Below are 144,179 nucleotides of genomic sequence, written 5' to 3'. Positions count from 1 at the left end.
GGGATTTTACACCAAGTAAAATGGAAGCCACTGCAAGGTTTTGAGCAGAGAAGAGATATATTTTGTTTTACATTTTAAAAGGCTCATTCTGGCTACTCTTTAGTTAATAGGCTAAGGGGGAACAAGGAAGAGCACAGACTGGATATCTATTAACTCCACAAGTATTTATCAGCTACAATGCTGGACAAGCACCATTCTAGGCACTGACAATACCCAGTGAATAAGACGGGATCTCTGACTTCGAGGTTACAATCTAGTGGAAAGACAGAATCATAAGCATACCCATAGAACACGTGCATGCATACAGAACAGTATACAGGGTATTATGGCAGGGCCAGGGAAGGAACTAGGTAGAGTAGCATTTCAGAAAGGGAAAATGGCACGTAAAAATGCTCAGATGCTTCAGGAAACCTGATGTGGTGAACTACAAGCAGTCTGGAGAATATGGAGGACCAAGTTTGGGGCAGGGATTAGAAAGAGGTAAGAATGGAGAGGAAGACAGGCAGGGGCTGATTACAGATAGCCTTGCAAACCAACATTAAGGTGCTTATATTTTATCCTATAGGTGATAGGAATTTACCAATGGGTTTTAATGGGGGAATAACAGTGGGATTTCCAGTTTTAATATGTCACTTTTTTTATAGTGTATAGAGGTGAATTTGAAGAGGGTAATACTGGAGGTAGAGGGGCCAGTTAAGAGGCCGTATAGTCATTTGGGCAAGAGAGAATAAAGTCTTGAAGTGATACTAGAGATGGAGAAGAGGCAGGGGATTCTAAATGTAATTGGGAAGTCAAGCCATCAGAACCTGTTTGGCTGAGAGTGGGAGACGTGGGGTGCAGGCTGATCCCCTGGGTTCCTGGATGGAGGCCTAGGTTGCCAGTATTGCCAACTGAGAGAAGACATGTTACCTCTTAGATGTCCATGGGACATCTAGTAGATATCATCTGAAACTCAGGGGCCATGTCTGGGCTGAAGATACAAACTGGAATGTCATCAGCATTCAAGCAATGATGCTTGAAAAATAGTAAGAGTGGACAAAATCAACCAATGAGACTGTATACAGTCAAAAAGACCTGGGTTTTGAATCTTAGATCTTTCATTCACTATCTGTTTGACCTTTAGTAAGTTCCTACACCTTTCTCAGCCTCACTTTACTCATCTTTAATTAGGTATTTTCTTTTTGTAAAATGTTTACCACAGTGCTGGGCACATGGTAAGTGCTCAATTATTCTAGTTCCAGTAGTCACTACAGCGGTGGGAAACTGGACAATATACCTCTGCTTTGTGAGCCTCAGGGTCTTATCTGTAGCTACTGCTTAGCATCCACCGTGCCCCATGGAATGGGTGCTCAGTAAATGGTTGCTGGATAAATGAATGAATATAAAAACTGAAACAAAACCCACTTAATATAATAGGTGGGAAAATTAAACAGGATTAAAAAAAAAACTATATAAAAACCCATGTAAATGATAATGTGTTGTCTTAGGAAAAGTGCCCAACACTTAGAAGGTAGACAATAATGTTAGTCCCTTCCTTTTTATCATTGCTTTTCACCCCATTCCGCCTCCCCCTTTTTAAAAAATTTTAAATCTCTCCTTTTCTATTGGCTACTTTACTTCAGATTACAAACATGCACCAGCCTCCCCTAGTCTAAAAAAACCTTTCTTGGGTCTTGTTACTTTCTTCAAATTCTTATCCCATCATTCTTTAATTTCACCAACTGCGCACTTTCTCAGTTGGAAACACTTTTCAATGAACAAACCACACTTTTTGTTTTAGGAAAAAAGTCCCAGTTTATTATTACTTTAAAAAGCAAGTATCATTTACATAATTGTTCAAGCAGGCCTATATAGAGGCATTTCATTTTAAAATATATATGCATGTATTTCTTTCTACTGCAGTAATTCACTTCAAGAGAAATTTCATTATGTATCTTCGACAGAGCCTTAAACCAAGAGCACCAACTTATTCAAATAAACCCTGAGGTGTGAGGAGGCTTCAGGCCAGTTCCTCATTAGAAGCCTCAGCATGGGGGCTCCAGAGACCAATGCAGAAGGTCTTCCAGGGAGAGCTGAAACGTTCAGATAAGTGAGCTCTGGAAAGAAGGGGTAGTCAGCAGGCTCTGGCAGGCTCACCCCTGGGGTAGAGCAAAGAGAACAGAGGGGAGTTCTGAGAGGCACGGGAGCTATCTAAACTCAGGGGGATGGAACCAAGTGAGCGGCAGCAGTAATTGAGTTTCAGTTACCTGCAGGGTGGCGAAATAAAGTAGTAACTTCATCTGTCTGACATGGGGGAAGTTTAGAGGTGTCCTTGGCATACTCACAGTGAAATCCGTCACCCTTTCACGGTGTTGGGTGATGGCAACTGTATGGTACTTCCTAGTGACAGCCCAAGTGCATCCTGTTAGGCAGCACCAGACATTACAGCTAATGAAGCACGTTCCTGCAGGCCTGTCTCCCAAGGCTCTCTGCATCCTCTGTCTGCAATGCAATGGCACCATGGGAAAATTTAGCACAGCCACCAGCAGCTATCAGCCAAACTCAAAAGAGTCTTTGAATGGCAGAGAGAGGCCCATTTTCCTGTCTGCCCAGCCCAGGACTGGAACCGTCCTCAGGTCACTTTTTGTGGGTCTGTACAAACGTGCCGACTGGCAGCGAGCCGTTCTTCACCTGAGCCCGGATTTCAGCTCGGTGCTTTAATGTGAAGACCAGGGCTCTCACTGTCCGCCGGTATGGCCCATTAATGAGGCGGGAGCAGAGATGAAACGTTTCCCGCTCAATATTTTCAACCAGTAGGTGATCCATCTAAAAAACAGCAAAATTATCAAATTAGGGCCTTGCATTGCATAAGTATTAAAAGTAAGAAAGGCTGGAGCACTCTGCTCAGAGGCCTCCATTAATCAACTGAAATTCAAGGACATCTACTTCCTGTCACAAGAGAAACAGGAAGAGCAAATTAATTCCACCCTGGCAATTAAGGAACGAGGCCATGTGCTTTGTGACAGGGACCTCATTCACAACCCCTGCCGGGTGGTAATATTTGCCATTATAACAGGAACCTGGTCTGAACTAAGTAACGGGCCCTGTACTTTCCCAACCAGGAAACAAAGACCAAGGATAATAAATCAGTATAACGGTTTATACTTTTTGTTTGTTTGTTTTTAAGTGCCTTTTAACCCCTTACAGCATTTTAGAAACACTGGGTCTGGATCCTAATATGTGTATAGAGCAGTTTACAAGTCACTTTTCACATTTCATGCTTATAACTCTTTTTTTTGTGGCTGGCCAGTATGGAGATCTGAACCTTTAACCTTGATATACAACACTGGGCTCTGACCAGCTGAGCCATCCAGCCAGCATTCATAACTCTCATCATCACATTTGACTGGTAAGGAAACATGCTCAAAGGTAAAAGTTCAAAGTCTTAGAATTATTAGGAGACAGAGCTGAGGGACTCTGACCTGGACCTACCCTTTCCCCTCCAAAGTTCATTTTTCTTCTCTTTCACCACACTAACTGCAGGAGAGTTTCAAGAGACCCCTGCAGGTTCAGTTAAGCAGAGCAGGCCTAGGGGATGGGACCTGTAGGAACTCTGGGGTGGTCTGGCTCAGGCCCAAGCTATCCTGAGGTCACAGACCTAATCAAAGCAGGACAGGTCTTGGACTTTATCCACACAGTCTGAATAGGGACCCCCAGCCCTACCTTCCTTTCCAGGCCCAACTCCACTATTCCTCTCCCCAGTCCTGACCATAGCCCAGCCTGAGCACTCTCAGCCACTTTCACACACCCCTACGCTTCTGCACGAGCACTTGTTCCCTTAGCAAGCCACACCTTCCCCTAGGAAACACACACCTACCCGCATGTCTAAGCTTGGGCAAACAAAACAAAACAAAAACAAAAACCAACCAATCAAACCGAAAACCTCTAGTGCAAAGGACTGAAAGTTATTCTGCAGGTTGCCACAATGTCCTGAGCTTCCCTTAGTCGTTATTATAATATACTATAATATATTATAATGACCTATATTTTGAGTTTGTCTTTCCTGGCATTAAATTCCTTGAAAACAGAAAACAAATTTCTCTCAATTATTTTTTTCCCTCATGCCTTCTCTCTCTACCTCAGCCACTCATTCAAATATTTACTCATCACTGACTATGTGCCAGGCTCTGTGCTTGGCTGAGGGACAAGCAGTGGCCCAGGGAGGCACAGCCCCTGAGTCCATGGGGAGTGCAGTCCAGTAGGAGAAACAGTGAATGGGAATTGTAAGGGTACTAGGTGCCAGGCAGTGAATGGGGATTGTAAGGGTACTGGGTGCCGGGCAGTGAATGGGGATTATAAAAGTACTACGTACCAGGAAAGGGGAGAGGAACGAGTGCTGTTGAGTGCAGCCACAACAAAGTGACCCAACCCAACAGAGCAGTACCTGGCTTCAGGGGAAGTGACCTGGGACCTGGAGAATGAACAGGATCTGACTAGGTGAAGTGGGGGCTTGCTTTGTGATAAATTCATTGATCTGTACATATGTTTTGTGTACTGTGCTGTATATGTACTATACTTCCACGTAAAAAGCAAAGTTCAAAAAAAGAAAAAACACACCAAAAATAAAAAAGGGTCACCTGATATTTGATAAAATGTCCTAATATGAGAAATAGACCAAAATAAACAGAAAAAAGAAACTTGGAAGTTATAAGGACCAAGCAGGGAGCAGAATTGGGGGAGGGGGGAAACAGAGCGAATATCCAGGCCCAAAAATCTGCTTAGGACTAGCAAACAAAAGATGTTCACGAAAGGTCCTAATGACTGACAGATAATCTCCTGGGCTTGTGCTGGAGTGAGTAAACTTGGCATGATGGTTCTCCAGAATCCAGACTCTTTGAGTTTTTCAAGGCTTCTTGGGTGGGCATTGAACTAGGCCCTGGCTTGAGGCAGCCCTGGTACCAGACTACTTTAGAAGGCAGGAAAGGTGGTTGGCTGGCTGTCCAGCATCTGTCCTGGAGCATTTGCCAGAGAGGTTCCTCATCCCAGTGTGAGGCTGGGTTAGTCACTGACTGTTTAGAGATTCACTTAGTGTAACAGGCAAGGAAAAGTCTTTTTTTTTTTTTTTTTAAGGGAGTAACTATCAAGGTAAAAAGAAGAGTATGTGTATGTTTATAAAACAAGTCATGGCCATTCCATCACACTGTAGTATTAACAACAACAAAAAAGAACTTGAGACTGCCTTGGAATTCACATAACTGGATATCATACTTCATTTACCAAATAGTTATTGAGTCACTACTCTGAGTCTGGCCTGATCTTGGAGAGACAGAGCAGAGAAGACCTGGCCCCTGCTCTCCACGAACTCAAAGCCTAGTAAGAAGACAGTGTGTGCACAGGTAACTGGGGCAGCGTGACAGGCTATGCCAGTGGTGTGATGGGAATAGGAAGCATGCATCTAACAGTTCTCATGCGTGCCTCTTGTTAAATGAAGACCAATCAAAATGAAGAAAAATATCTGTAACATTAATACATAAATCAAAGGGGAAAATGATACATCATGCACTGTTACGTATAACCAGTTCATTGCACAAAAGGAAAAACGCCTATCTTGTAACTGCTTTTGGGTAATCCAAACCCCCTTAAGTGTTGATGAGTCCTTTCCAATGGGTCCTAACCTGGTGCTTTACATAAGTCCTTTTGTCACTGAAACCTTGAGAAAAAGGGGTTTTGCTGCAAGATACATCTGTATTAATGGGAATGAAAACAGGAAGGCTGGAAGAAACCTAGGGATTTATTTAGGGACCAAGTCCTTTCTCTGTATCTCTCATGATCTGCCTGACCTCTTTCTCACACATTTTGCTCCTCTTTATGGGCCTTACTCACCTCCAATTCTGTCTTATTCTCTCCCCCTATTCTATGCATCTTTTTTCTACCCACAACTTCTGCTTCCTCTTAATTCCCCCAACACTCACACTGATGTTTTCTTGGTATTTCCTAGTTCACATTTCTCAGAGACAGAGATTCTGATTTGTTTTCCTTATCTATTTGTGCCTGTTAATTAAGTGTATGTCATTCAGTTGTGTAATCCTAGACGAATTGGCTATATAGCTGGGAGAAGATGTAAAATATGACCACCTAGAGCTGTCCTTCATTAAGGACTCTGGACTCATTGGGAAATGGTGCCAAAATCAATTTGTGATGTCTACCACATCTACAAGCTCTTTAAAAGCAAGAGAACAAGGTCTTCTTCATGTATTTACCTTAAGTGCAGAACTTCCCACATTGTACTGTAACTATATTTGTCTGTCTTCCTCAGAAGACTGCGAGCACCTCTAGGACTGGTACCATACTGGATCCATTTCTAAATTCCCCATGCCTTGCATAGGTGCTCAATAAATATTTGTTAAATGAATGTCTTTTCTCCCCATCTGTACTTCCTTTCCTGTTCTTTCAATAACAAATAACAAATGGCAGATAAAATACGAAATGTTTCTATTTTATGTGTATCTTCTAGTTAGCAAAATCCTACTCCTCTTACAAAGATGAGTTCAACTGCCATCTCTTCCATGAAACCTTCCCAGACGCCCCCATCAGATTTAACTGCTCTGTACTTTGTGTGTCTACACCACTTGATAGTACCACAATTTCAGACTGCTTCATATTTTAGTTAGTCATTTACAGGCTTTCAGCCAAGAGATAGAAAGCTGTCTTGGGATAGGGAATGCAACACATTTATATTTGTATTCTCCCCCAGCACCTAATAGATCCTTACTAAATATTTGTTGAACTGAATAGCCACTGGAAGCAAACTTGGTGTGGGTTTTCCAATAGCATGATTGGATTTGTACATATCTACCTCCACTTCTTTTTGACCACTTGAATACATCTAGGAGAGAGAGCTGGTCAAAGCCAGGGGTGCTGTCTGAGGCCATCGAACAAAGAATAAACTAACAGTCCCATATGGGGATGTACCCCTGACCTGGATCTCATTAGCACCATCTGCAGCCAACTGAGCCAACTAGCCAGTGTTTCATAACTCTTAATGATACAGGCTCACTTTGAGAATCAGGTTCATTTTTTAAAATGACATAATAGGAAAATGATCACAGGCCGTGAGGTAGGAAGGAGAGTGGATAATGAGGAAGGGGAAGTAAGAGAATGACACCACAGGGGACGTTCATGTGAGGAAAGATCTAAAAGACAGGAAAGAACAAAGAAGACCCAGAAGAGAGAAAGTAAAGGGGAATGGAGCCTGGGTTTCAGCAATGGAGTTTTTATTCATCTATTCCATTATTCCAAGAACAAGGAAATAATCCATGAATCTAGAAAGCAGATCTACAGGGTAATAAAAATATGCACCTTTTGGCCATGTGTATATTCTTCATCTGTGGCTTTTACTATTAAAGGATATGACTGAAACAAATAACATGAAAACATTTTTTTCTACCTAAATGTAATGAGTAGATCTGATATTTGCAAAAAAACACATGCTATGATCAAACTGTAAAGGTTTTTTAGTCATTGGACAAATAACTTACCCAATGGTTTACTACTGCCTGATAAACTATATTTATGGAAATCTGATGACTGATTTAAATGCACTCGACATTGGTTACTGTCAAAGACCAGATACTGGATTAGATAGTTCACTGATACCCCAATATGGAAATGTCTCAGATGATGATAGGTGCTAAGTGTTATTCTTATGTGAAAGTGTTTGTATTTCTATTCTCTGATATACCAAACTGATAAAAATACTATTGAATACTGTTTATGCAAGGAAAATTGATTTTTTTTTTTTTCTTTTGCCAAGGAAGACAGTCAGCTGCATACTTTAAATTTTTAAAATTTACTTTTTGGGAACAAAATCATTCAGCTATGCTTAATCGTATTTCTTTTCCAATTATGTTGGAAAGCACTAACGAATGTATCACTATTTTAACTTTGCTTTGTAACACTTGAGTGCTTACCACTTGATGTGCCATTTAAAGGATAATTAATGGATAAACTAAAAGGATAATTATTATGGAGTTTAATATAGTAGGCAAACTGCTCATTAATCCTTACAAGCATAGCTTCGTTATTATCATTTACTTAAAAAGATACCACAGGGAACTGGTATTTACCACCACATTAACCACATATTATATACCCATATTGTATGTTTTTGCAATAATTTTGGTTTATTAAAAAAAAAACTTTATTGGGCCAACCCTGTGGCGCACTCGGGAGAGTGCAGCGCTGGGAGCGCAGCAGCGCTCCCGCCGCGGGTTCGGATCCTATATACGGATGGCCTGGCCGGTGTGCTCACTGGCTGAGCGCGGTGTGGCCGGTCACAGAAAAAAGACAAAAAGCAAACAAACAAAAAACCTTTATTTAAAATAGCAAGTCTTGTTGACTAATCAATACTCTGGAAAATTAGACTTACAACCTTCATATTTTTTCTCTTTTCCAATGGTTTAATATTCACATTAAAGCTTCCTTTAGGAAAAGTTAAGCAAACTACAGCACATCAATTCACTGAACTATCAAATAAAAGACATTAAAAAGTATAAACATAAAATATAAAGATATATAGAAAAGTATATACAAAATGACAGTAACTGAAATTGATCAGGATTAAAGAGACAAAACAAATGTAAATAATTATGTCAGTTTTCTGCAATATTATTTAAATAATCAATAAAATTGATTATGGAACATTTGGCATATAAATCACTCTTAATAAATCTCAGATAATCATAAGTTGCCCAGCATTCATTTAAACAGCTATAATAATTTGCCAAAAAAGGAAATGCATCAAAATGTTAACAAGATTATGTTTGGGTTGGTGGTTCAATGGTGATTTTTTTTCCCTTTCTATACTTTTCATTTTCTATTATAAGTTTGTATTGAAAAAACCCAAAACTTTCTTTTAAAAAAGTAAATAATATACCACAAATCCCTTTGCCTTTTTTTGTGAATAAACAATTGAGATAGAAAGGTTAAAATATTTTTTTAGAGAATGCAGTAACAGATCTAACATTTAAACCAGACTTTTGAATTGCTTCTTTTGTTAATATTAAATTGTTCTTTAAGGATACTTTTATAGGGATACCCTGGGATATCCTGGGGAGAGGAAAAAATATGGATGCTATGTGCCTGATTTTCCAGAGTATTAATTAGCTTATAAGATTTTATGTTTAATGATTATGGTGATTAATACAGTTAATAAGCAAAAATCCTTCTTCTAGCACCTCCAAACACTAACATCATCCGGACTGCTGGCTATGAAGATGACAGGGAATATGTTTACCCAACTGATTTTATGCCTGAACTAAAGGTATGGGTGTGGACAAAAAATGGGGGAATAGAACCTTTTCAATAGAGAGCTATTTATTTTGCCACTAATATTCCATAACATAGTCCATCCCAGAATTTTTACTTCAGTAGGAAGGCAAAGAATTTTAAATGGAAAGGAACCGACATCCATTAAATGACTTCTAATCAGCAGGAACTATATATTATTCCTTTGTATAAACAGTTTGTTTAACTTTGCCAATTACCTTAGGTGGTAGGTACAAATAAAGAAGCCAAGTCTCAGAAATGTTAAGGGATTTGCCTAAGGTGTCACAACTAGAATGTACTAGAACCAGGTTTTCAACCCAGATCTTGCTAATTCCAAAGCCTGTAATCTTACAACACTGTCTCTCAGAATGCTTACTTACTAATTCAGAACCCTTACAGAATAACCGATTAGAATAAAGCCAGAGCATTAAGACTATGAAAGCTCATTATGAAAACATGAGGCTCACTTAACCAACAGCACCAAGTAATCACATTCCAATCAAGACATTACCTTTAATTCCAAGGCTTCTGAGAGTAACTTCTGGGCTTTTTTCCTAAATGACTCAGTTTTGGGATCACTTCGGACTTCAATAGAAGGTCTATCCAAATGAGTTTCAATGAAAGTTTTCCACTCAGTGTAAACTTCTCTGGCAAGACAAGCCACTTCTGAATCTGAGTGTTTACATATCTTGTTCACAGTGTGATCTGAAACAGAAGAGAAACCAAAGGAAAGGGTGTTCTGTCTTCTGAAAGGCACAGGACTAGATGGGCAGATGTGTGGCCATGAGAAAGTCATTCACATACATACTCAAGGATGTAAAGGCTCTTGTGCAAATGAGACCCGTTTCATGAGGGCTGAGATAACAGGATAATCACTGGGTGAGAACCACCAGTCTAGCCAATGCAGTAAGTCATAAACCAGAAGCATGATTAATAGAGTGTCAAAAAGAATAATAACTAAGGTACCAACTCCTTAATCCAAAAATTGCAATAAAAGGAAATGAACTAAGCATTTATCTTGTTTTTTTTTTATTTCTACATACTATATTTCAGACAACGAAATAGCCCTAGTTGAGGGAACATAATTTATTTAGCTAATAAATGTGAAAAGATTGACAGAATTAGAAAAATCCCTGATGAAATAATTCATTCAGAAGACAAACATCATCAGTGGATGGTGGGGAAATTTACAACGGAGGAATGAGCTGTCATCACCTGAATGCACTGATCAATGTGAGCATCCCTAAGAGCAGGACTATCAGACAGAGGAAGCACTTCATAGCCATACCTATGAAGTAGTCTTATATCCTCCCTCAAAAGAAAACATAAACCATAATCCAATTAGTTATTCAAAGCTAGCCTCCAGTTTATAGAAAATATGAGAAACAGAGGAATAAATTAAATTGTAGTATGAAGATACAGCCAAAATCAGAATATGGGACATTCTACTGGACACCAGACATTGTTTCTTCAACAGTCAATGGCATTTTTTTAAAAAGAGGTGTAGGGTTAGGGACTACTATAGTTTAAGAGTCTTTTGAGTCCAAACTGTCAAATGTAATGTGTGATTCAAATTCTTATCGGAACAAATTGGCATTATGGTTACATAAGAAAATATGCATATTTTTTAGAGATATATACTGAAGTACGTAGAACTGAAATGACTAAAGGTCTGAGATTTTGCTTTAAAATACTTCAGTAACAACACAAAAGCAAAAAAAGTGGGGTGAAATCTTAATAGTTATTGAATCTGGGTGAAGGGCTTTCTGGAGTTTGTTGTATTATTTATTTTTGCATATGTTTGAGATTTTCATAATAAAAATGGAAAAAAAGAGAAGGGTTAAAAATATCAATATGCAGGGCCGGCCCACGGCTCACCTGGGAGAGTGTGGTGCTGATAACACCAAGGCCAAGGGTTCGGATCCCTATATAGGGATGGCTGGTTAGCTCACTTGGGAGAGTGTGGTGCTGACAACACCAAGTCAAGGGTTAAGATGCCCTCACCAGTCATCTTTAAAAAAAAAAAAAAAAAAGAAAGAAAAATATATCAATATGCAACAGTACTTTGATAAAAAGTATATACGGAGAGAAAAGCCAAATAAATCAACTAAACACTAAGAATTAAAAGTTCAACTCTCAGGCCAGCCCGTGGCTCACTCGGGAGAGTACGGTGCTGATAACACCAAGGCTCCGGGTTCGGATCCCATATACGGATGGCCGGTTCGCTCACTGGCTAAGCGTGGTGCTCACAACACCAAGTCAAGGGTTAAGATCCCTTTACCGGTCATCTTTAAAAAATAATAATAATAATAATAATAAATAAAAGTTCAACTCTCTTTTGCTCAGCCATTTTGCCACTTGATACCCTGTGTCCTGTAGACCCACCAGGAAGAACAAAGCCTTTACCAGATGTGTTCCCTAGACTATGGACTTCCCAGCCTCAGAAAATGACATACCATCAATGAATCTGAAGATCCAGACAATTCATGCTGAAATGGAACATGCTATAATTTACTTCAGTTCTTCGATTCACCTTTGAAAGTACAAAATACTACTACTTTTGCTTTACTATATTACAAAACATAATGAAACAAAAAATAAAGCAATCTTCCAGACAGAATGCAAGCAAAAAAAAAAAAAAAAAAAAAATAACCAGTAAGAATACAATAGGGAAAAAAATCCTGCTTAAACTAGTAAAAACCATAAACCACTTAGTAATATATTAACAAGAGTGGGTGTGTTTGTATGCATGTGTGCTGTTTGTGTGTGTACTTACCCCTTAATAGCTCTGGAACCACTCCTTTTATTCTGTCCCTAGTACAACTGTTCTTGCCTTAGGGCACATCACTTAAGGCGCGGCTCTTGCCTTAGGGCATGTCTACAAGGGCCCCCTGTCTGACCTTTCTGGCTAAGTTTGGTACACCTTAATGCCATCTTTCACACTGCAGCTAGGTTGGTCTTTATTTTACTATTTTCTCTGTTGGGGCCATTTTTTTCTAAAACATAAATTTGAACACTTCACTCCTCACGTAAATCCTTCAATCTTATATCCAAACTCTTACCTTTTCACACAAGTCCCTTTACCATTTGTCCCTCTCCTATCTACTTTCTAGCTTCATTTCCAGCTATTATCCCACTGTCATCCAATACGCGAGCTACTGACAGCTCCACAAATGCTTGAACATTTTTTCTTATCTCTCTACTTTTGAACATACACCCAATAAACATTCTATCTGCCTGTAGTACCTTTTCTTCCCTCTTCACCTGGCTAAGTTCCACTTAGCCTTTAAGACTCATTCAGGGGTCTCCTCCTCCAGGAAGTCTTCCTTCATATGTTCAGTATTGGCTGGTACCGCTTCTCTATGCTTCCTTAGCACCTTGGGCTTCTGTTTATCACAATAATTACTACAATTAGTTGTAATTATCTGACCAGTTATCACTTTTGCTCACCAAAGTGAGCTTCTTGAGGGAAAGAGCTGTGATATGTTCATCTTTGTATCTCCAGCAGTGTGCCTAGTGGCAGAAGATGGAAATTAGGAGAGTAGATTGGTTCAATGAGAGACCCATATGAAGAATAACATATATTTTTACTAAAGTACATAACAGAAGATTTGAATAAGAGGGGAAATTTTACCACATTATGAGATAGAAAGATTAGCATGAAGATGCCAATAAAGCAAGTAATTTGTAGATTTAATGTAATCTCAATAAAAACATCTTCATAGGCTGTTTTTATTAGAATACAACCAAATATTTCTAGATATATTTTAGAAATTTATCTGGGCAAGAATACAAAATACTATTTTGAAAAAGAGGAGTTATGAGGTACAACTAGCCTTGTAAGATATCAGAACATATTATAAAGCAACAATAATTAAAATTATATGGACTGACACCAAAAAAACCAAAATAGATAGATTGATCTATGGAATAAAAAATGAAGCTCAGAAATAGACTACATAAGAACTTAATATATAATAAAAGAGGCATCATTGAACAAAGGAAAGCAGAAAAATAATCTAAATTTGGAAAAATGGTCAAAACATTTAGAACATTTCTCCAATTATGCTAATGCATACCCAATACTGCTTGATTCATTTATTTTCCATCCATTGACTGAAGACCTATTTGTACTAGATACTATGTTAGGCACTAGTCATTCAGGGCTTGAACAAGAAACTGTCCATGTTTTAAAGGTTCTGTGAAGAGAACCCTGGAGGTGAAAAAAAAATGTAACTTTGAAGGGAAGATAAGGGTAACATGATATTAAGAGTCTGTAACTTGTCACTCTAACCCGTTACTTATCAAGAACTTTTATCAAGCTTCCCACTGACCAGGGAAAAGAGTACATCAATACTCATCACAGGAAAGAGGGGGAGGAGGAGAAGGAGGAATGAAGAGCAGTCACTAGAAATATCCAAAGGTGTTTCCTAGCTGGCAATGCTTAGGAGAGCCCTTGTGAAACATACATCACTTAAAAGCAGAAACCACTACCGAATAATTTCTTTTTCTGGGTGGAGTTTGCCATATCCCTGAGATTATTCATTCAGCAAACAATATTTTGTGCTGTTTGGTCACTATGATAGATGCTGAAAATACAAAGATAAACCAGATACTGAAGGACTTCAGAGACCTAAATTCAGGGCATTTTAACACTTTCACTGAGCACCTACTTTATGTCTGGTACTGAAGATACAGAGATGAGTAGGACAGTCTCTGGAACTGAGCCTACACTTGCCCTGCCAAAATGTGCAAAGAAGACATATGTACAAAAATATTCATTCCAGTACTGCTTGCAGTAGTGAAAAGCTAGAAAAACAGTACGAGCTCTTCATTAAGGGTCCAATTTGTTAAGTAAATTATAGTCCATTTAAGCAGTAAATACTTTGCAGCTATTAGAAACTGGAATAGCTCTACATGTAGTACATAGAAAGATGATCACTTTAGTTAAAGCGAAAAAAGCAGGTCTTAGAAGAGTGCACACAGTGTGAGCCAAAATTTATTTTTAAGATTACATATGTGTATACATATAAACAACATATTTGTTTATATGCAAAGAAAAAAGTCCTTAAGAATTTATAATAAAATTATTAACAGAGGTCTCCTGTGAATAGTGGGACTGCATCTATCTATATAGTTCAGCTCACAATCTAGTAAATTGGCTCACCATGTAAACAATCCTAGTAGCCCAGGCTGTGCTATAATAGAAGTACATTCAGGCTTCTTTGGAATAGAAATCCTTCCCTTCATGTGATCCTCACCTTATCCTTTTCTCTCTCCAAGAAAGGCACCATTGACCCAGATTGATATTTGAGAATGAAGATGCAGAAATCCTTCAGAGTCCTTGTACTTGTCCAATCCAGTGGACCTTCTCTGTCTGACATTACCTGGCCTCTGTATTAGTCCATTTTGTGTTGCTATAACAGAAATACCCGAGACTGGGTAATTTATAAAGAACAGAGGTATATTTGGCTTACAATTCTGGGACAGTTGCATCTGGCATGGGCCTCAGGCTGCTTCTACTCATGGCAGAAAGTAGCAGGTACAAGCTGATCACACGGTGAGAGAGGAAGAAGGAAGAGAGAGAGAGAGAGAGGAGGTGCCAGGGTCTTTAAACAATCAGCTCTCACAGGAACTAATAGAGTGAGAACTCACTCAGACCCCCCCGCCCCCAGGGAGAACATTAACCCATTCATGAGGGATCTGCCCCCATAACTCAAACTGCCACACTGGGGATCAAATTTCCACATGAGTTCTGGGAGGACAATACATCCAAACTCCATCAGCCTCTCTGTGGCATCTGACACTGTTGCCTTCTTCCTTTTGAAATATTCTCTTCCACTGCGTTTTGAGACACCACCTGCCCTCTGGTTCTCCTCTGCCCTCTCTATCTCTTTTGCTGGCTGCTGATCCTTTGCTCAACCTTTAATTATCTGTGAACTCCAGCTCGGTCATTGTCCTTGGCTTCTTCTCTTCTTTCTCCACCTTTCCTGAGTAATCTTACTCACTCCTGTGGTCCAACTACCACCTGCAAGCAGATGATTCTCAACTATGGACCCCTAGCCAAAGGTTCCAACTGAACACAAGACCCAAATATCCAGTTCCCTACTGGACATCTCCACTGCTTATTCTTCAAGCACCTCTAACTCAGCACTTCTTGTCACACAATGGAACCACCACTCACACACCAATCATTTTAGGCTCCACTGCCTCTCTTACCCTTATGTTTATTCAATCATTCCAAGTCATACAGATCCTCTTCCTTAATATTCCCTGTATCTTTTCCTCTTTCTCCTCACCTTCCTCTCCATTCTCACTGCCCTGATTCAGGTCCTCATCACCTCTCCAAGGTCTACTGCAATAGTTTACTAACCAATCTCTTTGCCCATTCTGGCCCAATTGATCTTCTATACTGAAGACAAAATGACCTTTTAAAAACCAATTTGATCATACCACACCCTTACCAAAATTCCTTAAATATCTCCCCACTGCTCTCAAATTTCTAAGTATAGCATTAAAGCTCTGGATGGCCTGGATCCTCTTTGTCTTTACCTCTCACCATGTTGCCATCTTCCCCTCCTCCTCTCGCCCCCAGCCCTCCTGCCCCTTTGCCTCCATGAGCTAAGTTCTAGCCATAGAGACCAGCTTGCATGTCCATCTCTTGGGTCATGCTGTCTGGCCTTCTCACATTTCTGTGCTTTAGCTCATACTGTTCCCTCTGCCTAGAGTATTTAAATGCCCCCTTTCTCCTCTAAACTATTAACACCCTGAGGGCAGAACCTTATTCCAAGTTCTATTCCCTGCTTCCAACATAGTTCCTAGCATAAAAGCGACAGTCAATAAATATTTGGTGAATTGAATAAAACGGTTAAATAAAAAACCATTTATATTTGGCTTTCAAATTGGCTTTGTACTAACATTTGAATATGGATGCAATTGCTTGGGAAAATCACACAATTACAAACAAAATAATGGAACTATACTGTAAAGCATTGCATCTGAAAATTCTGGGAAAAATGAAAAGTTTTTAATTCTTAGACATTGAGAATCCTTCTTGCTTATCACTCCAGGCTTTATGTGAATTATCTCATTTAACTTTTATAACTAAACAATGAATTAAATACTATTGTTACATCTCTTTTTACAAATGAGGAACTGAAGCTCAGTAAAGTAACTTGCCCAAGGTTTCGCTGCTAGCAGGTAAGGAAGCCAGGATTTGAACACAGGCAGCCTGACTCCAGAGCCTCCAAACTTAACCCCTAATACCCTATCCTTCTCTGTTATTAGGGAGTGGCACGCTGGGAATGTTCAATAAGGCTCTGTTGAGATAATGTTGTTCACCTTCTTGGTATTCCCAAATCAGAAGGGCACCCTGAGAGGTAACCAAAGGGCTTCAGAAAGTTTCAACTCTCAGGTTAGGACAATGGAGTCACTGCTTTTGGCCTGCAGGGGGCAGTATATCCCACCGATACCTTGACAAGATCCACACCCACACTGGTCAGGAGGCTCTGCCAATACCAAGGAAACCAGCCCAGGAAGGACAGGGCTGTAAGGAAGCCCAGGGGGATGCAAGACTGTCAGCGAAAGTGTGGAATTTCCAGAGTGACAGCAAGAAAGGCAATCCAGTCTGGTACAGAAAAGAGAAGAAGAAAGGGTGTCTGGAGAGCTACATTCTAGAGAAAACAGGGCAGAATCATAAATTTTAGATCACAAAGGGAATTTTGTGATAATATTAATAATGACAGTTAGCCACTGTGCTAACACTACGTATCTTAACTCATTTAATCCTCAGAAAAACCCTGTGAAATAGGTGCTATTATAATCTCCCATTTTACAGGTAAAGAACTTGAGGTACTGAGAGGTTAAGTAACTAGTGAAGCATGGCAAGAAGCAGGGCCAGGTTTCAAATACAGGCAGCTGGCTTCAGAGCCTATGCTTAACTCTCTACCATTGCCTCTGGTGATCAGACAGTCCTACCTCCTCCTGATTCAGATGAAAAAAATGAGGCTCCATGACCTTTCCCCAAGGTCACGTTGGTTAGTAGCTACATCAAGGAAGTTAATGATCTGCAAAAAGTCATTATTTGCTCCATGAAGTTTATGTTTTAAAATAAGCAGTGCTGGTCTTATGACCTGGGTCAAGTCCCCTGGGTTTAAGGTTAGGGGTTTTCTGCATCCCAGCACATTGTTAAGACAAATTCCCTGCAGGAAGCAGTCTTTTGCTCATTTAACAAACATTACCAAATACTAAATATGTACCAGGCCCTGTGCTAGGCGTTGAGAAGGAATGTTGAGCAAGACACAGCCTTGCACTCAAGGAGTTCCAGGTAAGTCTAAGCATCAGAAACCTAAACAAACACATGCAAGTATTACTAAGGTAGTAACACTTAAGATAGTCCTAAGGTAGTATTGAAGGCCCTAAGATAGTATTGAAGGGGGGAACTAAGATAGTACTGAAGGTCCTATGATTGTATTGAAGTGGGAACCCCCAGGAGGGCCAAAAGGACAGATGAGTCAATTCAACTGGCAAAGAGGCCAGGGAACAACATGAAAGAGGTAATGTTTATCCTGAGTCTTGACAATGACTAAAGGGGACAGGACCAGCAAAAGAAATGAGTGAACAAGAGCACAGAAGCCTGAAATAGCATGGCATAATTTGAGGACGGTGGCAGGCAAAATAATGGTCTCCAAAGATGTCCGTGCCCTAGTCCTCAGAACATGTGCCTATGTTACCTTACATGGCAAAAGGGACTTTGCAGATATCACTAAGGTTATGGACCCTGAAATAGGGAAATCAACCTGGATTTTCTAGGTGGGCCCAATCTAATCACATGAGTCCTGAAAAGTGGAAGAAGAGGCAGAAGGGCGGGTCAGAGAGATGAGATGTGAGAAGAATTTAACCTACCATCACTAGTTTTGAAAATGGAGAAAGGGGACCATAAGCCAAGGAATGCAGCCCTGTCAACACCTTGATTTTAGCCTTTTATGCACCTTTAGGTTTCAGGAGGTAGCATGACATGGTCTAAGAACATCTTAGCTTTGTCACTTGTTATTTGGTTGTTTAACCTACGGCATGTTAGTTTAAACTCTCCAAGCCTCAGTTTTCTCATTTGTAAAACGGAGATAATAATTACATTTGTTAGATGGATCAAATAAGGTCAAAGATGTGAAAGCACTTTATAAGTATTTTTAATCAATGTTATTTTTTATTGTTATTTTTAATCAATCATAAATGAAAATAAGGCATCTCTGAAATCAGATCAATATGACTGACATAAAACTTTACCCAGAATATTCATACACACAGTATTGCAAAAGTGGGGCATGCCTGCTTACCAGGAAAGGGTAAGGCCTAACTCCACTGCTTCATCAGTTGTTTACTCAATACACCCCTTGCCCACTGGTTTCCTTTAAAATAAAAGTATCCACTCACAGGGGCCTTACAACTGCCGGGTCTGAAGGCTTTTTCCCAGCTGGCCTTCAACTTCCCAGACCACTTGAGAACACTGAGGCCACTCATTTCCCCTGCCTCTGAAAACACTCTCCTCCTTGGCCTGCAGTCACTGTACTGCCCTGGCTCTCTTCCTCTCTCTAACTGCACTCCCTCAGCCTCTTTCACTGGCTCTTCTTCCTCCTACTTCCCCACCATGGATTTTCTCCCAGGTTTAGTCCTTCAGCCCTTTAATCTTTCTTTTTACCTAGAGAATTTATCCACTTAGGTGATTTTAAGGAAACACTTCCTGGCAAATGACTTCCAAATATGTGTAATTTTATTCCTTTCCAGTACAGAATAAAAATTTATCCAGTTAAAAATAGGAAGGTTCATGCTGTAAATGAGCTAATCAGGGCCAGCCTGTGGCTCACTCGGGAGAGTGTGGTGCTGATAACACCAAGGCCATGGGTTCGGATCCCTATACAGGGATGGCCGTTTGGCTCACTTCGGAGAGCATGGTGGCGACAACACCAAGTCAAGGGCTAAGATCCCCTTACCAGTCATCTTTTTTTAAAAAAAATGTGTTTCTAGTCTAAATTTCTCTCTGGGCATCAATCCACAACTTCCTGCTAGACATTTCCACCTAAAGAGTTTATGTCAGAGCAAAATGCTAGGGACATTAACTAAAATGGAAATACTAAGAGAAAACTCTCATTTGAGGTACAAAAGAAAAAGCACTAAATTCTGACCTAAAAGAAGCAAGTTTGATTGGACCATAGAGATAGTCCAATAAAATAAAGGCAGATACGGCTGGGGTCTGGGGCACAAGGGCAATCTGCTAACAAGGAAGGAACACTGCCCCAAGAGACCTGGGTTCTCATTACATCTCTGGTGCTAACTCACTATGTGGCCCTGGATAAATCACTTCATCTCTCGCAGTCTCAGTTTCCTTGTTTGTAAATTGAGGTAACTAAATTGATTTAAGAGGGCCATGACACTGATATTTATAGAGCTCACAGAAATAGATAAAAAAATGATAATATCTCAACAGTATGTGGATAAAGAACACAGACAATTTACAAAAAAAAAGAGAGAAAGGACAAAGTGCCAATAAACCCATGAAAAATAATTCATCCTATGTAGCAAATGAGAACAAGATGGCATTTTATTAAATTAGCAAGATTTTAAGAAAACGGTAAGAATGTAAATTGGAACAACCTTTCTAAAAATCTAAGATTCAAAAAATAGTTCAGGACAGAAGGTGCATATCTAAAAGGCATCTGAATTAAGGCCTTGGTTAAGCTGGAGAAGTGGACAAGCTCCCCGGCTACGTGCTTTAAAGAATCAGCAAAAGACTGAGGGCCGAGCTTTATGGAAAAGCAGCCCTGTTATGGGAGAGAAGACATGGAATAACAAAATAGAGAAAGGCAAGAAACAGAGATCTAGAAGGCTAGAAGAGCCATGGAGAAAATCTTGTCCAACCTTGTCATTTTCACTCATTTAACAAATACATCCTGAGCTCCTGCTATATGTCACGCTGATGCTTGAAATACACTGGTGAATAAAATAGTGTCGTCCTGCTGGTGTGGAGTTACTGACTAACAAATACAAAATAAAAAAGTAAATAATTAAAGAATTACAAACTGAGATAAGGGCTATGAAGGAACCAAACAGTTTAGATATAGAATTGGCAACCAGTTCAGTGTCATTTATGTCAACAGAAAAGAAAGCAACCAATGGTTTCAAATTCACAGGTCTGGGAAGATGAGAACTGAGACAAGACCACTGGATCCAGAGAGAATGAAATCACTCATGTCCTGAGAGAGAGCAGTGGTTGTAGGAGAAGCCAGCTTGGAAAGGTTTTAATGAATGAGTGGGTGAGCAAGAAATGGGAGTTGTGAGTGTCCATCATTTAAAGGCATTTGGCTATAAAAGGAAGAAGAGAAACAAGGTGTCTGGAAAAGGTGACAGAGACAATGAAAGAGGAAGCTCTGTGCGTGTCTGAAGGCAGAAAGAGCAAGCCAGTGGAGAGGATAAGTGTGGCTACAAAGTGAGCAGCATTGGGTGTCCTCGTTTCCCCTCACCTCTGCAGTCAGTCCTGGCTAAGTCCAGTCCCTTCTCCCTGATAAGGTCTCTCTAAGGAGCTGTTTCTCTTTCCCCTCCGCTCAGCCCTCCATGACTTCCAGTCTCCCCTCAATGACTACAGCCATCCCTTGTCCTCATGGCTCCCTCGCCTCCTCCAATTTTTTGCTCAGTCACTCTCTCAATGAGGGCTACTCCTAACCCCATCTAGCCTCATTTATCATCCCCCTTAACCTGCTCTCTCTTTTTTTTCTCTTTCCATAGCACTTATCATCTTCTAACATAGCTAGACAATTTACTTATCATGTTTCTTCTTTTTTTTTTTTTGGCAGCTGGCCTGTCCAGGGATCAGAACCTTTGATCTTGGTGTTACCAACACCATGCTCTAACCAAGTGAGCCAACCAGCAGCCATATATTTCTTCTTTATTGCCTGTCACCTCACTAGAATGTGAACTTCACAAGAGTAGGGATTCTTGTCTGTTTTGGTCACAAGCATCCAGCACAGTGCAAAGCATGTGGCAGGCATTCAATAAATATTAGCTGAATGAATGTCTGAATGACCTCCTATCTGATCTTTGTTTCTCCAGTATCACCCCTTTCCTATATATTCTTTTCTTGGCCTCGGAAAGACCTACTGGGATGTTCCACAGAACGTCAAATGCATTAAATCTAAAACTGAACTTATTATCCCCCCTACCTCCAAACCTGCTCTTCCCTATTGCTGTCCATCTACTCATCCATATCCAGAAACCTAGGCTTCAGCTTTTGTTCCTTCATTTTTATTCCCAACATCCAATCAATCTCTATATCCTTTGGGTTTATTACATCAATGTATCTTTTTCCCCCTAGGTAATACACTTTACTTTCATAGGTCTACCAAGAAATTGAGCATAAAGTACAGACAGTTCCCATACCCCCCACCCCCCACAGTTTCTCCTATTATTAACATGTTACATTAGTGTGGCATATTTGTTACAATTATGAACCCATAAGTACTTCCTCATCCTGGTTGTCCCCATTTCTTATCCAAATGTTTTAGTAGCTTCCTACCTAAGCTTGTGCCTCTAGGTTTACTTCTCTCCAACACTTTTCCCACATGGCAACCAGACAGACTTTTCTAAAATGAAAATCTGGATATGTCACTCCGTTCAAAATTCTTCAATAATGATCCTATTATCTTTAGGACAAAGTGCAAACTCTCAAGCTTTACAGTGAACTAAAGCTACCCTTTCACTGTAGTATAACTAGATGCTGGATAAAAGCCACTTCATTCCCACCAACAAAAAAGTTAGCAGAAGCTAGAAGTGTAGGTTCAGAGAGTGGTGGGGTTATCTTAAGGGCTGCTATCAATGCCAGTGCTGCTGAAATAGTTAACTTTAGGCCAGTGGTGAGGTGAGAGAGCTAATCCTGGGACTCCCATACTGAGGAGGGATCCTTGAGACATGTGCCAAAGTATTCTAGGTCAGAAGCAGTTCCTGACTATTGGCAGAAACAAAAGAAGTTAATTTAATGAACTCACAATTAAAAATCAGCAGAAATAATAAACAACAGATTTAAATCCCCAGGGACTATAAATATTAGAATAGATGAAGACTACAGAAGAACTATGTATTAAATGTTTAAAGAAATAAAAAGCACAGTCACAGAATGTACAAATGACATTTACAAAAAACAGATTTGGGGGAAAAGGAAACTTGTAAAAATGAAAAACAGAGGTTTTGAAACAAAGAACTCAATAAATGGGTTAAATTAGAGTCAGCTGAAGAGAGAATTAGTGACTTGGAAAATATATACCTGAAGAAATTTCCCAGAATGCTGAGAGAGACAAGGAGATAAAAAATATGACAGACAAGCTAAGGGGTATGGAAAATAGAAGACCTAACATAATTCTAATTGTAGAGTCTCAGAAGGAGAGAATATAGAAAAAGAGAAGCGCTCTTGGAGAGAAAACAGCTGTAAAATTTTCAACAAATTAACATGAATCTGCAGGTGTAGGAAGTACAATATATCTAGGATTAATAAAAAGAAATATATCCTGTGGTAGCCAGTCTATAAGATAGCCCCTAATGATTCTCACCTCCTAGTATTCACACCACACCCTTGTGTAGTTGATTTCCAAATTGTACCAAGATTGGTCTGTGTGACCAACAGAATTTGATGGAAATGGTGGTGCCACTTCCAAGATAAGGTTATATAAGACACTGTGGCTTCCATCTTGGTTGTTCTCTAACTTCCTTGTTCTCTCCTGGATCACTTGCTCTGGAGAAAGCCAGCTGCCATGTCATGGGCATCCCTAAGGAGTGGCCCACATGATGAGGAACTGGGGCCTTGTGCCAGCAATCCTGTGAATGAGTCATTTTTGGGAGCAGATCGTCAAGCCCTAATCAAGTCTTCAGATGACTGCAGCCCCAGTCGATAGCTTGACTACAACCTCTCAACAGACCCTGAGCCAGAATCACCTAGATAAGCTGCTCCTAGATTCCTGACCCTCAGAAAAATGATGTGAAATAATGAATACTGTCTTAAGCAGCTAAATTTTAGGTTAATTTTTACATAGCTATAGATAACTAATACACATGCCAAGACCAAACAGTTTTGAATGGCTTACAAAGAGCCTTCTCCATCTGGTCCTCTAGCCTCATTTCTTGCCATACTCTCTATAGCATATTACATTTCAAACACACCAAACTTTTTTTAGTTTCTGGAATTCACCATTTTCTCTCCTATCTCTATCCTCTGCAGAGCTCACATGATGTATCCTCTGCCTGACACATTCTTCAATACCTTCTTCCCTACTCCCAACACATATACTCCTTTGGCTAACTTTTCCCCATCAACAGAGCACCGTCACAGTGTATGATAAAGTCTTGTTAAATTGTCTGTCTTCCCATTAGACTTCAGGCTCCAAAAAGGCAGGGACAATACCTGTCTACATTATTACACCTGCACAGTTCCCAGCACAAAGAAGGAACTCAGTAAATATTTAACCCTTACAACCCACAGCATAAGGACAAGCAGGAAGGCTATAGGCTGAAGAACATAAACACTCTGAGGCAATCATCCAAATAAAATCTTCAGCATAGCAACTGATGTAACTATTAAAAAAAAAAACAAGAAACCCCTATATCCTATACAACCTTAGGTTTAGGGAAGGCTTGGGGCATGGTCAAGACTCAAAAGTTGGACGGGCCTCAGGTGACAGAAGGAGCAGCAGCAGCCAGGCAGCCCAGCTTCGTTAAGGCTCTCGGCATGCTGCGGCCCACAGGCACCTGGCATGCACCCTCCACCACCAAGATGTCCAAGAGGAAGGTCAGCTCAGCTCAACTGAAGGGGTGATGAAGGGAGAGCCCAAGAGGTAATCAGCAAGGTTGTCAGCTAAACCTGCTCCTGCAAAAGTGGAAATGAAGCCAAAAAAGGCAGCAGCAAAGGATAAATCTTCAGACAAAAAAGTGCAAACAAAAGGGAAAAGGGAGGGCAAAGGAAAACAGGCCGAAGTCACTAACCAAGAAACTAAAAGATTTACCTGAAGAAAACAGAGAAACTAAAAACAAGGAGACTCCAGCCTCTGATGAAGCAGGAGAGAAAGAAGCCAAGTCTGATTAATATCATATATCATGTCTTATCAGTGGTCCCTGTCACCCTTCCTGTAACCTAATCAATTATTGGAAAGTGAAAAACACCTCCCCGTCACACAATAGGCTATGTAAATACATGTGTGCTTACCAGTAAAAAAAAAAAAAAAAAAAAATGTTGGATGGTTTCCAGTTCCTCCCAGATCAAGCCTCGCTGCTGTAGTTTCATTATAATCCTTGAATTGAAATCTCTGAACATCAGACACACCTATTCTTGAAAGCATACTCACAATTGATCTCAAAGGCTAAATAGAAATGATTTTTTAAAAATGATCATTTGTTCTACATTTGTAGGACAATTCCATCCTATTATATTGATATTGACTATCTGATCATATATGGTATTTGTGGTGTGTGCCTAAATATGAACATACACATATGTACATATATACATGTCATAAAATATTAATCACTAGTACCCTCTACTGGTAGAAATACCTTATCTACTCACATGAATGGTCTTATTGCCCTCTAGCGACCACAACCTATAAAAACAAAATCCAGCAGCAGATGGGAGAGACTCCTTGGCTACAATGATAGGGTTTTATGTTCTTTAAGCATCTAATTTTCTCAGATTTGGTTTATATTACAGGGGTGCCACTCTAAGACTCTTGGGGGGCCCTCTGGGGATTTTGCACAGCTCTTCCCAGCTGTTAGTGCCAGTCTGAGGCTGCTCTCTCTCCTGCTCCTTATGAACAAGAGGTCAAGGGGAAGCAGACAAGGCAATGGCTGCACTAGTGAGGGCAGGAACAGCAGCTGTGAATGACTGCCCTGAACTCCCTGGGGAGTTGGGAGCAGCTTGAGGAACACATGTTGGCCCTCTCTTGCATATCATTCACAGTGGGTACTGTACTAAAATGGCAATTCAACGTAGTCCCTCACTTACCTTTTAAATATCTCCAATGCTATATACTAAGTGACACAGGGGCAAATGTTGCTACCATTTTGTTTTATAAATCACTCTTTGCAAGTTATTTCTACTCAAGACAGAAAAGCCAAGACTCTTTCATGATTTACCTGAAATGTCACCTCTATGAAGCCTTTTCTGAAGTCCCTAAATGTAAGTGACTGTTCGGTCCTTTGTGCCAGCATATACCTTGTATAGATCGGACATTATTTATGTTTTTATTTATAACCTACACTTCACTGTTCCCATTTGTCTACATTTTTGTCAGTCCTACCAAACCATAAGTTCCTTGAGCTTGTGAACCATGTCATATTCACTTCTGCACACCAGCATTAAGCACACTCAAAATGGCAACAGATAGTTGTCAGCTACCAGTCCATGAGCTAAGTACAGAAACTGAATGCAAACATTTAAACTTTTATGGCAATTTGACAGAGTGATTCTGTATCTCTTGAATCTAATTTTTAAAATGGGTCCTGTATTTTGTGTATTTTAATTTCATTTGTCTAGTAATTTTAATTACATATTACCAAAGCATTGGCCTGCAACCAATGGAGAATTTTTTAAACAATGATCCTTTACCAGAGATGTTTGAAAAGGACTGTTATGGCAGATAACTTAATGTTTGAGGGAGGGAGAAAAGGAAGAAGGAATGAGACAAAATATAAGCACTTTTCATAAAATTTGAAGGAACATACCTATCTTTGTTGATTTTAACACTTCCCTGGAGGGTATTTTCTTCTTTAATTCTCGTAAGACTTCAACCAGATTCTCTTTGGTTTGATCAGGCAGCTCTAAAATAGTTTTCCATCTTTTTATGTCTTCTACAACCACAACTCTCTGGGAAAAAGAAAAGTCATTTGGAAAATGGAACATTTTCATTAGAAAGACATCTGCCTTCACCTGAGCTAATGGGGCTCCTATTGACATATGAATTATTGATTATGACCTGAACCAAAGCACCGTGTGCCTGATGGCCCCAAATGATGAGTAATTGCTTAAAAGCAGGTCCTGCTTACTGCAAATCAGGAAGAGTTGCATCTATTAGGAAAAGTGCAAGTTTTAATCTTACCATGTCAGACACCACTGGGCACTTAGCAATAAGGATGAGACAAAAAGAAAAATGATGCAGAGGTGAATAAACCCTATAGCTCTCTTAAGAGTGTCTTAATTCATAGGCAAGGACACAGAGCAGAAAAGTCACAAAGACATGTTTATTTCAACAATAAAAAGCACACTTTAACAGTTTACCACTTCCTAGAGAATAAAACTCAAACTCTCTCCTGTTCAAAGAATTTTTTAAAATTTCAAACACATAGAAAGGTTCATAGTAACCTACTATTACAATGAAAAAAAAAAAGTAACTTTGCCATTTCACATAAACTTTATAATGTTTATTATTTTAAGTCCCTTCACCAAACTCATTCCCCTCCTTCCTTCCTAGAAGAAACTACCATCTTAAGTATAAAATATTAACAGTTAAGGAATCTGGGTGAAAGAGATGGGAAAGTTCTTTGTACTGTGTTGTAGCTTTTCTGTAGTTTTGCTATTATTACAACTAAGAATCTTTTTTAAAAGTAATCTGGGAGATAAAAAATAAAATTGCTTTTATAATGACAAAACAAACAAACAAATAAACAAAAACCCTCATCTTGGATTATTACCCTGGGGAAGTAGGCACAGTTAGGGATTGGAAGAGGGCATAGGAAGCTTCTGGGATTCTAGTAACGTTTCTTGATCTGGATGCTGGTGTGTTCACATTGTGAAAATTCCTCGAGATGTACACTTGGGATTTGTGTACTTTTTTTTTTACATGTTTTCCACATGATAGTTTGATAAAAAGCAAGTAAAAAAAATTCTCATCTCCTTCACTTGGCTGGGGTCTGCTTCCAGCCTAGAACCTTGTGGTGGGAGGAGGGTATGTATGACTCCTCTATTTCCCCATCTTTTCCCCCATAATTTCCCTGTTATAAACATTGCTTCAATGGACTCCTGCCTGTGACAGGTTTTTTGTACATTGTTTTCCATCCCTTTACTTTCCTCCTCCCCAATTTGCTTGTTTGGTTTCTTTCAGGTTCAAAGCTGGGAAAAGGAGGAGAGGAAAGGGACAGGAAAAGCCTTATTTTCTGTTGTGATACTATGCTGATCAGGTTTTAGTGCTCTCTGGATTTGGCTGACTTTCTTTTTCTCTTACAAGGTGCTTTTGTAGTTCCTTGGAGAACTTGAATTGTTGAGATCTCATCTGCAGTTCCTACAATGTGGGCAATGCCTTTTCCAGCAAGCTGCTTACAAGTTCTCCTCTAAGTCCCCAGGTTTTGGCAACCCACTCACACACACTCTCTCTGTAGGGATCCCATTTTCCTTCCAAGGATCCTTGTGAACCCAGCCACTTTAATTCAACTCCAGGCGAGCCAGCATTTTCTCCCACGAATGCCCATATCTTGTTCTAAACACGTCTGAGAATAACAGCCTTCCCAATGCAGCCACTTCTCCCTCTGGCATCAGTCAGCCACTCTCTCTTTTTTTAGATTTCCAAGGCACAGGTCTGATATCTCTCTCCACCAACTCCAGGAGCTGAAGTCAAGTTCGCCAAGTGAAAATACCACAGCACTCTCACTTCAACCAAAGGAATTTTTTCTCCACTCTTCCTTTAACTTCAACCTTCTTCACAGCCTATCATGGGCGATGAGTTCAGAATTTCAAGACTGGTCTTCATGTACTGCCTTCACAAATTCTGTATAGATGGTCTAGAATCTCTTTTGGGAATATCATTTGATGCCTATTGTTTTGTTTTTAGCATTTAGGGTCTTAGTCAAAATTGAAACAAAGTCCTTTCTATGATCTGTTATAATATAAAATAGTATTATTAGTGTTCAGTTGTATGAAAAGCAAATAAATAAAGTAAACAAATAAATAAAATATGTCCAAGTAAGGAGATCTGTTCAATTGGAAGAAGGTATAAATATCACGCTTTTTCAGGCTGGCCAGTTAGCTCACTTAGAGTGCAGTCTGTAACACCAAGGTCAAGGGGTCAGATCCCTGTACTGGCCAGACGCCAAAAAAAAAAAAAAAAAAACCAAATATCATGCGTTTTCCACTCATTGTATTTCTTGATTTATCCATACTGATACATATGACCCCAGTTGATTTATTTTGATAGTATTGGATAGTATTCCATTATTTTTATACAGAAATGTCTTAGAACTTTTAAATCTATTCCCCTAATGCATATTTAGGGTTTTTCTCCCCCAAATTTTTCCTGTTATAAACACTGCTTCAATGAAATCCTATCTATGTCAGTTTTTTTTGTATACTGTCTTCCATCCCTTACTTTCAAATTCTCTGGGTCATTATGCTTTAAATATCCTATGGCTGCTTTATTTTGCTCTCCCCTCCCCCAAATCCAGTCTGAGAATCTCCATCTTTTAATAGGAATATTTAATCCATTTGTATTAATTGTGATTATTGATATAATTGGACATATTTTCTCTTTTCTCCTTTCTTCTATTTAACATGAGTTTTCTTTAATCTTATTTTTCTTTATAGTTTGGAAGTTATACATTGTGTTTCTATCATTTTAGTGTTTATCCTTACAATTTTTAAGATGTATGCTCAATAAAATCTATACCAGTATTTGCCTCACAAGCCTTTACTTCAGAAACCCCTATTACATGGCTTTTTTGTCTGTCCTTTATGTCTTCTTTTCTTTCATATTTTTCTCTATTTCTCTGTGATGCATCCTATGTGATCTCCTCAGATATACTTTCCAATTCATTATTTCTCTCTTTAGCTATGGCTTGCCTACTTTTAACCTGTTCAATGTGTTTTTGCTTTAACACATATTTTTTCATTGGACAAGTTCTGTTTTTGTTTTTCCTCCCAAACATGCCTGTTCTCTTTTCATACTGTTCTGATCGTACCTTATGGCTTCTATTAGTTGTTTTTTTTTTTTTTTAATCTCTGTGAACACTGTAAACATATTTAAGGTCTCATTCAGATTGTTCTCTTACCTTTACTCCTTTGTGTAGAAATTATATTACTTAGATCTATCTGCTCATTCTCCCTCCAGGTAATTTCTTTTCTTAGAGTTTGTAATTTTTGACTATGAGTTTATTTTTAAAGGGGAATGTTTACCATGTGAGTCATGTGTGCCCCAGGATGTTAAGTATCTTAACAGGGAAATTTCACATTTGCCTTTGCCAAAGTCTTTAGATTTTCCTGGTTCTAGACCAGTTTTTACGTTAATTTTTTTCAGCTTTGCAGATAGTGTGAATTTATATATATTCATGCATAGTAATAAGTATGTAGTTCTAATTTATTACAGACAACTCTTTTTCCATCCAAGACACTGAGAAGATTACAATTTTTCATGCTGCTTCCTTGGAACAATGGATGAAATTTTTTTAGCTCATTTTTCACAAACATGGTCGCCCTGTTTGGGCTCCCAGCTTCATGTGGGGGTCAGTTACAGCTCCCTACATCATATTAGCCTGAGATCTTATTTCCTGTCCCCATAGTGGCTTTAAAACCCCAGCCACTAAGCATTATATCGGCTTTCAGCAGTCCCCGAAATTATTCAGCTTCAGCTCTCACTTACAGCTCTGGGTTTGGATTTCCTCTCTCTTCCTAGCACGTGAGAATTTCTTTTTCTTGCTTTCAAGCTCAGCTCCGTACTGGACACTTTTTATCCAGCATCTCTATATGGCTGGAATCAGGTTAGGGGTTCAATATCATATCATTTCAACCTATGGAACTATAGAAGTCCAAACTGTTTAGCACAGCATAAAAGGCCTCCCATGACTTGGTTCCTGACATCCTTTTCAGTCTCATCATTTGTTCCAGATACACTATTTGCAGCTTCCTAAATGAATCATATAGTACTTCACACCCTTTGCCTAGGATGCTCTTTCTTTGCCTCATTCACCTGATAAACACCTATTTATTTAAGATTCTCAAGTGTCACCTCCTCTATGAAACCTTTCTTGTCTCTCTCCTACCACATTTGACCATCGTCCTCTTTGGGTCCCTTTGCAACCTGTGTAGACTCCCATTATTACATCTACGCTTTCTGCATATACTTGTCAACAAGGCTATCTTCCCCACTACATTATAACTAACTTGAGGGTCAGAATAATTTCTTATTTATCTCTCTATCACCAGTGTACAGTAGGTATAATTGAACAAGACTATTTCTTCCTTCAAGGTCTAAGTACAGCAAAGTCTTCAGATCTGAAGTTTTAGGGCAGAAACAGGGAATATAAGCAGTCCATTCCACAGCAAAAGAATTCCATATATTAAATGTTTCCTTAGATGTGTCTAAATATGGGCCCGGAAGATATTGCAAATTCTTATGTGAATTATTGAGGAACAAAAGAAATGGACACAAAATATCAATGAGGAAGCTACAATGAGTAGTGAGTGGAACAGTTATCGCCAGAAAGATGTGCTCTCCAATATACCATCTGGTCTTACAGTTGTGGATGGCTGAAATATCAGGTTTGACAAAACCAATTAGGGAAAATGATTCACTCATAAGCACTAATGTGGGCACTATTCCACTGTTGGGGGCAGGAGACAACATTGGCCAGTCAATCCTACAAAGGAAGGAAAAGTTTATAGAGCATTCTGAAGTGCTGAACCTAAAAGAATCAGCATATTCTAAGATCTTTTAATTTAAAAAATCTCCTACTGCTGGGCCGACCCCATGGCGCACTCGGGAGAGTGTGGCGCTGGGAGCGCAGCAGTGCTCCCGCCGCAGGTTCAGATCCTATATAAGGATGGCCGGTGCGCTCACTGGCTGAGCATGGTACGGCCGGTCACGAAAAGACAAAAAAAAAAAAAAAAAAAAAAAAAAATCTCCTACTGTAATCAACAGAAGAAATCCTTTCTTCTCAAGGGAATATGAAGAGATTAACCAAATTAACCTTTACCATTTAAATGTATACTATGTGAGCTCTACTGAGTACCACATTTATTGAATGTGATAAGGCTATGGCAAAATTACTTGTAATAAACTGATAACAGAAGTACAATGGTCCTAATAGTCTAAGATTTTTATACCTCCTCAGTTCAGCATTCAGAAACCTCTACTTTTTTTTTCTTTAAGTTCACCCTATAGGGGACAGACTATGGATCCAGATTGTCAAATTCAGATCCCAGCTCTGTCACTTATAAGTTGCATGACCTTAGGCAAGTTACTTAATCTCTCTGTGCCTTAGATTCTTCATCTGTAAAATGTAAGTAACAAAAGCATACATTTCACAGAGCTGTTATTAGGTTTTAAAGAGTTAATATATGTAAAGTATTAGTACAAAGCCTCGCCCATAGAAATAGGGTCAATAAATGTAGTAATAATCATTATTATTACTATCACCACCATCATTATCAGCTCTAGTTTTGCTACACAAACCTCTGCTTTTCCTTACATGAGAAGCAGAAACTATTTATCTTTTTACTACACACCAGGCACAAAGCTCAGCCCTTTCAACAGGCAGTTATTTATTTAACCCTCATAATAATCCTTCAGGTTATTGTTAGGTGTTGTTATTCTCAATGTTACTGATGAGGAAACTGAGGCATGAACATTCAGCCAGTTCTTGGCATTTGCTATGGGTCAGCTGTGTCCCCCAAAAGTTCATGTGTTGAAAACTTGATCCCTATTGCAACAGTGTTAAGAAGGTGGAAAACCTGATTATGATATTTGAAAGGTAGAGCCTTTTAGAGGTAACTGGATCATGAGGACTGCACCCAGTGAATGGATTAATCCATTCATGGAATAAGGGGTTGATGGTTTAATGGGCTGTCATGGTGTGGACCAGAGGCTTTATAAAGAGAGCGCATAAAAGAGCTCTTGCCATTCTCACCATGTGACTACCTGCATCACCACTGTAGAGAGTTTCCACCCAGATAAAGGCTTTCACCAGATGCACCCCCCTTGGACCGTGGACCTCCCAGCCTCCAAAACGGTAAGAAATAAATTTTGTTTCTTCATAAATAACCCAGTTTCAGGTATTCTGTTACAAGTGACAGAAAATGAACTCACACAGCATTAGAACACAATGCTTGTGTGTGGGAACAGGTCACTTGGCAGAGAGTGGACCTCTCTAGAATTCACATTTCAGTCAACTTGTTTTTAATTTGCCATTGTGTACACATGAAAGCAAACACTGTGCATGCATATAGGAAACAGAACATCAAGTACCACTTACTGGTGGTATATGCTATTTCCCTCTACCTAGCCAAATCTTTCCATTCTTTTAAGGTGTCCTAGTATACAGTCTTCTCTGACCACTAAAATAGACACTAAGCTTTCTCTTCTCGTAACTCTTTTTTTTTTTTTTTTTTTTTTGTCGTTTTTTCGTGACCGGCACTCAGCCAGTGAGTGCACCGGTCAGTCCTATATAGGATCCGAACCCGCGGCGGGAGCGTCGCCGCACTGCCAGCGCAGCACTCTACCAAGTGCGCCACGGGCTCGGCCCTTCTCGTAACTCTTAACACTTACTGTCTAGATGACAATTTTGTAATGGATCACATGTGATTTTGTATAATTATTTATTAATTTTTTATGATTCAATACCCTTACAAGAAGTCCCATGAAGGCTCATATTTTGACCTTAAATTTCTCACGTTCCCTATAGTACCTAGCATAGTGCTGGGCATAACATTGTTTTACAATATTTGTAGAACTGTTTACTTATCAAAACCCTACCATGGCATGGCAAAATAAATAAATATACCTACAGTGTAGCAGGCACTGTGGTAGGTCTTGGAGCAGTATTAGAAAACAAGATACTGCAGTCCCAGGACTCAAGAGCTCACAGTTGATTGGAGAAAACTACAGGTAATCAGATCATTACAATTCAGTAAGGTAAGTGCTATGACAGATATTTGAACGAAGTGCTAAGAGAATACTGAAGAGGGAAGGATTAACTACTCTAAAGGACCCAGAAATCATTTATACATTCATGTATTTAACAAATATTTATTGACAACTTAATATGTGCTTGGCACTGTGCTAGGTCCAAGGACACAGAGGTAAATAAAATAATCAAGGTCTCTGTCTTCATGGAATCTATAATCCAGGATTCACAGGTAGTGGTTCTTGAGTGGGTTGACAAATGAGTAGGAATTCACTCTGTAAAAAGAAAGAGAATGGCTTTCCAGGAAAAGGAACCAGCATCAAGTCAAAGAAAGCCCTGGAAATTGAAAGAGAATAGCTTATATAAAGAACAAGAAAAGTGGCTAGAATGCATTCATGTAAATGGGGAACCACAAGGGATGAGACAATAAGGCACATTGGAGCAGAATAGGAAAAGTCTCATATGCTATGGCAAGGCTTTTAGAGTTTTAGTTCATTTAGTCCTTTAGCAAAAAGTATTGTGGCCTACCACATGCCGAGTCCTGTGCCAGGTACTGAGGACACAAAATCAATAAGACATAGTCTTTCAAGAAGCTCAGGGAGTAGCAGGTCACAGGCATGTAAAGAATCAATTATACTATAAACAAGTGCAATAATACGGGCATGTTTAAATTAGGGATGGGATGGCTCAAAGAAGGGAGTGATTAGATTAACTCTATCTGGGGGAGAGAAGGGTATTCAGGAAAGGACTCATATTAGAGTAGACTTTTGAACTAGGTCATAGGGGATGAATAGGATTTCATAAAGTAATGATAACAACAATAATAGCAAACAGTTGATAGTATGTGTCAGGCTCCATTCTAAACATATTACATATATTGACTCAAACGTCATAATATCTTATAAAACAGGTATTATTATTAATCCCCATTTTATAGACAAGTTCAGACACAGAGAGGTTAAATAACTTGCCCAAGGTCAAAAAGGTAGTAAGTGGCAGAGCTGGGATTTTAACACAGGCAGTTTGGCTCCAGAGCATGTGTTCTTAATTACTACACTATATTGCCTTCAAGATAAGAGGGTGAGGGCATTACAATCAAAAAAGAAAGAATATGCAAAGGTATAGAGGTATGAAAGAGCACAACATTTTGGGGGAATTCTGACTGATTGACATTGGATGGAGTGTAGCAAGGGATGAGGCGGGTGGGTGTCAGGTCATGGTAGGCTTTGGGTACCGTGTTAAAAAAATGTGGTCTTTATCAGTAGGTAATGAGAAATTACTGAAGGATTAGGCAAGGAGGTGACCTGAGTAGATTTTCTTTTGCTTTAGACATATTTCTCTGGCATAAGTGTGGAGAGAATAATGGGGGACGTCAAGGGCAGGGAGACAAATCAACAGACCACAGCACTGCTCTAAGTGAGAAATACAGGAATATTTCAGAGATATTGTGGGTTTGGTTTCAGACCACCACAATAAAGCAAATATCACAATAAAGTGAGCCACATGAATTGTTTGGTTTCCCAGTACATATAATATGCTATATTATATCTTTATACTATACTGTAGTCTATTAAGTGTGCAATAGCATTATGTCTAAAAAAAAGTGTGCATACCTTAATTAAAAAATACTTTATTGCTAAAAAAAAATGCTAACAACCATTCAGCAAGTCATAATCTTTTTGCCGGTGGAGGGTCTTGCCTCGACATTGATGGCTGCTGACTGATCAGGGTGGTGGTTGCTGAAGGTGGGGGTGACTCTGGCAATTTCTTCAAATAAGACGGAAATAAAGTTTGCTGCTTCAACGGACTCGTCTTTTCACAAAAGATCTCTCTGTAGCATGTGATGCTATTTGATAGCATTTGACCCACAGTAGAACTTGTTTCAAAATTGGAGTCAATCCTCTCAAACCCTGCCACTGATTTGTCAACTAGTTTATGTAATATTCTAAATTCTTTATTGTCATTTCAACAATGTTCATAGCATCTTCACCAGGAGTAAATTCCATCTCAAGAAACCATTTTCTTTGCTCATTCATAAGAAGAAACTTCTCATATGTTAAAGTTTTATCATAATGTTACAGCAATTCAGTTACAACTTCTAACCCTAGTTCTCTTGTTACACATCTGCAGTTACTTCGTACACTGAAGTCTTAAACCCCTCAAAGGTTGGAATCAACTTCTTCCCAACTCCTGTTAATGTAGTTATTTTGACTACATGAGGGTTGGAATCAACTTCTTCCCAACTCCTGTTAATGTAGTTATTTTGACCTCCTCTCATGAATCACGGATGTTCTCAATGGCATCCAGAATGATGAATCCTTTCCAAAAGGTTTTCAATTTTCATTGCCCAGATCCATCAGAGGAATCACTATAAATGGCAGCTATAGCCTTACAAAATGTGTTTCTTAAATAATAAGACTCGAAAGTCAAAAGTACTTTCTACTCAGCCTGTGCTCTATAAATGGAACATCCTTTCCTTGATTTATGGGCTGTAGAGTGGACATTGTGTTAGCAGGCATGAAAACAACATTCATCTCCATGAACATCTCCCTCAGAGCTCTTGGGTGTATCATCAATGAGCTTTAACACTCTTTTTTCCTGAACAGTAGGCCTCAACAATGGGCTTAAAATATTCAGTAAACTATGCTATAAACGGATGTGCTGTCATTCAGGCTTTGTTGTTCCATTTAGAGAGCACAAGCTGAGGAGATTTAGCATAATTCTTAAGGGCCCTAGGATTTTCAGAATGATAAATGAGTACTGGCTTCAACTTCAAGTCATCAGCTGCATTCATCCCTAACAAGAGAGTCAGCCTGTCTTTTGAAGCCAGGCATCAACTTCTCTCTAGCTAGGAAAATCCTAGACAGCATCTTCTCCCAATACAAAGCCATTTCATCTACACAGAAAATCTGTTGTTTAGTGTAGCCGCAATCATTAATTATCTTAGCTACATCTTCTGATAACTTGCCACAGCTTCTATGACAGCACTTGCTGCTTCACCTTGCACTTTTACATTACAGAGATGGCTTCTTTCCCTAAACCTCATGAACCAACCTCTGCTAGCTTCAAGCTTTTCTTCTGCAGCTTCCTCACCTCTCTCAGCCTTTGTAGAATTGAAGAGAGTTAGGGCCTTTCTCTGGATAAGGCCTTGGCTTAAGGGAATGCTGTGGCTGGTTTGATCTTCTATCCAGACAACTAAAACTTTCTCCAAATCAGCAATAAGGCCGTTTCACTTTATATCATTCATGTGTTCACTGGAGGAGCACTTTTAATTTCCTTTAAGAACTTTTCCTTTGCATTCATAACTTGGCTAACTGTTTGGCATAAGAGGCCTCGCTTTTGGCCTCTCTCAGCTTTCAACATGCCTTCCTCACTAAGCTTAATTTCTTCTAGCTTTTGACTTAAAGTGAGAGATGTGCAACTCTTCCTTTCATTTGAAAACTTAGAGGCCACTGTAGGCTTATTAGCCGGCCTAACTTCAATACTGTTGTGTCTCAAGGAATAGGGAGGCCTGAGGAGAAAGAGAGAGATGTGGGAACGGCCAGTTGATGGAGCCGTCAGAACACACACATTTACCAATTAAGTTCACCGCCTTATATGGGTGCAGTTCCTGGCACCTCAAAACAATGCAATAGTAACATCAAAGATCATAGATCACCATAACAGATATAATAATGATGAAAAAGTTTGAAATATTGCAAGAATTACCACAATGTGACACAGAGATACGAAGTGAGCACATGCTGTCGGAAAAATGGCACTGATAGACTTGCTCAATGCAGGGTTGCCCCAAACCTTCAATTTGTAAAAAATGCAATTATCTGTGAAGTGCAATAAAGCAAACCTCAATAAAATGAGTTAGGACTGTAACAAGATTTTGAATTTAAAGTGGGAGACATGAGTATGGACAAGAAGGATATTTAGGAAACAGAATTAAAAATTGGATATATATGAGAAGAGTTAAAAGATGGTTCCTAAGGGCCGGCCCGTGGCTCACTTGGGAGAGTGTGGTGCTGATTACACCAAGGCCACGGGTTCGGATCCCTATATAGGGATGGCCAGTTAGCTCACTGGGGAGAGCGTGGCGCTGATAACACCAAGTTAAGGGTTAAGATCCTCTTGCCGGTCATCTTTATTTAAAAAAAAAAAAAAAAAAAGATGGTTCCTAGATTTGTAGTCACAGTTACTCAGTATATGGATATAAAAGTAAACACTGGAGAATAAGGGACAGGTTTGGAAAAAAGCTAATATATTTAAGGGGAATGTTATTCCATATGCCTGTTCATCTTCACATCACTTATTTTCATCATCACACATAATGATTCTCAACTGGGGTACAAGTGCAGACATAGAGGAGAAAAGAGGCAGGTGGAGGTATAGCAGAATCTCGCTGTTTGTTGGTGACTGTATGTGTAGTTCACTTACTATCCCCACTTTTCCTCCAGAGAGTCTGACATCACGATCCCTCATTGAGAATCACTGCTATATACAATTATCCATGAACATTCTGATAAAGTAGAGACAGCTGAAAAACTTGAACATGTTCTATGAAGTCACATACCTGCAAACTAGGAGAGACTTTAAAGAGCATCTAGAGTTCACTAGCTCTCAAGTAAGAGGTGCTTGGAAATATATGAAGGCATTTTGGGTTATCACAATGGGAGGAACTATTGGCATTTGGTGCCTAAGAGCCAGGGATACTAAACATCCTTTAATTCACAGGACAGCTCCAAATAATGAATTATCTTGCCCCAAACGACAACAACATCCCTTGAAGAAACACTGATATAGTTCAACCTCCACATTTTACAGATGAGGAAACAAAAGTCCCAGAGAAGGGAATGATCTGCTAAAGATCACACCTTTGCACAATAGGACCTAGAACCTAGGGCTTCTGTCTATATTCCCTTCACTGCTTTCTAATATGGGTCTGGTAAGCCTGTGGGACATCCAGAAAAGGAGTCCTAGCTAAGTATGTAAGTCAAGTACTCAGAACACCGTCCTGCTATCATAGTCCTTTGCACATTTTGTCTAGCCTCAGATTCCCCTTTCACCTTCAGAAATCTAGACTGGAGGTTCAGGTTTGGCAGTCCTCGGCATAGAAAGCTTTGAGATTCTAGCCAAATACATAAAAAGTAACAGAGCTCTGGTGAACAAAAACATTAGGAATCTACTGGAGGAAAAGGAACTAATAAAGGAAACAGAAAAGAAAAAGAAATGTAGGAGGAGAGGTTCAAGGTGACAAAAGGCAATAATTACAAGTTGTTTTATTTTTGGTGAAATAATAATTACTTTGCCATTTATTGGGTACCTATGTTCATTGTTTCATTTTATATATCCTTTGCCTCTTCCTTGTTAACAGAATGCAGACTGAGTTCCAGGTAGCAAAGAGTCCATTAAAAGTCTCTTTCCCAGTCTCAGCTGTAGCTGTGGAGGCTGTGTGATACAATTCTAGCCAGAAAAATACGGGTACAGCATCATCAGCCACTCCTTACTGAGTTTGTACAGGGTATATAGAATCATATTTGGTACTTTAGCATTCCTAACAGACAAGAAAATTTTGCAAAAAAATAATAACAAAGGTCCTACCAGCTGGCAAACATACTCTAAAGCCAGAGTAATTAGAAGAATGTAGCAGAGGTGCAGGATTTGATAAATAGAAGTCTGTACAGGATATGAGGGAAACAATGAAGGAGTGGTCAGGTATATTCTGGGAGAGGAGGCATAGCAGGAAATAATCCATAGGTCTTCCATAATAGAACCCTTCGGCACTGCCTTGCTGTCACAGTCCTTTGCACATATTCTGTAATCCCAGATCCCCTCTCACCTTCAGAGATTCGATCGTGGCCTGCTTGTAAATCTTTCCTGTGGGATCTTTCTTCTGAGGTGTATTCTGGATTCTAGGCGTTCGAATGACGAATTTATCCATTGTTAGGGGACTCCAACTACCTTCACGTGATTGCAGCGTGTTCTGCTCAAGAAAGAGGACAGATTCTAAAACCTCACTAAAACTGATGTGTGTCCCCCAAAGTGACACGATGGGGCTTTCTAAACGCATTTCCGCATTGTGGGGACTCGGGTGGAATATACAGGAAAATTGCCTCTTGGAAAAGAAAGATCTTCCTAAGAACTGAAATTATACAACAATTGGTCTACATTCCGAATTAGGAGATTCCTAGATAACAGAAGTGCACGCTGTAGAGGGGATTCCAACATTGGGCCAAGCGTTGAACCTGGTGACTTCTAATCCCCCTTCTAACTCAGGTTGGGTTGTGGCAGGGTTAGAGTTCCACTGGCCTCAATGAAGCCCTCTAACAACCACCCCACTGCAGTCACCATCCCAAGGGTTGCCCTAGTAAGTAACCGTAACCAACAATCACTACCAGACCCCAGCAGGGGTCCTCACAGTAAGTATCCATCTCCAGGAACAATTGCTTGGTGGTCACAGGACCCTAACCACGACTGTCATGCTCTGAATTCCCGAGCATGGATGGAGAAACACCATCCTCCTCTGCCCCCAGCACTCAAAAGCCCGGAAACGGGCACCCAACAACGGTCTAACATGAGACCCACCGGGAAAAGCAGCCCTGGCAGCAGCAGCACCTACGCCCCTTCAGAGCACACCCTCTGAGGTCCCCAAGCCGGACCGCCGGGGTCGGAACTAAGCGGTCGCTTCCTCACTGGGCAGTAATTCCTCGGGAGGCACCAACGGCGCGCCCACAGTAAACCACATCCCCCAGAATGCACTGCGAAGGGCGCGCGCGGAGGGCGCAACCCGGGTGGCTGTAGTTCTCGGAGACCAACCATCCCGACCGTGCCGAGCGCTTCCCGCCCAGGGAAAACTACACGCCCCAGCCTGCCCCGCGAAGGGGAGGAGCCGGGGACGCCAATTCTCGCGATGGTTGGATACAACCCCTCACACCAGCCTAGGAGGAGTTCGTAATCCCAGAGGTGGGGCAGGAGGCGGTGTCGGGCGGGTCAGGGCTAAACCGAAGCAACGGCTGAGGCGGAAGCGGCGGCTGGTGGGGCGGGGAAGGAGCTGGCCCCGGAAGGAGGAGGAAACCCTGAAAAGAAAACAGCAGCAAGCTGAGCTGCTGTGATAGAGGGGAACAAAATGGCGGCGCCGAAGGGGAGCCTCTGGGTCAGGGCCCAACTGAGGCTCCCGCCGCTGCTGCTGCTGCTGCAGACCGTGGCCCTGGCCGGAGGTTCGGGGACCGCTTCGGCCGAAGCGTTTGACTCGGTCTTGGGCGATACGGCGTCCTGCCACCGGGCCTGTCAGTTGACCTACCCCTTGCACACCTACCCCAAGGTAGGGCCCGTCGGAACCGGGCTGCGATCCTTCCCTAGCTGCCCATCTCTCAGCTCCCCACACCTACGTCGGCTCTGGGAACCTGGCGATTGAATCCGTCCTTCAACTGCTGTCTCCCACCTGTGTAGCTCCCGTTTTCCTCCCTAATCCTGCCTGCACCCCGTTCCTGCTGTAATTACCGGAAGTTTGTACTGCACTCCTCTGTGATAGGTTGGGGGACACAAAGATTTGATAAGACATGATCCCTTTCCCTTGGAGCTTGCCTTCTGCAGAGGAGTCGAGCACTCGGAGAGAGGAGGATGTGGGTGATTAGTGAGGGGTCCTTACCTTGAAGGAGCGGAAGCGGGGTGGGGAGGGAGGCGCAGATACGTGAGTCCACAAAAGATTAATTCATCACCCATGTTTATTGAGCTCCTTTCCAGGCCAGGAGCACAGTCTGTTCGGGGAATCAGACAAGTAGATAATTCCACTGTAGCATGAAAAGTGTCAGGAAGTCAGCCCAAGGAGTTGTGAGACCCCAGGAATGGTCTTCCGCCTGTGCTGTTACTGTGTGCAAGACGCTGTCACTTGGAACTGGGAAGTCTTAGAGAAGAAGCAGTTTTCTGCCTTCAAAAAACTTACCACTCAGTGCAGAAGACGGGGAATTCGTGGAGTGGGTAAAGAAACCAGACTGCCCTCGGAAGGGGGTTCCCACTTTACCGAGAGGAGTGACCCTACTCTCATTGCCTGCCCCCCCCCACTCCGCACTCCCCCTCAACTGCAGCTTTTCTTTTAATTCTGTCCACTTCCTCAGGTTGTTTCGTTTGCTTTTTGAGAACTCTGTTTACTCAACATTCTAAAGTGCTTGCTGACTCTCCCACAGCTTCCTCATATATAATTTGGGCATATTGCCCCTCCCCCCACTTACTTTATAAGAACTTTTGCTGTTGTTGCTGGTCTTTTTCTCCTTGTATGCTATTTGCTTAACCGTTGTGGCTAGCACTCTTTGCTCTCTTAAATTACAAAGTTGCTGTCAAGACAGTTCCAGTGAAGTTTAGGAAGTTCCATACTTTGAAAAGTTCTAAATGCTACCACTTCTCATATTTTGTTTACTGCTAGATTTTACATCGCATAAGGATTATCAATTTCCCAAAAAAAAGTGTGAGAGAGGGGATTATCCTAAATTTTTCAGAGTCAGAGATTAATATAGCAATCAAGAGAGAAATGAGAAATTCTGATTTCCAGACTTAAATCAATGAATGCTGCCCCTAACTACATTATTTTCTTCTTATAAACTTCACACCTTTAGGAGGATTGGATGAAGAAACTCATTAATATCGATTTCGCCTGGAATTGGGCGGAGACTTATTTTCCTAGTGTTTCCTTTTTTTTTTTTTTTTTTTTTTTTTGAGATTTTCCTAGCAAATTTGTAGTGTGAACCAGAATACTGGGAAAATAATTAATCTGAAAGGATATACATTCCTGGAACCTTCAGGTACTTTTATAATATCTGATATTTTCTAACAATTGATGTGATATCTAGAAATCATTTTTACTTATTCTTTAAAGCTGTTCTCACCAGGAACTCTAAATCATCTGGCCCCATGTATGTCCAGGACTTAAAATTTCTTGACTCTCTGCTGTTAGTCAGCATGATGAGAGAATTATACCATTATCTCTAATTCTCACAACCATCCTGCAAAGGAGGATTTTACAGTTGAGGAAATTGAGGCTCTGAAAGGGTAAGTGACTTACTCAAGGTCACATACTCAAGAAATAGTAGCGTAGAGATTCAGTCCTAAAACTAGCTATACTATGCTGCCTCTTAAAAGTTGTATTAAAAATATTTATTTATTTCGCTGATTTCCGTTAGCCCTTCTCCTAATTATTGTGGTTTGCGGTTCTAGAAAAAGCAGTGTGTGTTATAAGAAATTAGATGAATTTACAGGCTCACTTAGCCTCTCTCAGATATTTGTAACTGGCAGATAGAAATCTCATTTTAATGACTCTTTCAGAATTAATTATCTGTTGCAAGAAAGTAGAATACCTGTTTGTAAGTAGTTATTTTTAAATTATTTTATCTTTTAACTGTCTTCATAAATACAATTGCATAGTTTGTCTGGGTTCAAATACAAAAGATGTAAGTCATATTAATAACAAAGCTAATTAGAGCCAGCCTGGTCATTTTTTAAAGGAGTGTGGTCTCTGGAACCATAGAAATCTGTGTTCCATTCCCAGCTCCACTACTGCTATTTGTATGTCCTCGCTGGTCACTTAACTTCTCATGGCTTCATTTTGTCACCTCACAGAGCTAGTATGAGAATTAAAGATAACATCTGTGACATCCTTAGCACAGTGTCTAACACGCAGCTACAGGTAATTTCTTTGTTTACATGTTATAAAATCTGGTGTGTATAGTATTAGTAGTACTAAATAATGAGAGAATAGTTAGCTTGACTTAGCTAAAGAGAAGAAAATGCATATAGAAGCTATGGATAGTATTGTTGAAGGACCTTCTAATTACTTAGATGGTATTCAGTACTGTAGGGAGCATCATTTCCCTGTGCCGTAAATCAGAGGAGATACATTTTATATAAGCTTGCCAGTCATTTGGGATAGAGAGGGCATGAAATATTTACTTGGAAGAATATTATTATAGAACATGAAATACTTGGAATTACGGTATGGTTCTTAATAACTACCAATTGAGTGCCTTCTCTGTGCCTGGTGTAAGCATGGTACCTGGCACATTATAGGTGCTCATTAAATATATAATTAATGTTATGTCTATTAGATAGTACAACATAATAGTAATGCTATGTGGATATAAATGTCTAATCCTTCCGATATTCAAGACTGATTTAAGAGTATTGTTCTCAGTTTACAAGGAAAGAAACTGAAGCTCAGAGAGAGTAAGTAACTTGCCCAAGGTTATGCAGAATAAGTGGTGAGACCAGGCTTCAAACCAGGGCTGGTTCCTGAACCTAGGCTCTTTTCACCATGCCATACAGTTTTCTGAAGTTGGTACTGGATGGCTTATTGGGTTGGTTTAACAAAAGAAGTCATATCTGAAAATGAAATCGTATATGGTATAGCTCATGCTAATGAGCTCATGCTTCCAAGTGCAATGTAAGGAAAGGAAGTATGTGGTGCTCCAGAGACATAGAGCATTCTTTACCTATTTTATGAAGCCTACAAAAGCTACTCAGGTATGAAATTTCTGTTAATTGATAAAATTCTTTCAGTTTCACCTTAACAATAAATGCAGCTAGAATGAGATCCAAAAATGTGCTACCTTCAGAGTTGTATAATAAAGATTACTTTATATTAGATTACAATCATCTCTTAATGGATCATTGCTGCTGCGTAAATTTTACTAATCCTTGCTGGAAAGAAATGCATACCTTTGTATTCCATTGGTTGCTAACTGGTATATGCACATGCTGTTTCCTTATTAGGTGCCTGCCAGTTTGTACACAGTGGATCACACAGTAAGTTGAAGGGGCTCCCCCATGTGCAGTAGTTTGTTTCAAACACTATAGGTATTTTATTAAAGAAAAACCTGTTGAAGACATTGTTATTAGTCTCATTAAGTAGTTAATATTTTCTAGAAATGAAGAATTATATGTCCATCTTATCCTGGTTTCCCACACATATACAATGATGTCTGTAATTGTTGGTTTCTATTTTTAAAATCTATTATGATTAGCGCTAGTACCATTTCTTAAGCATCTTCTGTGTCCCAGGCACTGTACTAGGCGTAACTATCATCCAGAATTATTGAGGAGTTTGGAGATAATTAAGTTATCGTCTCCTTTCATGATGAGAAAACTGAGATCTAGACAGGTAAAGTAACTTGTGCAGTGACTCACCTAAAAGGTTTGATCCAGGTCTGGCTGGTTGCAATGACCTTTCCCATCCATCACATTGTTGCTCTTGTTTGTGTTTTCAGTTCAAGTAAGCCAAGTTTTAAAAAATCCTTTCATATAAGCATTTTGTAGGTGTATACCTCATTTTGTCAGGGCTTTTGTGTTACCATTTGCCATGTGAAGCTAGTTATAATACTTTTCCTGATAAGCCTGGTGATTTATATAAACAGGATGTGGCAGAAATATGCCATTGGTCCTAGGGTACTTGTTTAGTCCTTTCTACCTTAAAGTTCTGATTATGTCACTGTAATTTTTATTTAATTTTTTTTTCCTCATAAGTTGTGACCACAGAATATGGAAAAATGGTGGTATTTTTAACCCACTAGGCTTTTTTCTTGGTATCACTTTTAGAATAAGGGACTAAATCCTCTTTATATGGCAGAGTTCTTGGGTATTTCCTGGCTCCTATCATTTTTTCTCCTTCAGTTATGAAACTTATTGGATGGTTTATTATAAACCCTACTAACTTTGCTTTCTTGCCCTTTTTTCTCCTGAGAGAAAAATACTATTTTTTGGTAATCCTCCCTATTCTTGGACTCCCTAGGAAGAAGAATTGTATGCATGTCAGAGAGGTTGCAGGCTCTTTTCAATTTGTCAGTTTGTGGATGATGGAATTGATTTAAATCGGACCAAACTGGAATGTGAATCTGGTAAGATGCTATGCTGATATCTTCAACTGTATATAACATTGGTGTTTTTTTTGAGTTGTGTTATTATGTATTTTCGTTAGAAAATGACAAACATACTGTTTAAACTAGTCGTTTAACATATCATAATTATTAATGAACATATTGTAATTATTAATAATTTAGAATTTAAGTATCATGCTATAAGTATCATGCACTTTAAATTTTATCTATTGAGAGAGCGTTTGTTTTGTACTATGGATAGGACGCCTTTGTTTAAGCAAGCATTCTGTTTAGACAAATGCAGTAGTAATTACCCAACTCATAATTTATCACTACCTTTTCACGGGTAGTATAATTTTCCAGAACCTTTCAGTCATATGTTAGTTGACTTAGCTCCAAGTTTTTTACTGAATCAGGCCCTTGACTCAGTATTTAATAGTATGTTCTTTGTTGGTCATGCCAGGAAAAGAATTAACCAGAGGCTTTGTCATCTTTTAAACCACTATTCTTATCTTTTGCTGAAAGAGATGTTTAATAAGAGAAACCTGTAATTAGGACACAGTTGATATTTAAGTTTTTAAAGAACTATAGTGGAATTTTCTCCATTCATTACACTGTTTATTCAGTACCATGGCTCACATCCAGTCTTCTGTGATATCATAACCTTTTTTTGTGGTTAAGTCTCCTAACTGGCCATCTTTAGGTATGCATAATGCTGTTCGGTTTATTATCTACCACGTCTGAGACGTGTATTACAAGTGCATGACTGAGTTGAGAAGAAAAATTAAATTGTTTAATGAGGAAGTGTTAGATCACAAGGAAGAAATGGCTTTAATGAACTAAATGAACAGAGTATATCTGGTAGAGACCCATTTCGATTTTAAAACATCTGCTGTAGGACGTTTTCTAGTACAGTTTTCTTAGAATTTAGAGTGTTAAACTGATTGCTTCATTTTATTTTCCCCTTACCATGTGAATACCCTTACTTCTCAACTAAATGATCCAGTTCTTAACAGTAATACCATATCTTTGGGTAAATCACTAAAATACATTATTTCATTCAACTTTATGCAGTAGGTGGTGGTATTACTATTTTAGACATATAGAAGTCAGTAGAGATTAAACAACTCCGCCCAGGTCACATACACAGCCAACAGATGATAGAGCCAAAACTTTCAATGGCATTTTCAGGATGCCAGTCCAATGCTTTTTCCACTACACAAACCTTAAACATGAGTATCCCCTTATATGAATATCATCTTGTAGTCAGAGCCTGGGTGTTATGATTAATAGATTTATACCTGAAACATTTGACTTGTAGGAGGGAGACAATATGAGGTTTTTTTTAAAATAATGCATTTCCTAGTGTTACCAAATTTGGAGATTCATAATGATGAAATGCTTTTAGTATAAGAAATTTCTTTATAAAATGCCAAATCTTTTTCTTTTCTATTCTTCCTCCTTTTTTTTCTTTCTCTCTCTCTTTTTTTAATTTGACTATTTTTCTTTAACAGCATGTACAGAAGCATATTCCCAATCTGATGAGCAGTATGCTTGCCATCTCGGTTGCCAGAATCAGCTGCCGTTTGCTGAATTGAGACAAGAACAAGTACGAAGCAATACTGCCTTTCAAAATTGCCTGCTTAGATATCACTGACTTATATTGCTTGAAGTGTTTTTTGCCCACTTAATCCTACTTTAATGTTATATTTTATATTTAGTGTTCAGCAGACAAAATTATGTTTGCAAATAGAAAAGTCGATTGAATAATAGTTTTGTATAATGCTTTACTGTTAAAAATAATATTTATATCCATAGTCTCATTTTCTTTCTTCTCAGAGTCCAGTGAAGATATTATTCCCATCTTACATGTGAAAAAACTGAGGCTCAGAGAAATTGTTTTTTCAGAGTCCCTTCTCTCCATCCCAACTGCCATTGCCTTAACTCAGATCACCGTCATTTCATATATATATTAACTTCCAGATTGTTTTTCCACTTTAACCCTCTCTAGTCCATCCTTTCCTCTGTGTCCATATTTTTTTTCTGAATGGAAATTTCATCATGTCATTCTCCTATCTTATGTAATTCAGTAGCTCCCAATTACATATAGATTTAAGTTCAAACTGCTCATCACAACCTAGCTCTTGATTCCCTCTCCAATGCCATCTCTTACTTAACCCTTATACTTTATACTCCATATATACTAGGAAGAGTTTCTTAATTTTATTAATTAAGATATAGGAGATATAGTCACAGTACAAAACTCAAAAGATAAACATATTTTCAAATGTTTAAGAGCCATTAAACATTTCAAATATTTAAGTTCCTTTTCTCTTGATTGTGTACATACTGAACAGTTCTTAATTTTTATAATATGACATGCTATTTATTTTTCTGTTTTTTCTACTCCTTATCTTCTTCGCGAATCCTTGACTCCAGGCAGGTGTCATTTCCATTGTGAAACTTTCTTAACCACCCATCCACCCCAGTTTGGGTTAGGTGCCTCTCCCCATATACACATATTACCCTGTGTTTAACCTCTGTCCTGTATAGATTATGCAGATTAAACACAGGTATACATTGATGAATAAAACACATATGGTTCCTGATCTCTAAATTCATAATCTCAATACATACCTGTTCTGTAAATTAATCAATGAAAGGTTTAATAGCTATTAAGTGGGGAAATTGGATCCTGAATACAGATCTTCTGATTCTGAAAACTGCTCTCTACTACCCTATGATGCCTCTAATGTAGCAGAACCAAAGCTATCCCTAGAGTTCAGCAAGTGGCATCTCACACTTGTGCTCTAGAAGGGCCCAGTGCTCTATATAAGTCAAATCAGAATCGAAGAACAGATGATACCAATTAATGTTAAAATCTTATCAGTAAGGGCTGGTCCCATGGCTCACTCGGGAGAGTGTAGCGCTGGTAGCGCCGAGGCCTCGGGTTCGGATACTGTATAGGGATGGCTGCTGCACTCACTGGCTGAACGTGGTGCAGACCACACCATGCCGAGGGTTGCGATCCCCTTACTGGTCAAAAAGAAAAAAAGAAAAAAAATCTTATCAGTAGCTTACTACGTATATTCAGCCTGTAGATACTCCCCTCACCCCACCCTGTTATCAGATGTCTCACATTTTATGCATATGTTGTTGATTGAGTTTTTTTCCTTCCTCTTTCCCACTGATGTTCATTATAGCATGATTTATTCTACATGAAAGCATTAAAGATGAGAATGGTATGATTTGTCCCTTCTCCTTCTATCTCTGGAGGCTATGCTAGTCCTTATTTAATGAAATCTTAAGAGTGTCTATCTTTTTGGACCTGGTTCAGAAGCCTGTTATTCTTATAGAGGTGACAGGTAGCTTATAAGTGTGTTTATTGGCAAATTAAAGTAACCTGGAATTTTAGGCTTTACCATAGTTAATTTGGATAGATAACTAGTAGTTTACTCTAATGCTAATAATTATGGTAGATTCATTTAATTGTTTATACCCTGTCCCAGTAAGGATTTGAGGAATCTTGGTTATGTTCTCTTAAATGTACATATAATGAGTATAAAAAATAATTTATTTCTCATGATTTATTTATTTATTTTAGCTCATGTCCCTGATGCCAAAAATGCATCTACTCTTCCCTCTAACTCTGGTGAGATCGTTCTGGAGTGACATGATGGACTCTGCACAGAGCTTCATAACCTCTTCGTGGACTTTTTATCTTCAAGCTGATAATGGAAAAATAGTTATATTCCAGGTGACAACTGTGCTTCATAAATTCGTCTAAATACCAACAACTGTGAATGTCTTAATTGAGTGTCTTGGCATAGAACCGTGTAATCAGTTACAAATATTTATCATCAAATAATTGTTTCTTATTTGGCCTACATGTAAACACTGGGCATCAGGACACAGTGTGATTACTATTTCCTTTGTCCATTGGAAAACTTATCTAAAGCCTATTGGTTTTATCTAACCAGAATTTTGAGTCTCCTAAATTTTATAGTGGTTAAATTGATAAAATGAAATTTTTAGATATGGGAGATAAGAATAATTAATATACTTTAAAAATAAGTAGTGACACACATATGATCACATATGGATATTAGAGAAAAATGGTATGACATAATTTTTAGTTGTTTATAGTGCTTTTCCTCATACTCTCATAAGAGAACTTGAAGAAGCATTTTGCCTCCTAGAGTGGTAACTTCTCCCATCTCATTATTTACTGTGTAATATTATAATAATAATAGCTGCTGTTTCTTGAAGGTTCTAGTGTACTAGGCATTTTACATATGTTATCTCAATTCTTCAGCTTTATAAGATTATATTATCCTTATTTTATTGATGAGGAACCTGAGAGTCTAACTTATTTAAGGTCACACTGCCAGTCGGTAAGAGAATTAGGCTTCACACTCAGGGCAGTTTAGCCCCAAAGCCCATATACCACCCTGTCATGCTGTCTTCCTTTTAATTAAGCAGTTCAATTCCTCAAATTTACTAACCAACAAATTATGTTGTGGCACTGTCTTCCTCTCAGGTAATAACTAAAATAAACCTATTAATTATTATTGCTAATTGAGTGGCTTACTGTATGGCTAGTATGTGACTTTTTGTTTGTTTGTTTGTTTGTTTGTTTTTGGTGGCTGGCTGGTATGGGGATCCAAACCCTTGACCTTGGTGTTAGTATACCACACTCTAATTATCTGAGCTAACCAGCCAGCCAAATATGTGATTTTCAGCAACCTGAGCCTCTGTACTTAATTTTGCAGTAAGTAAAACACAGGAATTTTCTCTCTTTAAATTCATTTTTAAGTTCTGAAGCTACTTACCCTAAAGCTTTAGTTGATTCTCAGAGTGGAGCCCTCATTTATCCCTGTTTAGATGTGAGATTAGCTCTGTTTCTCTCTAACCATTTATGTAAACTTTAATGTAACTGGGATGGAGAAACTCCCATTCCAGAGGATCAGAGCTATATAGAAGATAGAGTGTTTGGCTATAATTTATGAATTGCTCATACTTAGGGAAGTATGGAATGTTTCAGAAAGGAAAAATAGAGATGATATTTGTTTAGCCAAAAGTTTTGGCAGCCTGCTAAATTATTCCATATCAACTAGAATTAAAACTCATTTTTGCAGGTTATGGTAGTAGTTAATGCAGTATGTCATAATTTGTCCCTCTCTCCCTCTGTTTTTCTTTAATGCTGTCAGGAAGTTAAACTCAACAGTTGATGATGCCAGAAATCTGTCTGTTCTTTTCAAGGCACTGGATCTGATGTTTAGGAAGTGCAATTAAAATATATTGTGGTTAATGTGTTTTATTTTTTATACCATACTTCTGTTACTTTTTCTGAATTTAAATGTTTGTAAAGATGATGTGTTATAGAACTTGTTACTGAAAAAAGCTTAAGTACAAATGACTTAATTGCTTTCATTATCATTTTAGTCTAAGCCAGAAATTCAGTATGCACCACAGTTGGATCAGGAGCCTACAAATTTGAGAGAATCATCTTTAAGCAAAATGTCCTGTAAGTCTTATTTTAAGTAGTTTGAATAAAAACATTAGCAGTCAAACCTGGTTGTAGTAGAGTAGTAGTATTTTTTTTTTTTTTCTTATGATGGAAGGTGAACAGATAATCTCTAAGACAATAGTTGTCAACCTTTAATGTGCATTAGAATTTGGAGAGCTTATTAAAACACAGGTTGCTGGACCCTACCTCCAGAGTTTCTAATTGGTCTGTGAGAGGATCCAAGAATTTGCATTTCTGACTAGTTCCAGATCTTGCTGATGCTGCTGATCTGGGACCACACTTTGAGAACCACTATTCTAAAAACAGTTCGCTTCAAAGGATGTTTTGAGTATGAACTAGTCAAATATTCCAATATTTCCCAATAAATTAACCAAACAGTGAAACTACCCCCAAATTACAGTCCCTAGTCTATTCTTATTTCCATGTTATAAGTGAATTTTAGCTCATATGAACCTAAACATCAAGCTAAAGCAGAGCTTACCTTTTCAAGTTTACTAGCTCATATCTCATTTTAGATACTGATTTAATTAACCTTCTAATTATATTGGTGGGTGAGAGCAGGTGGATAATGATAGCATGTAACATAAGACCATCTTTAACTTTAATTAAATTAGGATTAACCAGATTTTATTATTCAAGCCCACAGTAATTAAATAGAAAGCATCAGTGTCAATAAGAATTTGAAAATAAAACAGAAAATCCATAATGTGGTAGAATATCCATTTGATTTCGATATGCAAGATGAACTTGCAGGCATTACAAAATGTATCAAATTACACTTATAAAGGCCGTTGGATAGCTATAGAATATATATATATGTATACATAGAATATGTATATCTATAAGTCATGTGAGACTAGCTTTTGGGATATAGAATATCATAAACTTGTACGTTATTTCAGCAGATCTGCAAATGAGTTCACAAGCACACAGGAACTATATTGAAGATGGAGAAAGCGATGGCTTTTTAAGATGCTTCTCTCTGTATGTATTCCTCTTTATTATGTATATAATAGATAAAATCTGGCTTTTATTAAACTATATCAGTAGCTCAAAAGTAAAAAAACTCTTTTTACCTTTTCCCAACCAGACTTGTACTTTCAGATATTTTAGTCTGTTTAATGTGATGTTAATATACATACTACTAGCAGGTAGTTTTTTCACAGAGCTCTCTTCTTGTTAGGTTTCCTTGAGTTATGTTAAGAAATGTGCTTCTCCAGACATTTAAATTAAGCTTTAATTTAAAGTATGTCCAAATGGTTTGGGGAATGGATTTTTATTTTTGTTTTTATTTGCATGGCCAGATATGAGGCTAGAGGAGAGAGATAAGGACTATAGATTAAGAAGGGCTTTGTATGCTATACTAAAGAATGTCAACTCTATGCCAGGGATTCTTAGGGGTAACGGGATAGTGGGCACATGGAACTAATGGGTACCTTATGCACTCCTAGGAAGGAATATCAGGCCTTCTGAGGGTGAGAGGGTTTTATCAAAGTATGCATTCTTCTCCTCCAAAGAGTTCTGATGTGAACCCACCCTCCCCCCAAAAAGGAGAGAGAAGGACAGTGGGCTATATTATTTGTTGATTATCATCTGCTCTGTGTCAGATACCAAGCCAAGCACTTCATTATAGCAGTAAACAAGTCCTCACCTCACAATGTGTACATTTTAGTGGCCTGTTCTGTCTCAAGTGTAACACTGCAGTAGTTCAAACTGCATATTTCCTGTAATTCCTTGTGATAGAAATAGTTTCTTGACAGGTTTTATCAGATATCAATAGTTATATGGAATTTAAAAATTAATGCCTTTTATTAAGCAAAATGTTTAGACTGAGAAAATGAGGATTTAATTTTAAATTTTATCTTCCTTTCATTTCTGAACCTGTTTTTGACCTTGTACAAAAAGGCAGTTTTTTGCTCTCCAGTATTTAGGATTTTTGTTGCAGTTTGATAATTCTGTGAAACCTAAGTAATCATCTAATCTTACTTTACAATTTATTCTCCCTATGGAACTACTTGGCACTTTACTGGCAACTTATGGATTGCCCTGTAACATTTTGTCATTATATTTTATGTTGTTTTTTTAAATCTAACATGTTAAAAGTAATTTTGTAAATGTTTATATTAGGAAACAACTAACTTTGTTAACTAGAGATTTATTCCTAAACATGAGTTATAATAGTATCCTTCATTTAAATAAAATGTATTATTATTATTTTTTTTAAAGATGACCAGTAAGGGTATCTTAACCCTTGACTTCGTGTTGTCAGCACCACGCTCTCCCAAGTGAGCTAACCGGCCATCCCTGTATAGGGATCTGAACCCTTGGTCTTGGTGTTATCAGCACCACACTCTCCCAAGTGAGCCACGGGCTGGCCCTTAAAATGTATTACTTTAAAAATGCTTTTGCCCTCACTGATCTCATTTGACTTTTAGAACAATGCCATGTGATATGTAGGTGGATAAGAGGTGAGTCGTCTACTCCCAAGGTTATAAATACACTGTGTTAAAATTCAAACCTAGTTTTTCTAATTTTACATCTTGAACTCATGCTTTTCAGCCATAGCTACCTACTTCCTAAAGTGTCATGCTTTTTCCATGATTACATACAAGATCACCCAGCCAGTTAGTGGAATCTAGTCTTCTGACTATTATTACAGTGCTTCCTTTTATTGTACCTCATAACTGTTATGGAGACACCCTTATCTCCAGAACGGAAATTGAGGTCACACTCATTTTTTCACTTGTCATTTCTTTTTGGAGAGTCTATTGTATGCCAGGCACTGTGCTAGGGACTTGAGACCTAGAAAAGATGTTCAGTCTTTTCCTCTATGGAGTCCTCAAGTATAGACAGACATGGAAATTACGAACATCAAAATGATGATTGCTGTCACTTATAAGTGTCAGGAAGAAGCCTCTATGTGAAGAATTGATTAGAAGACCAGTTTGGAGAGTCTTAATAAATCAGGCAAGAAATTACAAGGCCCGAACTAGGGCAGTGGACAAGGAGAACAGGAGATAATGGAGACAGTTGAGATCTGTAGGATTCGGTGATTGTTTTGTTGTAGAGGTTGAGGAATAAGATGGACTCTAAGACGAGCCCCAGTTTTCTGGCTTAACTAGTTGCTACTGGAATCCAGGAATCAAATACATCCTTTTCATTTCATGGAAATAAATTTGTTAGTACCTTGGATCCCCATACCGGCCAGCCGCCAAAAAAAAAAAATTCCGTGGTACCCCAGGTTAGGGCTGAAACATGTAGGAGAAAGTGGGTGTTTTTTCATTAAAAATATTTTTCTATTATCTTTCTAAGTTGAAATATTTAAAGCATCATATTGGAGTTCCCTGCTTTTAGATGCAATGCATTCTCCCAAAGTCCACTTCTTTTGCTGAGACAATGACTGTGCATACCATTTCCTTAGCATGTTCAAGTGTTGGCAAACTACCAAGAGAATGTGTTATGGTGGTAAGTAAAGATCTTTTTTTAGTGTTCGTTGAGCAGAGGTTGAACATTAGGGACTATCTGTATTTCACAGTTTTTCAGAATTGGACTCTTAAATATTCAGCTTGAGGGCTGTCTGGTTAACTCAGTTCGTTAGAGCGTGGTGTTACAACACCAAGGTCAAGGGTTTGGATCCCCATACTGGCCAATAGCTTGACTTTTTCCTGTTGTTTGAATCTTAATAGGTCAGCTATGAAAAAGAGAACTCCAGTTGCTGATTCTCATAGCTGGCCTTATACCTTAAGATATTTTAATCATAAGGAAAATATAACTATCTCTTTACTAAGATATACTGTAATGGTTATAGAATGCCTTATAATATGAATAGATGTGCTCTTTTAAATTGAAGTGTAAGTAAATTGTTGCAAATTAAATACTTGAAAAGTTCTAGGAAAGCTGACTTCAGGAAGCCTATGATGAATTCTTTTATAAAACAAAGAATCATTATGTAGTTTACCTGTTCTATACCTTAACTTTTTGGGATATCGGGTTTTCTTAAAGCAAGTATCATCATAATACCTTGCAAAATAATATGCTACATTTTGTGTAACTGTTTAATTTATAGGACAATTTCATTCGCCTTATCTCATTTAGTAATTAGAATATACTCTTGATGGTAATTTGGTTTAATTTTGTATATTTAGCAGAAAGTCGGTATGTCTGATTTATTATTATTATAAAACTGATATAGCCATGTTACAGAAACTTTAGAAATGGAGGAAAGGACATCATACCACCATAATGTAATAGCTATTACTATACTATTTTCTTCTATACATATGTTTTTTTAATAGTTTCAAAGATTAAAAGAAAAACAAAAATAACTTAGGGCTGGCTGGTTAGCTCAGTTGGTTAGAGCATGATGCTGTAAGACCAAGCAAGGTCAAGGGTTCAGATCTCCATACAGGCCAGCCACCAAAAAAAAAAAACAAAACCCAAAAACAGAATAAAGATAGTACACAAAGTTTTAATTGTGTAATTAAGCAAAGTATATGAGGTTGATTACCTTTAATTATTAAGAATCTTCTATTATATTATGAAGTTTTAATATGCCTTTTTTTTCTTTCAGTAACTCTGGGTGGATTTTAACTACAACTCTTATCCTCTCGGTGATGGTATTGCTCTGGATTTGTTGTGCTACTGTTGCTACAGCTGTGGAGCAGTATGTTCCCTCTGAGGTAAAATTAATTCTAACCGTGGGCCATTTGAAGCCTGAGCCATGTGATATCATTTTAATTGCCTTATTTAATTAGAAAAACAAGGACTTTCTACTAAAAGAATGAGAGAAGTTTTGGTGGTTTTAATCCAGTTGAGGTTGGCACACATGAAAATTTGTAACACAGGAATCAGTTCCCAGTTTTCTGTGATGCTAACTACCATAGTGACATAAAGGTTGACTAGCTTGAGTAAAGGATTTCTCTCTGGTTCTCTGAGACTGATAAAGAACCTGTTGGCATCACTTTCTAAGGTGGTATATAGGACAGAATATTTGTAGAACCGCTTACAACTTTAAATTAATTGCCACAAATGTTAGGGAGTAATTGCTGCTTTTTTTTTTTTGGTTGCTGGGTGGTTCAGAGATTCGAACCCTTCATCTTTATGTTATAACACTGCACTCTAACCAACTGAGCTAACTGGCCAGCCCCTAATTGCTGCTTTAGAAGCAGTAAGGCTGGAGTGTTTCATTTTGAGTTATTGTATTCTGGTATCTAACCCTGAGAGAGATGGAAGACTATTGTGACTTCCTTGATAATTAAAATTTAACTGGCCCAAGAAACATAATTGTTAAGGTAAAGGATTTTTGTTTTGGGAAAATAAACCTATATAACTAAATATAGGATAATAGTGTCTGTTGACATCAAATCCAACTAAAATAAACTTTAGTTCTCCTGTGCCTCCAAAGTGGCATAGAAAAAAAGAGAAAAGGGGCTGCCAGTTAACTCACTGGTAGAGTGTGGTGCCGATTAACACCAAGGTCAAGGGTTCAGATCCCTTTACCAGCCAGCCACCAATTTAAAAAAAAGAGAGAAGAAGAAAGGAGGGAAATGAAAATAGAACCTAAAATATTTTCATATATCTGGTATGTCAGTCCAACATCCAACAATATTCTACAGCAAGTTTTATTATCCATTTTACAGATGAAAAAAACAGCTTTACAAAGTCCAGGTAACCTTCCTGGGATTGCATAACAGTGAAAGTATTGAGGCTAGAATTAAATTCATGTCCTGAGATTGACAACAACTGTGTTTTTTTCTGTATACCATCTTTACTATGACTGATAAGGTGTTTAAGTGGCACAAACAATAATTGTATAAAGTGTTAAGGAAAGCAAAGACTATGTGCTGTGATTGTCAGAGAAGGCTTTTAGATAATGGGGGTCCTGTCTTGAACTTTGAAGAATGGGTAATAAGATCATGGTTTTGGATCCCCACACCAGCCAGCCGCCAAAAATAGAAATTAAAAGTTTTCACTGAAGATTGACAGCAGCGTTCAGCAGTATTAGATAGTTCTGAGAGACCAGGCAGCCTCAGAAATTTGTTATAGCAGTAGAGGTTGATGATAGATGCTACTTCGGTGTTATGTCATTATCTGTGTGCTTCCTTTATTCTTGCCTTAGAAGAGCAGTATTCTAAGCTATTTGTCAAGACCACGATTGTCTGATTTCATATGATCAGTTACAAAGAGTTTAAGAAGACTCTAAATACCATTCACATTAGTAAATCACATACATTAGGGATAACCTATTATGTGCCAAGCCCTGTTCAAGGAATTGGAGATACAATGGAGAATAAGACCAAGAACCATGTCCTTTAGAAACTTTGAGTCACATAGCAGAGTTAGACAATCAGAAGACAATGTAAGTGGTACAGCTTCTTAATCCAAATTTTTATGAAACTGAGTCTTAGAAAAGATAACATTCAAGATCACCTAACTAGTTAGTGGCAAAGCAAGGCCTCAAGCCCAAGTACATATCTACTGATGGAATTTATTTTTTAACTTTTACAAGTTAAAGCATATTTGTGACATAAAATTAAGTCTTTCTCTTCCTTACTCCTTAGATGAACCACAGTCAGTAGTTTTTTAAAAAATTCTCCAGGTAGTTACCATTATTAAATTTTATATTCACTTTTTTGTTTTAGCAACTTTCAACATTATCTGGTATCTTCCTACTGAAGGATGAGGAATTTAGTTCCCTTATACTATTTCCCACCTCACCATCCTGTCCTCACTTTCTGATTTTTGTAATGGGTATTATTATTTTGTATACTTTTATGATTGCTTTATAAATTTTTGTTGAAACCTTATTACTGCTTTCCTCTCCCTTTTTTCCCATACTCTCTCAATTCTCATTAGATGACCACAACAATAAAATATAAATATTTTTCTATATTTATACTTCCATGTTTTGTCTGTAGGTTAGTTTGAAAAAGTAAAATCCAGTAGACAGAATTTACAGTATTATGATTATATAAATATTCACAATAGAACCAAATACTGTGATTGGTGATTAGAATCATGTAAAAGCAAATATAAACATGAATTATTTTAAGTTTTCCCAGAAGAGTCTTCCAAATACCTCCCCTTAACAGATCCTTTTGTTTTGTTGTAGCTTTCTTCCCATTTTCTAAGTCATCTCAACTGCCACTGTTTCTTGTATGTTGTTTTTCTTTAGGGATTCCTCTTTACTTTTGCTGTAAGTTTCTTAAGTAATTTTTTTCATAAAGGTATTTGGGTAATAGACTTCCCAAGTTAATACTTTTGATAATGTCTATTGTATTCTTATATTTGATTGATAATTTGAGTATACACAGTAGCCACAAAATCACTGTACATAACAGCCAGATTATACATATGTTCCCATCCACTTCTCTGCACAGATTTTACTTTCTCCCTATTCTTCTTTTATTAAAAATTAATTAATTTTTTAAATTGTATGTATTTATGTATAAATTATATAAATTGTATGCATTTACAACATGTTTTGATATATGAATATATCATGAAATGGCTAAGTCAAGCTAATTAATATATCCTTTACCTCACATACTGTTTTTTTTGTGGTGAGAACATTTAAAATCAACTCATTAAGCAATTTTCAAATATATATTGTTACTAACTATAGTCACCATGTCGTATAATAGATCTCCTGAACTTATTCTTCCTATCTGAAATTCAAGCTGAAATTTTATATCCTTTGACCAACCTCTCCTCAATCCCCCTTCCTTCTCCTCTTTCTAGATAGGTTCTTTCATGTTGATGTTTGAAGTTGCTGTTTCAAGGTCTTTCAATGTTGTTAGGTAGTGTCGGGAACATTTATCTTTCACAGTGCCCCATGTTAATTCTGAGTTTTAAGGAGGCCACACTGTATCAGCTCCATGTCCAATTTATCTTGAAGATATTCTCTTACTGGAAAAGCATAAGGTACTGGAGCACCTCTTTGTTGCAGGATAGTCATTGCCTTGAGACAATATAGTGAAGTATACCACTTCAGAAACATGTTCAAGTAAGCAACCATTGTGACAGTCACTTTTAGAACATTTTCATCACCCCGGTAAGAAAACCCGTACTCATTAGTCACTCCCCATTTCCTCCCATGCAACTGCAGCACCACCACTACCACCACCCAACCCTAGACAACCAATATCTAGTCTCTTGTGACTGGCCTCTTTCATTTGGTGTAATGTTTTCGAGGTTGATCCATGTTGTAGCATGTATCAATTTTGATAAACTCTTGAAGATGCTCTTTATTCAGAATCTTCTGAAAGCACCTTCCCGACATCAAGTACTTCTGTGTGGTTCTTGCTTTATAATCTAGTCGGTTGCCATGCCAATGATGTCAGTGCTTTACGGATTCAGAGATAGGTTGCTGTATGAGTTAATTAACAACAAAATCTATTCCATTTCTTTTTTTTTTTTTGTACCTGGCTGGTACAGGGATCCAAATCCTTGACCTTGGTATTACAAGGTTGTGCTCTAACCAGCTGAGCTAATTGGCCAGCCAGCTTAGCCCATTTCTTAGTAAAGAGTTTTCACTTTGCTTTTCTACTTTTAGGAGATGGACATACATCTAACTAGACCTACTCTCAAAAGATATTATATTACCATTATTCTCCCGCGAGTTTTATGACATTTGCAGTGATTCTGTCTTATGCTTTTATTCTTTTGTTTTAGTATCTTCTTGGATATAATAGCAACAATTTGAGGAGCTTTTATATGTTTAAGACCTTTCAATCAGTGTTAGTATTTTTTGTATGTTCTTTGTTCTCACAGCCTTTGAAAATAGCACACAGGACTGGGCAGTTAGTTTGGTTGGTTAGAGCATGGTGTTATAATACCAAGGTCAAGAATTCAGAACCCCATACAGGCCAGCCACCAAAAATAAATTTAAAAATAAAAATATTGCAAAAAAATAAATAAAATATCAAGTATCATTTTCAATATATGTTAAAACATTTAGTAGCAGAAAAACCTGCACCAAATTATCTTACAACTCAGTAAAAGAGCTAAGATCTTAAAGGACTTGATCTCTTAAAGCAGTAATTAAACATTCAGCATCAGTGCTCTTGGAATGACCACACTAACTCCGTTTAAACCCAGCAATTTTTCTTGATATCAGTTGTTACACTTCTAAGGATTTTAAGCTAGGACATGCAGAAAAGCTTTCTCTGGCTATTCACTGGGAGCTGAATCACATATAACACTTTAAGTAAAAAGCATTTGTCATTCTCGAAGATGTTTATAGAATTTTTTTTTACCAAGTATCCATAGATTAAACTGTTATTTGAACACTTACTCGGAGAGATTCCTAATTATCCAAATTACTAATGTGCGTTGATTTTCTTTTGCAGAAGCTGAGTATCTATGGTGACTTGGAATTTGTGAATGAACAAAAGCTAAACAGATATCCAACTTCTTCTCTTGTGGTTGTTAGATCTAAAACTGAAGCTTATGAAGAAGCAGGGCCTCTGCCTACAAAAGTGAATCTTGCTCATTCAGAAATTTAAGCGAAAAATGTAATAGACATCTAAATTTTCATTCCTCATAGAGCTTTTAAAAATGATTTCATTGGATATAGGCCTTAAGAAATCACTATAAAATGCAAATAAAGTTACCCAAATCTGTGAAGACTGTATTTGCTGTAACTTTACCTGTATTTTTTTTTTTCTAGTAATTTAAGAGATGGATGTTTGGGATCACATTTTTATTTTACTAATATCTGTAGTAACTTTAATTGTTATTTGTATTGGCTTTTTTGGTTTTTACCTTTCTTAGGCAAATTCTATGAGCTGATCATTTTTTTTGCCCACCTCCTAACATGGTAATGTCAGTTACCTTAGTTAATAAGCTGAATACTTAGTAGGATATGATGCTTCTGCTCAGAAATGGTCCACTAATGTAATTTGAAATTTAGCAGGAAATGGCCTTTAATGACACTACATTTTCAGTTGTATTGAACTGAAATCATTAAAATTTTATTTGAATAATTGTATGCTGAAATTTGAGTATCTGGTTTTCCATATCTTCCCTCCTACCGCTATCTAACCTAGAAAAGAATTGTGAAATGTTTTGTGTCTATTGCTATATAATATGATGAACAGGGAACATAATGAAGCAAAAAGAACCTCTCAGCAGTATGTTTTATGTTCTTCTGTACAGGCTATAGGTTTTTGTTGGATAAGTCTTTCCAAAGAACTGTTTTTCTCTATTAGATACTATATCTAGTGTAAGGTAAAGATATTTTCAAAGAAAACTTTTCATTTGACAATAAGAATTAGACTCCTGTGATGCAGAATTAAGTATAGATTTTGCTTGGCAAAAACTAGTGTTATTACCATTTCTTTACCAACAATAACATGGATTTAAAAATAAGTGATATCAGGTAACATAATAAATGAATCTTAATATGATTCAGTATCATTATACCATGGAATGTTAAATAACTTTGTAAACCAATACTTCCCTTTACCACAGGGGCAGTGATAGTACGGCTTGATTAAAGTCAGTCACACATTCACCCCACAGCCTAGTCTTCAGCTTTCTCGAAGTCGAAAGAAAATACATTAATAGCTAAGCAAGTAAGACTTTGGTCACAAAATTTAAATATTGGTTTTTAAAATAGTTTGTCTAGATTTGGAAGATAGAGGGTCAGAAAGTCATCACCACATCCAGAAGGAGAAGAGAAGAGGAATTACTAAGCAGTTACTGTCTCTTTCTTATTTTTGTGAGAAAACAGTTATAAAACATGGGAAATGTACTGGAATTACCTTTTTTAAAAAAAAAGAAAGCCTGGTTATCTTGTCTCCAATACATAGTGCATACTTAACATTCCTTAATCGGGCACAGTTTTCATTGCATTGCACCCAGTGAAGCAAACTGAGGGGGAAATATACAAAATGCTTAAGTCTTATAGGTGTCAGAGAACGCACTCTTAGGAAAGGCCTCCCTTAAAAAAACAAAACATTATAAAGAAATATTTGGATAAGAAGAAGCAACTGTACAATTGTCCTATATTCTGCCTTACTTTGGTTTTGTTTCTCTTTGCTTCCCAAATGAGATACACCTGAGATATCTTCCTTCTTCAAAGTATTAGTCCAAGTTTAGACAACTTATTTTCCCTCTTTTTGTAAGAGACAATTCCTTATACAGTATATGGAAATTCCCAGTCATTTTTTATATTTAATAGGCACTTAAATATTTGTCTCTTCTTCCTTTATGTTTCAGCATGATAAAACTAGACACATTTTGGGCTGGCTGGTTAGCTCACTTGGGAGAATGTGTTTGATAACAAACAGCAAGGTCAAGGGCTCAGATCCTCATACTGGACAGCTGCCAAAAAAAAAAAAAAAACATTTTCAAAAAATGTTTTACTTTTGGGCCGAGCCCGTGGCGCACTTGGTAGAGTGCTGCGCTGGGAGCGCGGCGACGCTCCCGCCGCGGGTTCGGATCCTATATAGGACTAACCGGTACACTCACTGGCTGAGTGCCAGTCACGAAAAAACGACAAAAAAAAAAAATGTTTTACTTTTAAAAAAAGAAAAAAATCACACACACACACACCCTACCCCCAAATTTATATAACATAGAAGTTTCTGATCTCGAAAATCCCAACCAAAGCAATAAATCAGCCTCCAGGCCACTTCTCCTTAGATGACAGTTTTGCCCTTCTTGGATGAGCCCAACTTAGCTCCTTGTTTCCATGAAACAGGTATTATCTTCTTCCTACTACACAGAAAGCATCTTCTTAAGAATCTTGTCTTGGTCCCAGGCAAATTCTCAAGACCTTTGGGTCTCTGGTTCAAACCTCCCAAATTCCTAAGGTCCTTCTTGGTTCAGGTCTCATTTAAGAAACACTAATTCAGGCAATTACAAAGATGGTAGTCATTGCCATAATGAATGATCTAGGCCCAGGTTCCAAATCTTTTCACCACACTTCATAGACACCTCTCACTTGTGATATATTTTTTTGGTAAATCAGAAATTACCAGATCATCTGGTCTATTTAGTGTTGTCTCAGAAATTTCTGTGATGATCTTCAGGCAATCTGAGCTGCTGATCAGCACATAAAACTTTGTATTGTTATTTTGAGCCGATATTCCAGCCAAAAGCAAACAATTTACCCTTTCTTATTTGTCTAGCTTTATCTTGAATAAATGAGCCATTTCTATTATGGTTTGGGTTTGGGTTTGGGTTTGCAGCTTGTCTGCAACTGCCCAGGGATCCAAACCCATTTTATGCTTTTTTAAATACATAAAATAGCTCCATTCTAATTTTTGTGGACTCTTCAGTATCTTGGGACCACATGTTGGGAATCATTGATCTAGAGATTTCTAGTTACTACCACCACCACACCAAAGCAGTGATTTTGCCCAGATTGCCTGTTATAGATCCACAATTTAACCATTCAGCAACCACTTGAGAGAGAGCCTGAGTGCCAGGGCGTATGGTAGGTGATAGAACTACAATGAGACCCAGTGCCTGATTCCAGTTGCTCAGAGTCTGATGGAGACAGACTTATTATTAATGTGACAAATGCTGTTACTAGATAAGCATAGAGTATTATGGGGGCACATAGGAGGATCCCTAACTCCTGGGAGGAAGTGATAGCCAAGCTTAAACCTGGAAGAAAAGGGAAAGCCAAGCAAAATGTGGGTGCAGTGTTTCAGGCAGTGGGGACAATATGCTCAAAGACCTAGAGGCAAGAGGGTAGGGAACTGCAAATTGTTAAGTAGGCTGAGATATAGCATACAAAAAGCATACCAATAGGTGGGGCTAGAAAAACCAGATAATAAAGGACCTTATTAAACCTGGTCTTGGTCCTGAGTACAGTGGAGAGCCATTGAAAGGTTTTAAGCAAGAAAGTTACAGTGTTTTAGAATGATTCATTCAGACAACAATGTGGAAGATAGACCACAGGGAGCAAGTCCAGAGGCCAACAGTATCTTAGCCCCATACTTTTTTTAATGCCCAATAATCCTACTTCCTTTCATTTGACTTATATTTTTAAGCTCTTTGTTCCCCGCATTATTGTTTGGATGGTAAGCCTACGACTGGTCTCTGGGTCCAGTCACAATTTGAGTGTTGTCAAACAAACTGGGAAGGCTGCTCTGTGCACCCCAGGCTTCTTACCAGACTTCTTCACATTGAGCTAAATTTTTAAACTACAGTGCTAGATCAACTTATCACCATCCTGTAATTCTAGGTTTGCCAGCCAACCTCTACGAACTCAGTGTGCTCTAGAGCCGCTACCACCAGGTTTCCAGTTGCTAAGCACGTCACGTTTGCATTTGAGGATCCTCAGCATGAGTTACCTTCTCTATCTTTCTTCCCTTGACTACTTGTTGTAGACTGGAGTCTGGGTTGGCGTATGTACAATAATAAAAATTGAGATAGTGGGAAATACAGTCTTCTGTGAGACGGTAGATTATACAATTAGTGTGGATTTTCTGACTCCTTGCAGTAATTACATTCTGAAGCAGTCTGTACCTTTCCTGAGATTTGTAATTGTTGAAGTCAGCTTCATGTATTTCGTTATTAAGTACCCTCTTCCTGTCATGTTAATGACTTTGTTTAGGACAGATGTTCTTTTTTGTGCCATGGACCTTTTTGGTGACACAGTGAAGGCATTCCCAGAATGTTTTCAAATACGTAAAACTAAACATGCAGGATTGCAAAGGAAACTAAGTATAGTAAAATAGTTATTAAGATATTTTCAAAATTCTGATATAGTGTTATATGTACTTCCTTTAATAACCCAAAATAACAAGAGGAAGTGGTGGTTCTAAGATGACTATAATTTCAAAGTAGTTTTAAATAAATATTTTGGATTATCTGCAACAATCGTGATATATCTAAATGTCTGATTTCTGTTGGTGATGAAGTCACAGGTACTCCTAAAATTATTGTGGATTGTTCCCTACATACATAATTGAAGGAAATGCTATATTGCAGTTAGAAGTTGGTGAAAATATTTAATTTTTTTCCTATCCAAGTTCACTGAACCCTTGGTTTAGAGGTTGTCTGATTTTACTTTGTCATCTTAGAGCAAATTACTTTTGTTTGCTTGTTCAGTTCTAAATAATTTGGGCTTATTTTACTGCCTCTTCTGTACTTTTTATACTTGAATTGTTTTTGCAATGTTAGAACAGCAATAATTGAAGGCTTGGGTGGAAAGAAATCAGCAACTGATTGGAAATGAAAGGTTTCAACGGAAGCTCTTAATAATGTTACTTCAAGGTATACCATCATGCCATCATTATTGGGGCTCCAAATATGTTAATTTCATAGTGCTTAACTATGTAAACTTTAATAAAATTCGGATCATCTGCGTTAAACAATATTATAATGCTATTTTATCAAAAGTGTCTACTTAAATTATTCAAGTGGGATTTGTTTGTTGATTCCCCATGACATTTGCAAAGCCCTTTATAACATTCTTATGTATCACCTTAAATGGATCCTTATAACATCCCTTTAGGAAAGTAGGATGGGGTTTAACTTCTCCTTTTTTCAGTTGAGGAAACAGAGTCTCAGAGAGGAAAGGCGGCCTGCTAGGAATCCCAGAGTTGTGGAACTCATAGGGGAGGAGCCATAAATGCAGAGGCAAGGACTGGGCCTCACCTCTACATAAGCAGGTCTGCAAGCAGATCTCTCAGGTCTCTGGATCAATCTAATTGTGTTGCCCACTTAGCATCTTCCTGGACTAAGACCTGGACTAAGCCATGGACTAAGAAGCAGTCCCAGTCCTGAAAAAGGTCTCTCTGTAATTGGAAACAAATCAAGGCATCCAGAAACAATATTCTAACCTCAAAGAATGCAGAGAACGTTCACATATGTGCACTTACTTTATCCTAACCACATCTCTTAGTTAAGTATTCTTATTCCTGTTCTTCAGATGAGGAAACTGAGTCTTAGAGAGCTGCCACTTGCCACCTTAAATTAGATAAGTATTCATTTGGCAGAGTCAGGATGAAATCTCAGGTCTGTCTGACTCAAGCTGTGATTTGCTGATCTCATGACCAGTGAGTCTTCCCTAGCCACAGCTAGGCTAGATAAAGACCAAGAGCATAAGGAATATAGGGAAAGGTAAATCCAGGGGAGGAGGGAGGGTCAAAGAAGGCTTCGTGGAGTGAGATTTTTACCCGGTTCTGGGCAAGAAGAATGAATTTAGAAAGGTAGAGGGAGCCAGCAGAAAGCACCCTAAGCAAGTGACAAGCCACAGACTGGAAGAGATGTTTACAACCCATGTAACGAGTGATTCCATCCAACGTGAAGAAACCCATAGACAGATAAAAAGACAAACCACTCACAAGAAAATGGGCCACATGAAAAAGCAATTCACCAGGGAAGAAATCCATATGACCAATGTATTTTTTAAAAGGCTGCGTAACAGCATAGGGTAGGGCAGGGCTTTTCAAACTTAATGTGTTGGGCTGGCTGGTTAGCTCAATAGGTTAGAGTATGGTATTACAACACCAGGGTCGCAGCGTTTGGATATCCATACTGGCCAGCCACCAAAAAACACAAAAAAATCCAATGTGTTTTCGAATCTCCTGGGTATCTTAAGACGCAGATTCTGGTTTGGTAGGTCTAGGGTGAGACCCAAGATTCTGCATCTCTAACCAGCTGCCTAGTGATATGGAGGCTGCTGCTCCGCAGGACCACGCTTTTGAACGTGAGGTCATGAGGACGGATGAGAGTGTGGGTTCTTCAGCCACCCAGGTCTGAATCCTGGCTCTGCCAAGTTTTGGCTGTGAACCTTGGGCAAATAACCCTGTGCCTCAATTTCCTCATCTGTAAAATGGAGATAATAATGGTCTCCATCTTCTATGGTTGGGAGGACTAAATGAGTTAATATACATAAAGCATGTAGTATAGCACGTGTCAAAAGTACTCAGTAAAGGTTAGCAGTTGGTAGTAGCAGTAGGAATAGCTAGAGAAGTGAAGTTAAACCACATACCATTTCACACCTACCAGACTGGTAGGTATCAGGACATCTGACAATTTCAAGGGCTAGTGAGACTGGGGAAACAGAAACTCTCACACACGCTAATGGGAGTACAAATTGGTTCAGCCACATTGAAGACCAGTTTGATAATTTCTTGGAAAATTAAAGATGTCCCTACAGTATGATTGTAAATGTGTTTGTGTGTAAAGAGCGGGAGAGAGATGTACACTAAGATGATAATTATGTAAATGTTAAAAACCATAAAGAAGGTACTGTGTATTTTTTATGCATATATACACATGTAGTAAAAATACAAAAACCCGTCACCGGAAGCATACGCAGCATATTCATGAAACCGATTGGCTCTGGAGAGGGAGGGGGAGGAAAGACTCCTTCAATTCTGCTATACTTAATAGAAAAAATCTGAAGCAAAGTGACTAAACACTATCATCTGTTAAGTCTGGATGGTGGATACATGATTATTTATTACATTATTCTTGCTACTTTTCTGTATTTTTCTTAGATTTTTGGAAGTTTTCTTCTGGGGGCCAAGGCAGGTAGGGAGAAGGGCATTGGAGCAAGTAAAGGGAGTGGACTTGGTGTGGTGGTGGCGGGGCAGGGGACAGAGAGATTCACCTATTGGGGTACCACCTTTCTTCAAAATTAAGTGGAAAAGAAGTTTAAACAGGTAGATGGGAAAGCTAAAGCTCAGAGAGGTTAGGTGACCTATCTGAGACCACACACCAAATGGTAGGACCATTTATTTGTACTGTCAGCTCCAAAGCTTGTGCTCTTGCTAGAAGTTTACCCAGCTAATGCCAAGGGAGCCCAGCAGGGTGGAGATGGAGGTTGAATGATGCAGCCCAAGCCCTTTCTTCATGATATAACCATCCCAACCACTGCCTCCCACTAGGACAAGAATAAGCAGTGAAACCCCTGCAGTAAGTTCTATCTAACGAGAAAGAGGGCAGACAGTAGAGGAGGAGAGGACAACATGGGCCCACCAGGAACAATCACTGGGGCACTTGCGGCTGACAGCCTGAGGCCTCTACCCCAGGCGAGGGACAAGGTGAGGCTAAAAAAGGATTGAGGCTGCACATGCCAAGTCCTAAGGTCACCTGCTGCAGAGGAAGGAGCACTTGCTGGGCTAGGCCACTGACTGCTGTGTGGCCTTGGGCAAGTCCCCACCCCTCTCTGGACCTTAGTTCCCCTTCTGTAAAATGAAGCCACTCTACTCACTAAGCCCGAGGTCCCTCTTTCTCTGCTGAGTAGAGGTTTTGGGTTTCCCTGAGGGCCCCTGGCAGCCCTGTTTCCACTCTTCAATTTCCTCCTCTAGCCCTCACACGGGCACTGCCTTAACCTGCTGCTAGAACTGTCTCACCAACCATTCTCCCCACCTTAAAATGAGACACACCCAAGAGCAAGACTAAGCGGAAAGAGGACTGCAGATCATAACATCAGTGAGGCCCTGATGCCATTTCACAGCCATGAGGCTGGTGGAAGTCAAGACCGATGATACTAAGTGTCTGCAGGGACAGGATAAACAGAAACTCATACACACAAAGGTTAGGGTGTGACTCAGCTCCACAGAGCCACAGGCTTGGAATCAAAACTGGCCGGAATCAAACCTCAGCTCTGCCATTTACTCACTGTGTGGTTTTGGACAAGTTCCTTAATCTCTCTGAGCCCCAGTTTCCTCATCTGTCAAGTGGGTGTGATAATATTACCTATCTCACAGAGTGGTTGTGAGGATTAAGTGAGAGGACGTGTGTAATGTGGCTGGTATAGAGCCTCAATAAGTAATAGTGAGTAGCTGCCTCCCTTCCTTCCATCCCCTCCCCTTGAGGGTCAGAGCTGTGACTCTCAGGGGCTGTGACTCCAGAGAGTTCAGGGATTGGATATCTTGCCCCTCCTCCATCTTGCCAGGACCTTTGTTACCCTTCCCTCAAGGATTGTTAGTGACGGCACAGTCAGATGTAGCTGTACCTGTACCTGGACTGGAGCAGGAGTCTAGAGGAAAGGGCATTTCACATCCCTGAAGAGTCTTTTTAAGGAACACTAAAGAATCATGCAGTCAAGGAAAGCTAGAGACTGAAGAGCATGAATTGGTCCAGGAACAGCAAATGGTCATCGTGTAAGATACCACTCTCCACACTTACACCCGTGGCAGACATCACTAATGAGTCACAGTTCTGACCTCAGAATTCGTCTGAACCCCATGTTCCAGACGGCCTTTACCAACCAATTGCAGTTGGTACGCAATATGAAATCTAGTTTAGCGTCATTAGCAGATGCCCTGGGTGACCTGCCCATACTCCCAACCCTTTCCATTTCAGGGCACTTCAGCCTAGCTTGCAGCTGTCAACACTGGCATCTCTTTGCCTAAGGCAGGCCAGGGGTGCCAGGAACTAACAACTTCCGGCAGTTCTCAACCAATGACTGGCAGGAGCTGGCAGATAAATACCCCAGTTCCCTCCTGCTCACATGGCATGGCTCTGCGGTGCATCTTCTCCGCAGCTTCCCCGAATGCCCTCGCAGGATTAAATACCACTTGCCCGCAAGGGGAACTTGATTGATAGCTAATACCTGGTTATTGGATCCTTCCTTTCCCTGTCTCATCTCCCTTACCCCCACTCAGTGTTTCCTGGGATCATTCCCAATTAAATCTACTTGCCCTCAAATCTTGTCTTGAGGTCTGATTCTGTGGAACCCTAAACTAAAACAACCCCTTCATCTAGTCTATTCCTTCATTTGATGGGTGAGGGAACTGATACCCAGGGAAGAGGAGTGACTTGCCCAAGCCAGAGCTGGTGGCAGGGCCCTAGTGAGAACCTCATTCTCCTGGCCTAGGGTTTAGCTTGTCCCAGATCTCTCATCCCCATGGATTTGGCATTTTATTTCCCAATGCAAAAGAAAAGGCTGATCACAGGTTAGAAAATCTATGGGCATCAGAGGCAGGTAGCAAGGTACACCTTCCTGGGACCCCTGAGCTCATTTCTGGAGGACACCTCTCCATCTCCTTGGGTCCTTACCCCAGTCCCTTAAACTTCCAGGGCCTTGGCCTCCTCAGCAATGGGGTAGGCTGGTGGGGAAATAGAAAGCCGCTGGGTGGGTAGAAGGGTTATTCAAGCAAGCAGCCAGCCCATCTCAGGAAAGATAAAAATGCACATTGCCACACGTTTATTTATTTATTTGGTTTTCCAGCTTTATTGAGGTGTGTATTGACAAATAAAAATTGCATACATTTCGAGTGTACAATGTGATGCTTTGATATATGTATACATTGTAAATAATTACACAATCAAGTTAATTAACATATTCATCACCTCCCATAGTCCATTTCTGTATACGTGGTGAGAAAACTTGAGGTCTACTCTCTTAACAAATCTTAAGCATACAATACATTGTTAACTATAATCACCATGCCAGACATTAGGTCTCCAGTACTTATTCATCTTCCAGCTGAAGGTTTGTGTCCTTTGACCATTATCTTCCCTTTTCCCCTACTTGCCAGCTCCTGGTAACCACCATTCTACTCTGTTTCTATGAGTTTGATTTTTTTTTCTTAATTTTATTTTTTTGGCAGCTGCTGGATGTGGGGAACCAAACCCTTTACCTTGGTGTTACAAGGCCACGCTCTAACCAGCTAAGCCAACTGGCCAGCCCTGACTTTTTTTTTTTTTTAGATTCCACATATAAATCATATCATGCAGTATTGTCTTTCTGTGTCTGGCTTATTTAATTTAACATAATGACCTCAAGATTTGCCACCTTTTTAAAGAAAACAATTTAAAATCATTCTCTAACCTTTTTTTCCCCCTCCCTGCTCCTCCAAGTATTTTTCTGTCTATAAAACCAGCCTCCTGTATGTGGCTCACTGGAGCACTTTATTTTATGAAATAACATGTTGCCCAATTCTAGAATCTCAATAAAGCCAGTTGAAATCTTCAGCTAAATTTGTTGTAATTTTGTTCTTTGACAGTTCTGGCAACTGATGAAGGGAGCTGCAGGAGACTGTTGGTGACACCAGAGGCCCCTTGAGGAATGCAGAAGGTGCCACTAAGCCCTTCTTTGTGAAACAGAGTAAGGCTAGGCCTGTGAACCAAACTGACTCCATTTTCCCTGCAGAGGACACTTTGTTACTTTTCCACTCCTCAGTCATGAGACCCCTCAGGGCAAATGATTACCCCATGGGCTGCCCTGACAAAACAGACTGAGAAAAGAGAGGAAACAGATATTTACTGAGTTGTAAACCCCCTCCCCAAGGATTGTTGATATATAATTGTAAAAGTTACAGATTAACCTTAAGACCCCTTTAGTAATTTCCACCTGCTCACAAAGCATCAAGGTGACTGCTACAATGACCCTCCTGCGGTGACAATGATGAACACCACTGCCTACTGAGCATTCGCCCATGACGCCACCAGGAAGAACAGAAGAACCACCTCCAGTGACACTGGCCTGTGCCCCTTAACTCCTTTCCCTATAAAAGACCCTGAACATCTCCCCTCGGGGGGCTAGCTTTACTATCGCTACCCCCCTTATGCATAAGTCTATCTCCTCTTTTAATAAAGCGCTGCTTGCTTTACTGTTGGGTACATTGTTCATTTCTATGACTTTGGAATCCAAGAGCCTATTTTAATCACTGGCAAAAATTGGAAAGCTTTGGGCACTGGAGAGGACTCCAGCTGCAAGAGGCAAGTGGCCACTGGGACTATTTTGCTCCCAAGTCTCTGCTGCTGGTAGATCTCTCCTGGAGTCCCCGGCCTAAATTCTGACAAGGCAATGCTTTATTCTCTTTACCTTTCTCTGATTTTCTGAGCCCTCTTCTCTTTGGTTGGATTGTATCCACTTCTGTATAGGTGCACCTTGGAGGGCTCCTGTCTATGCTTTGTTTTTCTAATTTAAATCTAGTTGATACTTTTCTTCTTTATGCCAAAAACAGTGGGGAGAACTGCTTTTATCAATTACTGTTAATGGAATAGGTTAGCCCTGCCAATTGGGACTAGGCTAAACTGGACCCCACTGCTCCTCTTTTCTCTTTGTTTGTTTGCTTGGTTAGACGTTTAGTTGAGTACCGGTAATCTGAATAAACCTTCCAAGCCTTGCATCAACTTTTGGACTTTCAGGTCATTTGTTTAAGGCGAGAGGGCAAGCCGAGCCTGGCCTGTCGGTAACATTTGGAGGGGACCACTAGCCCCTAGAGTTGTAAGTCCCTTTCAGGTCTGAGTTCTGCTCTCTTTGCATTTGAGCTCCCTGATCTCTTTGGCTTTTTTACAGTTTCTTTATTTTGAAATATTATTTTGTTGGTTCAAAATGTTTTGTTTTCCAGATTTAAGGAAACTTTTTAAGCTATAGCAATTTGGTAAAATATACTTTTGTAAACAGAAATTAAAACATTTGCTTTTCCTCTCTACCTCCAGAATTTGGAAACTATTTGTGAGTATTCTTATTTTTGTGGCAACATGGTTATTTACATGAGTTCAATAAGAATCGGTTCTCTTTAACAGGATACAATTGGAAACATTGGCTATATTACCAAGGCTTTGATTGGAATGTCATATTTGAAAATGTGCGTAGAATGCCTGGTTTCAAGTGAGTGAGTAAAAATTTGTCACTTCCTGACATGCCCAGGAACCTTAAGATATCAGATACAGCAGGCAAAATCTAACATCTGCCTTGGTTTAGCTTCCTAGCATTGAGATTTTAAAAAGTCTAATCTGATATTCCTTGTCAAAATTTCCAACAAAACAAATTAAAAAGGAGCCTATGTGGTTATTCCTGCTACATTTATGTAAATAACCAGGCGAATTGGTCACACCATGACTGTCTTTGGGAGAAAAGGGGGTGACTGTAGAGAGAAAAAATTGTTTCAAAAGAAATCTATAGTACACCTGTTATTAGATCGCAGCCCCATTTACTGTTTTTGAGTTTTATTATCTGCCTGTAGACTGGACTTGATTCTGAATTCTAGTTTTCTGTAATACCTGGCTACAACTCTGTAAGAACAAGAACTGTTCTGTTCCTGAAGATTTATAAGCTGAAGCTGCACAGCTCAATGTAAATTTCAAGGTACAAGTTTCATGTGTGATGTGTGGATCACACCGAGAGTTCACCAAAAATACCTGATGCCATAACCAGAGACATTCAAACTGAAAACCTGGATGAGAAGTTGCTGACTTCATGCTGTGGACACCTTTGTTCTCCAAGATCATCGGAACAAGACTGCCTCTTAAAATGAGACTTCACCTCTCTTAATCATTTTCTTAATTATGCCTTCCTCTTTCACTTGAAAGAATGATGCCGTAGTTAAAATTTCAAATAAGTATCTTCTGTGGGTAACTTGCAAATTGTCACTCCCTGCTTCAACCCGGTCACGGGATGCTAGATGACCCACTGACTGAACAGAGAGGAGTCTGGGCAGTTGCGAACACTTCTTGCTGCACATGGGTAAATCCATAGGGTATTGTAGAAACTCAGCTACACAAGATTAATGAACAGGCTACTCTGGTAGACTACTCATCTGACTTGTTCTTCGATCTATTAGATTTTCGTTCGTTTTGTTCACGGGCTTAAGGAGCATACTCTAAACTCTTAGTATTATCCTCCAGGTGGTAATGATAGTAACCTCCCTGGTGCGCTGTATTCTCTCAAAAGTTTTAAATGTTTTTGTGCAGCCATCCATCAAATGTCAAATGGTCTCTTGTCGAATGATCAAAGGAGCTGGAAAAACCAAAACGCAAAGAAATGCATGATAGCGAGGACACCTTAACCTATGAATGCCATAAATGACATGCTGAGACCTGGAACCCAGAATGATGGTAACTGAGAATGGAGCTAATGCCTGTAGTTTTGGTCACCCTCTCACCAAAAGGGGGGAATTGTTAAATAAAAATTATAGGAGGCCATTCTTTTGGACTAAGTTCCTGCACTAGGTCCCAAAAGACCAGACTAAAAATCAAAATGGAGTCACCCTTGCTAAATTCCATGTCACTTAGGCTGTGGTCTGACCTTCTGAGAAGTCAGAGGAAAGGTAACGGCCAATTTCCACAACAGGCCAGTTTAAATCTTCAGTAGGTGTGATGATGAATTTCCCTCTGATTTAATCCTTACACAGAAGAGCCTGAAGTAACCTGAATTGCAATAAAGCCAGTTGAGGTCTTCAACTAAAAATAAATAAAAAATAAAAATAAAATTGTATTTGCTTTATACTTGTAGTGGAAAATGCATATTCTTTCAACCTAGATTACCTGTTTAATTGAACAGAAGATCAGTAAGAAAATGTCCTCCCCTTTCTAGCCACTGAAACGTCAATTCTGGGTATTTCTGCCTGCATCTTCATGAAGCTGGGGGCCTGAGATTCTTCAATGTCATCATCGATGAGGAAAAAGCACATCCTGAAATGTCCCTGGATTTAAATCTCACCTCTCCCACCTACTGTGTGATGTGGGGCAGTTTCTCCCTCTGAACCTCCAGCTCTTCCTCTGTAAAATGGAGATGAGAATTCCAACCTCCGAGTGTTGTCAGACTGCAGAGTAGGGACAGGCCTGCCCTTTCCTCTGCCTGGGAGGGGCCTGCCCGCAGGGAAGAATGGGGATAGGGCGAGGTCTCTTGTCGTCCCTCCTCCAGGCTGCCCCAGGTGACAGGGCAGGGAACCTGCTTTGAGTTCTCTGCACCTAGCCCCAGTCCCTGGAGACTGGGAGCTGGGAGCTGACGACATGAACAAGGTCTTCCCCCAGGTAAGAGCTGCCCTGAGACAGCTCCTGACCTCAGCAGACCCTGGGTGAGGAGTGGGCAGTAAAAAGAAGCACAGGAGGACACTGAGGTGGGTCGGCTCCCATCTGGCCCTGGGGGCTCACTCCCAGGTTGTAGGGGACCCTATTATGCAGTTCAGGCACTGTGTACTGGCAAGGAGACAGAGGAGCCAGGTGGACAGGAGGTGGGGACAGTGAGCAACATTATGGGGGAGGGGGCTTCAGGGAAAACCTCCCCGAGGAGGAGTGCCTGAGCTGGTTTGAAGGACAAATATTTGCCGAGTGGGTAGTGGAGGACAAGGCATTCCAGGCAGAGGGCACAGTACAGGCACAGGGGTGGAAGTATGCAGCAGGCTTGGTGCATTTGGGCATTCAGCATGCTGGGGAATGAAGGACCAGTGGTTCCACCTAAGGCTCTCGATGACCCCTTCTGAAAAACTCCAGTCTGACCCCCTGAGGCTGGAGCTCACCTCACCTAAGCCCACTCCTAATTCTGTTCTCTGGGCAGGAAGGAGTCAAGAGCAACGCTGCTGGAACAAAAGCCCATCCTGGAGGGGAAGGTAAAAGACTGGAGGGCCTGGGACCAATGTCCCCTGAGATCCCCCTCCCCCAGCTGGGGCTCCCTTAAAGCTGAGCAGGTGGCTGCAGAGGCACAAAGAGGATCCAAGGCTCCTGCTGTCCCTCAGACCTGTGCCATACATGATGATGTCACCAACTCCCAGCTTCCTGGCCACCATACTGACAGCCACTTGCTTAATAGTGTTGTTCATTCTCTCCATGCATAAGCATTTACTGAGCACCTACTGTGTGCTGTCTACCTCTCAGTCACTGCACTGCATACAGTGCCCACTGTAGCCTAGAGAAAAGAGCTTCAGAGTCCAGTTCCTGACTCTGAGTGGTCTGGGCAATTCTCTTTACCTCTGAGGGATAAAGTGAGTTGGGATCACACACTTATTTAGCACCTGCTATGTGCTACTGACTCACTCTGCAGCCAGGACAGTTCTCTTTGCTTTTATGAAATAAAGGAAAGAAGAAACACACATTTATTGAGCATCTCCTGTGAGCTCTATCTTGACCTGCATTTGAGCAGTGAGGAAACAGACCCAGAGAGGTAGATAACAATAATAGCTATGAAGAATCCAGCCCCTCCTACGTGTCTGGCACTGTGTGATCACTTTGAATCCTCAGGATAGCTCTGAGAAGGGGGCCTTGCTATGGGGCAATAACAGATGCAGCTACTGAAGCTAAGAGAGGTTGGGTAACCAGGCCAAGGTCAAACAGCTGGGAGGTGGGAGGGGCTGAGTTCCAATTTGAACTGAGGTCCTTCTGGTTGCAAAGCCCAGTGCCTTCATTGCTCCAGGCTGGCGTTTTGTTTATTTCCAAGTCCTGGTCTTGGTAGGTATGGTTATGGAAAGAATCACTTCCTCTCCTCCATCTGTCCAGAGGGGGTTGGCACCTAAGCACTTGCCAGCTTTGAAGGGCAGCATTTTCACCTGGGGTGAGCCTCAGTTCTGCTGGGTCTCCCTTGAGTCTGCCCTGTGGCCCACCTAGCACAGGCCTGTGCTGCACAAATATTTGAGGAACAGCTGTATGGTTGACCAGGACACCTCTCCTTGACAGCTTCATGCTGTCTCCTGGTTACCTGGGTTTACTCTATGTTTGCCAGTGACTGTGCTGTAGGGATTTTAGATTTATGCTGTGTTTCCTAGCATTGTCTCCTCTCCCAACGCACACCCAACTTGGGCTCCAGCCATGCCAGGCCACTTGCTGCCCCCACATGCCATCCACCAGGCCCTTCCACACTCTTGGCCTGGAATTCCCTCTCTGCACTCTCCCCTCCCCAGCCAGTGGAAATCCCACCTGTGTTTCCAAGGCCCCTGCATCAAGCAGCTGCAGCACCTTGCCTATGCTTTCTTAACCACACCTAACACCTGACGCTATGAACTGCCACCATACAGGCACAGGTCTGACTGGTAGGTGGCTCTGAAAATGCAAGTAGATTGAATGGAAATGACCTGAAGAACTAACCCAAATTGGAGGGCTTCCTTTATCTTGTGGATCTCTGGGTCAGTGTATCCATAAAGTCCTGTATTCACAAAGCACCTACTTTGTGTCCAACCCTGGGCTGGATCCTGGGGTCACAGAAATGAATCAGACCTGCTCCTGCCCTTTCTCTGGGGTAACTGTGGCCTGGACAGGACAGTAGATCTTGTTCTCCTTGGTACACATCCATGTCTTGCCTTTTAAGCGCAACTACAAGCTTTCAGATGGCAAGGACCAGAGCCACAGCTACTTTTGTGCCCTCTACAGAGCAGGGCACCCAGTAGGTTCCCAATAAAGCTTTCTGCCATTATTTTACAAATAAGTGAAAATTAAAGGAGCAAAGTACAGTTCTATAGGAGTGATGGCACATATTACTATTTCAACAGTGTGTGGCATATAGTAGGTACTCAATAAACACTAATAATAGCTGACATGTAGCACTTACTATGTGCCAAGCACTATTCTAATACATTAACTCAATCCTCTCAACAAACTCTAAGGTAGCTATTATGATCCTATTTTCTACATGAGGAAACTGAGGCACAGAGAAGTGAAGTGACTTACTCAGTGTGGCTCAGCTAGGAAGTGGTGGGGCTGGGATTCCAACCAGCATCCTGCTGGGCTCCAGAATGGATGATTGGTTGGAATGGTGGAAAGGGTTTTGGCATCAAATGGGCTTGGACTCACATCCCAGCTCTGCAGAGGGTGACCTGGACCTTTTCTTCTCTGAGCCCCTGTTCTCTGACCGATAAAATAAAAGGTTGTTTTGAAAAATAAAAGTAATGGCTATTAAGGGCCTGATGTAGTTTCTTCCGCACGGCAGAGGCTGGATTCACAGGTGTCCATATGTCCCTGCATCCTGAGGAGGCCATCTCATGGGAGGCTAACAGGGTGAGGGCTCCGACTCTGCCACTCACCAGCTGTGGGACCTGGTTTAGGGATGGGCACTTGGTGGGGGTAGGCCCACGGGCAGAACTGAAGAGCATTATGGAGGGCCAGGAACCCTCTTCTCCAGGGCAGCCCTCCCTGCCCCTAGCCTACCCTAGTAGGAGAGGGGGACCCCTGGGCCCCAGTGCTGGAGGGCCTATCACTGTCACCTATGCTGCCCATCGCCCTGTCTCCTGCCCCTCACAGCAGGCTGCAGCCCCCTCTGCTGCTCACGTCGTGCAGCCTGCCTCTCTGCCTCCGTGCTGCTGCTGCTGGCAATTCTTGCGGCCCTCGTCGCCCTGGTCACCATCCTTGGACTCCCACCACGCACACCAGGTCAGATGGCCGAGAGAGGGTGGGTCAGACCTGCAGGGGAAGGGGGCACACAGCGAGATGGGGGAGCCCTGAACCTGCTGGCTTCTCCACTAAGTGACTTTTAGACAATTCCTGAAGGTGCACATAAACACCTGTACACACACTGATATATACGTGTCTCTGAGCTTCCATTTGCACATTTGTGACATGAGTTACTAAAAGGACCCAGCTCTGATGTCACTTCCTCCAAGAAGCCTTCCCTGACCCCCAGGCTGGTTTAGGAGCCTCGTCTCAACCCCCACAGCCACCAAACTCCCTCTTCCCCTGGCCTGGCCCCCCTTGAGTGGTGCTGTCCATCTGTGTGTCTGTCTCCACCATAGAGGGCAGGGATTTGTCTGATACCTCATTGCAGCTCCAGCTGCAGTGGTAAATGACCCCCACATAGTCCCTGCTCCCATGGAGCTGCTAACTGTTTGGAGAGCAAGTAGAGTTAATGGGGGCTCTGAGGGTCTGGAACAGCAGCTCTGACCCAAACTAGGATCAGGGTGGGTGCCATGGGGAAGTAAAAGGGAACTGAGGTGTGAAAGAAAAGTGGGGATTGGTTAGTGGAGGGGGTGTCAGGAAAAGCATCCCAGGCACAGGGAACAGTATGTGTGGGGGTTCCTGGGTTGGGAGAAAGCATGAGAAGGAGGGACTGACTGCAGAAAGGCCGGTATATATGAAGGGCTAGAGCAGTGGGTGGGGCCAGGTGCCCAGGGCCTCAAAGGCTACATGGGGGTAGAGAGATCATGACTGAGGAGGCATGGAAAGGGGATTAAGCTGGGGGCAGGGTGTCACCAGATCTACCTTTCTAAGAGATGGATCTATAGCCAGGCAGGTGAGTGTAGGGGGATGAGATGGGGTTAGGGGGTAAAATTCACAGTACTCTACCTGCCTGTGCAGGAACATGGGCACTAAGGGTAGATGTGGATACATGAGGAGCTGTAGTCACGTGTGTATGCATGCGTGTGTCTGTGTGCTTATGTGTGTCTGTGAGTGTGTGCGCCAGTGTGCATGCAGGTGTCTGTGTGTATGCAGATGTCTGTGTGAGAGTGTGCGTGTGTATCAGTGTACGTGTGTGCATGTGTCTGTGACAAAATGAGTGTCTCTGAGAGTTGGCTCCCTCACACTAGCCACGGCATCCCCAGGAGCTGAGACATGGTTCACAAGTGCTCAGACACGAACGCACAAGCCTGCTCCCACCCCCAATTATGCTCATGTATTCACATGTGCAGTCTGGGGCCCAGGTGGCCTCCCACCTCATCTGCAAGTTTCTCTCCCTTAATTCTTGGGGGTGTTGGGTGGAACAATGGAATAAAGATGTGAAAGTGCTTTGCCAACTGTAAAGTTGTGCCTAGATGTAAGGGATTATGGACATACAGTCCCCAGCCGGCCCAGATATACTGCTTCCGACAACCTAAACTGGTACCAGGAGATTCACCATTAAAACTACTTCACTGAGTTGAACATTGTCCTTGGAAGCTTCCTGTGAGACTGTAAATATGTTTTCAGTAGAGGAGAGAACTATTACTTATTCTGCACACTCTGTGTTCCATGGTTACTCGAAGAGAAGCTTTTTTTTAATCCCCACAACATCCTATGGGGTGTGTGCTATGATCCCCATTTTGCAGATGAAGAACCTGAGGCTCAGAAAGGTCAGTCACATGCCCAAGGTCACGTAGCTGGCAGGCAGCAGAGCTGAGGCTCGAACCCCTTCTCTGGAGTTCAGTATCCTCCCCACTGCCCCAGCCCCTCAGGCCAGCTCGGGGTGGGGCTCAGGTGAGGGGACTCAGGCAGGTTTTATGGCAGTGCCCACCCAGGTAATGCCCTTGTAAGCCCCACCCTTCACCCTCGGGGGCCTCCCCCTGCCCACTCAGGGGCCCAGGCCTGTGTGACACTGACGAACAGGACAGGCTTCTTGTGCCATGACCGGAGGAGCTGCATCCCAGCCAGCGGGGTCTGTGATGGCATCCGCACCTGCACCCACGGCGAGGATGAGGATGAGGGCTTGTGCCGTGAGTACCCGATCAGTCCTTCCCCTCTCCCAGAGAGGCCCCCCCAGGGCTTGCCCCCAACTCTGCCTGCAGCTGTACTGAAGCTCAACCATCCCTGAACACACCAGGCACCTTCTTATCTCCATGCCTTTGATTATATGATACTTTCAGCCAGGAACATCTGCCCTCACCCCTGTCCCAGTCATATACACACACACACGTGCCCACACTAAGGAAGGCCTTCATTCTGTGTGTCTCCACTCCCAGAGAACCTATATTCACCCTTCAAGGCAGAGTTCAAGTGTTACCTCCTCCAGGAAGCCTTCCCTGACTCCCATACTACATTAAGATCCCTCCTTTGGGCTCCCACAGCCCCTGTGCTTCCCTGTGTCCCAGGCCTAGCCAAATTGGTTGTCGCTCTTGATTGGCATATCTGCCACCCCCATCAGAATGTGAACTCCTCTGGGGCAGGCCTGGTCTTGATCTTGGGGCTCCAGTGCCTGACACGGGGGAACCTAGAATGGCCTGCTGAATGAGTGTATGAATGAGTGAATGAGAAGACCTAGCCCCAGACCTTAGAAACTTGACAGTTCTCAGGAGATAGGAGCCGTGGCTGAGTGGAATAGATATCAAAAGCATGAATCAGTGCCTAGACCCACAGGAGGGAGAAAGACTGGTGAGTTGGAGTGGGTGGGGTGGGGGATCTGTTAGGGGGATAGACATTGCATTACAGACCCTCAAGAATAGATCTTAAAAGTCATCTAGCCCATGCCCTAGCTCATACCAAATCCCCTCTATAGCAAGCCCAACAGAAGCCATCCAGACTCTGCTCACTACCACATGAAGCAGCCTCCCCCAGAATTGATGGTTTTTCCATGGGAAGATCTTCCTTGTCCTGAGCCTGGAGCTGTCTCCCAGTGGTATCCCTGATTAGTTCCAACTCTGCCTCCCATCAACCCATGTTAGACCATCCCTCTTTCATGATGGTGATCCTGCATGAATTTGGAGATTTCTCTCTTGTCCCCCATGAGTGTCCCCTTCTCCAGGTTACACCCTGAACTCTTACAGTCACCGCCCTTGTCACCCAGTTCCTGGTCCTCCCCACTCCACCAATGCTCCACAGCAAACATACCAACTGCCCATGTCCCTGTTCCTGGACAGGCCCCTTCAGAAGCATTCATTTCACTTCTGGCTGGGTCTGGGCAGTCCAAGGAACAAAGGCTTGTCCCCTCCCCAGTCTGGATTTATACCTCTAGTGATGTGGCCTGTGTGTGCGTTTTTTGTAGCCCTGTCACAGTGCGACCTAACACAGAATGCACTTTTGAGAGAGGTGCTATGGCTCCCTCTTATAAGATGCATGAACCTACATTCTCTGAGATCTGAGGCCCAAGTGTAAGGCTTTGCATTTATTTTTATGTTCCAGTTTCCTGGAGATGAAGGAACTGGAATCTGGATTTGAAGGTGGAATGGTTTTGGATAGGTGTCAAGGAGGCCATTTCTGGAGGGAGGAAGAGTGAAAGCAACGGTGTGGGGTGGGAGGAGCACACAGAGGAAGGGAGAGGTGGCCCTCTGGGCGCCTTCTGGGCCCTCTGGGCATCCTGGGAAAGAGCACTCCTCTCCCTCTGACTTGACCTCCTCCCCCAGGAAACCTTCTTGTGCCCTTCCTGAAATGGATGGGAGGTGACCCTGAGTGTGACAACACTGGGGTGGCCAGGGTGCTTCACTTCCATACAGCCCTGAGACAGCTGTGGCCAGATGTGGACTTCTTCCTACCTCCTCTGTCCCTCTGCAGGAGATGTGCCCCAGAGCCTCCCCAGCTTCCTTGTGGCCCACTGTGGAGACCCCGCCTCCTGGATCTACTCGGACCAAAAGTGTGATGGGACCAACAACTGCGGAGACTGCTCAGATGAACTGAGCCCAGGTTGGGTCAGACTAGGCTGGAGCAGGTGGCCAGAGGGCAGAGGCTGACCAGGGAATGTCCAAGGTTCTCCCTGCATGTTTTCCCCGCCCCCCAGGAAGAAGTTTTCTACCCCTGCTTAATTACCTCCAGGATGGGGTGCTCACTACCACTCTAAGTAGCTCCTTCTGGAGATTCATTCTTCTGTGGTGGGGAACTTACCTTCAAGGGCATAAGGAATCTGGCGCCCAGAGGGTGGTCATGCAGGGAGCGCATACGTGGCCCAACTGGGATTTGAACCTGGGTTTCCCTCATCTCCTCTGCACCTCCCAGCAACCCCGTGAGGAAAGCAGGGCAGGAATCACTGCCCCAATTTATATGTAGGTAAACTGAGGCTCCACAATGAATAGGGACTTAATACAGTGAGTGACAGGAAGGGAGCTTGGGTTTAAACCCAGGTCTTCTGACTCTACCTCTGGAGTCCTTTCACTGCCCCAGACTGTCCTTTAAACCTCTTCCCCAGTGTTCCATCAACAAACGTGTTCTGAACACTGCTGGGGGCTGGGCCTGGTGCCAGATTCTGGTGGGAGAGAGTCAGGATTCAGGAAAGTATCCTGCTCCCAGGACTCACATCATGCTGATGCCAGAAGAGAGTGACGAGACACTGGAGGAATCAAGGGAGACTTTTCAGAAAAGGTGGCATCCAGGCGAGCCTTAGAGAATGGATAGGGTTTCAGCAGGCAGAGGCTGGTGTGTGAGGAGGAATGCTGGAGGCCCAGGGTACAGGGCCAAGGAGAGAAGTTTGTGAGGCACCTCAGGGAGTCCTAGCGGGGTGGCTGAGGCAAGGTGAGGGAGACAGGAAGAGTGGGGGAGACAATATGCACCCATTAATATTTGAGCACTGCCTGCCTACCTTGCTTTATGTAACGAGTGCCTTGAGCAGATGAGGAAACAGGCACAGAGAGGGTAAGTGAGGTCATGCAGCCTATGAGTTGTGGAGTCTAGGAAGCCAGGAGTACAGTCAACCCACTGCAGATGTTGTGGGGCAATGGGAGCTATGGCAGGTTTCAGAGTTAGGGAGTGTCCTGCTGCATGGGGCATTTCAGGACGCAGCAGCTGCTCTTCCCACGGTTCTTGTCTCCCCAGTGACTGTGTGCCCGCCCTGCGGCCCTGGGTGGTGGCGCTGCTCCTCGACTGTCTTCAAGTACTGTGGCTGCATCCCGAGGAGTCTCTGCCAGGACCATGTGCAGCACTGCTCCGACTGGTCTGATGAGTACTCCTGTCCTGGACTCTGAGTGGGCAACCCAGGCCAGCATGGAAGGCTGGTTGGCATGGCACTGATAACCCTTCACATGAACATTGAATCCTAGAGCACAAGGGCAGGAAGGAGCCTTTGCAATCATCTAGTGGGATATACGCATCATTTCTGAATAGGAGTTGCCTCTCCTGCTTTCAAGTTGTTCAGCCTCTGTTTGAATGTCTCCCATGACAGAGAGCTCACTACCACGTTAGACAGTTTCTAACAACGGTGAGGGGAATCAGCTTCCATGATTTTAGATCTCTGGGGCCACACAGAGGGAATCTGCTCTTCTGCTCGAAGACAGCCTTGTGGATCTTGATCTGGTCATCCCTTGAAGAGAAGATATCCCAGGACTTAAATGTCATGCTGAGGAGATGAGCCCTCATGAATGGCACATATGTAAAGTGTTTGCCACTTCCTGCCCCTTTGGTACCTAAGGCAGGTATTGCTGGGCTTGGAGGCAACCTTAGCATTTTTCTCAGCTCACTTGTCCTTGGAGACCTTACTGATTAATCACCTGAGATTGCACATGAGACAGGGTATTTATCATCCTACCAGTGGGAAGCCATCCCAAGAGGCTCTGAGCTGAACAATAGAAGGTCTGCAGAAACAGCAGCTTGAGGAGCTCCTCACTACTCACGGTCCATCTTGTTCTCCACCCTACCATCCCCCTCCCGCCCCCAGCTAAACAGCCCAGGTTTCTTGAAGTAGGGATTATATTTTGGTTCTGGAGCCCAATGAGCTGTTTCTCTGCATACCATTCCAGCTTCACAACACCCAGGCAGGCAAGGATTGTTGCTTTGCCTCACACGGATTTGTCACCCCTTTTCCCCTGGGTGATGGAGCCACCAAAGATTACTCAAAGCCCATCTCTTTTGAGCGGTGAGAAGCCCCAGAAAGGGGTTAATCTCCCAGAAACCTCAAGGTAGAGGCATTCCTTCCATTTGGGAAATTAACCACGAATCGGGGTTCTCTTCCTGCATTTATTCTCCAGACCAAGAGGTTACAGGAAGAGACATAGGTGGGGTTTTGCTAAGTACAGTTTAACAAGTTTTACAATAGAAGCTGGTAACATTCAGTAAAAACAAGTCAGATGACATTCTGTTAGGCAATTAAGTGATCCACTAACAAAGGCTTGATTTAGCCGACAAAGGATGGATATCCCCATTAGACAGATGAGAAAACGGAGGCCCAGATGGTGAAATGACTTGCCCAGAATCATACAGCAAAGTCAGTGCTGGAACTGGGACTCAAACACAGTCTGTGGGATCCCATCTTAGAAGCCTTTCCAGCTACCAGATAGTCTCTGTGCAATATTTTAAAAGGTAGCTTGAGGGTCAGAAATTATCCTGTCCTTATTCTATAAGAGAGACTTGGAATCTGGCCAGTGGGAGGGTTCCTGTTGAGGGAGACAGACATATCCTCATTGGAAATTAATAAAATTGGTTTTATATATCAGTCTCTTGTGAGTTTTGAACTGATCATGGACATCTGAGAGACTGGTATTCTCTGGTTCCTTCACTGCCACATTCATTCATACATTCATCAAAGAGTCTCTGCAAACCTGCTCTGGGCTAAGCCATGAGCAAGGTGCTGGGTCCCCAGAGAAGAGGCCTGGATCCTAGCACATGAGGAACACAGGGTCTTATGGAGGAGGTCCCTCACATCCTGGACGAGTGGGTAGACAGCAGGAAATGCTGGGCTCAGGGCACCAAGTGGGGGCCACCTGGAGCCAGGACAATCACATTTCTGATCACAATCAACTGAAGACCAGTTCTTGGAACAGGGTGCCCAGGGATCCTGCCCTAGGGACAGTCAGCCCTCCGCTCTGGCACCTTTGGCTAAACTCCTCTCCAACTGCAGCACAAGCAGGAGCTGCAGGAGTCCTTGCACATCCTTAGTTCTGATGACTGAGCCAGAGGAAACTTTCTTCCCGGAGGAGGAGGCATTTGGGCTGGTTCTGGAGGCCAGGAGAATTTCTGGAGGTAAGGGTGGAGGGAAAGGGCTTTCCAGACTGAGGAGGGGACGCCGTGTGGGCAAAGGCGTGAAGGTGTGACAGGGTACGTCTTAGCCAGGGAATGTCCAGCAGGCCACAGTGGCCAAAGCATGGGGTGGAGGGAAGGAGTTAAGAGGAGAAGAGGTGAGACAGGTGAGAAGGGGCTGGAACACATCTGATTGCGCCTTCTGAGGAGGAGCTGCAAAGAAGGCCATCCTCCTCGTTCATCAGGAATGAGGAGAGAGCCCCAGACTATCCTGCAGGCTTACTGGGAGGAAAGAGATCCGGAATGCAAGTGCCATTTGGAAACAGGAAAGCTTCATGCAGAAGAAAGGGGTGCCAAGCACTGTGCCACGGGCTTTAATGAATGTTAACATCTCACGTTTAGTGAGCATTTAGTCCAATCTTATTTATTTATTTTTTAAAATTTTTATTTATTTATTTGGCAGCTGGTGATGCGGATCTGAACTCTCAACCTTGGTGTTACAACACTGCACACTAACCGAGTAACCAGCCAGCCCCTACAAATCTTTATACGTCTTATCTCCGGTGTTTCATTTTCTCTAATCCTCACAACCACTCCAGGCACCTGGTTTGGTTATTTGCACTTTCCAGAGGCATAAAGAGATGAAGTTGCTTGCCTAAGATCACACAGCTTTTAACACTCAGGGCCAGGGTCCAAACCTTGATACTCCCAGATCCAGAGCCCACCATGCCCGTGCTGAGGGCTCTCTCTTACTCAGCCAGGTCTCCCTAGAGGCCAAAGGGCTGCAGGCTGTAAACGGGAGGTGGCTGGCCTTGGCAGAACAGGCATTTGTTCTTTTCTTGTTTACTGGTTTCTCCTTTCAGAAAGGAGCAGGTGCTGTAGCAACCTCCCAAACAGGACCCCATAAGGCGGGTCCAGGAAGGAAGACACTGCCCAGGTGGCCAGGCAGGTCCCTCCCCTGGCTCACATCAGCAGAGCAGCCTGGAAAGAGAACCCAGGCAGCCAGCATCAATATTTGCCGTCTCCCAGCTTCCCTGGCCCCGGCTCCAAGATCAGTACGACAGGTTCTTTGCTGTACAAACATGCAGGGATAGATTAATGGAATTTAAGGTGGCTCAAGCTAGGCCCCAGGGTATGAACTGAAAATCTGGTCTGGTTTAACTGTCTGCGGTCACTGTTTGCTGGGGACTCTGCTTTCATCCTTAGACTCACAGAACCACAGACCTTAGAGCTGGGAAGGATCTCAGAGCCCAGCCAGGCTTTTGACAAAAGAGGACACTGCTTCCCAGAGAGGAAGGGAACCATCCCAAAGTTGCACTGCCTGGTGGCTATTGCTGGGTCTCTCAGGGCCATCCAGTAACTCCAGGTCAAGGTAGGAAGTGATGTCTCTGAGTCCTTTAAAAAATATATATGACATACAATGAAATACACAGATCTTAAGTGTATAGGTCAATGAATTTTTTTTTGAACTGCTTTATGGAGGTATAATCGACAAACTATAAGCTACATGTAATTAAAGTATACACTTTCATAAATTTTGACAAAATTATACAATTTCATAAATTTCCATGAACTATCACAGTTAAGATAGTGAACATATCCATCACCCTCAAAAGTATCCTCGTGCTCCTTTGTAATAATCATCCCTCTCTGATCTTCACCCCCATACTCAGGCAGCCACTGATTTATTTCCTGTCAGTATAGTTAGCATTTTTCTAAAATGTTATATAAATGGGATTATACAGTATATACCCTTTTTTGTGTGGCCACTTTCATTCAGAATAACTATTAGAAGGCTCATTCATGTTGTAGCATGTCCAATATTCATTCTTCTTTTATTGTGTGGTTATACCATGATTTGTGCATTCCAGGCTGAAGAGATGCACTCTTTACTTATCTGTTCACTTATTGATGGGCTTTGGATTATTCTTACTTTTGGCCATTTCAAGTAAAGCTACTATGAACATTTATGTCCAAGTCTCTATGTGAACATATGTTTTCATTTATCTTGGGGAAACACCTAGGAGTGGAATGGCTAAATGTGGTAGGCGTATGTTTAACTTTTTATGAAACCACCTGTTTTCCAAAGTGGTTGTATCATTTTACATTCCCACCGTTAGAGTATGAGAGGTCCAGTTGCTCTGTATCTTCACCAGCACTTGGTGTGATCAGCCTCTTTATTGGGTCTATTCTAATTGGTGTGGTAGTATCTCTCAGTGCTTTTGCTTTGCACTTGTCTAATGAGGGATGATGCTGAGCATTTTTCATGTGCTTATTTGCCATCCATGTTATCCTTCTTGGTGAAGGGTCTGTTTAAATCTTTTGCCCATTTTATTTTATTAGATTGCTTGTTTTTTCATGATTGCATTTTGAGAGTTCTTTATATATTCCAAATACACACCCTTTATCAGATACATGATTTGCAAATATTTCTTCCAGTCTGTGGCTTTCATTCTTTTAACATATGTATATGTTATATATGTTAAAAAGCAAGTTTTTCAAAGAGTGGGAGTTTTTTATTTTGATGAAGTCATATATAAAAATATTTATCAAGTTTTTTTATAAATTATGTTTTTGGGGTTGTATTTAAGAAATCATTGCCTAACCCAAGATCACAAAGATTTTATCCTATATGTTCTTCTAGAAGGTTTATAGTTTTAGGTTTTATAATTAGGCCTATGATGCATTTTGCATTAATTTTTGTGCAAGGAATGAATCAAAAAAATAATTTTTTTTTTTTTTTTTTTTTTTTGCCCATGGAACTCAATTGTTCCAGAACCATTTGTTGAAAAGGCAATCCTTTCTATAATTGAATTGCCTTTGCACCTTCATGAAAAATCAGTAATCCATGTATGTGTCGATCTATTTGCCCCATTGATGTATTTGCCTATCTTGGTGCCAATACCACATTGTCTCAATTCCTGTAGCTTTACAATAAGTCTTGAAATCAGGTGGTATTAGTCCTCCTACTTTTTTCTTTTTCAAAGCTGTTTTGGATATTCTAGGTCCTTTGTATTTCCATATGGATTTTAGAATTAGAATGGAGGAATGGAAGTTATCTGCCCTTTTTCTTACAGGCTCCCCACGTGAACTTTGGGAACTTCTGGGAAGCACTGATCCAAACTCTTAGTCAATGATTTCCTTCTTAAGAGCTACAACACTTGCTACAAGTGCTATTTTGTTAAACTGCATTGTCCCCTTCTACTCCTAACCTCATGAGCATTATGTGGCATGATTTTTAAAAAATAGTGAATCAAAATAGTATTTTTGACCATTTCACAAAACTTTCAATATGACCATAGAAACCTGTTAAGTGCTAGAGATTCCTAAGCCTGGAAGGGACCTTAAAGGTCATCAAATCCACCCCCCACCTAAGGTTTGAATTGTCTATGTACCGGCTCTGCCAAATAATCACCCAGCTTCTGTTTGCACACTTCTGAAGACAAAAACCTTGCTATCCCACCTGGTAGCTGTGACTAGAAAATTCCTTCTGCTATTGAATCCACTCTCTCTTTAATTAATCCTGGATCCAGAAAACAGCTGTTCCATCTGCCCCAGGAAAGCCTTTCCTCCTCTGAGGCCTTTCAAGCTGCAGAGCCCCTGAGTCTTTGGCTGTTCCTCCTGAGATCAAGGTTTTCAGCCTCCTGAACAAGTCTACATGCAGAGCTGCATATGGCTGTCGTCATTCACATGGCTGCTGCTTTCCTGAAGGGTAAAGACTGGAGCCCTCTGGCCACTCTCCTTTCACGGGCTTGTTCCTTGTAGCAATACACATGCTGTGTCGTGGTCTTTCTGATATTAAAACAGCTTTCTTCCTATCAGGTTCTCCTCTGGCTACCTTCTCAACTCCAAATCAAATTGCCTGTGTTTGTCCTTTGCCCTCTCTGCATCAGGTATAGCTGAGCACTCCCCGCCCTCTGGGAGCACGCCCTCTCTTGGTTTCCATAAAGGGGTACTGTCCTGGTTTCCCCTTTGACCCTTTTATCTCACCTGCCTCTTCCTCTGCTACCCTTTAAATACTGCCGTTCTCTAGCGCTCTGTCCTTAGCCATCTGCTCACCTCATTCTATCTCAGTGGTTCCTAATTTTGAGGTTATTTTCTCCCCTTTGTGAATGTGATGATGACTGTGGATCCTCTCCACAGACGAAAAACTCATATCCAAACACATTTTGCATACAATTCCAGGTTCTTAACCCACGGCCTGTTTTCCCTGCCTGATTTTATTCCCACCCCTGACTTCTTCCAAATCTCTCTCCCAGGCCTGTAGCGAGTAATAATAATCAGTGCCAAATCCATTCCATCCCCCCACTGAGCTCCCCAGCAGCAGTGTCTGTGTTGTATGTATGCAGTGAATGACCACGTTTCACTGCTATCCCCTCTTCTTCCTCCCTCTGCCTTACCTCAGGCCTCACCTGGCTCCTCACTGGTCGTCCTCTCTGGGTCAGCTTCCACCTGGTAGTCAGAGGCACCTGTCTGAAGCACAGATTCCTGTCACCCTGCTTGAATTCCTTGCACGGCTCCCTATGATTTTCAGGATAAAGGCTTCCATAAAAGTGGTCCCTGCTGACTGCTCTAGCTTCACGCTCAACTGTCTCCAACACCTTTGCTCCAGCCACCCAGAACTCCTGAGAGTCTTACCTGTGGAAATTCTGCCACCATTTTCCACACTCCACAGAGCCTGAAAAGGTTGGCCCCTCTCTTCTTTGATTTGCTAACTCATATTCATCCTTCAAAACTCACTCAAGCTTCATTAACTTTTAGGAAGCATTTCCTGCCTCACAGCTCCTGGTTACCTACTTTAACATTCTTCCACTGTGGACGCACAGCTCCCAAAGCATACCCAAATTACAGAACTGATCACAGTGAGCTGTACATGGGAAGTCACTTGTCTGTTCCCTACTTGAGGGCAGGGACCTTGTTTTACTTGCCCTGCCTAATAGAGCCCACAATAGGTGCCACATGAGTGAAAAGATAAATGTATTAGCAAGGGTTCTCCGGAGAAACAGAACCAATAAGGTATCTGTGTGTGTATATCTTTATATCTGTAATCTAACTATAACCTATATCTACATCTATATATGTACAGAGAGAGAGAGGAAGGGAGAAAGAGATTTAAGGAATTGGCCCATACGATTGTGGGAGATGGCAAGTCTGAAATCTGCAGAGCAGGCCAATGGGCTAGAAATTTCAGCAAGAGTTGATGGTGTAGTCTTGAGCCCAAAAGCAGTCTGGAGGCAGAATTCCTGCTTCTTCAGCGAACCTCAGTCATTTCTCTTAAGGCCTTCAGCTGACTGGATAATGTTTGCCCTCATTTTAGAGGGTAATCTGCTTTACTCAAAGACTACTGATTTAAATGTGAAGGTCGTCTAAAAAATGCTTTCACAGCAACATCTAGACTGGTGTTTGACCAAACAACTGGGTGCCAACTTGACATATAAGATTAACCATCATGATAAATAAACTTCTCTCTGGGCTTACTTACCTTCCCTATCTGTAAAATGAAAAGCTGTCATACTGTTCTAGGATTCTACAAATACATAATTATAATTCAATAACATCTGGATTAGACTTAAATGCGCTTATACTTACATTACTTGTATATCATTTAATTCCTACAATTCTATCAAGCAAGTTTGTTATTGTTTTCTTTTTTACAGATGAGGAAAGTAAGGCCCAGAGAAGGGAAGAGATTTGTTGGTAAATGGCAGATGGAGTGGAGCTTGGGTTTTCTGGTTCCCAGTCTACAGCTGATCCTTTTGGGCCCCAAAGAACCATCTTTGAGAGCTGATGGAAAGGAAGATGCCAGGAGCAGGAAGCTGAAGCAGGAGAAGAGGGGACTTCTGCTACAGAAATTCAGAGTAAGACCATAACAGAGATGTCAAAATGGGCCTGGTCAGGCCAACCTAGGAATTTCAGAATGCAATTTCTCTTCTCCAGTTGCGAGAGTACAGGTATGGCCAGAGCTTAATACCTGGTGTATTAAGAACTTAGGGTTTAGGATAACTTTCAAAAAGTTAAGGCGGCAAAGGATGCATGTTAAAAGTGGCTGGGAAAGTTGGGCCATTGCTCTCTATTCGCGAGGTGTAATGTAGCACTTAACATGCCAGAATATTCTCTTACAAATCTATTCTAAAGGTAGGCCTGCATGTTACTCCCAGACCAAAGCTGTGAAAAGACCTTCAGTGGAAGGACTAGAAACAGAGCAAAGCCTTCACACAAGGTGTTCTATTTATTTTGACTTGATATTATTTCTGTTTACTTACAGGACCCAAGAAAAGCAGAGCTAAGTTTAAAAGGGCAGTGGGGAGAATCTCAAAAGCAGAAAAAAAATCTGCAAGCCACCTCTGCAAGACTTGTCACAAAAACAAATGGGCTGGTTGGTTAGCTCAGTTGATTAGTGTGTTGCTGATCACACCAAGGTCAAGGGTTCAGATCCCAAATGTCCCAAGCACTTCTGCGATTGGGAAAGCTAATTACTTGCTCTTTAACATTTCCTGGGCTTTCCTATTCTCCTGTATTTTCCCTCTGCCTGGAGGCTTCAAGGGAGAATTCAATTCCTTGCCTTTTTCTGGTTCTAGAGGCTACTGCATTCCTGGCTCTTGGACTCTTCAATGTATCACTCCAATCTTGCTTCCACTGTCCTGTGTCCTACTATTGACTGGTCCTCCTGCCTCCCTCTTTTTTATTTTACTTTATTTCTTTATTTTTAATTTTTTCGGGTGCACGAATGAATATTTATTTAAAATAAGAAATCAAAATATCATTTTTTTTTTCTTTTTTGTGACCGGTAAGGGGATCGTAACCCTTGGCTTGGTGTCATCCGCACTGCGCTCAGACAGTGAGCGCACCGGCCATCCCTATATAGGATCCGAACCTGCGGCCTCAGCGCTCCCAGCGCCGCTGCGCTCCCAGCGCCGCACTCACCCGAGTTAGCCACGGGGTCAGCCCAAAATATAATTTTTAAAAGCTGACAAATCTCACAAATATTACTATACACAGATAAATATGTTAATTTCCTGAAACACTAATGTAATATTTTAAGATATTTTAATATTTGTTCATTTTTAAATTGACATACTATGAAATTAACTTTGCTTTGGTGTACGGTTCATGAATTTTAACAGATATAAGTTCACGTAACTACTAATAATTAAGATGCAGAATAGTTAATCACATACAAATTCCCTCATACTTCCCCATTGTAGTCAAATGCACTTCTCAACCTCAAGTCCTGGCAAACACTGATCTGTTCATCTCCCATATAGTTGTACCTTTTCCAGAATGTCATGCAAAAGGAATCAAACACTATGTAAACTTTCGGACTGGCTTTCTCCTTTCTACAAAATGCCTTTGTGATTCATTCAAGTGGTTGCATGTTTCCATAGCTCAGTTCTTTTTGTTGTTGAGTTCCCCAAGAAAACCTCCACTCACAGTTATTCCCATCTTAGTTGATGGCAACTCTACTATCCTTCTAGTTGTTCAAGCCAAAAACCTTTAAGTATCCCTTGACTCCTTTTTTTCTCTCAACCCTGGAGGGATTTTCTTTCAATCCCTTGACTCCTCTTTTCCTCTCAACTGCACACATAATCCACCAGGAAATCAGGTTTGCTGTACCTATAGAATATATAGAGAATCCAAAGGCATCTCAGCACCACGACCACCCTCATCTAAGCCGCATTACCTCTCACTGGGATTACTGCAACAACTGCCCACCTGGTCCCTGGGCTCTGCCCTCAGCTTCCCTACAATGTGTTCTCAATACAGCAGCTGCAGTGGTCCTTTTATTTTATTTTATTTCATTGAATCATAATTGATTATACATATTTTTGGGATTCAATGTTGATATATGTTGATCAAATCAATATTACTAATATGTATATTGTTACAAATTGTACTTATTCTTTACGCCCCTTGTCCAATCTCTCCCTATCCCCCTCTGCCCCCCTCTAATTACCCTAGATTTCTTTTCTCCCTCTGAAAGAATAATGGTTACTCTGTTGATTTGTTGCCTACATGATCTGTCCAATGCTGAGAAGTGTGTTCATGTCCCCCAATATTATCATAGAGCAGGTGCTTTTTCTGTCACTCTGGAATGGGCTTTGTGGAGAGAGACATCCTCTTCTTTTCTTTGGTCTCTGCTGGTGACTCTCCTTGTGTCAATGCACTCCAGTGGCTGGTGGGCCATCTCTGTGGTAGTTGTGATGTCTAGCCACTTTCACGGCAGCTGTGGTTACTGTGGTGGCTGTGGTGGGCCACCCACATGGACGTGATGTTTTTGGCATGCTCCTTGGTGCTGGTGGTGTGCCTGATTGCGGGACATGGGGTCTGGTCCCCTGCTCCCTGCCTCCCTCTTATAAGGACCTTTGTGATTACATTGGGCCCATCTGGATAATCCAGGATAATCTCTTCTTCTCAAGATCCTTAATTTAATCACATCCACAGAATCCTTGTTACCATGTAACACATTCACAAGTTTTGGGATTATGACATGGGTATCTTTGGTGGCAGGTGCATTATTCAGCTTACCACAATAAGTAATAGGTACGTGGGGGTTTGCTCTATTCTACTTTCTAATATGTATGAATAAAAATTATAAAAGAAAACCTTCTTTTGACCCCAAGACCCCAGTTACCACCAGAGTTTGGAATTTATACTTCCTTACATAGTAAGATTTCCTGAACTTTTCTGTAGTTCTAGTCTCCACTTCCTCATCTCTCATTCTCTTTAACCTATCCCAATCAGGCTTCTAACATTCACTGCTCCCTGCAACTCAACAAGGCCACCAACTCCAACTTGCCAAATGTAATTGTCAATTATCTGTCCTCATCCAACTTGACCTCACAGGAGCACTCAACACTATTCACTTTCCCCTTTTTTGTTGAAATGTTTTCATTTCTAAGCTCATATTAACACTCTCTTGGTTTTATCTCCAACCTCAACATCCACTCCTCTCTGCTTCATCTTAAGAGTGGAAAGGACCTAGGCCCAGTCTCAGCCCTCTTCTCTTCCTTCTTTCTTTCTTACATGTGTCAAGCACTTGTCATATTGGCTTTTGAGAAACAATGATATATTCATTTTCTGTAAGCATTATGTAAGGTAGGCAGCATAGTTTTAAAGAGGTATGAGAATTAGAAGAATTGAGTCACTTGTCCAAAGTTCATGAGTCGGCAAGCAAATTCTAAGATGACAGAACAAGAAATTCTAACTTAAAAAAATAGTTTATCCGCTCATGTGAGTTAAACATGCAGAAATTACCCCATCTATCTTATGCTGGTCATAAATTCCTGACCTTCATCTCAATTACTAAAACAAAGCCTAGACTTTAATAACTCCATTTGAAAGACTAGAATGGATTGTTCAGATCAAAACAAGAAATATTTGTTTATAGGAATCACCAGCAGAGAAAAATGAGATCCTTGAAAGAAAGAAAGGATTAATGAAAATGAAATGCTAGCTTTAAAAAGTACACTGGGTTAGTCATGTGTTTCTTAGTCATGAGAACTGTGTCCTTCAGCGATCTTGTCATTGTGCAAACATCATAGACTGTTCTTACACAAACCTAGCCACCTAAGATACATGGCATAGCCTATTGCTCCAACTGCCATTGTATATGCGGCCCGTTGTTGGCCAAAACGTCACTGTGTGGTGCATAGCTGTAATCAGAAGTTGCTCTGAAGCAGTAAATGTGGAAGGGAGATTTGCCTTCCAAAGTGATTTGAACAGGTGGGATGTTTGAAGATGAATTCCAGATCCCATCTTCTGACATAGTGTTGCACCACAGGCAACAATGGAGTGGGGGTGGTGTGTGTGTGTGTGTGTGGGGGGTCATCAAATTAGACTCAAGTTTGACTAAAAATATTTGCCAAGTTTGACAAGTAAAGCTGGCTGTTTAATTGCACTAGGAATTTAGCAAGGTGTGGTACTGTCCAATCAAATGACATTTTACAATGAAAAACAATCTGCACTGTACTTGCCTTTTTCATTTTATAAATTTCAGAAATCAGAGCACTTGATATGATTCTGGGTAACAGGCCACCTTTACAGAGGTAGCACCTTGCCTTTCTCTGAAGAGCAAGTAAAACAACATATCCAAGATCCCCTTTTATTAAAATCCTGGTTAAACTCTAGAGCATTTCCAAATGTCAAACTAACTTTCAACTTCTTGAGGTATTTTCTCCTTTCCTTTTACTTGTCTGTAAGTCTTGCTTTTAGGTCACCTTTCAAAGATGGATATGGTCTACAGCAGCACCGCCCAATAGAAATATAATGCAAACTACAAACACAAGCCATGTATATAATTTAAAGTTTTCTCCACATTAGAAAAATAAAAACAGGTGAAATTATTTTTAATTACCATTTTAACATGTAATCAATATTTAAAAATGAAAATTTTTTAAATTCTTACTTTCAGGTCCTAAGCCTTTGATGTCTGACACCTAGAGTGTATTTTATAGCACATCCCAACTTGGACTAGCCACATTTCAAGTGTTCAATAGCCATAATAAGCCAGGGGCTATTGTATTGGACAGTGAAGGTCTAGAGCCTTGCTACTCAAAGTGTGGCCCATCAATTAGAAGCATTTGTACCCTCTGGAAACTTGTTAGAAAGCTGACTCTTAAGCCCTATTTGGGACCTACTGCATCAGAATCTGCATTTTAACAAGATCCCCAGGTGATTTGTACACACAATAAAGCTTGAGAAACACTGGTCTTAGGCAGATGTCAGCAATTTTGGCCCACAGGCCAAATACAGTTAGTCATCTGTTTTTGTAAATAAAATTTTACTGGAATTCAGCCATACTCATTTATACATTAGGTAAGGCTTCTTTTGTGCTACAAGGGCAGAGCTAAGTAGTTCCAACAGAAACCTTATCGCCTGCAAAGCCTAAAATATTTACTATATGACCCTTTCCAAAAAAAGTTTGTTTAAAGGAAGACAAACTCTGCCTCTTTCTCAGGTGAGTCATTGGTCTCAGTTATGTGCACCACGACTGTGAATATTCTTCATGATTTATTTAATAGACTTAATAGTTGGGATTTTAATAAATGGTAACTATTTAAGAAGGCAATGCAACAGAATAGGCTTTGGAATTGAACAGAAAGGAATATAAATTCTGGCTCTGTCACTTATAAACTCTGAGACCTTGAACAAGTCATTTAACTTGAGGCTAAGTGATTTTTCTTAATTCTAAATTGGGGCTAGTACCTACCTTCCATGGTTGTTGTGAGGACAGGGAATAGCACAGAGGGGTTATCCAATTAATGGTACCTATACTCATATAAATATATTCTATCAGCTGGGCCAAGCTTTAGTAACAAATCATACTAAACTGCCTTGTTAGTTCACATGGCCTTCTATCTCAAACCACAGTGTTATCTCCTGTGGCTCCAGTCTATAATCCACAAGCAGAATGTAAGGACAGCAAAAACGTTTATTTGAAAAAATTACTATGTATTGAAAATATACATTAGAAATTATTACATACTTCCATAGCATTCCCCTCCCCCACCACAAAAGTAGAAATATCTGCTTGCTATGCTAATACCATAGGTAAATTCAAACAAAAAGTAAATCATCACTGGTCCCCTTTCCTCATACATTAGAGTTTGGGGAAAAAAGGTCAACTTATATCTGCCAATCAATAGGAATTTAACAAGTCCCAGTCTTCCACAGCAAGACATACATATTTCTGCTTTGATGACTGTGAAGAGTTATTCTGTTCCTTCTCTGACTCCTCAAAAGCTCTCTTCTTGCTCTTCTTTGACTCCTGGCTTGAGACTGTTTCACATTTCAATAATGGCCCATGGCAGTCTGGGGCTTTCTCTTTATAGAACTGGAGTTTCTCAGAAGAGTTCATGTGGCTGTCTGCCAGGGGATACTTCAATGGGACTTCTGTTCGAGACCGCTGCCCATCTGTAAGAGTGACAGAAGGGAACGATGAGTGAACTACGCTGGCATGCTAATGCCTGCATATCTAGAAAAACGATCCAAGGAAAACAACAAAGGCCCAAACAGGGTGATGTTTGGATTAATATCATTTTGTTTTGAATGCCCTATAAAGTAGCAGTGGCATGTGTACTGGCACAGGTTGAAGTCATGGACTCCTACTGGAGTCTGACAGATTTGGATACAAACCCCAGATCTGCCTCTTCCTAGATAAGTGGTCTTGGGCAAGTGACTTGTCTGAGATTCAGTTTTCATATTTTTATAGAGATATAAAACCTATTTCATAAGGGTGATATGAAGAAAAATGGAATAATGTATATAAAGAGCTTAGTGAAATGCTTGGCACATACAAAAAGCTCAAAAAATGTTGGTTGTTATTATTCAAAATCTAGACTTGACTCCAAGAGCCAAATTTGTGGCACAACTCTAGTAAATGATACCACCTTATTCTACGTATTTTTGATATGCTCTGGATTCTTACTTTGCTACCTTTATGTTCTTTCACTTCGACTTCATCATTTAATCCTTTTTTTTTAAGTTATGGTAAAATATACATAGCATAAAATTTCCCATTTTAACCATTTTTTAGTGTATTGTCCAGCAGTATTACATATATTCACACTGTTGGGCAATCATCACCACCAGCCATCTCCAGAATTCTTTTTATCTTGCAAAACTGAAACTCTGTACCCATTAAACAATAAGATTCTATTCTCCTTCCCACCAGTCCCTGACAACCACTATTCTACTTTTTCTATGAATCTGACTACTCTAGGAACCTCAGACAAGAGCAATCATACAATATTTGCCCCCTTTTGTGACTGGTTTATTTTACTTATCATAATATCTGCAAGATTCATTCATGTTGTAGCATGTGTCAAGATTTCCTTACTTTTTAAGATAGAATAATATTCCATTGTATGTAAATACTACATTTTACTTATTCATTCATCTGCTGATGGACACTTGAGTTGCCTCTACCTTTTAGCTACACCTAATTCCTTTTTAATCTTCTGTACTCTACTTTTGTGCCACCACAAATCTTTTTTGGCAAAGCACTGTGGTAATGATTTCATCATGCATGTTCTGGACCAAGCTCAAATAATTTAAAAAGCTATTTTCCTTGTGCTGTTGCTCAAAGCTAAGTGTGAATTTACTCTGTACGCTATGTTGAAAGAATACAAGTCATGGCGATCATAAATAAGTCAATACTTATTTTCCCACTGAGAGAAGACAGGCTAACTGCTTTAAGGGTGCAAATAACCTAAGGGCAATAGACTCCAAATAAAAAGGAATTTCTCACAGAAGTGCTGAGCTGCTGTTCGAGGCTCTGAGGTTTCTCGTGGCTTCACCGCTTCTGCAGTCACACGCTCCCACTGTAGAACAATCTAAAACATATTTGAAAAGGTTTGAACCAAAGAACAAAATCTCAAGCTTTTAATCTCAAGACCTTCTTCCCCCTTTCTCTCTTTCCATAATCACAAACCCCTGTGGTAAATTTTACTTCAGATGACTGGTGATAAGAATAAGAACCAAGTCAAGTCTGGATTTTCTGTTCTAATGCAGAAATTGAGTCAGAATAAAAACATGTTAAATACATGTAACGGAGGGCTGGCCTGTGGCTCACCCAGGAGAGTGTGGTGCTGATAACACCAAGACTACGGGTTCGGATCCCCTTTATATAGGATTTAAAAAAAAATAAAAGAAAGAAAAAAAAATACATGTAAATGTACAACTCAGGAAAATCTATACAGCTGACTCCCTGTTTTCATCTTTATTTTCAGCTAGACGTAAACTGTATTTTATTAAACCAAATACTGAAATTTAAAAACTTAGTCATAATATTTTTACACATTCCTAGACCCGCCATCATGCCTTAAAATATACCAACTTGAATTTTTGTATCTATGTAAAATGCCCATGTTTCCATATTCTCACAACACTTCATGATCAGGTTCCATTTTTTAACTGTTACAAGTGTATTTTTATTATAAGCCACTACAAATTCTTTTAGAGATTTGGTTGCATATAAACTATACATAAACAAAATAAAGTAAATAATCATTTCAATATACCATGAGTACCAAGAACTTTAAATTTAATATTCTTCATTATGGGATGCAATGAAATGATCATAAAGAAAGTCAAGAAGAATATTTTCAGGACTCAAGCAGCACAACACAGAGTTTAAGAATACAGTTCCAGGGTTAGCTCTACCACTTACTAGACGGGGACCCTGGGCAAGTGATTTAATTTCTGAGTCTTAATTTCTGCATCTGTAAAATAGGGATTAATAACAGTATATGTACTCCATATGGCTATTGTAAAGATTAAATGAGATAACACAGATGAAAGGTTTAGGACACAGACAGCACCTGAATATGAATTGTCATCGCTTCTATGATACTTTACTAGTTATGGAAAATGGAAGCAGATCTAAGAAAATGCCAAAATGGTTTAAGTGAACTTGTTGACTCAGTTGGAAATAGGGAAAATCACATTTCCACTAACAAAAATAGGAAAGTCAATAAGGTGAGCTGTTTAGGGATGGGGAAGAAGAAAAAGAGATTGATTCTGGAAAAGCTGAATTTGAGGTGCCAGGTGAAGATTTATGGGCAATATTTGGGAATAGGTCCAACATCTGAGAGAAGTAGAGTCATCCTCGCAGGGACAGTTAAAGCCCTGAGCACAGTGAAGATCGCTGGGGGAGTGAGTGGAGGTGTAAGAGAAGAGGAAAGGAGGAAGGAGGAATCCGCTATGGAGAGAGGGAGAACTGAGAAAGTTAGGGGTAAGCCAGAAGAGAGGCCAAGAGAGAAAAACCATAATGCGTGCATGTTTACGTCAACTGCTGCGGAAAAGCCGAAGAAGAAGGTGAAGAATGAGATCAGCTGCTGCCTTCAAGAGAGCACTTTCAGTGGTGCAGTGGGGGCCGGAGTGAGATTCCAAGGGATTAGGAACTGAGTAGGCAGGGAGGAGGTGAAAGAGGTAAGAAAAGGGAACAATGTATAGATACACTGTGGGATGAAGAACATGTTAGAATAAAGACAGTTTAAATTTGTACACAGAAAGAAAATAGCCAGCAGAGGGTGACATCGAAGATGTGGTGGCAAGCAGTAGGTGGAAATAATTATCAGTAAATACCGCAGAGGAAGCTGGAGATCTTAGCGAATAGAACTGAAAAAAAGAAAAAAAATAAGTAAAGAGCTTGTCAATGGAATAAAGTGCATACCTGTTTCCCTTTGATGGGAGGGAGGTGGAATATGGTTGAAGAAAAGGAGAAATTTTGAGATGGCAATAAGGAAGTAAGTGGACCCTTTATATGGCCTCATTCTTTTGTGTCATCTGCTGAGAATGAGGGCACTAGGGGAATGGGGTCAGCCTGAATACAGGTTCAGTGAGGGATCAACAAGAGATAGGTAAAGCACTGCTGACAAGCCCTACAGCCCAGCTGAGGCTGGATGGCAGGAAGGTGCACTGGCCCAATCAACTTACTTTCAGGACAGGCTGCAAGGTGTTTTACTTGATCCTTACCCAAGCCCTGCAAGAGAGGTCCTAGTTTCCATATTTTACGGATAAAGAAACAGAGACTCAAGTTGCCTTAGGTTGTACAGCTATTGGGTTGTTGAGCCAGGATCCCAAACCCAGGTGTCTCTGACCCCACAGCCTAAGCTCTTTCCATCATGTCACCTGCTACCAAACTGCATCAAGCCTTTGCATGAGCATCCAACACCTGCCCCAAGTCCACTGGACGTATCTAGGATTCATCCAGTGCTACAAACTTTGTCTGGCAAAGCACTGTGCTAATTATTTCATCATGCCTGTTCTGGACCAAGCTCAAAGTGCTTCTGAAACACTGACTCATCGGTCTCCCTTCTTGCTTAACTATGAGGAAGTGATGCTACAATTAGGCAGCTGGTAGGTCTACCATCGTGCATTATGGCTTGGAGCCAAGGAGGGATCCAGAATAAAACAGTGTGGTGGGTCCTCTAGGCCTCCATCAAGAAACATTTGTTAAAAGTGTCTGAAGGAGAAAGGCACGAGTCACAGGCAAGGTGGCAGCTACTCGCCCTGTCCTTCTTGGTTACTTTCTCACTTCTAATTTAAATCTGTCCTTTACTAAGGTGAGAAAGCCTATCAAGAAAACAAGAGAGAGTCAAAGTAGGGAGCACTTCTTTTTTTTTTTTTTTTTTAAAAGATGACCGGTAAGGGGATCTTAACCCTTGACTTCGTGTTGTCAGCACCACGCTCACCCAGTGAGCCAACCGGCCATCCCTATATGGGATCCGAACCCACGGCCTTGGTGTTATCAGCACCGCACTCTCCCGAGTGAGCCACAGGCCGGCCCCGGGAGCACTTCTTTGACTCTGTCGGATGGTGTGTTTCCTCGGTTGGTCCTCAAATTTGGCTTCAAATAAACTTTACAAAATTTTTAAAAAAAGAGAGAGAGAGAAAGTAAGGTTCTCTCACTGACAAGACAAAAAAGACACTTCCTCACTAAGGCTCTGGGAGATAAGAAATTTTCCCAAAAGAAGGGAAGAGTTGGATTTGAAGCCTTATCAGTGTGATACCAGAGCTTACTCTCTCCAGGAAATACACACTGCTAAGAGAATCTCTCCTTCTGAAATTGGCTTAGATTTCTTTTTTGTAAAGGAAGCCAGAGTTCACTTGTTTTCTGAGTCATTTGTAAGATGCCATCTTCTCCCAGGTCCAGTAAAGATGAGGCACAGTGTAGTGACCAGAGCATGAGATATAAGATATGACATACAATGCTAAATCCTCATGTAGATGGTTGGTTACAGCCCATCAGTGTCTTGGACTTGACATGAAGATGACAATTCAGCCAAAGAATACCAAGAGGATTAATGTTTTTTCAATGTGTTGGATAAGACACCTGGAATTAAAATGAAAAGCTGTATTAACTGTAGGGGAGAAAAATCTGGAGTACCTGGTCAGCCCAGCCCTCTGTCTTGCAGTTACTATGATCAAATTCCTTCAAAGGCACTTTGGAGTGAACAAGGCCTATGTGTGTCTGGAGCTTCTGCTTGATGGCTTTGATGTCCTAGTGAGGGAGAGACAGACCAGAAATGCGAATACACTTGGTCAATTCTTTCTTGTTTTCAGTAGCAAATCAAGATCATCATAAATACCAGCCCTTTCTAAACACCAATTTGCAAAAGCAAAATATCAAATTATGAGTCTGGGAAAATGAGAGAAGGAACCAGAAGTCTTACCTTGAGTCCCGTCCCAGAGATGTCTAAGCAGTTTAGTTTTCTAAAAGAAAGGAGGTATCCAATTCCTGCATCTGTGATCTCAGGGTTACCTAGATGTCAAAAACAAGGTTGCATTCTGTTATAATATAACAGTTGCTGAAATGCCAACTATAAGCTCAGAAAAAAATAAAATATTGAGTGAGCAAACTTTCAGAGTAAATTAAATATAGGTGTCTTATCTTTCCTATTTGTAATATGAAGGAGCCACACTAGATGATCCTTAAGATCCTTTATTGCTCTAGTTTTCTAGGAGTTGAGGGTTAGCAGAAAAATAAATGAACCAAGTAGTTATCCCAAAGGGTTTAATTTGGAACCATATAAAAACAGCATATATAAACATGCATTAAAATGGTTCATCATAGGGTCGACCCATGGCTCACTCGGTAGAGTGTGGTGCTGATAACACCAAGGCCATGGGTTCGGATCCCTATATAGGGATGGCTGGTTAGCTCACTTGGGAGAGCGTGGTGCTGACAACACCAAGTCAAGGGTTAAGATCCCCTTACCAGTCATCTTAAAAAAAAAAAAAAAAGGTTCATCATACTTTAATCACAGCCATTTCACCTCAAATTTAAAAGCATTTGTTTATTTTAAAAAGATTTCCAAGGGTACTTATACACAGAGACTATCACTACTCTCACTAACTTGCATTTTTTTCAGAATCCTTTCTTATATATTGCCTTCTACATCAGAAAGTACTGCATTTAGCACTGAGTCCTCAAGGCCATAAATACAATGCCTGGCACATCGTAGATGCTCAAAAAATGTATTTGCTCAATGAATATACTTCTCTGGGAGGTAGGCATTAACATCCTCATTTCACAGAGGCCAAACCCAAGGCTCAGAGAGGCTTGCCCAAGGGTACATATAGCTGCCAGTACAAGTAGCAGAACAAGGAGGATCCTCCAACCTCAAACCCCTACTCTCGCTATTCTTTTGGCACCATATCATCCTGTCATATATTCAATGGATGCTCAGTTAAATTATAAATGATCTCTGTCAACTTTCAACCACTGGAGTCAATAGCTGGTTAATCCTGAGTAAGTTAGTTCAATTATGGATTCTTCCAGCTTTTCATCAGGCAAATATTTATAAAAAGGACCTAGCTGACAGACACCATGGATCAGAGTCTTGAAGAAGGTAAAGGTGAGCCAGATGTCCTTTGTGCATGGTATGAACATGATGCAAGGCACCCTGTCTGTACATCGTGAGTGGTGTGGGTGAATCTGCAAGGATGTTTCCTACCCTAAAGAGGTGGCAGTATGCCGGAAAAGGCTCTTGGCCAGGAGTAAAGAGCCTCTGGCTTTGTCCTGCTCTGACATTAATTTGCTGTGGCATCTAGGAAAGTCACCTTTCCTTTATCACCTCTAAAATGAAGGGGAAAAACCAGATGATCTTTAAGGCCATTCTTCCATCATTAATAATCTATGATTTTTAATAAAACTTACAAGATAAGTCTAGTAATGTTAGATTTTCAAGTCCTCTTTTCATCACTCGAACTGGTGCTGTCATTTTCCGCACTCCAGCATCAGATAAACAGTTATCCTTCAGGTGAAGTTGAGTTACACTAGGGAAACAAAGTCCATAAATAAATTACTCAAAGAGAGTTTGAGAAAGTGTAAGTATGAGAACATTACTTGAAAATTTTTGTTAAAAAATATGATATCTTCTATCCCCTGCTATTTTATACTCAACACATTTAACAGAGTTAAAGATCTTTTGGTGCTATTTCAGTTACCAAGTGAGGGTTAATTTAGGGATCAAAGTGTCATGTAGTACTAATCTCAGATGGTAGAGGGCACTAAAGGTATATAGTCCAATGAGGTAAACAGGGACTGCCATTAAGGGGATAAATATACCTAGTTTAACTAACACAAAAGCTGAATTTCTGACAAACTGTGTGAAAATGAAAAATGTTCTAAATATGTCAGGAAGGTCTGCTAAAGAACTCCTACGAGAATTCATTTTGCAAAGCAAATAATCCTTTAATTTTAACCAGCTTTACACATCTAGATTTTCAGATTGGGTTTATAAGGTATACCGATAACCCAATCCGTCTAGCTAAACTGAAACTGGTGTATTAATATGCTCCACTGTCCTTCACATACGAAATCTGAGTCTCAGTACTAACAAACCTCACACAAAAATACCTTTGTACTGGGCAGTATGTAGGTGTTGCTGTCAGAAGCAGGCCCCAGGTAGCAGATTAGACCCAGGTTTGTAATGCTATTATCCTTCTGGATGTTTATGAAACCACAAAGGAATCCATCTGGCCTCCTCTCTGCTGGCCAGACTGAGAAACCAGAGATGAGCTGGACTATTTGTAAATGGTGTGAACTGGGCCATTTCTTTAAATCATCGTTCTTGAAAAGGATTTGGCTGTTTTTAATAGTTTAGTTGCTTTATAATTTATATTTTACTGATAATTAAAATAGCAAACAACAATGATTGTGGGAAATGGAATAACTTCTCATCTCTTGCTAGAACAAACTAGGACTGAACAAATAAAGGGCAAAATCATTTTTCAATCCAGGTAGTTCAAGTATTACATATTGAAATAAAGATTATTTAGGAAAGGGCCGAGCCCGTGGTGCACTCGGGAGAGTGCGGCGCTGGGAGCGCGGTGACGCTCCCACCGCGGGTTCGGATCCTATATGGGAATGGCCGGTGCACTCACTGGCTGAGTACCGGTCACGAAAAAGACAAAAAAAAAAAAAAAAAAAAAAAAAAAGATTATTTAGGAAAAAGAACTAAGTGAACTAACTGACTGACTTTCCTAAGGGTTGTCCAATCTATATTGCTTGTAATAAGTAAATGGAGTTTGAAAATGTTCTAGAAAAAAAAAAATTAGCAAATAAACACTGGAATGAGAAGTAATCAGCATTTCTCAAGATAACCTGTTGAATCAGTCTTTAAAAAAGTAATGAAACAATTCATCTACAAGTGGTGGCAGGTCATTACCTAGACAGGGCCTCGTTGGTAAGATGTTCTAGAAGTTCGTGCTCATCTCCAAGCTTGCAACAGGAAAGATCCAGGCAGGTCAGCTCTCGGAAAGACTTAATCTCCTCAAGTTTTTCTGAAATCACCAGATATCTGTGGAGCATGGAAAGCAATCAACAACTTTTCTTTTCTTTTTAAAACATTATCATTTGTGGCTTTGTGACACAGTCAACGTCCCATTGTCCCATAAGGACACAGTACTATATAATAAGCAGGCTTCACTGATTACTATCTGGGCACACGTTGAATTTCTTAATTAGTAAATGCCTTGAAAGTCTTTTTTACACAATGGTGGAATAAAATTGGGTCGGCCCGTGGCTCACTCAGGAGAGTGTGGTGCTGATAACACCAATGCCACTGATTCGGATCCTATATAGGGATGGCTGGTTGGCTCACTTGGGAGAGTGTGGTGCTGACAACACCAAGTCAAGGGTTAAGATCCCCTTACCGGTCATCCTTTAAAAAAAAAATTTTTTTTTGAATAAATAAATAAAAGTATATCAGCAAAGGCAGGTCACAAGAGAAAACATGTGCTTTGTCATTAGACAGACATTCCTTGGTGTTGATGTTGGGACCTTATCTGAGAATTTCCAAATTTTAGGATACTCAAAATTTTAATTATTCATTCTTTTAAAGCTGCTTTTTATCTAATGATCTATCTAGTGATTTGAAAACTATTAACAACACGAAGAACTCTGAGCTCTAATCTGCACATCCCCAAACACATACCAAGAAATATTTGGCAGATCACATTTTATTCTTTCTATTCAAACACAAGTTTGAGTACCTGTCCACTCCACTGTGCCTGTTATTTCGCTAACTTTACTCCAAAGACAGGTGCAGCGTGATTGCCACAAGGACTCACTCTAACCTATACGCTTATTAAGACAAACCATGAACACGAGCAACTTAATTACATTGGAGCACCCCGCCAAATTGTTATCAGGAAGCATCAGGGAAGCTTCTGGAGAGGAAAAGGAGAAAAAATGGCATTCCACACCTCAGAATGGGGCCTCTGCCCTGCTTTCTAGTTGTTTATCTATTTCAGATGAGGCCAGTGAGAAAAAATGAAAGAGATTAGGTGTGACAGGAAACAGAGGAGAGGATCCTAAGGGAGTAGGGAAACTGACTTGGGGCAAGAGCATGCCTTTCTCATCCACTTTCCTCTTGAATGTCTAAAAGTTTCCACAGCAAGATGGTGTGTTAGGATCAGTGGGGTTATACTTAAAAGAGTTCACATCTCTCTTCTGTTAGCAGGATCTTAATTGCCAAAAACATGATGGAATAATCAGAAAGCAAGATGGGAAGAGTTAGATTGCTTTTCTTTCTACTTTCAACCAAAATAAGACGTACTCAAACTGACTGACATTGGCCTGACTGCTAGGTACAGATGGCTTGAGGCATGATACCCACTTTAAAATGTGCAAACTAAGCTGCCTGGAGACCGAGCTCAGCTGGATACACAAACGAGCCTTATTTACTCAGACATATTTTAATTGCACTGTAAATAAAGCTGGTGTTTTCTACCTTCCAATCACTAAGCTGAAGTGTGTTAATGGGGATTTGGGGGATTACTGGCAATCAGAGAAAGGAACACACATATCCTTTGATCAATTAACCAAAAGATTTTTAGTAATTCTGAAACAAGGGTTATCTGCAAAGGACATAACACTGTGTAATGTGATTAAGAAACTTTACAAAACTCAAGACTGAGGAACCAATATGCTAGGCCACAGAGGTTAGTAGATGCTAATCTAGGTCATAATCAAAGCTCTTGGTTCTTGCTTGCAACTAGTCTTCCAATTTGTCCCTTAAAGGATTCAGAACAGTATAGTGGAGAAACAAGAGAAAAAGCAGAGACATATCTTAGTTCCAGACAGACATACCTGAGTTTGGATTCTAACAGCACTAATTACTTGTGTGACTGCAAGAAAGTTAATCTTTCTGAGCCTCAATTTCTCCAGCTACAAAAAGAGGGTGAAGACTACTACTTTTCAGGATTATTAAGAAAAACAGAAAGACTATTTAAAATGTACATGGTTATCTCACAGACTCTCATTAAGTGGTAGCTATTATTATTACTTCAATAACTTAAAGAAAACATACTTTCCTCCCCATGACTACCAGTGGGATTAAAAATCACTGGGGTTTCAATACGAGGGAGGAGGGAGGTTTTTTTTTGGTTTTGTTTTTAGTGGCTGGCTGGAAGAGATCTGAACCCTTAACCCTTGACTCTGGTGTTATAACATCACATTCATCACATTCTAACCAACTGAGCTAACCAGCCAGCCGAGAAGAGAGTTTTTGTAGGGTTGCAACACAGTTACAAAGAAACTGGCTTCTCCTTCTGGCAGGCAGCTGTGTGACCTAACCCCAAGACAGCAAGTGCCTGCACCTACCCAATTATCTTATTTTAAATTATTTTCTCAAGCTCATTCCCTTTGACTAAACCTTTTTGTGCTGGTAAAACCTCTGCTCCTGTAGCTTCAGCCCTCTCTCCCAGAGAGGAGAGGTTTTAGATCACAATAGAAAGTCTTACTATATCTGAATGAGACAGTAAAGTTTAGAATTGTTGCAATAAAATATGTGCCAAAAGATTATGCTGAAAATGTATCTTAGATTTTCTGATTACAAATGTAATACATGAGGGCCAACCCCGTGGCTCACTCGGGAGAGTGCGGCGCTGGGAATGCAGCGGCGCTCCTGCCGCGGGTTCGGATCCTATACAGGGATGGCTGGTGTGCTCACTGGCTGAGCACAGTGCGGGCGACACAAATGTAATACATGCTCATTGGTGAAAAAATTAAGAAAATAAGAAAATAAAACCAATTTCAATCCCATCATCTAGACTACATTTTGGTGGGTTTTTTTCTTCCTATACATGCAATACACATATAAAAAATATCTACTTTTTAAAAACAAAATTAGGATCATACAGTGTATGTCATTCTTTTTTCCATTTATTATGTAATGAACATTTTATATCATTTTAAATAATCATAAACTATTATCTTAATAGTTATATGACATTTCATCATATGAATGTACCATATAGTTTTCAGATTTTCGCTAGTACAAACTGTACTACAGCAAACGTCCTTATGTAAAAATATTTGTTCCCATCTCTGATTATTACATTAGAGATTAGAATAGATTCTTAGTAAGTGGAATTAATGGGTCAAATAAATGTTTAAGACTCTTGATACATATTGCTAAATTGCTTTCCAGAAATGCCACACTAATTTATGTGTTCATCCAACGTTAACGAAAGTGCTATTCTCATCACAATCTGACCAATCTGACCACTGGAACAGTATACAGACATCACAATTGGATAAACAGCATTTTCAATAGCATGGGAAATACTTAAGTGATATGGGTAGGTGGGGGAAAAAATAGAATACAAGTTGTTGAAGAAATATATTCCGAAACATATAAATATATATATATATATATATATTTTAAAAAGGTTAGAATGGTGGGATTATGAATTTTTTAAATATTACAGTTTTATATATTTCCCAAATAGTATGTATTATTTTATAAAATAATTTTAAAACAAGGTATTCACCATAATTCTCTTTTTCAATGTTCTAATTTTTCTACAATGAACATAAATAACATGGAATAAAAAAATGAACGAGTGAAATGTATTCTATCTTTTTTTTGGGGGGGGGCAGCCGACCAGTATGGGGATTGAACCCAGACCTTGGTATTATCAGCACCACACTCTAACCAACTGAACTAACCGGCCAGCCACAAAGAGTAAAATGTATTTTAAACGTGTGAGCTACAATGAAATATTGCTTGACTTTTTCATTAGGTAAGGTAATTTTTTTCCTTTCCACTGGCAGCAGCCCCAAGCCCAGCCATGACTGAGACCACAGCCCAGAGCCAGAGCTTTCATAAGGTGCCTGCTCAATCCATGAGTCCAAGGTTCTATTCTTTTCTGCATATGTTTATGTCTTTTCTTTTTAAAGTACAATATCTGGCCTGCGGCTGAAACCATTAATTCAATGAGCTGAGTAAATAAAAATTACTTCATATTTTCTTAAGCCTGTGAGCTTAACTTATGTTTTCTGGTACGACTTTCTCTTCTTTTACGGGAGTACTTCAAACGTTTCACAGATAGATCCGCAGTATCTTCTAATTCCATTTTCCACGAACTTTTGTATTATACACTTCTTTGTTTAGCTCATTTTAATAGTCATATTGATTGTGCATCTTAACAGTAGCTGTCTTTCAGTTTCTAATACAAAACGTTTATCAGTAGTATCTATCGTGCTATTTAAAATTTTTTGAAGTACTGGTGACTTTCAATTATGTAAAGAAAGTAAGGTGCACAACAGTCTGTGCAGTGTGCTACCATTTTTATAACAAATGGGAAAGCTATATAAGCATGCGTATGTACAGAATATCTCTGGGATGATATAGAAGAAATTGATAAGTTGTTGGCCTCTGGAGTAAGGAAACGGGAGATGAGATGGGAGAGAGGCTAGTGTTTCACTTTATACCCTTCTGTGTCTGAATTGGCTGCCATGTACATTTTTATTATTTTTTTAAGTTTTTAAAAATTAATAGATGTTTTGAGAGTGTTTTTACACAATGACACAAAAAAACTTTTAAATGAATAAATGAAAGTATATAAGCAAAGGCAAATCACAGGAGAAAACCTCTGCTTTGTTAGAAGACAGACCATGGTGCTGAAACTACATCTGAGAATTTCCAAATTTTAGGATATTTGAAATTTTAATCACTCATTCTTTTAAGGTTACTTTTTATCTAATGGTCAATATCTAATGGTCTGAAAACTGAAACAGGGCCGAGAACTTTCAGTACTCATCTTCACATCCCCAAGAGCACACCAAGAGATATTTGGCAGATCACATCTTGTCTTTTCTATTTTCTCTTACTAGAAAAATTGGTAGAAGAGCATTTTCTACCTACTGGAGGAGCTGTGGCAATCAACTAATTCTTGTAAAACGTTTTCAAAATAAAGCTAAGTATTGTCTGGGAAGTGAGGAGGTAGAAGAAAGACAATGATTTTTCTTACAATGGCCCACCACTTTGTACTTGAAAGTTCTAAATGGAAGTGCTATTTGATAGGGGAAGCCTCCAAGCCCACCATGCCCCAGAGCTTGACAGAATTAACATACTCAATAAAATACTGAATATCCTAATCAGAACACCCACCTGTTTCGCAAACACAGGGAGCAAAGCACCAGACTTCCATAGGCCTCAGTGAATTTCTGTAAAGCCCTCAGCCCTGCACCTGGCTCTGTGAATTTCTGTCTGGCTTCAGCAGCAGAGAACAACTTTTCAGCAATCTGCTCAGGAAAGCCAATAAGGGAATCAATGTGATCAACATTGTCGGAGATGAAGCCCAGGACAAGGCTGAAGAGGGATTTGGCAGAGTACCGAAGATTCCCCTCCCGGGTGTATGTGAAGATGAAATGATCAGTCTTCTCTTTCTGTGCAGTATCATCTTCCCTGTTCATGCAAAGCTCCACAGAAAAGCCTTTGGGAAACAGTCTGAAAGGCCTTGGCTTCTGCAGGCTACTCCTGACGCCATCCAGAGCCAGATTGACCATGTGCAACTGCCCATTTTCTCGTACATAGATGGGCCCAGGGTCCAGGTGGTTTTCTGAGTTGAGGTAGTAAGACATTGCCTTGCTTGCAACTGTAAAAGCAAGGTACAGGGAAGCAAATCCAATTAAAATGCCATTTGTAACATGTCACTTCATCTTACTGTGCCCAAAGCTTTATGAGACTATCAGGCAGGCCCCGTGGCTGGTGTAGGGAAAGCAAAGCTCATCATTCATCTGGGAACATAGGCTGCATCTGTTACTCCTTTTTTCACCTATCTGGTGAGTTCCTCCTCATCTTTCAAAACCCAGCTCAAATCTCATTTCTAAAATTCACCCTGAGGAAGTTATGACAGATGTCAGCAAAGATTTATCTACAAGTAAATACATGGCAGCACAGTTTATATTAGCAAAACAACTGGAAACAACCTAAATGTCTGATAATTGGGGTGTTATTAAATAAATTATGATACATGCAGACCATGGAATGTTATAGAGCTATTAAAGTTGTAAAAAATTTTAAAAACGTGTTTACGCGCAGAAAAAAGACCAGAAATAAATAATACCCTTGCTAGCTTGGCACCTTCCACACTTCTTTGTTGCACTTGGCTCACTGTTCCGCTATTGATTTGTTTTGGTGCCTGCCTTCCGCTGCTTTGAGCTCCTTGAGAGGAAGGACCATGTCTAATTCATCCAGATTCTCTAACACAGTGCTCTGGTGTGTTATAATCCCTGTGATATTTTGGAATTACAGTTTACTTGTTTCTTACATAGACCACAAGCAACAGGATTTTTTAGATCTACAAATAAAGACCTCCATCACAGTAGCTAAATATAAGCTATTCTAGCCCTTTCAAGCTAAGGCAAAAAATAAAACACAGTTGGGTATTTCTGCAATCAAGTAGGTGACATTAATGTGTCCAAGAACTAACTGGAGTAAATACTTCTTTCTTCTTTTCCTAACTAATTGTGAGATTTCAAAATACATAAGAAATTTTTATATTAAATAAAATGAATGTATTTATCATCATTTCTACAACAATTTAAAGGGAGAGAGGTAAAATTTAATATAATACAGGCCCAATCCCTAAAAGACTCTGATTGACTTATAGAGTGAATCAACTCAGTTTCTTGTACATCAGTGCAGGGTCACAATGTGGCCCTGAAGTCACTTACAAGTGTCAGCAAACAATTAAGTCAATGATCAAAAATGCTGAGTCTCTGCAGATCAAACAATGATCCTGTTTGTGGGAATCAGTACTATCCATGTTTCTCCCGAGGATAATTATGTGTGTAAAAGCACATCAGAAAAGTGGGCCCTGCCTAGCCCTAGAGCCTCACCCTTTCCTGCTCATTTCCTTATGCCGTACTGTCTGGCCATGTCATACTACCCAGGTAAACTGGCCATTCCCTCTTGTCCCACTGGCCTTTGCCCATTCTGCTTCCTTTGGTTGGAACATCCTTCTCTGTCTTCCTGACCTAGCTAATTCCTACTCATCATTAACACTCAGCTCAACCATGATCACTCTCCTGGGAAACCTTCCCTAACCCCTGCACCAGTACAAGCCTGTCTGGTTTTCCCAGAGCACCCAGTGTCTCCCACATAGCACTCAGCACTGTGTACTATGTCTGTTCAAATGTTAATGTACCCAGAGCTGTGAGCTCTTTGAACACAAGGCACTTATTTGATTCATCTCTCTTTCCCAGCCCAACATAGTGTCTAGTACTGAGTAAGCCCTCAACAGATATTTGCTGAACTGAATGAGAGGAAGAGTGAGATCTCAAAGGGACAGACTGAGTGCTCTGAGTTGCAGGGCCTGCTGACACTGTTGCTAGGAGCCAGCTCTTCTTCCAGGCAACAGCTGCAGGCTCCTCCCCCACTCGCCAGACCCTTCTGCAGGTGGTAGAAGCAAAGCAGATGATGGGAGTATACTGCTACTGGTACTACGGGGGGGGGGGGGGGGGGGGGGGACCCACTAAACTAAAAACCAGGAAAAAAAAAATCCTGTCACAGTGCCAGCTCTTATAACCCATAGCCTTCTCTTGCCAGCATTTCAGTGCCTGCTGCTAAGGAGACGCCTCCCTTATAACTAAGCTCTTCTTCCAGAAGGGGTAAGCATCTGGCCTCTTCAACCTCACAGACCTTAACCTTGATGAAGAGTCAAAGCAGATCTCCTGTGGTCTTTATCCTTGTGATTGGATATTCAGAGTCCTACTCTACCTGTTGATCACAAAGTAGACACTAATCACAGACTTAAGAAGGACTAACTGGATTTGAATAGCAGAAAGGCAAATTCTATGTAAGATAACACAGTATAATGAATCAGCACACTGTGAGCTCCCTGAGCAATAAAACTGGGTCTGCCTATCTGCCTTGCCCCCTACCCTCACCCCCAATAGCGCCTTCCACAAACTTTGGAATAAATGGACAAATGGATGGATAGATGGATGACCACTCTGGATGAAAATCAGAAAAGTCTGATTCCATCCAGCAGGTGGCACAAGCAGTTTGGGACCAGAGTAAGGACGCTAACCTAAGCTGCCCAACTCCTGGCAGCTTTGGCTTCCAGGGATCATTTTTTTAAAAAGGCACAGTTCTGGCTATATTTTATCTTTAGATTACTCATCATATGCTCTTTCTCTTTCTAAATGGTGAAAAAAATCCAGTATTTCCTTAAGAGTAAACCCACATCATTTGTCCAGAAGCCCAAGGCCTCTGGTTCTGGTATTTGAGGAACTGTATTATAAATGGGCTCCCTCAGGAGACAAGGACTATTCTATACCATGACAAAACCCCCATACAAACTGGAAAATTAAAATAACAGTATCTGCAAGAATAATATCTAGTGTAGATCTGTAGTAACTATATCACACATTAGATCAACAGAATAATAGAGCATTCTGATAGTCTCCCAGTCCACTATAGAGAGGCTTCTTTGTAAACCATTTATCATCATTGAAAAATACCATGATAGTGCATGTTCTAGTATTTGGTCACCACAAGTGAGCCAAAGTTACCACGAAGTATATCATTTCATCAAATGAAATATAGCCTTGCTACATTAAAACCTCAGTTCTCTACAATTTCCTTGAATAAATGGCAAGATAAAATAATCGATAACTAACTGTGACAGCTTTCTAGACCTTAAAGGCAGTTTACCAAGAAAAAATCATGACTGAGTCATGCTTCCCAGTCAGGTGGACTGAGGGAAAGGTTAGGGGAAAGGGTAACAGGGTTAAAATTGTGAGCTGATTCTATGGCTATCTAAATTGACGAGAAGAAAACACCTAACTTTATAGTAGGTAAGTAAGTTAACAATATACCCTAAGAATAATGTTACAGTAATGACTATGATGTTAATGATACCAGGAGTGATGGCTACCATTTATTAAGCATTTATTAGTACAGTTGCCAAGCACTGTACTAGGTACTATATAAAATGATCTCACATAATCCTCAACAATCCTATGAGGTCAGCATTGCCATATAACATGTGAAGAGGCTCAGAGAAATGGAATGAACTTACTTAAGGAACAGAGCTAGTTAAGCGGCAGAGTTAGAATTCAATTTCAGGGCTATATTACTCCAAAGCTCAAGCTCTTTGCACTGCACGATACTGTCTTTCAAGAATAAAAATGGGACATTGGCCTTAAAGATTTTTTTTAAATGTTAAAAATTAATCTCATCTACCTGTCTGATTCCTCTGGTACTCACTGGGTTGAGCTGGGGGTGGGGTTAGAGTATGACAGCGAGAAGATTAAAAAACAGTGGATAAGATTAAAAAACAACAAGGGAAGAGTTGGCAGGAACAGAGCCAGGACAGAGTTACAACGAGGCCTCACTTATTCCCTCTGCCAGGGCAGAAATTAGCCACTTTCACAAACCAGGAAAATATCTGTCAACCCTTGGCCTTCATCCCAAGGCTGCAGACACCCTCAGTTTATTTGAAAATGTAGTATTCTTAAATTTTCTAACATAAAAACCTGAACAGAAACTAGTTCTAAACTACCAATAACCAACTAACAATCCACCTTCATTGTTCTGTGGGTCACCGCCATTATTCAGTTTTCAACTCTCCTCACTACTTTTTTCCCAGTAACTTGCACTTCCCTACCTGCCTTCTCACTCATAGCTCCAGAGGGTCACATCACACTCAGCTGCCTACTTCCCCCCAAGAACACGCCAATCTCTCCCACATCTTGACATCTTTCCAACTCTAGAGCTTCTCACACAAAATACAATCTCCACACCCCAAATCCTAACCCCCCTCCCTTCCTCTGCTCTCAGCGCCCCTGCCCCCACCTCTCAAACCTCATACCCTTCCAATCACTCCCTGCCTTCTGAAATGTGGCTCCCTGTCCCCCAGACCCAATCCCACCTGCCTCTCCCTCCTTCCCCAAACCCATCCACCTCCCGGCCCTTCTCTCCTTCACCATCTATTCTTCCCTTCCTCCCATTCCAGGGCGTCCCTCTCCTAGGACCCCAATCTCTACATCCCTTCCCTTGGCTTCTGTCCTCACCTTGAAAATTCCCTTCCTTTATGCCTCCCTATCCTCAACTTCACAATCCACAGCTCCAACTTCTTTCTTCCCCTCCCCCAACACTCCACCCTTTCCCCTATACCAATCCCAGCCCCTTTCCTCCTTGCACCCCTCAAATCCCATTCCGTTTCCCTCTTCCCCAGTTCAGCAATCCTTCGTCCCTCCCTCAGTTCCCACGCATGCCCCTCCCCGAGTCCACCCAAGCTAATCGAGCTCCTTCTCCCACCCAGGCCCCGAACCCCAAGTCTCACACGCCCCAGAGCCTACCCCGGCACCCCGACCCCACCCTTAAACCCATCTCCCACACCCCTACATCCTCATTCTCCCACTTCTCCCTCTGCCCACCCCCCACCCCGTTCCTCCGGTCTTCCCCTCCCCCACTCCACCCCCCCGTCCACACACGCAGCCCCGAGCTCCGTGAGCGGCCCAGCCCGCGACCGCCACCTACCTGTACCCCTGGCCGGGGCAGCGAGAGGCAGCTTCTCGGTGGCGGCTCCCTCCTCCGGCGGCGCGGCTGACGGGGAAGCGGCTCGGCACCCCGGGCACAAAGCCGGGGAGGATAGGACAGAGCGTGGGTGGGAAGAGGGAAGGGGCTGGGGGTGACCTGGCGCCGTGGGACCGCGGGACCGGCGGGGGCGAAGGGAAGGCTGGGCAGGGGCGGCGCGCGTGCGCGGGACCCGGCATGAGGGGCGGGGCCGGGTCTGGAGGCGGGGCCGGGCCCAGGGCCGAAGACTTGAGGGCCGAGGGCGCCGAGCGGCAGAAGAGGGCACTGCGCGTGCGTGCTCGTGTGAGGGCGGGTCCCCTGGGTTCCTGCGAGCCCCAGGGACTGAGCTGAGCTGGGGGTGGGCGGGCAGCGCGCGCTCTCGCACTTTCCCGGGGAAAGGCGCTGGGGCGGGGTACCCAAGCTTGGCCAGCTCGGTACGAGCGAGCCGGAGGGGCGGGGCCTGGGGGCAGGGTGGAGCGAAGAGCCGGGTGCGCGCGCCCGGGAACTACGAGGAGGCCGGGGCGAAGGGCGGGGGCTCAAGGGAAGTTCCGAGGCGGCCCGTCTGTGCGACCGGAGCTAACGGGAGGCCCAGGCGAGCGGGTCGGCGGGGCAGGGTGGGCCGGCACCGGGGGATGTGGGAGCGTGGCCGGGCGAGGCAGACGGAGGGAGATGCTGGTGGGAAGGGATGGAGGAGAGTGGAGAGGATTGGGAGGACGCTCGCGGCGCCGAGGCGGGAGGCTCCGAGGGGGAGCCTCGGCGCGGGGGAGTCTGAGGTAGGCCTGCCCTCTCCGCTTGGCCCTGGAGGCGCTAGTGCCAGCCCACGAAACTTTTTGAGGCCAGAAATCGTTTTGACGCCCAAAAGGGAAAAACAGTTGCAAACCGAATTAATAAATTACCAATGTGTAAGATGCGATTGCCTTTAATATATTTTATATCATTTGGGGCGGGGCCTCCAAAAGTGTTTGTGTTAGGTCTGAGGAGGAGGGTTTGGGGGGAGATGAGAAGGTGGTGTCCGTTTTAATTTCCACCAAAGTTCCCATTGATGATGTTATGGGAAAAGGTTTGAGGAGTTCACTAGAACCACGGGGGCTGGTCAAGGAGAAAGTCAACCGAAGACTTGACCCGGAGAAGTTTTCAGAAAGAAGGACCAGAACTTGCATGTGAACTCAAGATGAAAGGGTGAACTACAGAGGAACCCAGTGGCCCTGGTTTAGAGGATAGGCTAAGGCGTCAGAGAAGTCCAGGGGCAGGGATTTTTAAAAATTGAATGGATGGCACCCCAGATTGCACCACCTTTGGTAAACTGAGGCCCTGAGGTAATACATGTGTGTTTACAGCAGGGCATCTCATGGTGGGTGATTAGACTACATCCCAAACCTACACTTAAGAGTGAGGAAGCAACACATCTACTGAGTTGTTCCATGGATTTCTTTGGGGTTTGTTTGCCTCTTTCTCATTAACTGAAACAAAGGAAGCTTAAAGAGTACCCAACCTCTGCTGTTTCTTACTTGTTATTTAAGTAATTCTACCCAACACAGGAAATAGGAAAGATAATGGTAGGTATAGAAAGTATAAAATGAATTTTGTATTAAAGCACTTGTTTGCTCCCCTCAGACAGTTTAGATAATTAAGAATGTGAGATAAGAAAACTGAACATTTGGAGAGTACGCTCTTTCCTGTTCATCTACTGCACATCAATGCTCGATACGTTTCCCTAAAATGTAACTCTTTTTAAAAAACAAGTTCTGTCCCTAAATCCCCCAAATTTCTGCTCCCAAACAGATTACCGCAGGGTTTCTCCATCTTTGCACTGTTCACATCTTGGGCTACATAATTGTTTTTTGGCAGGGGGGCTGCTTTGTGTATGTTGGTATATGTAGTGTCATCCTATCCTCCCCCACCAAGTTGTGACAGTGACAACGATCTCCAGACGTTGTCAAATGTCCCCTGAAGGGCAAAATCACCCCCAGTCCATTTGAGAACCACTGGATTATGGGATATCTTGTCTTGAAACGATTCAGCCCTGTTCTTTCAGCTTTCTCCATGGAACATGGTTATAGATCATCAAGAACTTTTTATTCTCCTCTGAACAATATCGAGCCTGACAACATTTATCTGCTTATACTACCCTGAACTGATCACAGTATTCTGGATGTGGATCACACTATGCTAGCACATAGCATATTAATATTTACATAATGTAATAATATATTATTAGTTGCTTGCTTGTCCATCTTCTTTGACACTAAGCTTGAAGGCAAGAACCAAGTCTTAGTCATTTAAGTTGCATTCATCTTTGCAATACCAGCACAGTGCCTGGCCCTTAGTTCAAAAGGGCCTTAGTTGGTATTCACAAATTTTGACAGAATGTAGAACATCCTTAATTCTTTTAATATAATTGAAGATAGCATTATTTTAACTTGGAGGCAGATATAGTAGTACACTGTTGCCTTGTACTAACTTTGTGATCTACCAAACCTGTTAGTTTTAAACATCTAGATCAAGGGTTGGCGGACTTTTTGTAAAGGGCCAGATAGTAAGAATTTTAGGCTTTGTGGGCCTGATAGTCTGTCACAGCTACTCACCTCTGTCACTGTATCATAAATGCATCCATAGAAAATATATAAACAAATAAGCATGGCCATGTTCCAGTAAAACTTTATTCATGGACCTTCAAAGGTGAAATTCATGCAATTTTTATGTCACAAAATATTATTTCGATTTTAAATATTTTAAAATGTAAAAAGCATTTTTAACTCATGGGACATATAAAAACAGGTGGCAGGCTAGATTCGGTTTGCAGGCAGTAGTTTGCTAACCGCTGATCTAGACTAACCCTAGTATGACTGATTTTTAAAGTCTGGGTATAGGCCTTTTATCTATATTAAATATCTTTTTGTGTGTTTGTGTGGCAGCTGGCCGGTATGAGGATCCGAACCCTTGACCTTGGTGTTATAACACCGTGCTTTAACCATGCAAGCTAACTGGCCCACCACATTTAAACATCTTGTTCATTGCAGTCCATATTTCTAGCTCTCTCATTTCTTTTCGATGTCATCTAGCATATTAGCTGACATCCCAACTTTGTGTTGTCTACAAATTGATAAGTATACTTTTTGCATCCTTAATAAAAATGTTGAATGGAATAAGGATAGAAATCTTCTACAAGTTTATTTTGTTCCATTAATCCTCATTCTTTGAGTATAGCCATTCAAAGAGTTATAAATATCTACCTAAAATACTGCCTGTCACCCAACCTACATTTCTCCATCTAGTCCATAGGGGATCCTAAGCAGCTTTGTCTGATGCTTTGTTGAAATGTTCACAATATGTCCCTAATTGTTAGGAACTCCATCAAACAAACAAACAAAAACAGTATAGGTTTAATATGACTTGTAAGCTAATGTTATTGCTACTTCCAGTTTTACTACTTTTTTGGTTGCATTTTCAAGGCCATCATTTTAATAATGAAATTTAATAATTTTAGAATTTTGTCGAGAATTAAAATCCAAGTACAGCAATCTGTATTTACAGGAATTCACTGTCTTTCTCCTCTTCAAACTAAGGGTTGATGTACTATTATGTATCAACATAATAAAATCTTGAAAACGTAATATTGAGTGAAAAAAACAAATACCAAAAGTATATATATACTGTGGAACCTTAAATTTTAAAAGAACAGTACATACTGTTTATGGATACATACATGGTAAAAGTATGAAAATATTCTCAGGAGGGATATTCATCAACTTCAAAATAGCTATTACCTCTGGGCAAGGAAGGGTGAGGGGCTGCTTATTTCTCCAAGAAGAAGAAAAAACTAAAGTAGTTAACATTTATTTTTTTATTTTTATTTTTTTTAAAAGATGACCGGTAAGGGGATCTTAACCCTTGACTTGGTGTTGTCAGCACCACGCTCAGCCAGTGAGCTTATCAGCCATCCCTATATAGGATCCGAACCCATGGCCTTGGTGTTATCAGCACCGCACTCTCCTGAGTGAGCCACGGGCTGGCCCAGTAGTTAACATTTATTAAATCTGGCAGTGGGTACATAATAGCTTAATGTGTTTACTTTTTTGTTTGCTTGTTTACTTGAAAAGTGTTCATTTTTAAAAATTCGACTGGGGGGCCGAGCCCGTGGCGCACTCGGTAGCGTGCTGCGCTGGCAGCGCGGCGACGCTCCCGCCGCGGGTTCGGATCCTATATAGGAATGGCCGGTGCACTCACTGGCTGAGTGCCGGTCACGAAAAAGACAAAAAAAAAAAAATAAAAAAAAAAAAATAAATAAAAAATAAAAATTCGACTGGGGCCAGGATATAAAAGCTATTGTGTGCCATGGTAAATGTTCCTCCCTTTTCCAAGCACTTTGTCCTTTAACCCTTCATAGATAAAACTTTCCCAGTCATTTTGAATTTGTATATTGGTCTGCATCCTGTCACCACCAGTTCAAGTAGAAGGGTGACTGATATCTAATACTATCGTCTTTCCTCTTCCTGTCTTACCCCACCAGTCTCCATAAGAGCGCAACAATATTTTTTCAGGATCCTTTTTATTAAAATAGAACTATGAAAAAATATACATATATGTACATGAAACTTTACAGCAAAAATGTGTTTAAGTCTATGACCCAAGTGACTGATTTAGAGTTTTAAAATAAGTCAATTGTTATCTCTTATTTTACATCTTCTCAAAAAATAATAATGATGATAATGTATCCTTTAAGATGTATATAATATTGTTTGCCACTTCAATTGATAAGTATATAGATAAACAGTCACAAATATGTTTTTATCCTCCAGATTTTTTTAAATTTCAGCAATACAACTGTAAACAGTTTTTTAAAATTTACCCACTAATTCCTAACTTGTTAACTGTTTGCATACGATTATTAAGGGCTTTTAATTTTAAAATCAGAAAAATCATGTTGGTTAGAGTAGTTAGGAACTTATTTTATGGAGAAGAGTAGTGCAAATAGTCAAATCTTACAGATTGTCCCTGGGAGAGATCAGAAGTTTACTTATGTAAATAAACATGTTAGAGTCCCTCCCACTTGTTGAAGGCTGTTCAGCTGAGTGCTAGGCAACAGGCTTTCCTTCTCTCTTCTCAGATAAAGTTCAGAGAATCAAGAAGTTGCTTTTTTGTTATTTATTTATTTATTTTTATTTGCAGGCTAAACACTTTTAAGATGAGAAAAGTTGATCTCTGTTTGAGCTCTGAAGGGGCTGAAGTGATTTTAGCTACATCAAGTGATGAAAAACACCCACCTGAAAATATCATTGATGGGTAAGAGTTACTTTACTTTCTTACTTGAAGCCTTACTATTTATTAGGTCAGTGAACTGAGTACTGGAACTATGTATTTTACAACTAGCACTGCTAAACATAGTTTAATAAATGTCCAGTAAACTAGATTATATGATAATATCCACCTTTGGTACCATTCCTGAAACTGTTTCAGTTATGTATATTTAGGTTTTTGATCTTTTTCTTTATAATTCCTAAACTGACCTCCTTATACAAATAGGTTTTTTCAGAACTGGTTAACTGAGGTAAAAACCCAAATAACAACAGCTTCATTTTATGGAAGTGTACATTTTAATATCTGGTTATGGTTTTATTCCAAGTTTTTCTTGGAAATAGGAACACAAACATTGTAACTTCCTGTCTACTGCATATTTCCTTACTAATCTAGATAACATCTTTGCTGAACTGAATGCTTTACTTTCTGCTCTCCTACTGCATTGTTTGCTTCTACCCTTCTTGATATCATTCCAATTTCCACTCTTCACTGTGCTAGACTTTATTCTAGGTAGAGATAAATATTATTCTCAGACTTTTAATTCCAAGAAAAAGTAGTTAATGGGAGAATTTTTTAAAATAGATATGGCTTATTTTCTTATTCTCTTGATATCTATACAATGATCAAAGTTTGATGCATAGAATCTTATAATTTTAGAGCTGGAAGGACTGAGTTTGTATTAGTCCATTTTTGTTGCTTATAACAAAATACCTGAAAATGAAATTTATTGCTTACAGTTTCGGAGGCTAGGAAGTCCAAAGTCCAGGGAATGCATCTGGTGAGGGTTTTGGTGGTGGCAGCAGTGACCCAGGGGTCTCACATTACAAGATGGTGGAAGCAGAGAGAGCAGAGAGAAAGCATCTCCTCTTTTTTTAAAGCCCTCAGAACCACGCCCCTGACCACCATTTTTAATCCATTCACTACTGCACGGTCCTACAATCCAATCACCTCTTTAAGGCACTACCTTTCAATTACCGTGATAGGATTTCCCACACTCTTAACAGTCACAGTGGAGGCTAAGCTAATACATAAAACTTGGGGACACAATTCAAGCTTCAGTGAGTTTTGGGGGGACATAATTCAATCCACTACAGAGTTCATCTTGTCTAAACCCTTTATTTTAGACTTGTGGTAAGAGAGGGCTAAAGTGGTTAAGTACTTGTTTTAATTATTGGAAGCAGAGCCAGTTGTAAAATGGAGATTATGTGATTCTTTGTGTTCTATTGTTAAGCCCATGTGTCTGAATAAAATTCTAGTAACTCAACCTCTTCCTTTAAGCCTAGTTGTTATTTCCTTTCTGATATATGCCCTTTTCAGGTAGGATTAGTTTATCTCCTTGCTAGGCTTCAATAGCATTTAGTATATACCTCTATTACCTTACTTATTCCTTTATTGTGTAATTTTTTATTTTTAATGTTAGTCTCCTTCAACTGTGAATTCCTAGAAGTCAGAGACTATGTCTTGTTCATCTTTGACTCCACAGTGTCTTGAAATATTTCTTGAGTAGCTTGTTGAATGAAACCATCAAATATTAGTCAAACTCCACTAATGTAAGGCTACTTCAAAAAGTTAATAGAAATATTCATATTATCTTTTAATTCTATTTTTCCATGAACTTTTGAAGTACACTTGTACTGGAAAATGCCAGTGTGTGTGTGTGTGTGTGTGTGTGTGTGTGTGTGTGTGTGTGTGTGTGTGTACATACACACATACCTTTCATATAAACACATACATGTATGTGGATATACTACTGTACATTTGCATAGGTCTTTATAGTTTCATAGATACTATATTACTTTAACCTCACAGTAAGCTTGGGGAATAAGAAGCACAAAAAGTATCTTCAACCCTATTGTAAAGATGAGGAAAAGGGTTATCAGAGGTAAAGTAGCTGCTCGAATCATGCAAATAAGCAAGTGGCAGAATCCACTAACACTTATATCTTCTATCTCCTGGTTCATGGTTCTTTGTACCATATGCTATGATGACTCAAAATTAAGATTTGAATCAAAAATTTAATATCTGCTTTTTGCCTGTATCTCTTCTTAGTTCTTCTCAGTTGTTTACTTCCCAAAATTCAGTTAATATTTATTTATCCCACTCTGACTCACAGTAGAAAAATTAATGTGGGAGCAGCTATGAGGACACTCAGAACTATAGAGATTTGCCTTAATTTGTTTGCTTAAATAGAAATAGAGATTTTTCCAGAAACACTCCTTGTATCTGATTAGAGATAGATCAGCTTTCCAAGGCAAGATCAATTTACCTTAAATTCCTTTGGTGACCTTTTTCTCAAAGGAATACGTTTCTAGATCATTAGGATTAGTTGTCATATGTAGCAGATAATATTTTAGGCTGTATTAGTCCATATTAGTGAATGATTAAGGACATAATATTTTTTAGGTTAGACAAAACCTCTCAGGACAGAAAACCATATGGAATAAAGGTAGTTACTATGCTGATAACTAAACATAGTACATCAGAAACTTTTAATACATATGAAGTTCCAACAAATACAATTAGATTTTATATGATAGATGTTAAAAATTATTTTCTGTTGTTTTATCTAAATGAAAATAATCAGAATTATCTGGAGAAAACAGTGCTATGAATTTTTCCTTACTGGACAGCGAGTATTGTTTCATGGCCCTGCTCCAAACTCAATCTCCTCAGAAATAAAGGTTAAAGAAAATGATTATACTTCTGTTTCACCTCGACCCTACCTTTGTCCTCTGTATTTAAATGTCAATGAAAAGGGAGAAAAGAGGATCTACACTAGAAAAAAAAAAAAGAGTCAAGAAAAAAAGTAGAAGAAAGAGAATTGTTACTTTTGGCATAGTGTGGAAGAATACTAGATTTAGTATTTAAATTCCTGGATAAGTGAACTATATGTGTGTAGTGGATTGAATTATGTCCCCCCAAAACTCACTGAAACTTGAATTGTGTCCCCCAAGTTTAAAGTATTAGAAACTTTGCCCTCACTGTGACTGTTAAGAGCGTGGGAAATCCTGTTATGGTAACTGAAAGGTGGAGCCTTGAAGAGGTGATTGGATTGTAGGAACATGCTGTAGTGAATGGAATAAAAATGGTGGTCAGGGGTGTGGTTCTGAGGGCTTTAAAAGAAGAGCAGAATCAGTCTTTCTCTCTCAGCTCTTTCTGCTTCCACCATTTTGTGATGTGAGACCCCTGGGTCACTGTTACCACCACCGGATGGACTTTGAACTTCCAAGCCTCAGAAACTGTAAGCAATAAATCTTGTTTTCTTTATAAATTACCCAGTTTCATGATTTTGTTATAAGCAACACAAACGGACTAATACAATGTGTTACTTCGGGCAAAGAGTATACAAGGGTAATTTAAAAAGTTCGTGGAAAGATTTGTATTATATTTTAATTCTATTTTTCCATGTCTGTTTGAAGTCATATATGTTGCTGTTTGAGCCTAAGTTACTAGTCTGTAAAATGGGGATAATATCACCTTTCCTGCCCACCTCAGAGTTGTGGAAAAAACACATGAAATAATAGATGTAAAGCAGTAGTTAGCTATAAATCCTTATTATAAATAAAATTACAGTTGTGCATCACTTAACAACAGGAATGTGTTCTGAGAAGTGCACCATTAAGCACATGTTGTAGCCTATTGCTCGTATATACAGTCCATCGTTGACCAAAACATCATTCTGCAGCTCATGACTGTATCTTGATGATTTCCTTATAGCTAATTATGAGGATACAGTTATAGGTAATTTTAAAATTCAAGTGCAGGCTGGCCAGTTAGCTCAGTTGGTTAAGAGTGTAGCCTTGTAACACAAAGATCATGGGTTCAGATCCCCATACTGGCCAGCCACACACACACAAAAAAGAACTCAAAATCCAGGTGTGTATCTACATAATATTCGATATTATTACATTGGTCATATTCATTGAAAGTGAAGGAAAGTTATTCCTAAGGAAGAACATAGTGCAATTAAATTTTAATTTATTTAAATAAATAAAACTTAAAACCATATAAATAAATGGAAATTGTGAAATTTAAGTATAGTGTTAAAAAACCCATAATTGTGAATTAGGAGACCTGGCTTTTTTGTGTCTAACAACTTTATTGACATAATTTACATACCATACAATTCATACATTTAAAGTGTACAATTCAGTGGCTTCCAGCATATTCAGAGTTATGCAAACATCTCCACAGTCAGTTTTAGAACATTTTTATCACACCAAAAAGAAACTGTACCTGTTAGAAGTCACTGTGTAGTGCCCCGTCCCCACTAGTCCTAGGAAACCATTAATCTACTTCCTATTTTTGTAGATTTTACCTATTTAGACATTTCATATAAATGGAACATACATATGTGGTCTTTTCTGACTGGCTTCTTTCAGTTACATGTTTTCAAGATTCATCCATTTTGTTGTACATATCAGTGCTTCATTTCTTTTTATTACCAAATGATATTCCATTGTATGGATATAATACATTTTATTTATCTGTTCATCATTTGATGGACATCTAGGTCTTTTCTACTTTTTGGCTGAATTTTTCCCAATTTTATTTTAAAAATACCCAACTCACAGATCTAAAAAACTCAGGAAACTCTGGGCTGAATAAATACCTAGAGACCATATCATAGTCAAACTGCTGTAAAAAAAAGAGAAAGAAAAAAAATTTAAATAGCTGGAGGGGAAAAAATATGTTATATACAGGGGAACAATAGTACTCATGACAGCTGACTTTGCATCACAAACAGTGGAAGCCAGGGAACAATGGAATAATATCTTTTAAATATTGGGGGGGAAAAGAAACAGTTTTTTTTAAAAAGCAAAAAAACTGTCAACCCAGAATTCTGTATCTAGCTAAAATATCCTTCAAAAATGATGACATAATAAAGACATTGTATTCATCACAAGTAGACCATATCACAGGAAATGCTAAAGGAAACTTTGCATGTTGAAGAGGTATAATACTAGATGGAATCTTAAACCTTCTGGAAGAAATTAGTGCACTAGAAATTGTAAAAATTCGGGTAAATATGAAAGTCTTTTTTTTATTCTTTTAATTTTTTGAAAGACAACTGATCACTTAATTAAAAAAAATTGTATTCTGGGATTTATTACATATGTAAAATATATAACAATGGCACAAAAGTGAAGTTCAACATAAATTGACTATCATGAGGTTCTTATGTTGTAACCTAGAGAGCAACCACTAAAAAAAAGTTTTAATGAATAAATAAAAGAGGTATAGTTAAAAAACTAATAGAGGTATTAAGTGGAATTTTAATTTTAAAAAAATTCACTCATAAGCATATAGAAAAAGAGAAACAAAACAAGAAAAAAATAGATGGGGAACAAATAGAAAATAAATAACAGGATGATAGACTTAAACCCAAACATATCAATGATTATATTAAATGTCCATGAGCTAAACATTCCAATTAAATGGCAGAGATTGTCAGACTGGGTAAAAAAGCAAGACCCAAATATATACTGTCTATAAGATACGCACTTGAAAAATAAAGATATGAATAGGTTGAAAATAAAAGGATGAGTGGACTTGCCAGTTAGCTCAGTTGGTTAGAACATGGAGTTATAACACCAAGATCAATGGTTGGAATCCCTGCAATGGCCAGCCACCCCTCCCCCCCCCAAAAAAAGAAAAGAAAAGGATGAAAAAAGATGCATCCTGCAAACAGTACACATAATAAATGGCTGTAGATAAATTCATATCAGAAAAAGTAGAGTATAAGATAGGGAGTATTACCAGAGATAAAGGTGATATTAGAGGGTCAATTTGTTAGCAAGAGATAACAATCCTATATGTATATGTACCTAATAAGAGATCTTCAAAATACATAAAGCAAAAAGCAACAGATAAAAGGGAGAAATAGACAAATTCACAATCACAGTTGGAGATTTTAATACCTTTCTCTAGTAATGAAAGAACAACTAGACAAAAATTCAGTGAGGATATAGATGAATTGAACAAAACTATCAGTCACCTTGATTTAATTGATATTTATAGAACACTATAATCAACAGTGACACATGGAACAAGTACATATTGAAAATTATTGAAATATGCTGAAAATTAAGTTTCTATAAATTTCAAAAGATTAAAATCTTAAAGAATATGCTTTCTGACCACGATATAATTAAATTAGAGATAAATAACAAAAAGACATCTAGAAAATCCCCCAAAACTTAGAAATTAAACACTACACTTCTAAATAACCCATGGATCAAAAAAATAAATCAAAAGAGATCTTAGAAAATATTCTAACTAAATGATAATGAAATACAACATATCCAAATTTGTGGGATGCAGCTAAAGCAGTGATCCAAGGGAAAGTTATAGAAAAAATTTTTTTTGGTGGCTGGTTGGTATTGTTGGAAAATGTAAAAATAACTTTCTCATAAACCTGTTTTGTCCTTGAAACTATATTTGCCTGCTTCACTAGTTTGAAATAATTTTCTCACAGGCCTGCTTTGTTTTAGAAGTAATATCTTGTCCTTGAAACTATGTTTGCTAGCTCTGGCTATAAATCACTGCTTGCTCTTTTGGCTTTTGTAACAAGAGCTTATCTGCACAACCGCATATGCTAACTAAACGGCTGAGAAAAGAAAAAAAAATGTGTAAAGAGCCTTAGAACAGTCCGCCTATAAAAAGCCTTGTCAGATCTAGGTTTGGGGACCAGGATTTCAGGGCCCGAGCCCATCTGGTCTCACTAGTGTAATACACACCTGGGTCTCCAACCTTCTGAGTGTTTGAGGCTGCTTCCTTGCTGAGTTCATTTCCACAACATTTCAGTGATCAAACCCTGGACCTTGGTGTTATTAATACCATGCTCTAACCACCTGAGCTAACTGGCCAACCCTGAATACTTATATTTAAAAACAAGAATTTTGGGGGCCGGCCCATGGCTCACTTGGGAGAGAGTGGTGCTGGTAGCACCAAGGCCACGGGTTCAGATCCCTATATAGGATAGCTGGTTAGCTCACTTGGGAGAGCATGGTGCTGACAACACCAAGTCAAGGGTTGGGATCCCCTTACCGGTCATCTTTTAAAAAAAATAAATAAAAATAAATAAAAATAAGTAAATAAAAACTGAGTTTTTAAAACCAGTACTCTAAATTTTCACTTCAGGAAGCTAGAAAAAGAAGAGCAAATTAAACCCAAAGAAAATAAATAATAAAGATGAGAGCAGAAATCAATGAAATGGGAAATAGACAATTAGAAAAAATTGACAAAACCAAAAGTTGATTATTTGAAAGGATTAAAAAAAGTTATAAACATCTAGCAAGATTAACCAAGAAAGAAACACAGAAAATGCAATTTACCAGTACCAGGAATTAAAAAAGTAATATCACTAAAGAAACAGTAAGTCAATATAAGGAACAAATTTAAGCTAATAAATTTAACAACTTAGATGAAATGGACAGATTTCTTGAAAAATTCAACCTATAAAAATGATGAGAGATGAAACAGAAAATCTGGACAGCCTTATGTCTATTATAGAAATTAAATTCTATCAAATATTTAGAGAACAAATTCCAGTCTTTCACAAACTCTTTCAAAAATAGAGAAGGAAACATTTCCCAAATTGTTTTAATGAGAACTGCATAATCCTAATATCAAAACCTGACAAAGACATTACAAGGAAGAAAATTAGAGACCAATATCCTTTATGAATATAGACACAAAAATCCATAACAAAACATTATAGAGTCCAACAAATGGAGTTTATCCTGCAAATGCAAGGCTGGCACATTTCCCCCATTATCCAGGAATACAAGATTGAGTGTAATTCACTACATTACCAGAACAAGGGAGAATAGTCATATGATCATCTCAATAGATACAGAAAAAGCGTTTGATAGAATTCAGTGTCCATTCATGGTGACAATTCTCAGCAAACTAAGAAGAGAACTTTCTCAGTCTGATAAAGGCATCTATTAAAATCTTTCAGCTTAATGGTGAAATAGTAAATGCTTTCACCCTAAGATTGGAAACAAAACAAGAATGTTTGCTCTCAACATTTCTATTCAATGTTTTCCTAGAGATCTTAGCCAGTACAGTAAGGAAAGAAAAGACATAAAGATGTAAAGATAGGAAAGGAGTAAAACTACCTGTGTCCACAGATTATATGAACATTTTCACAGAAAACCCTGAAGAGTCTCCAAAAATGAACTTCTAGAGCTAATAAGTGAATTTAGCAAGGTCAATATACAAGAATCAAATGTATTGCTATGTATTTGTATTAGTAGGAAACAGCTGAAAAATGAAATTATTTAAAATTCCATTTACAATAACATTCAAAACATAAAATAGTTAAGAATAAATTTAAGGGCCGAGCCCGTGGCGCACTTGGTAGAGTGCTGCGCTGGCAGCGCGGCGACACTCCCACCGCGGGTTCGGATCCTATGTAGGACTGACCAGTGCACTCACTGGCTGAGTGCCGGTCACGAAAAAACGACAAAAAAAAAAAAAAAAAAAAAAAGAATAAATTTAATAAGACATAAGACTTTTATATTGAAAACTATAAATGTTGCTGAGAAAACTATATTTTAATATAATAAAGAACTAAATTAATGAAGAGATAGAGTACATTCATGATTGGAAAACTCAATATTGTTAAGATGCCAGCTTCTCCCTAAATTGACCTGTAGATTCAATACAATCCAAATTAAAATCTCAATATACTTTTACAAAGAAATTAACAAATTAATTCTGAAATGTATGTGGAAATGCAAAAACCTAGACTAGTTAAAATGAAAAGGAAGAAAGTTGGAGTACTTACATTATCTGATTTCAAGACTTAGCAATAATCAAATATATAGTAATCAAAACAGGGTGGCATTTTTGTAAAGATCAATGGAACAGAATAGAGAATCCAGAAATAAACCCACATTTATAAGGTTATATGAGGTTAATTTTCAACAAAAATGTCTTTGATTTTAGACAAAGACACCAAAGCAGTTCCAGCAGGAAAAGGAAAGTCTTTTTAACAAATGGTGCTGGAACATCTGAATAAACATATGGATAAAAATGAACCTTGACCCCTACCTCATACTGAGCACAAAAATTAATTTAAAAGGACCATAGATCTCACCTCAGAGCTAAAATTATTAAGCTTCTAGAAGGAAATATAAGAAAATACCTTTGTGACATTGAGGTAGGCAAAAAGATTTCTTAGGGAAGACGCAAAAATCATTAAGCATAAGAGAAAAAAGTAATAAAACTGGACTTCATCAAAAATAAAACTTCTTCCCATTGAAAGACACAATTAAGAAAATGAAAAGGCAAATAGACTGGGAGAAAATATTCATAATACATATATCTAACAAAGGACTCCTACAAATATATAGTAAACATAAGAAGAGTTTAGTAAAAACAATGAGAACATACTTAACAGACACTTCACAAAAGAAAATACATGAATGGCCAAAACACATGAAAAAAGCACTTAGTGTCATTAGTTATCAGGGAAATACAAATTAAAACCATAGTAGGACATCATTTCACATTTACTAGAATGGCTAAAATTGAAAACAGCAAATGTTGGCAAGGATGTGGAGCAATTGGAACTCTCTTACATTGCTGGTAGGAGTGTAAAATAGTGTAACCACTTTGGAAATCTGTTTTTTATAAAGTTAAATATACTTCTACTGTATGGCCTGGCATAAATTACCTAGTAATTACCCATGAGAAATGAAAATGTGCCTGTAAAAACACTTGTACCAGAATGTTTATAAAAGTTTTATTAATAATAGTCAAAAACTGGAAGCAATCCATATATCCAACAAAAATATCAAACAAAAGAATGAATAAAAACATTGTGGCAGAGTCCATAGTGATAGAAATTAGAGCAGTGATTGCATAAGGGAGGTGGGGATTGTCTGGAAGGAAAGATAAAGGAAATTTCTGGAGTCATGGAAATGTTCCATGTCTTGATTTGGGTATTGGCATATATACATTTATCAAAACTCATTAAGTTACACACTTAAGGTAAATTTCACTGTAGGAAATTTTAACTCTAAAAAAGACAGAAAAAAGTTTATATAGTTAAAATAGAAATGATTGGGCTGGCTGGTTAGCTTAGTTGGTTAGAGCATGGTGCCTATAACACCAAAGTCCAGAGTTTGCTCCCCATACCGGCCAGCCACACACACACACAAAAATAGAAATGATTATTTCTGTAGTTACTACCATATATACTATATACTATTTTTTATATATATGCACTCAATTTTAAGTCCTGTATATGTGTGTGCACATGCACACATCTAGGACTTAAAATTGAGTGCATATTTTAATTTTTCTCAAACATTTATGACACATCTACTATGGGTTAGCCGTTGTGGTAGTTGCTAGGAATACAAAGATGAGTAACAGAAAGTGGCTGAGCTGAAAGAGCTCAGCATCTAGTAGGAGCCAGAAAAACATGTTCTGCCAGTGTAGAAATCTATGCTGAGTATGAAGCAAGTGCAAAGGAGGGAGGAAGTGATTCCAATTTGTTGAAGTTGGAGAGTTGGGACCAAAAAGTGAATAAACTTTTACAAGGGGAGGAAGGGCTTTTCAAGTCAAGAGAACCTCGTTGTAAGATACAGAAGCATGAGCCTGCATGACATGTTTGCAGAATTTTGAGTGGCCCAATGTGACTACGGTGATGGTAGGTAGTATAGTGATGGGAGAAAATAAACCTTAATGATGAAACCAGATTGTACAGAGTCTTAAATGCCATGCTAAGGAGTTTAGATTTATAGGCAATAAGGGTCCACTGAAGGTTTTTAGACAGGAGTGACACTGATTCTATGTTTCTGTTTTAGAAAGGGATGTATGGTAGTAGTAGGTTATAGGTTCAGATTCCCTTACCTGCCAGCCACCAAAAAAAAGAAAAGAAAAAACATGTGGTAGTAGTAAAGAAGTATTAAACTTGGGGAGATATTAGAAGCAGAATTAACAGAAAGGGGTTGCAAGAATCTAGTAGTTGTCAATTTTTATTTATTTATTTATTTTTTAAAGATGACCGGTAAGGGGATCTTAACCCTTGACTTAGTGTTGTCAGCACCACGCTCTCTCAAGTGAGCTAATCGGCCATCCCTATATGGGGATCTGAACCCGTGGCCTTGGTGTTATCAGCACCACACTCTCCCAAGTGAGCAACGGGCTGGCCCCGATAGTTGTTAATTTTTTAAAAATACTTATTTATTAGAATTTTATGATTAACCATTTATATTTGCTTATTCCTTTTCTCTTTTCTTTAAACTTAACAATAGGAGTCCAGAAACATTTTGGACCACCACAGGAATGTTTCCCCAGGAGTTCATTATTTGTTTCCACAAACATGTAAAGATTGAAAAGCTTGTAATCCAGAGTTACTTTGGTAAGAAAATTATGTATTAATTTTCATCATCCTTTAATTTTTTCATAGGCACAGGGCATGTATGTAAACTTTTGGCAAAACATTAGTTTTTCTTTACAGCATGGAATCCATTTTTATTGCTGGGGTGAGAAGTGGGGATTATAGTTAACAGTTAGCCTGTCTGAAACTGCAAATTTGAAATCCTTCCAAAGCACATAATAATTTCCATGCATTTTACTATGTGAAAGTTTTTGGCAAAAGGCCCTATTATGAACATAAGCCAGCTTGCCAGAACATTAGGTTCCATGACATCTTTATTTTAGATTCATTAGGCCTGGGGTTCTCTGCCAAATTCTTGCTGAAAATCTGACAATCCTGATTATTCACATTGGATAGTTTTGATTCGTCTATTACTAATGGCATTTTCTGAGGGATTTAGGAGGAGAATCTCCCATTGGAACATCATTCTAATTGTATCTTTGTTTATTTAAGGATAAAGTGTATCAGACAATGCAGTGGCAGGAAACAGAATACATCCCAGATAGTTCAAATGAAGAGGCTTTATTGATGGGGCTACTTACAAAATTATGGTGTGGGTTAAGGGAACAAACAAGGGATGATGAGGTCCTCAGAAACTAGTTATAGCAGGAAGCCATTACTGCCCCTAGAACAAGGGAAGGAAATAGTGTTATCGGAGCCCAGTGAGAGCTGGAGCCTGTGCAGAAGGGCTTGCAGGCAAGAGCTGTAGTCATGAAGAGACATAACCAATGTCAAAGATGTGGCTCTAAAGCAGGGAGAGAGTGGAGATGAAATATCCTGATTTCACTTCCCCACAGCTATGGTTTCTTCCTGGTGCCTCCCAATGGCTAAATCCAACCAGAAGCCAGTGGGTAAGTGAGTCTAGGTGATGTAGTCCACAGAAGTCAGCCCTCAGTGCACAGAACAAGACAGAGAAGGGAAGGGATAGATGTGGGGTAGCAGGAACTGGTTGGGACAGTGGAGAAAAAAACCAGTGCAGAAGGAAGATGACTGCATTTCTTTCTTTCTTTCTTTCTTTTTTTTTTTTTTTAAAGATGACTGGTAAGGGGATCTTAACACCCTTAGCTTGGTGTTGTCAGCACCACTCTCAGCCAGTGAGCTAATCGGCCATCCCTATATAGGATCCGAACCCGTGGCCTTGGTGTTATCAGCACTGCACTCTCCCGAGTGAGCCATAGGCCAGCCCCAAGGTGACTGCATTTCTGATAAGTCTCTCTTCTGTCATTAATTGTAGAGGCTCTTGAATCAGACCTAAAGTTTTAATTTCAGTTCTGGCATTTAGCAGCTTTATATCATTAAACATCTTACCTGGCTTCTCTGTTTTCTCATCCGTAATGTGGGTTAATAATACCTTTTCATAAGATTGTCGTCAAGAATGAATGGAATGAGTTCTCCATGAGGGTTTATGACCAAGCCCACCAATAGTACTATCACTATCACTAGTATGCAAAAATAATCTGGATGAGACCAAATTCAAAAAAGCTCTACTAGCTCTGTGTTGTATGGTTACAAACATTTGTAAGATTACAGTTACATAAGACTGCATTTTACCATAGGGACTTATAGAGTACGTGAGTAACTTCCAGAACATGGTGTTCCTGATCCCAGTACTCTGTGTAGTCCCACCAATGCATGAAATCTCGGACAGAGAGACAAAGAAATGTAGGGACAGCAACATGGAATCAGGTAGGTAATTAACCTTTATATTTCTTTTATTTACAACGTCAGTGCGGACTATGAGGATTGAAAAGAGCACATCTAAAGAGCCAGTTGATTTTGAGCAGTGGGTTGAAAAAGGTACGTACTTGTCTCACCAGCATTGTTCTGAGCATAAGGAAGTAGATAATTGTCCTTTAACTCTACATTTCTAATCTGGCTGCATTTTAGTGGGGAAAAAAATGACCTTGATGATTCCTGTGACATATTTAGGGCCTGGAAAAACCCAGGTTTGAATACGAGACTGCTTCTTCACTTACTGTTTATAACTGCTAACGTGCTACTTAAATTTTCTGCATTTCAGAATCCTTATCAGAAAAATGGAGATGGTACCTGCGAGTTAAGGTTTTTGTGAACTTATATCTGGCATGTAATAAACAAACAACAAATATTAGTTTCTCATCTTCTTTCCTTCCTTCTTGATTAATGGTACTATTTAAATATCATCAGCAGAATGTTAGACTCCAGTTAAACACAAACATATTGCCTTCATGTGTCTATCTCCCTTCCCTCCCACAATACCATGAAAATAGCAGTAAAGGAATAAAAATAGGCATAAACTTACAAGGACAAAAAATAACAGCAGACAAACAAAAAATCAGGAAACTAAAGCAAATGTGAGAAATCAATATCTACTATGATAGAGGGCAAGCAGATGGAGGAGCAGTAACTTCTGTAGCTGAACAGATTAGGTAATAACCTAAGTGCCTGCCAGGGAGAATGTCAAAGAGAAGAAAGCCAGTTTGCCACACAGAGCCCCAGAAAAGTTTAGAACTTGAAGGCAACAGGTACCATGGGAAGTGTGAGTGAGACATGAACCAGAAGACAAGGGTGATTAGTTGAACATCTATATACAGAGTGGCTGGACTCTAGGTACCTTCTTCTACGCAACAAAAGTAGGTGACCACAGACCTCCACCACCACCCTCAAGAGAAGATTAAAGATATTGAATGTTGAGGCGAGGACTCGAGATCAGGCATAGTAGAGAGTGAGTGAGACAGGGGATTTAAGTGGAAGCCTACATGACGAACAGCTGGAATTCCAGCCTCCTTCCTGTGCTCTGCTGTTAATGACAGCAACCAAGAATATACCCCCAGCTAGGAGACTGGAGGATTCATCTTTGGAGTAACTGACTGGCCCCAGGAAAAAGGTCTATGCATACTGACAAAAGCTCTTATTCCTGGTCACCCCGTTGAAGTCCACCAGTAAACAAGCCTGGCTCATGCACTCAGTTTTCAAATGATTTATTATCTATAAGTAATAAAAGACACCCAAGGATCACAGACATTTGATGAAGGCGTCAAACCCTGAATATTAGCAACTTTTAACTCTAATTTCCAATTTATAGGAAATATAGAGGATAGAGGAACAAATTAAATGAAACCATCAGGATGCAAGATGACAAAATCTAGAATGTGGGACGTTCTACAGGACAACTCACCTGGTCTCTTCAATAAGTCAATGGCATAAAAAAAAAAGTGTGTGGGAGAGAAAGCAGTTCAAGATTAAAAGCAACTTAATTCTGATTTGAATAAACCAACTCTAAAAAGACATTTGGGGGAGACAATTGGGGAAATTTGAATAGGGACTAGATATTACACTAAAGCATTATTTTTAATGTTAGTATGATATTGTAGTTGTATAAAAAATCTGTTATTTAGAGATGGATAATCAAGTAGTTAGAAGTGAAATGTCATGATGTCTTAGACTTGCTTTAAAATACCTTAGCAAAAAAAATTAGATAAATCAACTATGGTGAAATGTTAGGAATTGTAAAATCTAGATGATGGGTATATATGGTTATGTTATGTATATATAGTTATGTTCTGTCTTTTATGTATGAGATTTTATAATTTTTTATAACTAAAAAAACTGGGCAAATGAAAAAGAGTTTATTATTAACTCCTGGTGGGGGGTTAGAAAGAAAATGTGATAATTGGTTATTTATTTCAGCAATAAATAACATTTACATAGAGATAATAATGTAACCACCAAGTATTGATTTCAAAATTGGGAGGAGAGAAAAGTTGCAGGAGGAGCAGGAAGGGGATATTAGTTTAAGAAACCTAAATTTTTACCTGTCCTATTATAAAGTCAGTAAAAAATTGATAAACTAGGAAGGGAATATAAGTATATATAATTCCAGGAAAAACAGCGTAAAGAGTTGAAAACATTTATCTGTATGGAACAGGACTGGAGGAGAAAGAAGGAGTAAAGCAGGGGATTACTGTTTTTCATTATCTTAGAGAAGGGTTAGGAAGCAGAAAGAAAGTCACATATAGTCTTATTTCCCAGAGACTTCTGTTTTAGTACAATGTGGCTTTTAAAGTTATGTACATTTATTTTGATTCAAATAAAATTAATGTCTAATAATGTCAATAGCTATTACTATATCAATTAAATACTTTATGTTTCCAAAAGAATGTTTTATATGATTAACTCATGATCAAATAAATCAGTCTGTCCTAAAATTATGGAAGTAAAGGTTTATTAAACTTGTATAGCAGAAGAGATCAATTTGTGGATCACATAATTCTGCATCATAGTGAAAATTCACTGTGAGAAACTGAGCTCTAGCCGTTACCCATGTGTACAATGAAATGGCTCCTTTCAGGCCTGTGATTACTATTAGTAGCTCAATCCTTAAAAGAAATTTTCACATTTTATCAATTCCTTACTTTATATTACTTTACTGTAATTTACATTTGCATTTCCTTTTGCTTATACTCACTAGAGATATTTTATAGCTCATACTTTATCTTTTTTTTAAACTTTTTATATCATGTCTCTATTTTTGTATCAAATTTCAACCACAAAACACAGGTAATTCCTTTAAATCTATTCTAAATTTATACCAAATATCACGTTTTGCTTGAACATAAATTTCAGTAGCTATCCTCATATATTTTGAGCCTTAACTCATTTCTGTTAAATTTGTGTTTTAGATTTAGTACACACAGAGGGGCAGCTTCAAAATGAAGAAATTGTGGTAAGTAAATATAATTTGTAGAGATAAACATTATCTTTAACTAGTACAGTATGCTTAGATTTTAAACCTATCTCCATAATCATAGAGTTAATAAATATCTTCATGATTTATAGATTCTGTACCTAATCAACCAATAGAGAAAGTTATTCTCAATAACATTATAACCTAATGTAGCATTTGTAAATTAGGCTCTTATCCGTCATAGAGAGTGTAACAGCAAGGATAAAACAATTCAATTATTAGTTTTTTACTTTTCTTATTCCTTTATTTTGAAGTATTTATTTGCTTTGCTTTGCCATCTTTCACTTGATTCTGTAGTCCTTTTAGAATAGGAATCAAAAAAGATTGAGATGCCAGAACTGGATGTTAATTTAAGCATGAAAGGACAAGGGAAATTCAGATAAGGGGAACTAGAGCATAGGATCAGCAATAAATAGGCCAGAGAGAGATGAGGTGGAAAGAGAACCAGTATTTTTCGACAACATTCCACTGGGCTTTGCTTGTCAAGTGGAATGAATGTCCATTGATGAGGAAGTTGCTGCGTCATCTGGAGTTTGTCTGTTCCTACTAGCTTGTCAGGCCCTGGTTTTATACAAACACAAAGAAGTAAAACAACTGAATGTGTATTTTTTTAGGTGGTAGTGTTTGTTTAATTAAGTTTTCTCTAAGTGAGGGTTAAAGTGGTACTACGTCCATTAAGTGTACTTCCTCACAACTTGCCGCAAGCTGCTTAAGGAATCAGTGTTTCAGAAGATTCTGTAGGAAGTTCTTGAATCCCATTAATTTCCTTTTCTCCCACCAAAATTTGCCCAATAACTGGGGTGGCCAGTGGGGTCCAGAAAAATGATTAATTATACTGAATTTTATCATCCTGTTTTTCTCCATCTTTACCTGGAAATCACCCATAACTTTATTACGCAGTCACAACAGCTTTTACTGTACTTATTTTCTTCTAGTTGTTGACCACGTGCATCGCATACTTATAATAACAATGCATGGACAATTTTGTATCATCTGTTTTGTTTACATAACATGTGCTTCATAAATATAATTTTAAAATAACATTTGCCTGTTTGCATACATTTAACCTAATTTTCTTTTTCTTTTCTCTGCCATTATAAGCAATTCACAGGGAGACATCTTATGCATGTTCCTGCTACCACAACCTTCACCTTTTTTATTATTTTCTAAGATTAAATTTCAAGGAGTAGAGTTACTGTGTGCTAGATTATAAACATATTTATAGCTTTTTTAATATATTGCCAAATTGCTTTCCAGAGAAAGTATATAAATGTAAAAAAGTATAGTCATGCTTCAGGGTAGTATATTCTGAGGCATCATTAACCAAGGGAAACCTCTTATGAAAAATACTTCAGAAAGACACTTTTAAAAAATTGATCAGAAATGTACAGTTGCAATTTTTAGCTCCACCTGCTATTTTTCAGCAAACCAAGGCTAATATTCAGCTGATATGCACCAGAACAACTGTTATATATGGCTGGCCTCTCTTCTGAATATTATATCTTATATATTGTTATATATTCAGAATATTACTCTTGCATCAAACCCTTTCTTCTGCTAACTGCTTATTAAGAGTTTACTAGGATTGCTAAAAGCATCCATATTGATTTTTCTTCTACAGGCACACGATGGCTACGCCACTTACTTGAGATTCATTATTATATCAGCCTTTGATCATTTTGCATCTGTGCATAGCATTTCTGCAGAGGGAACAGTAGTCTCAAATCTTTCTTAGTAATTATAACAAAATGCTCTTGCATGACATTTTTTAACAATGTATTTATTTAAACATGAAGTTGTCATTGATATACTTTATTAAAAGGATTTATATCAGTCTGTTTCAGTTTTTATTTATATTCTCTTCCGTATTTTGGGCAAAGGAATTCTGGTTTCATCAGTCAGCAGTACTGTCCCCCAGGGAGGGTATGAGGAAACTTTGGCTTCAATATACAGCTTAATCAGGGAAATGACTATACATGAAAATTTAACTGATAATATATTGTGTCCCCACAACATCTAATATGGTGCTCTTCAGATCTCAATGGATTAATTTTCTAATTTATTGATTGATGCACAGGGCTAAGTGAGCAATATAGACAGCAAACAATATAAGCATTCAGAGGAAAGAAAGTACTTGTGGGAAGGTTTTATTGAAGTCATGGAACCTGAGCTGAGGCCTGTAATACAAGTCATTTTATTTTTTCTTTTAATCCTATGTTGTTCTGACTTGAAAACCTCAGAAAAGGGTTAGAAAACACATAATCTTAGTTCCCAAAGACAACTATTATTGGTATTATTTTATATTTTATTATGTGACTTTGACTTTGGAAACATAAATAATTACTATAGCCAAAAATTAAATAAAAAAGCAATTCCAAAATATCAAAAACAAACAAATGCATGAACCTAACTTTATCACAGTTGGTAAAATAAACACACAGGAAAAGATAATTATTTTAAGTGGCATAGTATTTTGTCCATGCAGTATGTATTAGTTCTTACACCTGCAGTAACAAAGTACCACAAACCTGGTGACTTAAAACAAGGAAATTTATTTCACACAGTTCTGGAGGCTGGATGTCCCAAATCAAGGTGTTGGCTGGTTTGGTTCCTGTTGAAGGTTCTGAGGGGGAATCTGTTCCATGCCTTTCTATTAGCTTCTGGTGTTGCAGGCAATCCTTGGCATTCCAGTCTTTGTCTCCACCATTACATGGCATTTTTCCTATACATCTTCACATCATATTCCCTCTGTGCATATCTGTCTCTGTGTGTCTTCCCCTCTTCTTATAAAGATATTAGTCATATTGAATTAAGGGCCCACCCTACTCATCTTAACTAATTATATCTGCAATTGCCCTATTTTTCCAAGTAAGCCCACATTCACCACTAGTACTAGGGGTTAGGTCTTCAACACATCTTTTTGGGAGACACAATTCAACCCACAACACAGTCTCAGTGGAATATGTTTGTGGTCATTAATTTTATATAACAGCTTGGCTGGGTCACAGTGCCCAGGTATTTGGTCAGACATTATTCTGGATATTTCTGTGAGGGTGTTTTGTGGATGAAATAAACATTTAAATCAGTGGACTTTGAATAAAGTAGATTGCTTTCCATAATGTGGGTGGGCCTCATCCAATCAGCTGAAGGCGTTAAAAGAACAAAGCCTCACCTTCCCTGAGCAAGAAGGATTTCTGCCAGCACATGGCATTCAGACTTGAATTGCAATATCAGCTCTTCCCAGAGTCTCCACCCTGCTAGCCTACCCTGCAGATTTCAGACTTGTCAGCCTTCATAATCACATGAGCCAATTCCTTAAAATAAATCCCTTTCTCTCTATATATACATCCTATTGGATCAGTTTCTCTGGAGAATCCTGACTAATGCAGATTTTAGTAAAGACAAGTAGAGCTGCAAGGAAATCTTAGACCTCCTTTAGTTAATTATTCCACAGTTAATTATTGGTAGTAGTATTACACTTTGTCTTGAAACCATTTTAATATCCTGTATGTTATACGATAATGCAAATAAGTTATGTTAATATAGTTAGGAATCAAGATTATCATTTATAAATAAAACAGGTAGAAGTATAAAATCAAAGAAATTAAGTAAATTCCTCTGTGATTTAATTTTAACTGAAACAGCCCATATAAATTCTATTTTTTAAAAAAGCAGCTGGCCAGTAAGGGGATCTGAACCCTTGACCTTAGTATTACCAACACCATGCTCGAACCAACTGAGCTAACTGGCCAGCTAAGTGCATACTTTTTGAGTCTGTTCACTGAAGATGTCTAGGAGCAGTGACATCCAAATAGCAGTGAGCAAACCAAGTACCCAGATGGTGGACTCTAAATACCTCTCCCATTAATTGGAACCAACGTAGTTGAAGGAATGGCTGATTCCAAATCTGGGACAAGAAATAGACAAGATGAGCCTGGGACATTTTATTGTGTCAGAAAATAAAGACTAATGGGTCATGTCAAAAGGATACAGAAGCCAACATGAAAGCACTCTTGCTGGCCAAAAATGGGAAAATTTGAGCAGGAAAAAAAATATATCTACAGTTGATTGAAACCATACTTAATATATTTAAAAATTAATTCATATTAATATTAGAGTGAGAAAGAGAGAAAATATAAGAACAAAACAAATAAAACCCTGATTTGACTCCATGGGAAATAACTAGGGCAAAATTTCTCCTTTGAAAATTTGCATTTAAAAGGAAAGAGTTAGGCATCTATTATGTACAGACTGCATTTGAGTCTTACTAAGTAACCCTAGTAGATGAGAAAAAGTTCTTTGCAGAAGAATTCCTAATTAACGTAGAAGGTATAATAGAATTAGAAAATCATCATTAATTTGGGTGGAATTAAAACTTGATATAGGCAAAAATCATCGTGCATGGAATCTTAATTGAAAGGTTGACGGGGAACTTTACAATGCAGCGATCAGGCTGTTACCACCTCACAATGCAGGGATCAGGCTAATACCACCTGAATCTACTAAAAAATGGATTAACCAGTGTATCAGTTAGCTTAGGCTCTTACAAACCACCCCAAAACGTACTGGCTTAAAGCAACAATTTTATTTTCTCACAAGTCTGTGATCTGTTGGCAATTTTTCTGGTTCGTGCCTGCTTGCCTGATCTCTGGTAAGCTGGCAACTCAGATAGTCTTTTAGTCTAGGATGACTTCACTCACATGTCTTATGACTTGCAGGTTGGTTGGTCTAGGTGGCCTCAGCTGGGACTATTCGTCTCCGCTCCTAGTAGTCTCTCATCCTCCAATAGGCTAGCCCAGGCTTCTTCAGATGGTAGTTTCAGCATTCTAAAAAGTAGGAAGAGAGGGAAAGCCCCAATATGCAAATACTTTTTGAGTCTCTGCTTGTATCAGTTTTTATATTGTCCTGTTTGCCCAATCATGTCATGTGTGGCCAGGCCCAGAGTCAGAACAAGAGGGGTCTGCTCAAGGGCATGAATACAGGGAGGTGTGAACAAGTTGGGGGTAGAGGCAGTGGGAGCTATTACTGCTACAGTCTACTACAATCAAACACTGTGTGCCTCCTGATGTGATACTATGTGAAGTACACAGACCAACCTATAAAGTACTGTTGCCAATATTACTGAACCCAAGTCTAATCAAGCTCTGGAGTTAATTTCCATTTTCAGGAAATTCAAGTGCTAGAGGAAAAAATGAAATGACACCACAAGGAAGCAAATAGACTAGTAGCCATTAATGCAGCTCACTGAAATATCTAGATCTGTGCTTTCCCTGCACATGGTAAGGTACACTTCCTGGTCTTCTCTGTTTGGGTAGTGCCATGTGACCAGTTCTGGCCAATGAGATGAAGAGTAGTTGACTTCTAGGCTGAGCATTTAATTTGTCTGCCTGAGGCCTGGGAACCTCAGCAGCTGCCAGCAGCCCCTACCCAACAGATGACATGAGGGTGCCCAGGGAGCTCAGCAGCCATGGGCAGCCCCTACCACTGCTGCAGACACTGCTTCTGTACAGGTGGTCTGTCACATCCACTGCTGCCACAAGGGCAGCTTGCCACCACAGCAGCAGTCACTACTACCATGGAGGCAGCCCACCAACCACTCAGCTGCATCAACACAAGGATAGTTACCAGCGGAGCCCAGGGAAAGAGGTGAGTGAGTTCACGCCTGTGACCTAGTAGCCCAACCCACAGAGGGAATTATACTGTCACACATGGTAGCACACCTGGGGGTGGGAGGTATGTGTCCAGCCCACATGACTGCTTTGATCTGGGGAGAGGCATAATGGAAACGCCTGAGACTGCAGAAACTCTGGATACCCAAATAGAGTAAGAAAGAAAATCCCTAATCACCACCAACCCATCCCCCAACCAGGGGAAGCAAGGACCCAGGAGGAGCCTCTGCCTGTAGGAAAGAGGAGAGAGAATCCCTGCCCAGGGTCACCCATTCAAACTGAGGAACTCTAGTATACCCCTGTGCATCCATCAGGGTCACAGGACGCTACCTGGGGTGCCAACAAGCCTGCCCAGGGACACCCACCCCAGCCAAAGAGAGAGAGTGCAACCAGGCACTTCTCCCAAGAACTCAAGAGCTCACTCAGGTCCTCAACAAACCAATACTGTGTCACTAACCTCAGCAAGGAATCACTAAGTGCTCCAGTGCCTATGCCATGGAGTCACTCACATGCAACTCCAACACTGAACATGGCTGAAGTACCCACATGGAGACAACACTTCTGTGTCTACCCAGAACCAATACTAAAACATCCTACTCAACAGTCAATATAAAACACATCTGCAGGAGGTAGTCTATCTCCTCAAAGCCCACTCTAGGGTAATAGAAGAAGCAACTGCTCTACCATAGGCCCAGACATCAATGTAGAGATACTAGAAATATGGAAAAAAAAGAAAAGAAAATGTGACATTACCAAAGGAATACAGTAATTCTTAAGTACCAGACCCTGTAGAGCAGGAAACCCTGGAAATGACTGAAAAGGGATTCTGAGCAACAATCTTAAGGAAACTCAGTGAGTTACAAGAAGACTCAGACAACACAACAAGATCAGAAATAGTATCCAGAATATGAAGGAGGAAATTCACAAAGAGAGTAATACCTTAAAAAAGAATGTAGCAGAACTCCTGGAACTGAAGGATTCATTCAACAAGATAAACAAAACCAAGAGCTTAAGCAGCAGGTTAGAGCAAGCAGAAAAAAGAATTTCTGAACTAGAAGATGGTCTTTTTGAAATAACCCAGGTAGACAAAAAGAAAAAAGAATCCAAAAAAATGAAGAAAATCTAAAACAGCTAGCAGACAAGATTAAGCACACAAACATCTGAATCATGGGTGTTCTGGAAGAGAAGGAGAAAGGAAGAGCAATTAAAAACCTATTCAACAAAATAATAGCAGGAAACTTCCCAGGTATATGGAAAGATATGGACCTTTAGATGAAGGAGGCTCAGAGATCCCCAGATTGAATTCAAAAAGGTCCTCTCCAAGACACATTATAGTCAAACTGACAAAGCTGAAAGACAAAGAGAGAATCTTAAAAGAAGCAAGAGAAATGCATCAAGTCACTATAAAGTAGACCTTATCAGCCTAACAGCAGAAATCTCAACAGAAACTCTATAGGCCATAAGAA

At 39.9% G+C, this 144,179-nt stretch overlaps 5 protein-coding genes across 13 annotated transcripts; 3 read left to right on the top strand and 2 right to left on the bottom strand.

Annotated features, from left to right (window-relative positions):
• Positions 1 to 1,796: 1,796 nt before the first annotated feature.
• Positions 1,797 to 39,942, bottom strand: TCEANC2 (transcription elongation factor A N-terminal and central domain containing 2). The gene is made up of 5 exons (XM_063106507.1): positions 39,793 to 39,942; positions 39,047 to 39,190; positions 26,059 to 26,200; positions 9,818 to 10,011; positions 1,797 to 2,805 (listed from the first exon to the last, which is right to left on the bottom strand). Exons 2-5 carry the CDS (start codon positions 39,146 to 39,148, stop codon positions 2,617 to 2,619), a joined length of 627 nt encoding a protein of 208 aa, XP_062962577.1. The 5' UTR covers positions 39,149 to 39,190; positions 39,793 to 39,942; the 3' UTR covers positions 1,797 to 2,616.
• A 251-nt stretch (positions 39,943 to 40,193) lies between these two features.
• On the top strand, positions 40,194 to 60,584 carry TMEM59 (transmembrane protein 59). 4 transcript variants are annotated; one of them, XM_063106226.1, is made up of 9 exons: positions 40,194 to 40,528; positions 43,966 to 43,998; positions 44,981 to 45,086; positions 46,580 to 46,674; positions 48,670 to 48,822; positions 50,511 to 50,592; positions 51,498 to 51,579; positions 55,166 to 55,274; positions 59,946 to 60,584. In XM_063106226.1, exons 1-9 carry the CDS (start codon positions 40,334 to 40,336, stop codon positions 60,099 to 60,101), a joined length of 1,011 nt encoding a protein of 336 aa, XP_062962296.1. In that variant the 5' UTR covers positions 40,194 to 40,333; the 3' UTR covers positions 60,102 to 60,584. The 4 variants fall into 4 exon arrangements, with proteins under 4 accessions (XP_062962296.1, XP_062962297.1, XP_062962298.1 ...); XM_063106227.1 differs by having other exon boundaries at positions 40,196 to 40,528; positions 51,501 to 51,579; XM_063106228.1 differs by lacking the exon at positions 43,966 to 43,998 and having other exon boundaries at positions 40,196 to 40,528.
• Positions 60,585 to 74,259: 13,675 nt separating this feature from the next.
• On the top strand, positions 74,260 to 82,805 carry LDLRAD1 (low density lipoprotein receptor class A domain containing 1). Its single transcript, XM_063105754.1, has 6 exons — positions 74,260 to 74,280; positions 74,804 to 74,855; positions 77,473 to 77,601; positions 79,497 to 79,634; positions 81,406 to 81,534; positions 82,657 to 82,805. Exons 1-6 carry the CDS (start codon positions 74,260 to 74,262, stop codon positions 82,803 to 82,805), a joined length of 618 nt encoding a protein of 205 aa, XP_062961824.1.
• A 13,398-nt stretch (positions 82,806 to 96,203) lies between these two features.
• On the bottom strand, positions 96,204 to 115,819 carry LRRC42 (leucine rich repeat containing 42). Of its 2 annotated transcripts, none has more exons than XM_063105990.1 (8): positions 115,584 to 115,819; positions 110,202 to 110,688; positions 104,970 to 105,101; positions 103,457 to 103,575; positions 101,970 to 102,058; positions 101,684 to 101,797; positions 98,042 to 98,126; positions 96,204 to 96,705 (listed from the first exon to the last, which is right to left on the bottom strand). In XM_063105990.1, the coding sequence occupies exons 2-8, from the start codon at positions 110,672 to 110,674 to the stop codon at positions 96,431 to 96,433; spliced, it is 1,287 nt and encodes a 428-aa protein (XP_062962060.1). In that variant the 5' UTR covers positions 110,675 to 110,688; positions 115,584 to 115,819; the 3' UTR covers positions 96,204 to 96,430. The 2 variants fall into 2 exon arrangements, with proteins under 2 accessions (XP_062962060.1, XP_062962061.1); XM_063105991.1 differs by lacking the exon at positions 115,584 to 115,819 and adding an exon at positions 111,160 to 111,226.
• Positions 115,820 to 115,860: 41 nt separating this feature from the next.
• On the top strand, positions 115,861 to 138,811 carry IFT25 (intraflagellar transport 25). Of its 5 annotated transcripts, none has more exons than XM_063106689.1 (6): positions 115,861 to 115,922; positions 120,789 to 120,902; positions 132,194 to 132,300; positions 134,047 to 134,115; positions 136,980 to 137,023; positions 138,666 to 138,811. In XM_063106689.1, the coding sequence occupies exons 2-6, from the start codon at positions 120,805 to 120,807 to the stop codon at positions 138,777 to 138,779; spliced, it is 432 nt and encodes a 143-aa protein (XP_062962759.1). In that variant the 5' UTR covers positions 115,861 to 115,922; positions 120,789 to 120,804; the 3' UTR covers positions 138,780 to 138,811. The 5 variants fall into 5 exon arrangements, with proteins under 5 accessions (XP_062962759.1, XP_062962760.1, XP_062962757.1 ...); XM_063106690.1 differs by having other exon boundaries at positions 115,883 to 115,910; XM_063106687.1 differs by lacking the exon at positions 115,861 to 115,922 and adding an exon at positions 116,112 to 116,211.
• Positions 138,812 to 144,179: the final 5,368 nt, after the last annotated feature.

The sequence above is a fragment of the Cynocephalus volans genome, chromosome 8, assembly GCF_027409185.1.
Source record: "Cynocephalus volans isolate mCynVol1 chromosome 8, mCynVol1.pri, whole genome shotgun sequence".
NCBI lineage: Eukaryota > Metazoa > Chordata > Mammalia > Dermoptera > Cynocephalidae > Cynocephalus > Cynocephalus volans.
Note: the sequence above shows the minus strand (reverse complement) of the source record. Positions and strands in the feature narration are given on the sequence as shown.

What these genes read in the sequence shown, in the direction of transcription:
- TCEANC2 (XM_063106507.1), bottom strand. Translation starts at nt 39,148, where the DNA reads ATGGATAAATTCGTCATTCGAACGCCTAGAATCCAGAATACACCTCAG. An exon ending in CCACGATCGAATCTCTGAAG is followed by an intron (nt 26,201 to 39,046) that starts GTGAGAGGGGAT and finishes TCTTTTTCCCAG; the next exon opens with AGAGTTGTGGTTGTAGAAGA. An exon ending in CAGAAGCCTTGGAATTAAAG is followed by an intron (nt 2,806 to 9,817) that starts GTAATGTCTTGA and finishes GCTGTTTTTTAG; the next exon opens with ATGGATCACCTACTGGTTGA.
- TMEM59 (XM_063106226.1), top strand. Translation starts at nt 40,334, where the DNA reads ATGGCGGCGCCGAAGGGGAGCCTCTGGGTCAGGGCCCAACTGAGGCTC. An exon ending in ATCTTTAAGCAAAATGTCCT is followed by an intron (nt 50,593 to 51,497) that starts GTAAGTCTTATT and finishes ACGTTATTTCAG; the next exon opens with CAGATCTGCAAATGAGTTCA. An exon ending in TTTTTAAGATGCTTCTCTCT is followed by an intron (nt 51,580 to 55,165) that starts GTATGTATTCCT and finishes TTTTTCTTTCAG; the next exon opens with TAACTCTGGGTGGATTTTAA.
- LDLRAD1 (XM_063105754.1), top strand. Translation starts at nt 74,260, where the DNA reads ATGAACAAGGTCTTCCCCCAG. An exon ending in ACTCCCACCACGCACACCAG is followed by an intron (nt 77,602 to 79,496) that starts GTCAGATGGCCG and finishes CTGCCCACTCAG; the next exon opens with GGGCCCAGGCCTGTGTGACA. An exon ending in CTCAGATGAACTGAGCCCAG is followed by an intron (nt 81,535 to 82,656) that starts GTTGGGTCAGAC and finishes TTGTCTCCCCAG; the next exon opens with TGACTGTGTGCCCGCCCTGC.
- LRRC42 (XM_063105990.1), bottom strand. Translation starts at nt 110,674, where the DNA reads ATGTCTTACTACCTCAACTCAGAAAACCACCTGGACCCTGGGCCCATC. An exon ending in ACCAACGAGGCCCTGTCTAG is followed by an intron (nt 103,576 to 104,969) that starts GTAATGACCTGC and finishes TTGTTTCCCTAG; the next exon opens with TGTAACTCAACTTCACCTGA. An exon ending in TCTCTGGGACGGGACTCAAG is followed by an intron (nt 101,798 to 101,969) that starts GTAAGACTTCTG and finishes CTCCCTCACTAG; the next exon opens with GACATCAAAGCCATCAAGCA.
- IFT25 (XM_063106689.1), top strand. Translation starts at nt 120,805, where the DNA reads ATGAGAAAAGTTGATCTCTGTTTGAGCTCTGAAGGGGCTGAAGTGATT. An exon ending in TGAGCAGTGGGTTGAAAAAG is followed by an intron (nt 134,116 to 136,979) that starts GTACGTACTTGT and finishes TTTGTGTTTTAG; the next exon opens with ATTTAGTACACACAGAGGGG. An exon ending in TTCAAAATGAAGAAATTGTG is followed by an intron (nt 137,024 to 138,665) that starts GTAAGTAAATAT and finishes TTTCTTCTACAG; the next exon opens with GCACACGATGGCTACGCCAC.